At 39.8% G+C, this 113,406-nt stretch overlaps 1 pseudogene; it reads left to right on the forward strand.

Annotated features, from left to right (window-relative positions):
- The first annotated feature begins 60,612 nt into the window (after positions 1-60,612).
- Positions 60,613-111,074, forward strand: LOC149233693 (chaperonin 60 subunit beta 2, chloroplastic-like; annotated as a pseudogene).
- Positions 111,075-113,406: the final 2,332 nt, after the last annotated feature.

Genomic DNA, 113,406 nt, shown 5'->3' on the forward strand with positions numbered 1-113,406 from the left:
ATTTGCTCAGTGAATTTTGGACATGATTATGGTGTTTTGAATGTGGAGAAACAAGTGTTTAAGGTAAAGAAATGTAAACCCTATGTTTATTGCCAAATTCACTTCTTAGGGTTTGAAACAAATATTAGGGACTGTGTGGGGGTTTTCCAAACTTGTGCTATTGATATATGCCTGTGTCATCTATTTTCAGTGGTGTCCCTGCTCATTATTAACCTTAGCCTCACACTCTTTCTTTGCCATTACATCACTGCTGTCATTGTTATGGCCATTGTCATTTTCACACTGTTTATCATTCATGTTATGACATAGTCCCATTTTCACTTGTCCACATCCTCCATTGACATTTGTCAAACACTGCCAGGGCTATTGTCACTTTTGTTCCTAATAGTTATTTCCCCTGCATTACTCTCTTTTCTACTCACTTGTCAAATCCCCTCATAATCAAAGCAGTTACTGTTTTTTTTTCATGGAGAGTTGGCCGGGAAAAGACATGGCAATTTGACACCTTTTGAGTGGCAATTTTGGCTTGAGAAAGTCAATCGACATTTGGAGGAGTTGTTGGCGAAGGCCAATAGAGACAAAAACATGCTCCGTCATATGAAACATCACTATTGGGCTTGCATGCACGTCGGCAAAGCGAAAATAAAGATTTTGAAAAGGAGGTTGAGCAGAGCACTAAAATGGTGAAAGAGACTTGATCCACTTCGGATTTTGGGTGAGGCTACGTGGCTAGGCATGATACATGATGGAGGGTCTTCGCTCTAAATTTGAGCAAATTCAGAGAAATTTTTGTCATTTTGAAATTGTTGGCTTGCAAAACAGATTTTTCAGCCCAACGCGTAGCGCGTCGACGCGCGCGCTTATGATTGGGACACTTGCTGGAGGAAAACTTTATATTTTTGGATTTGTCATGGTAAGTTATGCATGCTCTAGTATGGTCAAGGCATTTCATCAAGTTCTGGATGATCAAAAGGGCCAAGAACACCATGAAAATCACCTTTCTGCCACCTTTTGCACTAGCAGGAAGTACTTGTGGGAGAATGAAGTTTTGGAGGGGCAAATGAGCTCCAAATTCGGAAATTCCACTTGGGCTGGATAGCAGACATCCAGGGCTTTCCAACATGCTAACATGATCTTGATTTTGATGTCAGGAAGTGCCCAAAAATCAGGCTGAAAGGCGTGCGATGCATAGAGATCAGGCGCGCGACGCATAGAGATTTTTGGTCAAATTTTCATCTTCTAGCTCAGAAATTCAGCCAGTTTTCACTAGTTTCACCTTCTGATGTAATATTTGACTTATCTTGATGTAATTTGATGTATATGATGTAATTTTGGCACTTAGTTACTTGTTCTAGAAGATTCATTCACCAAAGAGTGAAAATTTAATGAATGAATATGTTTCCTACCTTATAGAGGCAAGTTGTTTTGACTGCCTATATTGTAGTGCTTTGTTTAGAATTGGTTGAAACAGCTCCTAGAATGATAAGCTCGACCCCTAGAGGTAAGGGAAGAGGTTGGCTTGCCTATATTATGTAATTTCTAAGTCATTTTCATGGTTGGACTTTTGGGAAAGTTTTGGCACACTATTGTACATATCTTCTGCATTTTGGCTAAGGAAAGATCAGAGGTTTTGCAGCACCTGTTGGGATTCTTGTGGTTTTCAGTTTTGATGGTGTGTTCTCTCAATTATTTGTAAGTTCTTTAATGTTTTAATGTATGCCATTCCCTTCTTTTGCTTCTGAAACTAAATGAATGAGTAAGTGAGGTAGAATCCATTGATTTCAGTGCTCTGCCTTTAAATTTGTTTAGTTTTATATGGTTTCACCAGTCTGGAGAGGATCCCTATTTCCCCTTGCCCTTTTCAACTCCTTGTCATTCTGATCCATCCATGCATATGATCAAAAAGCATCAAAGCTACTACCTACCTTGCCCCAACTTGAATTCTGCAAAGATCTGGTCTCATCCCCAAGCCCAAATTTGTTTTTTCCCTTTTCTCCAAAAAAACCCCAAAAAATTTTAAATCAAACCTACCTATCCATTTACTAGCCTAAAATCAATATCCATTACAAGTCATCTCAGCTCCTTTGAAGACCTTTTGCCGAGATAGACCCGGAGAGAGCCCTCTCCTGTCCTCGTAGGGCTAGCTACGAGGCTGAGCTTGGTTTGATGTGGCCTTGAGTCTCGCCTTCCCTCAGCCTAAGGCAGATTCCAGCACTAACATAGTGGCGACCATATTGGGGAAGATGGTTTGCTGTTGATGTGACATTCGACTTGTAGATTGTTTTGCCCCAGTACATGAAATCAAGTTGCAGATCTGATGCTGATGGTGGACAGCAGTCAGACACATATGAAGGCTGAGACATTCACCTGGCGACTCGAGCTCGATCCAGAGATTTCAGTGCACACTGATCCATTCATGCAATGGTAGGGTATGTGGCAAACCCTGCACTTTGTGAAGTTGTAAAAGAAATTAGAGATCAGTTAGCAGATTTTGAAATTGATGAAAGATTTTTCAGTGTTGTGCTTCAATGTTTAAAATCTCCGAAGTTTCCTCTTGAAGCTAAAACGGGTGTCTGTGAGTTAATTGTTGAAAGAATTGAGAAGGAGATTCAGTGTTTAAATGATCAGATCCAATCATATGATTTCCGAGATCCCAGAAAGTTCTTGGAAACTCTTCCTCCTTCAAAACAAGAAACAATAGAGCTGCCTACAGATGTTTACATTGACAGTGTGCAGCTGGAGGTATGTATTGCAGAGTTGGGGCATCAAACAGAGTCTGGCTTTTGCGATCCTATTGCAATGTACATGGAAATGTTTTTCAGTTTGACTGACAAATCAAACTGTCTTTTACATGATCAGACTCATTATGTGCGTGTAGGGCTGCCAGCAATTGCATCTGTGATCTGGTTGAAGCACTCTCAAGCAGCATTCTTCTCAGATTTACTTGAATGGTTGACCTGGCATTACAACATTACTTGATCCATGGACTCTGCAGCAAAGTAGGGTAGATAAATAAGCAGCCAAAGGGCAGCATCTTGTTCCAGTTTCATTGCAGCTTTAGTTTGAAGTTTGTTAAGTTAGTTTTTCAGTTATTTCAGTCTTGAGATCGAATCAGTTTGAGTTTAGTTTCAGTTTAAAAATTGAGTCAAGAGTCGTGTCGATTTGTCAAATAATGATTCCATAGCCCAATGGATGAAGGCACTGTCTGCTCTCCCAAAGATCTGTCGTTCTTGGCACCTCCACGGAGCGGCAGCTGCCATCCCCATTGGAGCCAATGTTAGAGTCGATCCTTACAACCCTCCATCAGAGATCTGTTCACTTTTTGCATATCATGCTTAGGTGTCTCACTCATTCCACTTCGTTGCATTTCGCTAGGGGCATGCCATTGACTAACGAGAGGGTCTGGTCATCTTGTCTTTCCTCATGCTTGTACCTTTAGGGCTAATTAAAATTCCTCAAAAATCATTGAAGTTCAGGTCACGTCATCATGGTCATAAATGATTATTTTCGTTAAAAAGAGTCTTTAGTCCTAGAGTCTAGGGTTTCAAGTCTTTTGATACATGTGATAAAACCTCGCAGGCCATGAGGTTGGTTTCGAAAGGTTCCCATTTCATATTTTTATTCTCAAAAACATTTGAAGAGTTTTGAACTAGAAACTATGAAATTTATTTTTTTGTAATATTGATGTATTTGTTTCACCATAAGAAGTTTCATAGCAAGCCTATGATGTTTGCCAAAGCCAAATGCCAAAATCCCTACAAAAAAAATCAAGACATTTCATCAGTCCAAGATTCAGAAAAAGAGTGAAAAGCCAAAGACAGAATTGCATTAAATGATAAAGTGCCAAAAAGCCAAACATTATAAAAGTGGGTTATGGTTTATGAGATATTTTACAAACCATATAAAGCATTGAAAACAAATCATTTTCACAAATTTCCCAAAGCAAAACCGAGTTGGAGTGTTGAAGTCAAGTTTGAAGCGTTTTCAAAGCCTTGGACTGGAAGTGGAAGTGCACGCTACACACAAAGCAGGCGCACTACGCACAAGAGGCACGCGATGCATTGGGCTTCACCGGCCTGTGCAAATTTGCATGCGCGCTACGCACTGGGTAAGCACGCGACGCGTATAATCTCAGAACCAAAAATTTTCGCTCCTTCGTCCAGATTCATGCCAAATTGCCTCCAACTACTTGCAAGTAGGTTTTTTACATTTGCTCAGTGAATTTTGGACATGATTATGGTGTTTTGAATGTGGAGAAACAAGTGTTTAAGGTAAAGAAATGTAAACCCTATGTTTATTGCCAAATTCACTTCTTAGGGTTTGAAACAAATATTAGGGACTGTGTGGGGGTTTTCCAAACTTGTGCTATTGATATATGCCTGTGTCATCTATTTTCAGTGGTGTCCCTACTCATTATTAACCTTAGCCTCACGCTCTTTCTTTGCCATTACATCACTACTGTCATTGTTATGGCCATTGTCATTTTCACACTGTTTATCATTCATGTTATGACATAGTCCCATTTTCACTTGTCCACATCCTCCATTGACATTTGTCAAACACTGCCAGGGCTATTGTCACTTTTGTTCCTAATAGTTATTTCCCCCGCATTACTCTCTTTTCTACTCACTTGTCAAATCCCCTCATAATCAAAGCAGTGACTATTTTTTTTCATGGAGAGTTGGCCCGAAAAAGACATGGCAATTTGACACCTTTTGAGCGGCAATTTTGGCTTGAGAAAGTCAATCGACATCTGGAGGAGTTGTTGGCGAAGGCCAATAGAGACAAAAACATGCTCCGTCATATGAAACATCACTATTGGGCTCACATGCACGTCGGCAAAGCAAAAATAAAGATTTTGAAAAGGAGGTTGAGCAGAGCACTAAAACGGTGAAAGAGGCCTGATCCACTTCGGATTTTGGGTGAGGCTATGTGGCTGGGCATGATACATGATGGAGGGTCTTCGCTCCGAATTTGAGCAAATTCGGAGAAATTTTTGTCATTTTGAAATTGTTGGCTTGCAAAACAGATTTTTCAGCCCAACGCGTAGCGCGTCGACGCGCGCGCTTATGATTGGGACACTTGCTGGAGGAAAACTTTATATTTTTGGATTTTTCATGGTAAGTTATGCATGCTCTAGTATGGCCAAGGCATTTCATCAAGTTCTGGATGATCAAAAGGGCCAAAAACACCATGAAAATCACCTTTCTGCCACCTTTTGCACCAGCAGGAAGTACTTGTGGGAGAATGACGTTTTGGAGGGGCAAATGAGCTCCAAATTCGGAAATTCCACTTGGGTTGGATAGCAGACATCTAGGGCTTTCCAACAAGCCCACATGAGCGTGATTTTGATGTCGGGAAGTGCCCAAAAATCAGGCTGAAAGGAGTGCGATGCATAGAGATCAGGCGCACGGCGCATAGAGATTTTTGGTCAAATTTTCATCTTCCAGCTCAGAAATTCGGCCAGTTTTCACTAGTTTCACCTTCTGATGTAATATTTGACTTATCTTGATGTAATTTGATGTATATGATGTAATTTTGGCACTTAGTTACTTGTTCTAGAAGATTCATTCACCAAAGAGTGAAAATTTAATGAATGAATATGTTTCCTACCTTATAGAGGCAAGTTGTTTTGACTGCCTATATTGTAGTGCTTTGTTTAGAATTGGTTGAAATAGCTCCTAGAATGATGAGCTCAACCCCTAGAGGCAAGGGAATAGGTTGGCTTGCCTATATTATGTAATTTATAAGTCATTTTCATGGTTGGACTTTTGGGAAAGTTTTGGCACACTATTGTACATATCTTTTGCATTTTGGCTAAGGAAAGATCAGAGGTTTTGTAGCACCTATTGGGATTCTTGTGGTTTTCAGTTTTGATGGTGTGTTCTCTCAGTTATTTGTAAGTTCTTTAATGTTTTAATGTATGCCATTCCCTTCTTTTGCTTCTGAAACTAAATGAATGAGTAAGTGAGGTAGAATCCATTGATTTCAGTGCTCTGCCTTTAAATTTGTTTAGTTTTATATGTTTTCACCAGTCTGGAGAGGATCCCTGTTTCCCCTTGCCCTTTTCAGCTCCTTTTCATTCTGATCCATCCATACATATGATCAAAAAGCATCAAAGCTACTACCTACCTTGCCCCAACTTGAATTCTGCAAAGATCTGGTCTCATCCCCGAGCCCAAATTTGTTTTTTCCCTTTTCTCCAACAAAACCCCAAAAAATTTTAAATCAAACCTACCTATCCATTTACTAGCCTAAAATCAATATCCATTACAAGTCATCTCAGCTCCTTTGAAGACCTTTTTCCGAGATAGACCCGGAGAGAACCCTCTCCTGTCCTCGTAGGGCTAGCTATGAGGCTGAGCTTGGTTTGATGTGGCCTTGAGTTTCACCTTCCCTCAGCCTAAGGCAGATTCCAGCGCTAACACCTTGCAGCTTTAAAAGTCTCTCTTCTTCTATCCTAGTGATGACAAGTGAGTGATTTGATGCTTTTCTGACCTCAACGTTTCCATATAGAGAAAAGGGACATAATATGGCAAGAAATAATGGTAGGGAATATTGCAGTGAATAGAGTTACAGAAGCAAAGAGTTGAATTGGGAATCCCCTGTTTGAGTGGGGGCATGCATAAGGAAAATACATTATATTGAAAATATTAAAAGTGAGATGCAATCAGACCACAAAATCCATCTGGCTTCAAACGAAAAAGTTGATATCAAATTTAAAAAACATATTACAAACATACCTCCTTTTGACATCAATCATGTCACTTGCTGAGTTTTCAAATGCTTTCAATCCTGTTGGATGTCTTCGCCTCTACATACAACATGTGACTTCAAAATATTTTGGTACAATGCTTTGCTTCCTCCTAAAGCCACTAGATCTCCAAAGAAATTCCCTCATCAAACCATTGTAACTAATCTACTAAATTTTTGGAATTGGGCACCATCCCCAGCAAAAATGCCAATTTGTTACCTACCAAACCTAGACTTCAAATATTACAAAGTCCCTTAACCAAGTGCAACCCTATGAGAACTTGGAAAGGTTGCCCATCAGAACAACAATGCTTCCTCACTTTAGGCCAATTCTTTTCCAGCACAAGGGAGGAAACCCTACCAAAATTTAGTTTTATGGTATTTATTTAAAATAAAAAGAATGGTGGAATTTAGAAAGACCAATGCCTATCCATTTGGGTGATGGAGTTAAAATCAAAGAGAAAAGGCTTTGAATATGAAAAAGAAGACATAATTAATCCATTCACTAATGTGGCTTAATTAGTACAAAAAAAAATTCGAATAATGAAAGAGTAAAAGGAGAGGTTTGATTGGGGCTAGTGAGGTACTAGTGATGTTGTTATTGCTTCTTAAGAGTTGGAAGATGGGAGCTTGGCAACATGAAAAAAATAATAATAACTATGAACCCTTAAAGAAGACGCACCATCATAAACATGAAATTACCACCAAGTGATAACAAACAACCATGAACAACAAAGGAATAACCAAAACATGAACTCTTAACTGAAGTAGAGAAAGTAGTACAACCTTCTTATTGGACAAACAACCAACAATACATAATTTTTAGAATTTGATTTTGCAACAAGGTCAAGAGGACCAAATAAGTCTCACCTAAACTCATGGAAATTGCAAAAACCATAGAAAGAATAGAGTGATGGAAAAATATTACATAACCCCTCTATTGTAACACGATTAGTTTTGATTAAACTGCATGTTCAAAAAAATTTCAAATTTATTTATTTAGATTAGGGAATAAATTAAATCATCGTTAAATTTCATCGAAATTAGCTGATATAATAGGTTTTAGTAGTTTGAAATAATAAATGGGTCTACAAGAGTAAATGCACCCTCAAAAATGTAAATTTAAGTTTTGATTTAGTTAATCATGAATTTAAACATGATTAAATTATGTAATAAAGTCTAAATTGGATTTTTACCTATGATCGAGGATTGACAAGACATCTTGTCGCTTTCACAAAAGTTTGGGTGCTTTTGCACGGTTAAGATCTTCCCCGCCCAGATCAACGACGGGGAGGACATTTCGCACCCCCCTCCACCAAAAGACATTAACGCAAGGGGGGGGGGGGGGGGGGGGGGTTCCGAAAAGTGGTTTCATGGCCGCTAGGACCCCCCTAACATGGTAGATTCCCATCATTTTGCACCCCCTCTATTCAAAACAACTTACCACCACCCCCCCTCCCACTCCGAAATCCGCTTATCTCCCCAACATTCACACATCACTTCCCGCCAACGTCTATTTACCCCTGGTCACATCATCTTCCCCACCACATCCCTTCTCCTCCTCCACTCCTATTCTATCTCCACATTATTCCCCACTTCCTTACCATCAACCATGTGCCTCCATGTCACCTCCTACCTCTACGTCATATCCCTGTCTCATGTTCAGTTAAACTATGTTTTCTCCCTATACAGAACAGTAATGTCAAAAATTCATTACAAACAAATGAGAACGTATTTTCAAAAATTGAAAGCGGTTTTTGTTTCTAACATCCTCTTGTACAAAAACCTCTCTCATTTTTCTAACAGTTGTTAAGATTTGGGATATGCTTATTATTCTTTAAAGGCATATTTTCTAGAAATTTCCTGTTTCAGTCACCTTTTTGCAGAGCATATTGTGGATAATCATAAATGAATTGTGGTAAAATGAAGGGGATTTTTGTTCCTTAGATTATAATATACAAAAACCTCTCTTATTTTTGTAACATAGGTTATGGTTTGGGAGATTCTGATGAATCTTGCAGGCATGTTTTGCCAAATTTCCCTGTTTTTAGCCACTGTTTTCAAATGCGGTTTATGAGCAAGTGGAAATGAATTTTCAAAAAATGAAAGAGGTTTTTGTTGCAAACACCATCATTTACAAAAACCTCTCCTAGTGTTCTAACAAATGTTATGGTTTTGGAGAAACAAAGGTATCACAGGACCCTATTTTGCATAATTTCAGGAGGAAAAAGCTCAAAGACAATTAGTGATTTGGAGGCCACCTCATCAAATATGAGTTGCAATAAAATTCTCATTTCTCTTCTTTATCAACAGAAATCCTAAAGGATAGTACCATAACTCTTCAAATAGTTTTAGTTACTTTTATTTGTGTTCTATTTTTGTAATACAATTTTAGATATTTGTAATAGCTCTTGATATTTTTATCAAGATATTTTGTGAGGAAATTGTATAAATAATTCATCAATTGAAGTAATATGTGTGGGCTTTTGATGCCAAGGCTCTTCACTTTGTAATAGCTTCTATTATAGGATTTCTAATGAAAGCCTTCTAGCTCCAGTTTGATAGAATTTTGTGTTTTCTAGTATGTTTTTCTAGTGTTTCATATCTTATTTCTACACATGTTCAAAGCATTTATATGAAGGTGTGGGTAAGTGTAGATTAAGTCTTAATCTCTCTGAAATCCCCTGTAAAATCATAACCTTTAGAAAGAGGTTAGCTTATTGGACTGTTTGTCCAAGATAACTCCTCTTTGACTGGTTTTTTCTTTATGCCTTCTGATAGCCATTAAAAGATATTAGCTTATTGGACTATCTATCTGAAATAGCTCCTCTTAGATTGGTTTCAGTTTGGCCTTCAATTTCATTTGAATATATTTTGTTGGGTTGTAGAAATATTCTACTCGCATCCCAAATTTCCCTAGTTGTTAAGAAGTTTGTTTGATTACTTAATTATTAGGAATCTCCTTACATTCTTCTATCATAATCCTTGAAGATCTAAGTCACTCCGTCAAGCTGGAAGCTGACACTTTTAGAAGGGACCCTGTGAGAGAGCCATTTAATCATAAATAGGGTTTGTCATTGATTTCCAACCACCCTCGATTAAAACCATAAATCTGGCCATCGTGCTTCAAAGGCTGCTATTTAGTGACAAGTGAACAACGTTAAACAAAGCTTCATAACAACTAAGGGAGACCCCTTTGGTTCAAGGGCCAGCTCGATCCTAAAGGCTAGTTGAGCTGGTTTCCTAGCATAGTTTTTGCAGCCAAGCATTGCCTACGGGAAACAGGTACAACATCTGGCACCGTTACCAAGGAGCGTAGTAATGAAGATATCTTTCTTCGGGGAATGATAAAGATTAGATCTATTCCTTGCCGGTGAACAAGGAGTAGGCATTTATTATTGGTTGCATTGCTTTCACCTGGTGACTCCACTTTGTGATATGGCGATTCCATTGGGTAACCAAACCCACTGTTTCGAAATTTCAGCTACCTTTATGATCCGGATTTAAACAGGAACACAAAAAATTACAGAGATAACCATAAACACAGAGATGCAGTGGAAATAATACTTCATTTCATTAATGTAAAATACTGAAATATGCTTACAAACAGAAATGGAAATAAACCAGCTAGGGCGATGGTAGCTTATCTCTGAGAAGAGATGTGGTGGCTACATGCCTCTGAAGTGCCTTATAATGAGGCTCAAGGGCCTTTTTATTATTGAACAATAAGAGCAGAACCTAAACAACCAAAACACTATCCCGAGGAGATGTAACACCAAGAGTTTATGGGCCCTGTTGGAGTGAGTTGGACATCCAACTTCCTGGGGTCACAACTCAGCCATATTATCTCTATTTGAAATGCATGATAACCTGTTGGAAAGATATCTCCAAGGACTACGACGGAAAATATTACTTTAGACAAAAAATTACAGGTGGTAGATTTCCAAAAAGACGTTGTTTAGGGCCTCAAAACAGCTCCGGAAGTTTAGGACCCAAAAAACTGCTAAAAATAGTAAACTGTGCTACAATTAAGAAAACTGAAAAACTAAAAGAAGCAATGGTGGGGGTCGAAGTGGAATTGGTGGGTGGACACCAATATCCACCCAGATCATTCCTCCCCCCTTAGGAATCAATGGTCCCCATTGCGTTGAGTTCCTCCATGAGATGAGGAAACTTCTGCTGAACTTGGTCCCTGGTGAGCCACTTGCCCTGGTGAAGGACTTGGCCTGCTTTGACAACTCAATATAGTTGGATATTCTATTGGTGAGTATGATTGATCTATGTGTTCATGATTCGATCAGTTGAAGCTTGTTCCATGTAATCTAGATTTAACTATGTGGATGTGAGTTATTCTACAATGTTGGATGTGTTTAGTAATGGTGGAAAGTATTGCTGAAGGTGGTCCACATTGAACACTAGGTGAAAGCCAAGGAATGGGGGAATGCTGAGCTCAAATGCATTGTCTCCCACAGCCTTGGTAATGGTGTAAGGACCATATCGGAGTGATCTGAGTTTCTGATAGGCTCTGGTAAGGCATTCCTTTTCCAAATGCAACTAGACTTTGTCGCCCACCTGAAACTTGTGTGGCACCTGATGTTGATCATGTCGCTGATTGTACTTCACATTTGATTTCTCCAAAACATCATGGACCTGCTGGTGAATATGTTGGATGTGCTCAATGAATTTGTTTGCCTTATCTGTTTCGGACTAGACATGAGCCGAATCTACATGAATAGTTGCAAATGGCATGGCCACATCAATGGGACATAGTGGCTGGAATCCCAAGCCCACCTGAAAAGGGTTGTGGCTAGTCAAGCTGTGAAGAGCCCGATTGTAGCTATGCTAAACATAGGGGAGGCTCTCATCCCATGTGTGTGGATGCTTTGAGTTGTACATGCACATAATGTATATGATCATCCTATTGACAACCTTTGTCTGGCCATCAGTTTGAGGATGGAAGGCTATGGACTTAATGAGTTTGGTGTCCAGCATCGACCAAAGACTAGAACAAAATGTACTGAGGAGCTTGTTGTCTCGATCTGAGATGATAGATTGTGGGATCCCAAAGTGTACCCACACTCATTCAAAGAATAGTTTAGCAGTGGCTTCTGTTGTGATATTCTTCTTGCAAGCCACCATAATGGCCATCTTCGTGAACCTGTCGAGGACCACAAAAACACAGTCATTTCAATGCTTAGTGGAAGGAAGGCCTGACATGTAATCCATGGAGATGGACTCCCAAGGTCGACTAGGGGTAGGCAACAAGGTATAAAGGCCTTGATTCTTGATGATTGGTTTGGCAATGGCAAAGGCAGTGCATGATCTAATGTACTTCCCGACATCCTGTCGAAGATTCACTAATAGAAATACTTTCACAGTACCACCACTGTTTTCTTGACCCCGAAATGCCCAGCAGCTCGACTGTAGTGGGCTTCCCAAATCATCTTAGCACACTCACTTGAAGGAAAACAAAGGTGATCCAGGTGGCATAATAGGGCATCTTGGAGGTGAAAATATGGAACATGCTGACCCTCCAAGAGTGTCTCATATGTGTGGCCGAATTCTGGGTTGCTTTTGCAGAGAAGTGGCCAATCAGAAGTCTCGTGCCCACAAGAGTTGAGCACGGTGGTTAACGCCATGAATGGTGGTCGACTGAGGCAATCTATAACATTATTGGTGCTACCCTTCTTATACTTGATATTGAAATGGAGCTGTTGCAGGTATGTGGACCACTTCTGATGGCAATCATTCTACAATTTCCCTTGGGTCTGTATGAACTGCAGGGGTCGGTGGTCTATGTGGATGATTGTTTCCTTCCCCAAAATGTAATGCTTCCATTGTTGGTAGGCCTGCACAATAGAATACATCTCTTTGTCATAAGTGGGATACTTTTGTATTGTGTTTGAAAGTGTCTCACTGTGATATGCCATTGGATGCCCGTGTTGAGTAAGGACTACCCCAATAGCATAGTTAGAGGCATTTGTCTCGACCTCAAATGGTTGTTGCAAGTCTGGTAATGTGAGCATTGGTGCCGAGTACATGCAATCTTTCAACTCTATGAATGCCTTCTATTGAGATTTAGACCAAAAGATTTTTTCTTTCGCTCCTCCCTTGGTGACTTGACTCAAGTACCAAGTGATATGAGAAAATCCCAACACGAACCTGCAGTAGAAGTTGGCAAGACCTAGAAAGCTACGAAGCTCTATCAGAGTGGTTGGAGATGGCCAATCCCGAATGACTTGGATCTTGGCTGGATCCACATGCAGCCCTTGTTCATCAATAATGTATTCCAGATACTAAACCTGGGTCATTCCAAAAGTGCATTTCTCCAAATTGGCACATAACTTATGTTGCCACAATGTCTGGTGAACTTGTTGGATGTGGTGGAGGTGCTCTTCCCAACCCTAGCTGAAGATCAGGATGCCATCCAAGTATACCACTACAAATGAGTTGGTGAATGGCCACAAGATGTCATCCATTAGCCTCATGAAGGTTGCAGGAGCATTTGTTAATCCGAAAGGCATAGCCAACCATTTGAAAAGGCCCTCCTTGGCTTTGAAGGTAGTCTTGCACACATCGAAGGGTTCGATTGGTACCTGGTGATATACTAACTTCAAATCGATCTTGTTGAAATATTTTCCCCCTTCACTTTGTCCAGGAGGTCATCAATACGTGGGATCGGGTACCTATTATGGACAGTGATCTTGTTCAGCGCCCGATAGTCAATACAGAGTCTCCAAGTCCCATCCTTCTTCTGTACCAACACGATCGGGCTCCCACAGGGCGATGAACTTGGACGGATGTGACCTTTCTGCAGTAGCTCCTGAATCTGCCTCTTGATTTCATCGTTCTCCAGAACGGAGTGCCGATAGATTGGTCCATTGGGCAATGATGCACCTGGGGTCAGATCGATGGAGTGCTTGACCTGACAGTGCAGAGGAACCCCTGCGGGGGAGGTGAAGATGTCCTCGTACTCCTCCATGACCTTGTCCATCTGTAGTTGTTGTGCGGAGGGGCCCTGTCTAGAGGTCGTGGCCACCGTCTTCTTCTTTCCTTGAGGGTGTATCATCAAGAAAAAAAATTTCCCCGTTTTGGAAATGAGCTTACTGCATTGTTTTGTAGTAACCAAAGAGATGGTGGTAGACGATGCTACCTCCGGTATCCTGTACAACTTATTTCCCAAAGTAACAAAACAGCATGGGGCCTTGATTCATACATAGAATATCGCTTACACAAGTATGGTTATCCTAATAATACATCACAAACTTCAAGGGGAACAATGTCACACAATACCTTATCCATGCAGGGCTTGATGTTGTATGGAAGGCGACACTGCTGGCTCACGTGAAGATCCCGTCCTTGGTGAAGCCACCCGATGGTGTACGGTTGTGGATGTGTTATGGTTGATAAGCCCAGCTACTTCATGACCTCTTCCGAAATGAGGTTCTTTTGGCTCCCGCTATTGACAATGAACTATAGTGGGGAGCCCTTTGCCCACATCTGGGAGTGGAAGAGATGCTCCTCCTCCTCTAGATCTTCAGGTTCCTCCTTCTAGATCTTCATGGTGGCAACGGTGGTGTTGGGCTCCGCATCGATAATCTTCTTCCCTTCGTCATTCCCCTTGTCGGGTTCTAACTTAGAGTCAGAAAATGCATCTGATTCTGAAGCCTTCAGCTCGGCCACCGGTGATTGCTTGGCCTAATACTTACTTGTGTTGTGAGTGGAGCTCTTATGGAACTCATACCACTTTCCCGTGTCCTTTTTCAGCTTCACGGTGATGTTCTTTGCTTGCAGCTTTGGAAGGTTGTCTTGGGCTAGCCCGCCTTCGATTTGTTCTTTATTTTGCGGTTTGGGGGCACCTTTCCCTTACTTCGGATTTGCAGATCCAAAGTCTCACTTCTTTTGTTTAAACTTTTTCTCAACCTTGATGGCATATCAGTATGCCGTGCTGAGCAAGGAGATGTTTAGGAATTCTATTTCTTCCTGGATGTACTTGTGTAGGAAGCCGTGGTATTTGAGTACCAAATGTTGCTTTGAATCCTTGGTACCCAACTTTGTGTGAAGGGTATGGAAAATATTAGTAAACTCCGGCACGTCTTGGTCCCTTCCCTACCACAACGTGGTCCACTTTATGTTTTGATTCTCATAACTTCCGACAGGGTAGTACTGCTCCTTGATGGCATCCTAGAATGAATTCCAAGTGGGTGCGGCCGAAAATAGTGAGCCTGTACTTTCATCTTTCTGCTCGCAGTAGGTTTCCCACCAGTCCTTGACATGGGGGGCTGCTTTGAGAAGAGCGAAAATATTATTTTCCCAATTGGAAAAATCATGAACAAAAAAATAACCCTCTAGCAGATTTAACCATTTATCGACGACATCTACATCTATCTGACCCTTGAATATGGGGATTTCAAAATTAACTTGTACCTTAAACGGTGTGGCGTTTCCAGAGTAGCTGTTGGAAGCTGATACGTCACCCCTGGGTAGCCACTGAAGGATCTGGGAAAAGTTGTCCATCATCGCATTCCTTTGTCACTCGAGGGCTTCTTCGAGCAAGATTTTGATAGGATCTCCTGCCCCCTTGTCTTTCTTTTCATCCGCCATGGGAGGCCGTCAAGATTTGCGAGGCTAGTTTTGCAAAGGTTCAACCAGTTCAAGCCCTAACTCCTTATATCCTGACCTCGTTGGGGACATGCAAAGAAAAAAAGAGAAAAAAAACAGACCACTCTGACTCCACTGATCCAGATTTAAACAGGAACACAACAAATTACAGAGATAACCATAAACACAGAGATGTAGTGGAAATAATACTTCATTTCATGAATGTAAAATATTGAAATATGCTTACAAACAGAAATGGAAATAAACCAACTAGGGCAATGGTAGCTTATCTCTGAGAAGAGATGTGGCGGCTACATGCCTTTGAACTTCCTTACAATGAGGCTCAAGGGTCCTTTTATTATTGAACAATAAGAGAAAACCCTAAACAACCAAAACCCTAACCCGAGGAGATGTAATACCAAGAGTTTATGGGCCCCGTTGGGGTGAGTTGGATAGCCAACTTCCTGGTATCGCGACTTGGTCATATTATCTCCATTTGGCATGCATGATAACCAATTGGAAAGATATCTCTAAGGACTACAAAAAAAAAAGATGATTTTCAACAAAATGTCGCAGGTGTAGATTTCCAAAAAAACGTCGTTTAGGTCCTCAAAATGGCTCCGGAAGTTTAAGACCCGAAAAACTGCTAAAAATAGTAAACTTTGCTACAATTAAGGAAACTAAAAAACTAAAAGAAGCAATGGTGGGGGTCCAAGTGGAATTGGCGGGTGGCCGCCAATATCCACCTAGATCACTTTACTGCTATGCAAGATTCATTGATACTTGCAATTAGCAGTATATGTCTCTCCCTCTCAACCATGATCAGAAATCTAAAATGTCTTCAGAGGATGCAACTTTTAAAGTACACCTGTGAGTATAAGTTTCCCATGGGATTTCATGTTCATATTGTACATATTCTTCATATTTTTAGCTGTTGGCAATGTGGTTTGTCAATAAATCCACTTCGCACTTGGTTACATTGGAAAGCAGATTACACCTAACAGTGTAAAGTTTTTTAGTTCAGTTAGATAGAGGTGTGGGGATTGAATAGATATTCTGAGTTTCAATATGCAGTGGATCAACGTATTCTTTGTTTATGAGTGGTGTGATTTGAAGAGTATATGATAGATCAACTTATATTTTCAGTCTAGAAATTTTCAGTTTTCAAATTTCAGCATGAAAGAGTTTCCGAATTAGTGCAGGCATATGGTTGCATTTTACAGTTGCAGGTTGCAATGTGCAGTAGCAGAGTATTCAAATGACAACACTAGTCCATGGGGATTAGTTATATTTCTACATAAGATGTCAAATCAGTGGTTGATGGTTTTATGGTGTGACTCCATTCCCAGCACTAAAGGAAACTAGTCCATGGAAAATTTTAGGGGCTAATATTCGCAAGTGGGCTAATTTTCCATTTTTTTTCCAAAACAAAGATTTGCTAATTTCCATTTTTCCTAAAAATGATTCACCCAAATTTTATAGTATAAAACTATTTTACCTTAAAAATCGCCAAAATTTTATATAGAGACTATATAAAATTATTAGACATTTGAATATTTTTACAAAAATATCATCAAACATTTTATAGATTTCATATTATGGACTAGTGAGATTCGCCAAGGTTTCTAAACTTTCAAATAAATTTCTATCCTTAAAATTTTCCCTCTAGTCTACTAGTTCTCTGCATCCCACAGGGGGAGGTAGTCCCCAGTTGGAGCCAATGTTGTAACATGATTAGTTTTTATTATACTGCATGATCAAAAAAATTTAAAATTTATGTATTTAGATTAGGGAATAAATTAAATCATTAGTCAAATTTCATTGAAATTAGTTGATATAATAGGTTTTAGTAGTTTAAAAATAATAAATGGGTCTGCAGGAGTAAATGCGCCCTCAGAAATGTAAATTTATGTTTTGATTTAGTTAATCATGAATTTAAACATGATTAAATTATGTAATAAAGCCTAAATTGGATTTGTATCTATGATCAAGGATTGACACAACATCTTGTTGCTTTCACAAAAGTTCAGGCACTTTTGCATGGTTAAGATCTTCCTCGCCCAGATCAACGATGGGGAGGACACTTCATGCTCCCGTCCGCCAAAATATGTTAACGCAGGTGGGTCCAAAAAGCGGTTTCATGGTCACTGCCCCCCCAATGTGGCAGCCTCCCATAATTTTTCACCCCCTCTGTTCAAAACAACTTACCGTCGCCCCCCCCGAATTCCGCTTATCTCCCCAACATTCACACATCACTTCCCGCCAACATCTATTAACCCCCAATCACATCATCTTCCCCGCCACATCCCTTCTCCTCCTCCACTCCTATTCTTTCTCCACATTATTGCCCACTTCCTTACCATCAACCATGTGTCTCCATCTCACCTCCTACCTCCACGTCATATGCATGTCTCATGGTGAGTTAAACTATCTCCCTATACAACACAGTAATGTCAAACATTGCTTACAAACAAATGAGAAGGTATTTTCAAAACCTGAAAGCAGTTTTTGTTGCTAACATCCTCTTGTACAAAAACCTCTCTCATTTTTCTAACAATTGTTATGATTTAGGAGATGCTTATGATTCTTTAAAGGCATATTTTCTAGAAATTTCTTGTTTCAGTCACCTTTTTACAGGGCATATTGTGGATAATCATAAATGAATTGTGGTAAACTGGAGGAGGTTTTTGTTCCTGATATTCTAATCTACAAAAAAATCTCTCATTTCTGTAACATAGGTTATGGTTTGGGATATTCTGATGAATCTTTGCAGACATGTTTTCCCGAATTTTCCTGTTTTTAGTCATTGTTTTCAAATGAGGTTTCCGAGCCGGTGGAAATGCACTTTCAAAAATGAAAAGAGGTTTTTGTTTCCAACAACATCATTTACAAAAATATCTCTCATTTTTCTAAACACTGTTATGGTTTGGGAGAAACAAAGGTATTACAGGACCTATTGTTTAGAGTTTCGAGAGGAAAAAGCTCAAAGATAGGTAGTGATTTGGAGGCCACCTCATCAAATATGAGTGGAAATCAAATTCGAATTGCTCTTCTTTATCAACAAAAATCCTCAAGGATAGTACGAGAACTCTTCAAATAGTTTTAGTTACCTTTATTTGTGTTCTATTTTTGTAATACATTTTTAGATATTTGTAATAGCCCTTGATATTTTTATCAATATATTTTATGAGGAAATTGTATAAATACTTCATCAATTGAAGTAATATGTGTGGGATTTTGATGCCAAGGCTCTTCACTTTGTAATAGCTTCTATTATACGATTTCTAATGAAATCCTTTTGGCTCCAGTTTGACAGAATTTCGTGTTTTCTAGTATGTTTTTCTATTGTTTCATATCTTATTTCTACACATGTTCAAAGCATTTATATGAAGGTGTGGGTAAGTGTAGATTAAGTCTTAATCCCTCTGAAATCCCCTATAAAATCATAGCCTTTAGAAAGAGGTTAGCTTATTGGACTGTTTTCCAAGATAACTCCTATTTGACTGGTTTTTGCTTTATGCCTTCTAATAGCCATTAAAAGATATTAACTTATTGGACTACCTGTCTGAAATAGCTCCTCTTAGATTGGTTTCAATTTTGCTTTCAGTTTACTTTGAATATATTTTGTTGGGCTGTAGAAATCTTCTACACGCATCCAAATTTCCCTAGTTGTTAAGAAGCCTGTCTGGTTGCTTAATTATTAGGAATCTCCTTACATTCTTCTATCATAATCCTTGAAAATCTAAGTCATTCTGTAAGGCTGGAAGCTGACACTTTGAGGACAGACCCTGTGAGAGAGGAATTTAATCAAAAATAGGGATTTTATTGATCGCTAACCACCCCTAATTAAAACCATAACTATAGCCATTGTGCTTCGAAGGATTCTATTCAGTGACAGGTGATGTTGGCTTGTATGGGTCTAACCCAGGTTTAGAGGTGATTTAGCCAAGCAAATCCCGGTACTACTGGCCCTTTCAGCAACAGTCCACAAAGCGTGGACTGAAGTCTCACTCGAAGTAGTATGGGAGGGTGCTAGAACCAGGTTTCTGCACCCTGGGGATGTCTGATGAGCTTCTGGAGGTCCGCGGTTTAACCCTATGCACACGTCACAACATGCACTTGCTATTCCTTCGGAACCTGTGATACTGCTTCCGCATAGCCCTACTTAGGGCACAACCCATATAATACCCAAGTTCCTTGCTATTCAATCTGTTATTACCCGATTACTTAACTTATGTGTGTAAGACTAATGATTATTACAGCATATTTAGCAATCATATCAGTGCACGCGATAAATAAAACAATATAAATGTAAAGAAGGAAATGCACAAGAATATACACAGAAATAGGAATCAACTTCTCTTTATTATTCTTTGATCAAGATTACAGACTCGACACCGCCCTATGCACTCAGCTGTAGGGGTCCGCGCACTTAGCTACGGACTCTACTAGGCCTCTGCACACTCAGCTGCAGAGCCTCTTCCTACTACTATGACCCAATACACTTAGACTCTTCCTCTATGCTCGAACCATTCGTATTCTTCTCTCTTCCTTCTTCGCTATCTTACAACTTAGAGCCTCACTCTATTTATACAATCCCATGGTCCGTGGACCATGGGTAGGCCGACATGACATTACATTACTTTACAATACTTAGGGCGGACAACCCTATGACTCATCCTATACTTCGCGCTCTGCGCCCGTAATTTGCGGAGTCTTACAATACATTTGACCAAAACTTGGGCTTTGAGCCCCAAAACATGTTGTGGGGGGATTCCATGCCCAACAAGCCCCCAACACAATCATCGTGACTTGTAGCGAGCCACTCTGTTGGTGCGGCGATCTTGGCACAAAGTCCCTCGAATCTGGTCTCGACAGCCTGAATTTCGGCAGTGTACTGTGTCGTTGCCTATTGTACTCATTGGATTCTTGCTTCTAAATCATCTGCATCTGGATCGTGTCCTTACCTTGGTACTGACATATGTTATATGTGTTTATAGTCCCGCGCCCTTGTCCGGCTCCTTGGGTTGCGAAGACTATGCTTCAACCGGTTAGTCAGAGAATCGGCCCACCCATGTAGGGTTTCAAGTGACTATCATTTACTTTGCCTGGGAAGGGTTCTCCATTTAGTTTGACTAGCTAGACCGCGCCTCCGTTTGTGACCTCCTTAACCACATATGGTCCCAGCCAGTGCATTCTGAATTTGCCCGAAAATTTTTCAAACTTGTTGTCATACAACAGCACTAAGTCGTTTACCTTGAAGGTGCAAAACTTGATATGGCAGTCGTGCCAGGACTTTTCTTGCTGCTTTTGTACCTGTTGATGAAAGCTAGCTAGAAACTGTTCTTCCTTTAGTTCTACTAATAGCGTGAACCTTTCTTCTGGAGCTTCGCGGTCCATCATGCCTATGAGCGCTGCTATTTGTAGACTAGGTACGATGTATTCCATCGGCATGACAGCTTCCGTGCCATAGACTAACCAGAAAGGTGTTTGTCCCATCAATTTCTTGCACGTTGTCCTATATGCCCATAAGACAATAGGTACGCGCAAGTCCCAGTCATTTCAGTGCACATTACATACTTTGGTCAGCATAGTCTCCAGTATTTTTTTGAATGCCTCTACTATCCCATTAGCTTGTGGGTGGTACAGTGTACTTTTCTAATGATACACCTGGAACTCTTCTTTGAGCGCGTTAATGGTTTCATTTAGGAAATGTGTTCCACAATCTCTCATTAAGATTTTTGGATAGCCAAATTGTGCGAACACTTGTTCGAACAAAAACTTCGCAGCTGTAGCAGCTGTGTAGTCCTTGACCGGCTGTTCTTCCACCCATCATGTTAGGTACTCCATCGCAGTGATGATGTAACACACACCCATCTTTACCTGAGGTGACAAGTGCTTCGGCCCTGCGTTTAGGTGTCTCGGTTTGACTATGACCTCAAAATCATATCCTTGAAATAGTAAGAGTCATTTGCATATGCACCCCCCCCAACACAGGCTTATTCACTAGGTATTTCAATGCCAAATGGTCGGTATACATCTTGAAATGTCCCCCGAGTAAATAGTGTTGGTATTTTTAGAGCGTGTATACCATTGCCAACCCCTCGCGCTCAGTAGTAGAGTAGTTCTTTTTTGCTTTGGAAAATTTTCGACTCGCAAATGTGATCAAGTGATCCACACCCTCCGTGCCCTCCTATGTGAGTACGGCTCCCAACGCGATACACGATGCATCAACATGTACATGAAATTCCACATCCCATTTTGGGAAGACCAGGATTGGAGTAGAGGCTAGTTTCCCCTTCAGGACTTCCAAACTCTTCATGCAATCATCATTCCAGCAATATGTAACATCTTTTTTCAATAGCTTTTCCATTGACGCAGTTATTTGGGAATAACTTTTGATGAAATTCCTATAGTATCCAGTGTGTCCCAGGGTAGTGTGCAGTTGTTTAACACTTTGCAGTGCTTCTAAATTTAGGATAACGACAATCTTCACAAGGTCCACCATCAGTCCCTTTTTGTAGACCATATGTCCCAACAAGTTTCCAAAGGGGACGAGGAATGTGCACTTCTTAAGGTTCAACGCAATTTGGTGTTGGTGGTAAGTATCCAGCATCAAGTGTAATCTTGCTACATGATGCTTAACTAATCCAAAGACAGTCCAATCATCTAGATAGACCTCCAAGAACTTGCGAATGTATTCTTTGAATGTGACCCCAACAATGCGCGAAAATATAGCTAGCGCGTTCTTCAGTCCAAATGGCATAACGGTGTATTGAAAGCAGCCCCATTCTGTTGCGAAGGTCATTTTGCTCCTATCTTTTGGCGTGATCTTGATCTGATGGTACCCTGAGAACCCATCCGTGAATGAGTATGCTTCCTGACCACCAACATTCTCCAGTACTTCATCTGTGAATGGTGTTGGGAATGGATCGTGTACATAGGCATCATTCAACTTCCTAAGGTCTACACATATTCTTATTTCACCCTTCTGTTTTTTCTCCTGTACTACCATAGGACTCACCCAGTCGGATTCTTCCATTGGTTCAATAATTTCGACTGCGAGCATTTTGTCTAACTCGTCGTGGACCTTTTCTTTATACTTTGGATTCAAGCAATAAGACTGCTACTTAACTGGCTTTGCGTCAGGTTTCAGGGTGATCTTCATCATCCCTAAATCGCCAACGATCCCTTTTAAGTCCGTAATTTTGGGGCGGGAACAAGTCCTGGTATTCGCAGAGAAAGTTAGCAACCTTATCCACTATGGCATCATCCCAATAGTCTCTAAGCGTTGCGTACTTCAGCTCTGCCTCCATTCCAATGTTGACCTGCTTTGTCTTTAGCGGTGAAGTGATGTCAGGGTCTTCAAGTGATGGTCCGTGAATCTCGCGATAGCCTTCCATTTCTGAAATGTTAATGTTTTGTGGGTCCTCATCATCCTCCTCAACCTTTATGTTATAACACTCTAGTGCATAGCTCAACTGTGTCGCCCACTCTGGCTGAAGTACTTCGATTAGATCCTGGGGTATTTTGAAGATAGCTATTTTTACTGCCTGTAGCACATCGTCAACAGTATCTAACCAACGATCTTCAAACATGAAGGTTAATAGAAATCCCTCGCGCAAGACATCCCATTCGCTTGTTCCATGGTAGAGCTCGGTCTCAGTATACCAATTCATGGGTATGACATCCAGGGTATGATAGAATAAATGTACCCATTCAGGCTGTGGCTCTTCCCTATAGACCTTGGTCCATTTCACGAGGTGTGTGTGTGGATCATCTCGTCCGTCATATTTGTTGGCTTGTATGGGCCTGACCCAAGTTCAGAGGTGATTTAGCCAAGCAAATCCCAGTACTACTAGCCCTTTCAGCAATAGTTGCAGAGCGCAGACTGAGGTCTCACCCGAAGTAGTATGGGAGGGTGCTAGAACCAATTTTCTGCACCCTGGGGATGTCTGATGAGCTTCTGGAGGTTCGCGATTTGACCCTGTGCACACGTCGCTACACGCACTTGCTATTCCTTTGCAACCTGCGATGCTGCTTCCGCGTAGCCCTACTCAAGGCGCAACCCATATAATACCCAAGTTCCTTGCTATTCAATCTGTTATTACCTGATTACTTAACTTATGTGTGTAAGACTAATGATTATTACAACATATTTAGCAATCATATCAGTACGCACGATAAATAAAAAAGTATATATGTAAAGAAGGCAACGCACAAGCAAATACACGAAAATAGGAATCAACTTCTCTTTATTATTCTTCGATCAAGATTACAGACTCAACACCGCCCTACACACTCAACTGCAGGGGTCCACACACACAGCTGTAGGGGTCCGCGCACTCAGCTACAGACTTTAATAGGCCTCTTTGCACTCAGCTGCAGAGCCTCTTCATACCACTATGACCCAATACACTTAGACTCTTCCTTTATGCTCGAACCTTTCGTATTCTTCTCTCTTCCTTCTTTACTATCTTTACAACTTAGAGCCTCACTCTATTTATACAATCCCATGGTCTGCGGACCTTGGGTAGGCTGACATGACATTACATTACTTTACAATACTTAGGGCGAACAACCCTATGACTCATCCTATACTTCGTGCTCTGCGCCTGTAATTCACGGAGTCTTACAATACATTTGACCAAAACTTGGGCTTTGAGCCCCAAAACATGTTGTGGGGGGATTCCATGCCCAATAGGTGAACAATGTTAAACAAAGCCTCATAACAACTAAGGGATCCCCCTCTGGTTCAAGGGCTAGCTTGAACCTAAAGGTTGGTTGAGTTGGTCTCCTGGTGTAGTTTTTGTAGCCAAGGACTGCCTACGGGAAACAGGTACAACACCCTCTTCCAATCCTCCCAAAGATATTCAACTAAGCTTGGAGGGAACTCCCAATATTCCAGCTATGACTTTGGCAAAAGTACCCTCTCCTCTATTTAGATCTTCCAAATCAAACCCTAATTCATAAAATAATATTTATTTTTTCAAGGCCCTAATCCTCCTCAAGTGGAGCACTTCCTTTTGTCTTTTGAATAAATAAAATGGGTCCATATTGCCACTTGCCACTTTCTATTTCATGAAATCCTTTTAAAGCATGAATTTTCTATTCATCTAAGGGTTTGATTATGTCAACAAACACATGGTATCTCCCCATGCAAAAATTCTTCCAAATATGAAGAAAAGGTCTCAAACAATATGTACATTGAGAAATGTAGTGCAAGCAAGAACTTGTACATGTTTCAAAAAAACATAAATACAACAAGATAGAGAGGTATTGCTCACATTGAACAACTGAGAGAAAGAAATGCACAATAAGGATGAACTTACAGGTTTTCAATAGGTTGAAAGGAAATTGTACAAAGAATCAATACAATTGTATGGATCTGTATGGTCATATGGAGCAATATAATAGTTGTACAACTTCTGCCTTTATTTTTTGTGTAGATCGTATACCTCATTTTGAAATGATTTTGATGACCATGCAATTTTTATTTGAGTAGCTTGTAGAGGTTTCCTTGAGGTATGCAAAGCTGATTTTGAAGAAGAAATTACTTATGTATTTGCAAAACTCTTTTATTCTTCAAGTACTTAAATTTTTAGTTATTGTGTGAATGATGCCATGATCTAAAAGTAATTGCTACATTATATTAATTTTAGCAATTTATCTATTTAACTAAGATCATGTGGATAATAGTCACCTAGGGTTGAATTTTTGTATTGCACTTAACCCCAAATACCTCAAAAGGTAAAATATTCCTCCAAATATGTGAAAATGTGTCCGAAAGTTCGTAAATAAATGTTAGGGTTTAAGTAGGCCTCGATGAAATTTAGGGCATCAATTGAGAAACACGGTGAAAGAGATAGTTGTTCGGTCAAATCTATTGATATTGTTGTCAAGATCTTGGATGGCGCCTCCTTATGCTGTAGGGAGGAGGCAGACTCATTGGTTCCGAAAAGTTTTAGGGAAAAGAGAATCCCTTCCATGATATTTTCCAGTGATGCAAAATATTTTGAGTTTGGTGTCACTTTTGTCTCCATTCTAGGCCATTAAGGTGGAGGGTTTGTCTAGATGGATATATTCTCTGTCGGGTCTTCCAAGTAATCTATCAATTCCTCCTCCATAACTATATCTACTAGACACTATCGAGCCTTTCAAGGGAGTAAAAAATAAAACCGTCATAGCAAAATACCTTAACCTGTGGACACAATGTAAACCCTAACCCCCACCTAGCCACAATGCACAACATTAACTCCTTGATCCATTAGGGAAGACCACCGACCAAGGCTTCTAGATGCAACTGCCTGAAGAGGTTTGACATCATTCCAACACTTATCTTATTCTCGTTGTGGTTGTAGTCACGGTGAAGCACACCAAAATACCTCAAAATCTATTAGAGAAGACCGCATACCGACTGCTTTGTATGCATAAATAAGTATATTTTCATCACTTGCGAGAAAAACCAAACCCCATCTAAAACCTCTGATTTCAATAGTGGTAGTGATGCTAACCATAGAACCCGAGATATTAAAAACATTAATTTAGGACCAAATAATAATTTTGTATTAAAATGATCATTTTTGTCTTCAGTATTTTTTTTCTTAAAATTTTATTTTATGTTAAGCCTTTTTTTTCAAAGCCACATGTGTTTGCCACTTTTCAAAGCCCATTTTCCTTAAGATTTTATCATTTTGTCCTATCCCAAATCTGCTTGTCTTTGGTGCACTCGTGCAAGTTTGAGTCTTCTACTCTGTGTGGTCTAGGGTCCTGAGAATTTTTGGGTTCCTCTTCTTTATCCTCTATGTGGTTTAGGGTCCTAAGGTGTTGTGGCAAGAGGAAGCTCTGCATCAAGCCACCCTTGAACACTCTACAATGAAAATGCTCCACATTGAGCCACCCCTAAGCATTGTGATGCAGCAGCCGAGAGGCATCATGGCAAGAGCACTCTACAATGAAAATTCCCCACATCGATCCACCCTTGAACACTATGATGCAGCATCTAAGAGGTGTGAGGAAAGAGGAAGCTCTTCTTTGAGCCACCCCTGAGAACTCTACAACGTAACCACACCTCAAGTGCTTCTACTACCCAGGTATGTTCAACGCCCTCTCTGGATTGGGGGAAGTGGGTAGGAGAGAAACTTCATAGCCCTAGTGCCCATGTGGGAATCCTTTGTTTTTAGAGAGCAGAAAGAAGCCATGGCAAAATTTGTATCAAGGATCATGGGTTGGTTACGCCTCAGCACACTGGTTGGGATTAACAAGTGAGGCAACCGCTACTTCACCAGAACAATGAATGTGGATGGAGCTTATAAGTGCTGTCTTTTCTCTCTTCATATTAACTCTTAGCTATAAGAATCTTGTTCGTATGAAATTCATGTATATTGGCTTCAAAAACAAAACAATATTGCATGGAAATAATGAAAGACTAAAGTTTGAACACACGGTTTGAAAAATTAATATTTGTTGGATTACTTCAATTAGGAAAAAAATTGCCACAAGCTAAATATCATTGTTGAATTTTAACTTTCATGGTTTTTCCCTGGTTCTTGGATCAGAAAAGGAATTTTATTGATGTACATTGAACAGGCACCTAAAATAGGGTTTCGTTATATTTCCTTGGGAGAAACTTAGCCTCCCAAAATGGTACCCTGATATCTGCCTATACATGGGAAAATACCACATTTTCTGATTTAGATGTCAAAGGTTAAGGCTTAAACTTGACTCCATGTGTTCACCTTACCTTGGCATAGGATTCCCTCTATTGAAATATTTCTTCCATTCCTACTGCTAAAACAAAGGAAAATTATCATCACGCGGCCGATAGCAGAGATAAAGCATGCAAATGGGCTGTTGGTGGATAATTCTTCTGAGATTCACATGGAAAATCATCAGTTAGGGTTGACACTTTTCGTTCTACAAAGAAGCCTTTCAACCCTACAAATCATCATGCTAAGATTAAGTGAAAGGCCAAAACTAGTAAGGATTCCAAGAAGCCTAAGCAGTCAATCTCTCCAGGCAAAAATCTCACAAAATTTCTAAGTTCTCTCTTTATGGTTGGTGGTACCAAGAAGGAAAAGTGTTCATCACCTCCTTTTGTAAGCGACTCCAATTCATATGATTCTTCTGCAATAAAACCCTCCTTTGTTTATTCATATTATTCTTCAGTCCAATCTAGTCCATGTTTGAGTAAAAATTCCAAACGGTACTCAAACAAAAGGAGTGGGATGGGTCAAAAGTTCATCACATTCTACCAAACAAGTGAAAATGTGGATTGGGACTTTCACCCATATGGGGAGAAGTGTCTCCACAAAATGGAAAGGTTTGATAAGATGGAGAAGATGTAATTAAGCCATTATTCATGTGTTATAATTATTGTGAGGGAAAATTTCAAAATATGCAAGAATACACAAGAAATGCATGACATGGGATGTGTTGTTAAGGAATGACAGTGGTATCAATAATGATGTATTCACTAGATATTCAAGTTCCCAAGGCCTTCAATGGCACAATTAATCATGAGAAAACAACAAACTGGACAAAACCGTGAAACTGTGAGGTCACATGGTTGATTTTCATTATGCATTAATATTCGCTATGACAAAATCCTCTTATCAGTGCTTTGGGATTAATAATTAGGTGAAAGGGAGTCTTTTTGTAGCTTATCTCTTGCTCAAGGGTTCTTGGATGATCATGTAATGGTGGATAGAGAAATACACTATCGAGATAAAGGGTAGAGGGTGGGAGGCTATGCAATTAGTTAAGTTTGGAACTCGGCCCTGATATACATGGATTTGCAATGTGCCACCAACTTTTATAGAAGTATCATGAATATGAAACAATTTACAAGGAATAATAAGAGGAGATATCAGAAATATGAAAATGCTTTCTAGAAACTTATGCGAATTATGCCCAAATATCTACTGCAGATTCACAATCAAGTGAAAGTTGCAATCATTTGTTTAATCACTTTCTAATACAAGTCCTAATACTACTAGCATGGAGAGAAGTTCTATTGACAAGCTATCCAAAATAGATGATGTGAAGTAGGACATGCAAAACCATAAAACTAAAACATGGTCACACCATCTCTAGATTCCATAGAATAGAATCTGAGTTTCCATGTTAGGAAGAGGAAAATTGCTTAAGTCATTAACAAGGAGCCCAACAATGGAAGTAAAAGTCTTTATTTGTGGGAGCCTAGGCTATTAAAAGATGGCAATCTTATCTCTTTAGAGGATTCATAGGAAGAGTTCTATGATGTGGAGTGATCCAATCTAGGATGCATCCACAAATGATAGTATAGTGGGTGATTCTGCAGCAAATTCTGCTCAGGGCTCATATGCAGAGTCATGTGCTTGGAAAGAAGAATTAGAGAGCCTTGTTTGTGGAGGTGTCCCCATGGCTCTTAGAAAAGAGCCTTGGAAAGATTTTGTTGGAACTCAAACACAAAGGATATAGAAATGTTATAAGAAGTTACTTATTCTAGGAGGTGATTAAGGGTTTCAGAGAACAAAAGCTGGTGGTATTCTAAGTAGTACCACCATGAATGTTATTTTTGAAACATGTGTTTCTAAGAAATGGAAAAGCTATATTGAGAAGGATTTGCCTCGAACCTTTCCAGGTCATCTGACGCTGGGTGAATATGGTCAAAATGCTTTGATATGACTGTTGATTGAATATGCAGGCCATAATCTACCAATAAGATGGTAGAAGCTCAAGTGGATCAACTTGTTATTTTCAAAGGAATAACAAATGAATATGTGACAAAAGTTGTAAGAAGAAATATATGTTTACGTTTTGGGATATATATCAAGAGGACCCAAGTAAGATTTCTAGATTTGAAGTTGACTTGAACTGTCTTATATTGGATGGAGAAATTGCGTCATCATTAAAGATCTTTGTTGATTGTGTGCTTGATGATATTCTCCGAAGGAAATTGGTTTACAGTGATTGGTCAGTCTATTGTGTTTTAAGGGGTGTCTTAGTGGATTAAGATAGTGACGATCTACATCGAGTGGGGTCTATAATTGATAAGTGACATTAATTTACCCTGTCTACATATTTTACCCGAGTTTTTTCAGACACTACTACATAAGGTATCAGGTGTTGTTTATCTCAGTAATTCTACATTTTTTCCTTTACGTATTGTTTCTCTATATACTCAACTACCATATTTTGATTGTATTGAACATTCTTCATTGTTATATGTACCGAACATTGCTCCCCCTTCAAAGAATATGGAATATACCCACACTCTATCTTTTGATGTGAATGGGACAACCTCCACTATTGATGACTCATTGACTATTAGCCCTGACCCTGCTCACATTCAATTTGGGACATTTTCTGGAGACCTTTCTCCTACTAATTTAGTGGAGAGTGATATCGAGCTTCTCTGCCTTCACCCTAATATCCATATGGAGACCCTGTTGATTCATTCATCCTCCTCTCCTAAGATCTCTATCAGTCCCTTATCATCATAATGTGACCATTAGGAAGGAACGATGTTTGAAACCTTTGAATCATTCGAATGGGGCTGATACTGATCTTCACAATATTTCTACAACACTGGATCTTGGTCCATCATCTTCTGGTGCATCATCTTATGTTTATGCTTTCTCTCCTATTCGGGCCCTTAGAGATTATTTGCTCGCTTATGAGGGATTACAATGATAATCATGTCCTTAAATATCAGGGGCTTGGGGAGTGCTCGAAAAATCCTCATACTTCGGCACTTGATTGGGGTTAATCACCCCTGTATTATCCTTTTATAAGAGATGATGATGATTGGAGACAAAATTTGGACCATTCTCCTCTGCATGTGTCCTAGGTGGCAGGTATGTGATGTGGATGCTTTAGGTTTATATGGTGGTCTTACAATCATTAATACTATGACATTACTAATTCACTATACTTTTTTACCACAAGAAGCTTATTTTTATGTCTACCCTTCTTATTTCATGACAATACAACCCTACATTAAGCCACCCTACATCATGAAAAATCTCTATAAATTAGTTATCCTTATTAAACCAAATATTTAATTGGAAATTATGATTGATCATTACCATGAAATTACAACTATTCTACTCTTTTTAACCACACAAAGCTTGTTTTGATATCACCATAATTAAGTTTTGATAAATCAACCAAACACCCCTCAAATAATATTTGGTGACACAAAGACCTAACAATTTTCATACAATTAATAAGGATTTATAATCAGAAATACCTCTCATCAAATAAAAGAAAAGTTCCAACATTTTATTTAATGGAATTTAATTCCCCTTGAAAAACACATGAGCATTTAACACGAGAATTTCATTTAAGTTCCATTCAAGGTTTCATGGATTTGTTTCTTTCAAATATCAAATTGTTTATTTCCCTCCCTTTGAAAGGTTTCTCCAGGGGGAAAGAAGGAGAAGGGTGTAGCCATGCCATCGCATGTATGATTTGATTCATTTGGTTTAATTCATGAGATTGGATTCTCGGTGCCTCCAGTCGTGGTGATTTCATTCTACAACAGGAATGTGCACTGCAAGGTTGCCCACACTACAAGGTGATGGCCCATACCCAAGCCCTCCATCTCTCTGAGAAACTTCAAAATACTTCTAGACAAGCACAACGAGGCTATATGTCTAGGATTCCATGGAGGAAGATGAACCCAAAGGCATAAGCGATAATGGATTCATCAAAGAAGACAACATGTGCCTTTCTGACACAACAAAAAACAACCAAGAAAATAAGAGAGAAAGAATGCACTGATTGCGACAAGGAAATCAAATATCCTACACCCATAGGTGGTCACAAGGTAGATGCTCTAGCATAGATGGATTCTGATGATCCAATCATCCCTAAAAATGACAGAGACCCAAAAATGACCTTGGATTCGCCTGGACCCAGGCTTTTGAGAGTCCCAAAGCAAAGAAATCGGATGCCGAGGAAATGGATGTGGACTCAGACAAGCAAGATTGAGGCTTCATGCTAGAGGAGAAGCTTCCAGAGGCCAAACCCACTCAAAAGGTAGCTAACTACATTTTATCTTTATTTTTTAATTATAAGAATTATTGTTTCTTACCCATGAGGAACTTCTGTTGGCTTAGGTGCCGAGTCTGAATGGTAAATATTCTTTCAAAATTGCCTAGGGATTTCATGTTATGCCATCTGGGTTGCGTAGACCATGGCGACAATGCAACCTATTGGTTGGGTTAAACTTTGTTGACCACACAAATGAACCAATGTTAACTTGGGTGTCCTAGGTCGATCAATTGGGTTTCATAGCATTCTCATTTGTTCACTATTTTAACTGTTGCTTTATTTTCAATCCTTCTTTCCTAGCCTTTTCCCATAATTGTAATTCCTTGTGGCCCTATTAAAATTTTATGATTACCAACATAGTGTATTTTTTTGTGGTGTCATTAATTTAGGATGTTGTAAACACAATTTTCTTTTTAGATGTAAATTTTATTCTAATAGGAAACAAGTGGAAAACAAGAAATATAATGACATGTGCCCTAAACTTTGTGCCTTTCTTGGCATGAATTTTCAGGGCATGGGAAAAGTTGATAGAGGATTGAATTGGCTATAGTTGATGTTGTTTTTGTGATTGATGATCTCAAGTTGAATGACATGTATAGATTGGAAGTGACTATAGTCAATGTTGTTTTTTTATTGATGATCTCAAGTTGAATAGCATGTATAGATTGAAAGATGGCATCATAGATCAAATGACAATGGGATATTGAAAGCTAAAAGAAAATTTGATAGACTCAACCTAGAAAATGGAGTAAGTGTTTGACCAAGATTCAATTAAATCTATGCAAAATTGTGTTAATAGTGAATTCACTAGGGTTTTTTTCTCCCAATGGAGAAATATGCCTGAGATAAAATCACTACAGGAGAGTTCTTAGGAATCCATTCTTGAAATTATCTTAACTTGCTTAAAATTCCAGGATGAGGTTCCTTCCATGGAGCACTCTTGGAAGCTCCATAGACATAAATTGACGCCAAAATTAGGTTATTGCCTAGCCATCTCTATCAAATCTTTGTCATATTTGCCCAAAACAACATACTTTCGATTTAATATGAAATTTTATTCATCAAATTTGGAAAATATAGAATGTAATGATCTAATAAATCATGTAATACTCATCATCTAATTAACCAATTACCTTTTTTTTAACATAACATGATTATTTCATAAAATTTATGACAATAGTCACTAGAAACAAACCCAAAAACACAAAATAACAAGTATAAGTGTTCTCGAATGCTTTTAAGTAACTCGAATGTAACATTAGTATATAATTATAATATATATAAGATACAAGGAAAATCATTATCATTGTGATATAGAAGGTTACATAACAAATAAAATCTTATCCAATGCTACGAGCAATATTTTTAAGAGCATAAGTTGCCATCAAATCCAAATCTTAATCCTTATAAATACCTTACTATCGTTGAACAACTAATCCATAGTTATAAAAAATAATTAGAATCTAGGTTCACTATTCTAAGGTCAAATTAAAAAAGTTGTAGTTCTATTATTTTTCAAATTATTATGCCACACAAACCGTAAAACTATTTAACGCTAATCTTTTTCATAATTGCCCAAAAAAACACAGTTTCCCTCAAGACCTCGATCAATAATTCTTTTTTCAAACCCATTAGAATACAAACAATCCACAACATGGATTTGACAGAGGTGTGGGTTGTTTGGATTGTGTATTTTGTGTAGAGCCTAGAAAACCCAAAGCATCCCTTTTCCCCGATCCCCATTATACACAATCTCTATGTCAAGCCATTCTCTATGTCATGGCGGGCGAGAACAAGCAACCATTACAGCTGAGCAATAGTGCCAACATCCAACAAGTCAGCAGAAATGACGTCGATAAAAGTAGCGAAGAAACATACCAGAAGAAGAATCAACTGGAGCACAGCCTGCTTTGTCCCGAAACCTATGTCCCAGTCCCTATAGGTTTACGAAGGCAATGAGATGGTTCACTGGAGCATATTATACGTGGTAGGCCTTTACAATATTTTCGATGAGATCCTCGTCAATGTGGCCGATAACAAGCAACGAGATCCCTCCATGGATTCCGTGAAGGTGACCAACATCATAGAGGATAATTGCATCAGTGTTTACAACAATGGAGATGGTGTTCCGTGGAGATTCACTAAGAGGAGGGTGTGTATGTACGGAGATGATATTGGGCATCTGTTAACAAGCAGTGACTATGACGACTCTGAGAAGAAGACCACCGATGGAAGGAATGGGTATGGTGCCAAGCTGGCTAATATCTTTTCTACCAAGTTTTTTATTGAGACCGCTAATGGGAAGAGGTAGAAAAAGTATAAGCATGTATGGCTCAATGCTTATTGTCTCTTCTTTTGCTTATTTTTTTATGGGGAGTCGAGTAAGGACATTTGAGTATATTTCTACTAACATGGTTGTTTGTCAAAAGTGGCCTGAGTTATATTCCCTTTTTTCGGACTCGGATAGCTTTAATATTCCAGATGTGTTCATTTCTTATTATGATTACAGAGCATATCCTTTCTTTTTATGGGTTTGTTGCTTGTTATCAAAGTCCTTACCCATTACTCAACTTTGTTCTCTTTTGTCTTTCAAAAAGGGTTTGTCTCAGAATGTTCATACCAGGATGTGATCCCTTAATAGGGTTTTCAGATCGAGAACATTTGTTGACCTTTCTATGACATGGTTGTTTGTCAAAAGTTGTCTAAGTTATATTCTTCTCTAAGGCTCATTTTTTCATCTTTTCTGGACTTAGATAGATTTACTCTACCATACATGTTCATTTCTTATTAAGATTACAGAGCATATACTTTATTTTATGGTTTTGTTGCCTATTATCCAGAGTCTTACCCGTAACCTAGTTCTGGCTACTTGTTTTTGTTCCCTTCTGTAAAGCATTGAATGGATCTCCCAAAAGATTGAATTCTGTTTATACAATGCTTCATTCATTTCCACTAAAACACTAAAATCCAGATGCCAAAGGTGTTTGTTAGATGTTTCTTATGAATGCATAGATAAGGTTGGTGTATTTCATATATTCACATTGCAATACTAAATGTTGAATCTAACTCTTCAATGGTCCATGGATTGAGTTTTAACTCATTGAGATCTCTGTTTGTATGGAATTGAGCTCAGTAGTAGTATAACAACTTTGAGTTCTATTATTCATCAAGTTTTGTACCTCTGGAATTGGAATTGGGTTAAGTAGCTACATAACAACTTTGAGTTCTCTTCCAAGTGTGGGTACTTGCCTTTGATTTATAGCACATAGGAAAGCCTTGAAAGTGTGAGAATATGCAAGAATAATCTCATAGGAGAAATACCCATTTCACTCTAAGGTCTTTGTGTGTCAGCAACAATGGCTTTCATAAGTGGAGTACTCTCCCATGACAACCCAAAACACTCGTGGAGAGAAGAAACCAAATGAACTGGATGAATTAGGAACTTCCAGGTTTGGTGTCAAAAATAAAGCCATTCCATATCCCTGCTAGAGTAGGATATTTCTTAAGATATAAATTGGGTTGAATATGTGGCATATATAAAGGTATGGACAGAGACACATGATCAAGAAATTCCATGGTGTTACCTCAGTTGGCTGATGTACCAACCAAAATCCAGCAGACTGTCCAGTTAAATACCAGAATGAAGTACCTATTTCAATGTAATTGATATGTGGAGTAGGGGTCTAAGTGTCTTTACTGATGTTTTTTCTTCTTTTACCAAATAGAGGACATGGGCTTGACCTCATTTATTGGTAGGTGAATACTTTTAAAACCTTTTCCTTAACAATTGTTAGCATGATGAGTTCTGTTAGAATCTACCTTATGAGGAAATAAATGGTGTGAATGTCATGACCAATGTTTTGGCTGAGAGAGTTCCTACAAGACAGAGATTAATGAGACAACAACACTTAAGGAAAGATTAGTGGATTAGTTACAGGAACAACAGCAAGATGCTAATCAGAATCAACATTGTGAGAGCTTACTTGGATAGATTTGACATTAATATTAATCAATAGCAAATTGTGAAAGGAGGTGACATGGTGATTGCACACAGGCTGAATTTGTTGTAGGAAAAAGTCAATGATACTCATTGAAAAGATAAACCTTCAGAGATTCATCATAGCATAAATTAATTGAAAATAGACATGAGAATTATTCTACAGGATTCAGAGTGATATCAGGTGAACTGTGCAATTTCTGTAGATGTTCTTGATGGAAACATCTCATGCACCATACTTGATTCTAGTTCAACTATACATCTTCCATTCATCTTACACTCCCAATACAGAGTTGAGTGCATGCTAGACAAAGGTCATTTTGACAGAGGTCCACCTGTGCAACATATTGCTTAGCAAACCATTTTCAGTACAACATATCACATAATTTCAAGGTTGGTTTGTGACTACAAAAAATAAGATACCCTGGACACTTCAAAATGAAAGTAGAAACACAAAAACAGGAAGCAAAAAGAAAGGATTGGGGATTTATATGTTGTACATGATGTTTAAATCCCTAATTTTTTTGTGTAGAGAACCATACAACATTGGACATGGGGCCTATAGTATGTCAGAAATTTCTATGTTAACATGTCTACAACACTTATCATATTGTGGTGTGATCAATGTTCTCTCTTATACAAGCAATCCTGCTAAGGTACAAAAACCAGGAACAATAACTTAAATGGAAACTTTTCATAAATATAAACTCTGTTATTTTTTGGATAGATAACAATTTATCAGTTTTTCCATGAACTTAGTGGGTTACTATACAATGTATGATACCAAACCTCTAAATCTATATGTTCTTGGTGGGGTACTTGGAATTTGGAAATGGCCTTTACAACACACAAAAGAAATGTCATTTCACTGCAAAAAAATACAAATTTTAAATCCAATATAAAAACTTTATTACAATATTGCTGCTAAACCAAAACAATTTTTCTTGATGCCAAGCATCAAACATAATGATTGCATTTAACAAACATTCAAAGAAAAATCATATAGTGACAACTTCTTTTTAGTGGCCATAGTGTTGTTTGTTGTAACTGAAGCACTGTGAGCATGTTTTTGTAATGTATCAATAATTATGAATAATTATATGTTCCTTTATATGTTATTGGCATTGTTGAGGAATTTCATAAAGTTGTGTTTTTTCAAAACTTTGTTGGGGCTTTCCATGATGTGGATTTCCTTAGAGAATTTTTGTAGCTACCAACTATTATCTTATGTACTTATGTTTCTATTTCATGTTGGGTGAATTAGCAGGGGATCCCTGTAACTAGCACAACACTCTCTCAAGTTCTTTCTTTACATCCATTGGAGGAGCCTAGCCCATTGGGTTTAACATTGAAGAAAACACCTTCCTTCATAGAACTTATTTAAATGACTCTTTGTCAAAGGGATTTTATATTTCCCTTCATTGTAGATAGTTCAAGCCTAGAGGTGGGCCGAATGAAAGATCCAAAATGTGTGTTAGGACCATTTATTGTTGACAAGCACAAGGCCTCTAATTGTCTAGCCTCATTTTTGATAGCTGGGTCTTGGGAAGTAACGTACAAGAATTAACTGTCAAGTTCCATATAAATTCATCAACTTTTTATAGCCACATATGGAAAATTGTAAAATTGTACGAAGTAACTCATATTTAATGACTTTTCATTAACTTAAATGACTACGATGCTAGCATATTTCAAGATACAAAGATGATTTGGTGGAAAAATGCTATTATGCAAAACGTAAGCTTGTTTGGGAAGTATTGGAGAGTGGTTTGAAGAGAAAGATAGAGGTTCGATGGTCAGATATAACCTCTTTGAGGGCCAATTTTCTAGACAATGAACCTGGCACCTTAGAGATTGAAGTAAGTATATGGGTTGTTTATTTTTTTTGTGTCTAAAGTGATGTGGTGCTAAAGTGTAGGTATATTTGAAGCAGTATATTTTCTTCTATCTCATCTAGGTATCTAGGCCTTCACTTTTCTTTAGTGATACAGATCCTTAGCTAAGAAAGAACATTGTTTGGTAGTTTTCTTCTGACATTATAGGAGGCCACACCTCTATATGCAAGTCATCAACTCATTTCATAAGATATGTTGATTCAATAAGGTATTCATTTCCCAAGGATTAAACATTGTAGACATTTATTTGAATGGAATGTTCATCATGTTCTGATAATATCAATTAATAATTCCATATCTTCAGTCAATGAGAAGAGAGGTTGCTTACTTGCATTGAAATGATAGGAGTTCCACCTTTTCAGTGGCCCCAATGAGGAAATGCAACTAGAATTGAAAGCTCTTTGTTTAATGAGCTTCTCGCATTTAAAAATGTTGTATATTTAAAATCTCAACACCAAGCTTGCTAATGGTACATGTTACAAGTATTATGCCAATAGCAAGTTGTGACCATAATTTAACATTCTTGAGAACTTAATGTTACACAACCTCTAAAATCAGGAAATTAGCCAAATCATTATTCAATGCTTGGAATGTAAATCCCATTTGCATAAAATGTGAATCCACCACGATAGGAGTTGAATATCTTCATGCAAGTCTATTGAAATTCAACATTAGACATATGTAACTTCTTTTACACTTTACAGTCTAGTATCTCAGCTTCCACTTAACTATCCCTACAGGCTATGGCTTAGGAGGATGTGCCAATCGTCAATTGGCTATGGGATATGAGGCATTTTCCAATTTGATAGTACGCATAATCCTATAAAAAATATGTACAGAGCACATTATGCATTTCTTATTATAAATTTTACTCCATGTGATTACTTTGTGGGGCGCTCAGTATGTTAGAGATGTTGTAACGTAATGTAATGTCCCATAAATATAAATATAAATAGAAATTAAATTAAATAAAAATATTAATGTGATGTAATGTAAACATTTTAACTTGGTCAAAATAAAATAAAATAAAAATAAAAATAAAAATAACAAAAAACACCCTACAAAAATAAAATAATAATAAAAAAACGACCCATATTATTGAGATCTTATCATTTTGATGTGGAATATAGCCTATTTAAAGGGGGGAATTAAACTAGCCTAGATCCATCTTAACTCTGGATCTACCAAGCACCAAGAGGGATCAAATCTCTTGAGATGAAAACTTCTTTTAGAGTGAAAAGAGATTTGATCCCTCTCGGTGCTTGGTAGATTTGGAGTTAAGATGGATCTAGGTTGGTTATAGATTAATTATAGACTAAAATCACATGACATGAAATCCTAGGTATTTCATCATAGGATAAGTATCTCTCACATGTTGCATACATATGCAATAGGAGTCTGCTCAACATTGTTGGTCATGATTGTTATTTTTTTTTGTATGATTTTTACAAGTAGAGGAGAGTGAATTGTCATAACCTCTATACAATTTTGTTGGATGAGAGTTGATTCTGCAGGTTCCATTTTATTTTAAGCCAAACAAAATTGCATTTGTATGTTTTGGAGAATACATTTGTTGTAGTTTTCTTAAGGAATACTTGACAGACATTATGAAAAACTTCTACAATGTGATCATCGGTTAAACCTGCTAAGTAAGGAAGGCATCATGGGTCGAAATTCCCCATATTTTGATTCTAGTGGTGCACTATTTCAAGAACAGAATGAATATACTTGTTATGGTGCAACACATGAGCATAAATCTTATTTGTTTCCACATTTTGATCATTCAAAAGATAACTATCCACTACCTTTCTCAAATATTTCAGATACCAGAACAATTAGGGTTTCACCACTGGTCAAAGAAATGAACATCTTGAGTTCGATGACTAGGTTTTAGACTATCTACTGCAAGACACACCTTCTCCCTGCTCAGGTATAAAGATATTTTTTTTTTTCCATTTGTTTTTCATTTATGGGTTTGTTAAGTTTTCTTTCAAATTTCAACTACCCTAAAGATTTCAAAAGTTTTTGTAGAAGTATGTTATGGCTTTTTGAGTGTGCATATGCATTACATCTATTGTACCTATCTGATAAACTTAAAAAGTAATGGAATTTTGATAAATTCATTAATGTACTCACATGATAGTGAAGAAAGTGGAATCAATTATGCTAATGACCTACATGTGAATGAGAAAATGAGATTTGCGGCACCCTATGGTGGTTTGGGAAATCAAAGCTTTGATTTGGTTTCACAGAAATCCATGGATACATAAGTAAATTGAATAGTTTCTAGCTCATTAGATATTAGGTGTCCTAACGATTCAGTTTCAATTTTTTAAGAGACCTATAAAGAAAATAAAGTGATGCTTGGTGATATTGCATAACATTTTCTAAGTGATTCGCTTTGATAAGTTGGATGTGATGAGAAAAAGGATATTGCATGTGTCAATTCAATGCATTCTCTTTTAGAAAAGGATGTCTCTATAACACATGCATCCAATGGGAATACTGGGGCAGGTCATGGTTTGGGGAGGCTAGTGAAAGGAGAAGAAGATGGACAAGAGTTTGAGATAAATGATGATATGACAAAAGGCATTTTGATTAGGGATCATAGAACTAAGTCTGAACTGAATGTGATGGAATATGGTTACATATATTGTAAATTGTTAACAGGTATTCCTAGGCAAGACTCATTAGTATATTTGCTAGTGAATATTCCTTGAATTGCATATTTTCCTTATCTTTTTGTTCATTCTCCTGATGAACTCATCACAAGTTCTAAACAATGTTGAACAACTGGATGGAACCCTTTTCATTGAAATGTGATTTCTCATGGTGATAGAGTTAGAAATCAATTGTTGGGATCATGTAATTATATTTCTTGTAGGTTGTCATTGAAATATTGGTTGAGAGAACTGCAAGGTCCTTATGCTTTTTGGGTTGACTAACATCAACATTTCATTGATATTTTTCTCTTGGAAGGTGCTAAGCATGGTCCATTATCAACGAGATGTGATGAGAAAAAGGTTATTGCATGTGTCAATTCAACACATTCTCTTTTAGAAAAATATGTCTCTACAACACATGCATCCAATGGGAATAGTGGAAGCTTAGAAAATTCAAGGGCAGGTCATGGTCTGGGGAGGCTAGTGAAAGGAGAAGAGGATGGATGTTAGGACCTCATATTGTCTCTTTTTGACCATACATTTTGCTATGATGTCATCCTTTTTCAACTTATATTTAAAGTCCTTGTTATTGTTTTAACCCACGTATCCCAAAGGTACAAAATATTTCTTCTCATCACTATACGTTTAATTATTTTACATATAATTATGCTATCTTCATTATTAACCATTGAATTGATAATTGTTGAATGGTTAAAGAACAATGTGCAGTCCACGTTGCTGAAACTGCCTGGAGATTGCAAGATTATGTCCACAGTTGCTGAAACAGCAGAAACGACGCGCAAATCTCGTGGCTGAACAGTTGTGATTTGCAGTCTAGATTTGACAGCAACAAAAGAAGATCACCGAAGGAGCTGCTACACTGGATGTAACGATCATGATCTAAAGACAGTATTTTTGTAACAGCATTTTGTTAAAGGGAAAACTGACTTCCCTATTTTTGTATAAAGGGTTAAAATAGGACTTACAATGTAATCTATTGTAATAGATGTCTCCTCTTTAAAAAGAGGAGACATCTACATTAGAAGGGGACGAACAGACTGCAAGGAAGGGCTTAGTTGAAGGAACAGAACTGGAATCCTTTTTTCTGTAACATGACATATTGACAGATGAATAAAATCTTGTTCTGAACATTTCTTTCTAGTTCTTGTTTCCTGGGGAATCTTGTGAGAAGGACAGGGCCCACCTTCATCACAAGATTCACCCATTATATTTCTGCAGTGTGTTAAGTGTGTCTTTTATTCATGCTTTGTTAATAGTACTGTTTACTAAATATCATTTCTGCATTATTGCTGAAACTCTGTTTTCTTTTCAATTAATTGCTGCAGCGTTTCTTTTATTCACGGTTAATTCATGTGTGTTGCATTTACAATTGAGTTTACAGAGTAAGTTGGCAACTTGATAATCAAAAACAGGTGTTGAAGATTTCCGCTCTGGGAATAGGGTCCTGTTCTCTGTTACAGCATAGCCAGTGCTTTTCTTTGCAGATTGATTTTTTCCATTAGATTACCTCTTTAATGAATTCAAGCCTTATTGATAGCTGTCTACAATAGATTGTCTTTGCTGTAACTCAGAGTGAAGCTTCAATTTGCTTAAGAAAGGTGTGAGTATTTTTACTATAACTTTCATTGCTTTTAAAATTGAGTATATATAGTACGCAGTTGCCTTTGAAATAAAAAGACTTCCCTGGGTTGACAATTTATGTAGCACTTGGTTGTTTGAATTGATAAGCAATTAAAGTGACCAACATTTTGGCGCCATTGTCGGGGAAGGAAATCATAGATTTTAAAAGCACTGATGATTTTCTTTTAGATATGTAGGATGCATGAGAGGACGCAAGAAAACTAATCCTACAGGTGGCAAGGGCAAAGGAAGAGGAGGAAGAAAAACTTTCATTGATGAGATTATTTCAAAAGCTGAGACTTCTCAAAGGCTAAGCTCTCAGAGGCCATAGACTCAGCATTCTCTCCAAACGGACTACGAAACATAGGAAGTAGTGGGACCTGAAAGGGTTGAAGAGACAATAGAACATACTGAGGAACCAGTGGAGGAAATTGAAGAACCAATAGAAGATATTGAAGTTGAGGAACCAGTTCAGGACATTGAGAGTCCAATAGAAAGCACTGAAGACCGGGAAAGTGCAATAGGAAAACAACCAATGGATGGAAACAATGAAGGAATATTTGGTGGAGGACATGGAGGAGGAGAAGGAAGAGGCGAGAACTCTCTCTCCTCCTTGGAATTCCGTATTGGGGAACTTCCTAGAGGACCAATTCCTATGAAAAACATCCCACTCTCGGCCTTACCTAACCTCCATGGTTTATCCTCTGAAGACCCTGATGAGTTTCTTTTTGAGTTTGATATATTGTGTAGAAGTTATGATTACGTTACTAATACTCAAAAATTGAAGTTATTTCTAGCAACATTAAAAGGAAATGCACTGAGATGGTTTATGAGCCTGGGAGGTCATGTGATCACAACATGGGATCAGATGAAGGAGAAGTTTCTGGCCAAATACCAGGACTATTGCCGGACGAGAGAAAAAAGGGAGGAATTATTCAAGATGGTTCAGAAGGAGGATGAAAATCTGGAGGACTTTGTGGAAAGACTCCAGTATAATCTGCAGAAATCTTAGCACCCCAATGTAAGTAAAGATATTCTCAAAACAATATTATTAAAAGGGGTAAGGGATGACTGTTTAGATATGTTAAATATGCTTGGTAAAGGGGATATATCTAAAGAATCATATGACAAAATTTTTAACCTCTGCAAGAGATGTTCAAGAGGAGCTGCAAATAAATCAAAAAGCAGGGATAATACTTATTCAAGAGTCCAAAAATCAGCCAGTGGAGGAGCAACAAGAGCTGAAATATGTAATCTACTTGAAGAATTCAAAACTGAAATGTTAAGTTCTTTTGCTTCACAGATTGATACCTTGCAGGTTAAAAAGAAACAAGCAGAGGCAGAAGCTGCTTTGGCCATCTTCTGTCCTAAATGCAGAGAAAAAAATCCACTAAGGGAATGTCGATTGGACAAGGTACCAATTTGCACCATTTGTGAGAAGGACCATGAAACTCAACAATGTCCCTCTTTACCAGGGATAAAAGCAGCGTTGCAACCAACGAAGGAGGAAGCTGAGGCAGTTTATCTGCTGACACAAAGGAGGCAATGGCAACCACGAGGACAAGGTACAAACTCTAGTATGCCATTTAATCGTTGGAATAATTATCCTTCTTTTAATCAAGCAAATTACCCGCCCTTCAACCAAATTCAATGCCCACCCTTTAATCAAATGAATTTCCCACCCATGCAACAAACAAACCCTCCCTTTGTAGACCCCACAATGTGGACTCCTTGGCTTCTACAGCAATCCTATTTTAATCAATGGAACCCAAACTGGAGAGCTCAACAAACTCCGTTCCCAAACCAATTTCCTCAGTTTCAGCAACAACTTTCTCTCCCGTCAGGTACTCCACCGAATAATCAGACGATGAGACCCCAGCTGCCTGTACAACCGAACCCTAACCCTAATAATAATAAAGCTGTGCAAGTCATCGATATTCAGAACTTGCCTACATCTCCTGTGCAGTGTAATGATATCCATTTACGATCTGGGAGAGTAGTTGAGCCGATTATTGACGATATTACCTCTTCTGACTCTAATAGGGAAGAGGCAGAAAAGAATAATTTACCAAATAAGGGTGCTAAAATAGTCAAGCCAACCTCTAATAAAACTACTGAAACAGCAGAGCCACCATTCCCTGAGCATCTAGCTCTTACTAAGACACCTGAGCCACCTATTTTTAATCTTCTATGGGAATTGTAGAATCTTTATGTTAAAATTCCACTTTTACAAGCACTCAAGGATGTACCGATTTATGCTAGAACTGTCAGAGACAGTTGCATCAAGAAACCTGGCAAGAAAGCTAAAGATCCCCTCACAGTTCATGTGATGGGTGATCTGGTTGCTTTAATGTCAGGAAAAACCCCTCTTGTAAAATATGGTGATCCCAACCATCCGACGGTCACAGTACAGGTTGGAAAAACTATGGTTTCACGAGTTCTGGTAGACCTAGGTGTTGCTATAAATATTATGACCCTTGAAACTGCATAACTATTACAGTTGAAAAATGTAATCAGAGAGACACCAACTATCCTGGAATTAGCTGATCGTTCCACAATCAAACCAGAAAGGATTATTGAAGACCTGATCATTTCAGTTGAATCCTAGAATTACCCAGCTGACTTTGTTGTATTGCAGACTAAAGAAAAGTTGGGGGGGAATCCTTTGATTTTGGGGAGACCCTGGCTGGCTACAGCAGATGCCTTTATCAGCTGTATACCAGGTTCAAGGACAATTTCTAATGGATGTGAAACTAAGCAACTTACTCTTTACCCTCATGCTACACCTATGATTAACAATGATGATTCTGTATGGTTGGACTATGAGGATAATGACACTCAACCCATTTTGACCATTGGACAAGCCTTAACTCTTAAAGACACCACCGAAGATGAAGTGATTAGTAATTTTATTTCTGAACCTTCCTCGGTCACTTCTGAAACATATAATCAGTTAACTGCAATTCTGGAACCTGAAACACAGGAAAAGCTTAAATCTGAAAATTTACCTCAAACATAAACTGCTATCTCCTCTAAAAGCATAACAGTAGAAATTGAACTTGGAAAAATGTTGAACATAAACCCCAATTTATCAGATGCTGAAACACAACAGTTAATGAAGTTGCTCCGTGAAAACAAGGAAGCATTTGCATGGGACTACACAGACATGAAGGGGATCTCTCTTGAATTATGTACTCATCATATCTATATTAAGGAGGGGGCCCAACCAGTTTGTCAACCCCAGTGACGAATGAACCCCAATTTGAGGGAAATTGTTAAGGAAGAACTTCAAAAGTTGCTTAATGCAGGGTTTATATACCCCATATCTGACAGTGAATGGGTTTCTCCATTGGTGATAGTACCTAAGAAAAACGGGAAATGGAGAGTGTGTGTAGATTATAGAGCTTTAAACAAAGCCACTCAAAAAGATCATTTCCCCTTGCCATTTATTGATCAGGTACTAGACAACTTGTCAGGAAAGAAATTCTTTTCCTTTTTAGATGGTTTTAGTGGATATAACCAAATCAGAATTGCACCCCAAGATCAAGACAAGACCACTTTTACTAGTCCTTGGGGAACTTTTGCCTATAGAGTTCTCCCATTTGGACTATGTAATGCTCTAGCAACGTTTCAAAGAGCAGTGATAGGAATCTTTTCTGATATGCTTAATGATTCTATGGAAATATTTATGGATGACTTTACTCCTTATGGTGTGACTTTTGAAGATGCATTACAAAACCTTGAGAAAGTACTTAAATGATGCATACAAGATCATCCTTCCTTAAGTACTGAAAAATGTCATATGATGATGAACAAAGGAATTGTACTGGGAAACTTCATTTCATTCCTTGGGATTCAATTAGACCCATCCCAAGTACAAGTAATTCAAACCCTTCCTATTCCTAAAACGCAAACTGATGTAAGAATCTTTTTAGGACATGTTGGATATTATAGAAGATTTATCAATTTTTTTTCTAAAATAGCTTCTCCTTTGTTTGTGTTACTTATGAAAAATGCTGAATTTAAGTGGACTGATGCCTGTCATAAAGCATTTGATGAACTTAAGCATCAGTTGTCTACAACTCCTATTCTAAGGGGACCTGATTGGGCACTTCCCTTTCATATATCCTCTGATGCTTCGGATACTGCAATTGGAGCTGTCTTGGGACAAGAAGAGAATAATCTTCCTTATGCTATCTATTTCATTAGTAAGAATATGACCCCTGCTGAGCTTAATTACACAGTTACTGAGAAAGAATTTTTAGCAGTCATTTATGCTATTAATAAATTTCGACATTACATTACTGGTTATCCTACTTTTGTTCATACTAACCACTCGGCTATCAAGTATTTAATGAACAAATCTGTCACGAATGCTCGAGTTACCAGGTGGTTATTGTTACTACAAGAATTTGATATTACAATTGTGGATTGACCAGGTAAAGAAAATGTAGTTGTTGATTTTATTTCTTCGATAAAACTGATGATAATACTCCAGTAGATGATTCTTTTCCTGATGAGTACTTGTTTGCAGTATCTGCTCACTCACCGTGGTATGCAGTCATTGCCAATTATCTGGTTGCAGGGAAGCTACCATCACACCTATCAAATCAGGAGAAAAGAAAGATCATTCAACAAAGTGCTCAGTATAGCTGGATAAGTGGGTGTCTTTTTCATACAGGACTTGATCAGGAAATCTGAATATGCATTAGAGAAGATGAGGTTTATGATATATTGAAGGCTTGTCATGATGGCCCTTGTGGAGGGAATTTTGCTGATAAGAGAACAACACATAAAATTCTCAGGATGGGTTATTATTGGCCCTCACTTTTCAAGGATGCAAAGAAATATGTTAGGGCCTGTGATAGTTGTCAGAGAATGGGTCAACCTAATCATAGAGATGAAATGCCACTGAACCCCCAGGTAATACTTGAACCCTTTGAAAGATGGGCTCTAGACTTTATAGGACCCATCAACCCTCCATCCAACCAAAGAGTTTACATATTGGTTTGTACAGATTATATGACTAAATGGGTGGAAGCTAAGGCACTTATTAGAGCTAATGAAGAATCTATTTTAACCTTTTTATTTGAAGAAATATTCGTTAGGTTTGGAGTGCCTAGAGAACTAGTCACAGATGGAGGACCTCCTTTCAATTCTCATGGTTTTAAAGCTACGCTTCAAAAATATCATATTAATCATAAAATGACTACACCTTACCACCCCCAAGCTAATGGTCAGGTGGAAAGTACAAATAAAGTCATAGAAGCCATTTTAACAAAAACAATGAAGGAGAATAGGAAGGATTGGTCTCAAAGGCTGCTTGAAGCATTATGGGCTTACAGAACTACCTGGAGGAACACTACAAGTTTTTCACCCTATGAATTGGTCTATGGAAAAAGTGTTGTTTTTCCTGTGGAATTTGAAATCAAAACCTTAAGAACTGCTTTAGCTGTTAACCTTGATTTGACTGATGCACAGACAGCTAGGTTGCAACAGCTTCAGGAATTGGATGAAAAGAGGTTGGATGCCATCCACCAAACAACTATGATTCAACAACAAAGAACCAGGTGGAATGATAAAACTATTAAGCATAAGCAGTTCCAAAAAGGTAATTGGGCTCTATTGTATGATTCCCGGTTTGAAAATTTTCAAGGAAAATTGCGAACAAGGTGGTTGGGACCTTACGAGATAGATATTGTTTTTCCCAATGGAACGGTAAGGCTCCTAACAATTGATGATTTTAGAACACCATTGTTAGTGAATGGGTATCGGCTTCGTTTGTACCAACAACCAATTTCTAAAGAGGATTTTAAAGCCACTTGCATGGCAGATTCACACTATATCTTTTTGGGGGAGCCTACTGCCCCTCATTGCATTTAATCTCTACATTATATGTTTCTTTATTAGATTAGATTTCTTAACTAATAATCCCTGTCAAGGGTTTCCATGTTACAATTTATTATTTTGTAGGTCTCAGATTGGGAGGCTGGTTGAAAAGAACAATTGTATTGCAAGCGGGATCAAGTTTCATTTTGGGAAACATTCTCATCTCACCTCATTCCCCCACATTACCTCTCAGCAACACTTTCCTATTTTGCTTTACAGCAACATCTCTCTTTATTTTCCCCATTGCTGAAACACCATTTTCCCCGTTGCTGAAACACCAACTTTTTCCCTTTTTCCCATTGTTGAAACACCAATTTTCCCCATTGCTGAAACACCGACTTTTTCCATCTCTACCTAAAACACCAGTTTTCCCCATTTTTCCCGTAATTGAGACAGTAATTCTTCTCAAAAGAATGGATACATATTACTTTCCATTGTGAGAAATATCTATTGATCCTTATAACTTTGTTCTTTCACGACCTCCTCCTATGTTTACAAAAGCCTTTCATATAAATACCCTCATATTACAAAACCCTTTTCATAACCATTGGTGATCTATTAAGCGACGACATTATATTTTCAGCATATCAATCAAAGGTAAACATGAGGTATGCATTTTTTATGTGTGAATATTAAACTAGAGTTAATGAGAAGATTGTGACATGATCACTGTGATTGTCGTACATTCAAACTTATCATTTTAGCCGTAGTTGGGGGGGGGGGGGAATAAAAAATTTGGCAATCATTTCACAATATGCCAATCACCGTCATTTTTTTTCACCACGATCACGTCCCATCACCCCACCTATGCCTTATTATGTCACGACCTTATTTCCAAAACTTACTCTATTTCGGGTGCGTAACTCGGCTCTGAACTGTGCATTTTACTGAAGCAAGTAACTATGGGAGGCAATGCTATTCGAAATGAACCCGGCTCAACAGCTCTATTGGAATTGCACCCAGAGGTATATCAGATTTTTCAGCAGGCAGGCTGGGTAGATTATTTTCGAAGGCTCCAAGAATTTGATCCTCAGCAAGTCCTTGAATTCACACACAATCTACAGGAAGGCTACTCTACCGTTCAAGGAGTTTGAATTCCAGTAACAGTGGATGATATAGCACAGGTTTCAGGTTTACTGGCCGTTGGCATTTGATGGTTCAGTTGAAAACACATCATTTTGAATGCATAGCAAGACTTCCTTCTACCAGGAGAGCGGGTCGAGCCTAAAGGCAGGGGTGTTGCACTTCATTCATTACCACTTCCATGGCCGAAGGTTGCCGAATTTGTCAAGCACTATCTCACCTACGAAGGATGTTACCAGGTAGTTTATCAGCATGATTTTGTCCTGTTGAATCATTTAAGACATGGTCGTCTGTTAAATATGCCATATTATCTACTTGGGTGTCTAAAGAATATGTCACATTATTCCATGAATGCGAAGTACCCACTCCTTTCCCTCACTCACCATCATCTTGTTCAGCTTCTAATTCAGAGGGGCTTTGCTCAATAGAATCCCCCTCTCCTTAACAACCCACCCCCGAAACCCTAAGAGGTTGTTGAAGTTCCTCGAGCAGTAGCTGAAAATCCTTGGGAATCTGCTGAAATTTCTCAAACAGCAGCCAAGACTCCCCAATTAAATGCTGAAAATTCCCAACAAACCCCTGGAATCCCTCAACAAATTGAAAATCCTTCTATGCAACAACCAGGGAGCATCGTCGAACCCCCACCATCTGCAACAGTTAACCCAATTAATCCCTCCATTGCATCGATCCCACCCCATAATTTAGCTTAATCATCCACTCCCACTGTCCATATCCCCAGTGATGATTCAGATGATAATATTCCCATTGCTAAACTAAAAAGGAAAAGGCAAGAAAAGGCTGCGCCTCTACCAAAAAGATGAACAAGGGCCTTAATTAAAGAAGCCATTACTTCTAATGACCCTCCTACCCCAGAGAAGGCTACCCATAAAAGAAAAACCAATGTTCTTCCTGCCTTTTTACCTCGAAGACGAATGAGGACGTCTTCTCAAGTGGAAACTAAAACCACTACCCTAAATTCTCCACCTATTATCCTAAAACCCCATACCCCATCACAATCCCAATGCCCTGAATCTTTACCTACCTCACCCTCGGGTACTGAAATGCAAAATGCACAGGATTTTGTGACATCATTCCTTTCAGAGAACGTAGCTGTTACACAAGAACCAGCTACTCATTCAGCAATTGCTTCGCAAGAACCAGCTACTGAGCCATCAAAAGTGGATACCCAAGATGATATACAGCATGTAGCTGCCCCACAAGAACCAGCTACCAACTCAGCAGGTGCTAAACAAGAACCACCTGCTAATATCCATAAAATAGATGACCTCGATGTAGCTACCCCACAAGAACCAGCTACTGACTCAGCAGGTGCTACACAAGAACCACCTGCTGATGTCCATAAAACAGACGATCTAGATGTAGTTGTCCCACAAGAACCAGCTACCGACTCAGCAGTTGCCACACAAGAACCACCTGCTGAGGTCCATGAAACAAATGACCAAGACGTAGCTGCTCTAGCTACTGTCTCAATAGTTGCCACACAAGAACCACCTGCTGATGTCCATGAAACAAATGACCAGGATGTAGCTACTCTAGCTACTGACTCAACAAGTGTTACACAAGAACCACCTGCTGATGAACAGAATATAGATAATCAGGAACCAGCTATGCAGTCAGCAGCTGCCACACAAGAACCATCTGCTGATATGCAAAATTTGGATGCACAGCATGATATAGCAGTTACAGAACCAGCTGATGATTCAGCTGATGTCACACAAAAACTACCTGCTGAGGCTGCAAATAATGAAGCTGCTACCGAACAACAGCCCTTCCATCCATTGGAATCAGCTACTGAGACTGTGACTGCTACACAAAGCCCAGTCACCTTGGCTTCCCTTTTACAAGAAAACGAGTTTCTGAAATCAGAGCTCGAGGTTTATAAGCAGGAACTAATAGTGGCAAGGGAAGCCTATGAAAGAGAGCTTAATTTGTACACCTTAGCTCATGCAGCATCTGCAGCCGAGAAAAGTGCAGAGAAAGATCAGTGTAGTGAATACATGTGCAACCAATGTGGTAATATTTATCATCAAGTTGGTTATAAGATAGTAGAAGTCCCATTGCCTAGAGCCACTCCTGCATCGACTCCTGTTATAGTTAAAAAGGAACGCCCTGCTGTTACACAAGAACCAGCAGGGCCTTCAAAGATTTTTGAAAAAGAAGTGAAACCACAAATATCTTGGCCTACTCTGGTTGTTAAAACTAAAAGTCCTGCATCAAGGCCTACAAAGACTGTGTTTACCCAGACTGAACCTCGGCATTCAAAGATTGTCTTCACTCAGACCACAAGCACTCAAGCACAAATGGATGCATGGAAGAAAGAATATGTTGTGTCACAGGAAAGGATCTTGCAGGAACATAAATTATCATGGCAGAATTATATATATGCAAATTGGGATCTGTTGGAACAGTCTTGTGCACAGCACAGGGAAAATAAACAGTTAAAAACTAAATTGTCTCTCATGTTTAATTTGGTTCAAAGACTACTGGCCACTAGGAAACCATCCTTTAATTATTTTGTGTTTCTGGCAGAGCGCCTAGCGTTCTTCCAAGCAAAGGAAATTAGAGATGGACGATCTCATGAGGTATCTACACCTCAAGAGTTTATCAAAACATTCACAGAGGCATCATTCAGTGAACAAAATTTACTATGTGAACTATACCTCCATAATGAAGCCATGCCTGAGGATAGAAAACTTAATCTGATTCCTTTGGTTGGGGACATTCAGATTAGAGCCTTTGTCTCTTTCCTGGCCAATCAGCTCATGTGGCAAAATGCCTTCCTTTCAGCAAAACACAATGAAGATAATCGCCTTTTGTGGATTTGATCCGAACCACAGAATGCTGCCGTTTTTGTCGCTGAACATCATCGGTTTCTAAGGGAACCAGGAATGACCGAGCATCTGAGAGAATTATAGGCAGCAGTCTTACAAGATTTCCAATATTATGTCAAAGCCAAGGGAGCTCTTGCCTTATAGGCAAACAATCTATTTTGGGAACACTGCCCTAAGGAGAGAAAGGAATATCATCCCTTTAACCCACTTAATCTTCAAGCAGCAATTTCATGGCTACCTAATTATGTCAAATGCATTCAACAGTGTGCTGAAAAGTGGTTAGGATATCATTTTCACTTCCCTCTTCTATGGTTTCCAGTACAACAATATAAGGCTTATTTCAGGTTGCCCAAAACAGAGGAGCTCGCAACATGGCAGAGAATACAGAATGTCCAGGGTTTCAGAGATTTGGTTGATAGCACCTTCTATACTTACTGTCTAAGTAATTTGCATTGTACAGCCCAGTACTCGGACTCAGACTCAGAGTAAAAGTTGCATGAGGACATGCAACCCTTTCAGTTGGGGGGGATGTTAGGACCTCATATTGTCTCTTTTTGACCATACATTTTGCTATGATGTCATCCTTTTTCAACTTATATTTAAAGTCCTTGTTATTGTTTTAACCCAAGTATCCCAAAGGTACACAATATTTCTTCTCATCACTATACGTTTAATTATTTTACATATAATTACGCTATCTTCATTATTAACCATTGAATTGATAATTGCTGAATGGTTAAAGAACAATGTGCAGTCCACGTTGCTGAAACTGCCTGGAGATTGCAAGATTATGTCCACAGTTGCTGAAACAGCAGAAACGACACGCAAATCTCATGGCTGAATAGTTGTGATTTGTAGTCTAGATTTGACAACAACAAAAGAAGATCACCGAAGGAGCTGCTACACTAGATGTAACGATCATGATCTAAAGACAATATTTTTGTAACAACATTTTGTTAAAGGGAAAACTGACTTCCCTATTTTTGTATAAAGGGTTAAAATAGGACTTACAATGTAATCTATTGTAATAGATGTCTCCTCTTTAAAAAGAGGAGACATCTACATTAGGAGGGGATGAATAAACTACAGGGAAGGGCGTAGTTGAAGGAACAGAACTGGAATCCTTTTTTCTGTAACATGACATATTGATAGATGAATAAAATCTTGTTTTGAACATTTCTTTCTAGTTCTTGTTTCTTGGGGAATCTTGTGAGAAGGACAGGGCCCACCTTCATCACAAGATTCACCCATTATACTTCTGCAGTGTGTTAAGTGTGTCTTTTATTCATGCTTTGTTAATAGTACTATTTACTGAATATCATTTCTGCATTATTGCTGAAACTCTATTTTCTTTTCAATTAATTGCTGTAGTGTTTCTTTTATCCACGGTTAATTCATGTGTGTTGCATTTACAATTGAGTTTACAGAGTAAGTTGGTAGCTTGATAATTAGAAACAGGTGCTGAAGATTTCCGCTCTGGGAATAGGGTCCTGTTCTCTGTTACAACATAGCCAATGCTTTTCTCTGCAGATTGATTTTTTCCATTAGATTACCTCTCTAATGAATTCAAGCCTTCTTGGTAGCTGTCTGTAATAGATTGTCTTTGCTGTAACTCAAAGTGAAGCTTCAGTTTGCTTAAGCAAGGTGTGAGTATTTTTACCATAACTTCCATTGCTTTTAAAATTGAGTATATATAGTACGCAGTTGCCTTTGAAATAAAAAGACTTCCCTGGGTTGACAATTTATGTAGCACTTGGTTGTTTGAATTGAGAAGCAATTAAAGTGACCAACAATGGACAAGATTGTGAGATAAACGATAATATGAAAGAAGCTGTTTTGAGTAAGAATGACAAAAAGTATGAACTAGATGTGATGGAAGATGGTTACATAGATTGTAAATTATCAACATGTATTCCTAGGAAAGACTCAGTCTCAAAGCAAATAAGTGCTACCATTTCTCTAGATATTCCTAAGATTAGACATCATATATTGGGATTTTTAAAAACATGTTATTGGCATGTTAAATTGTATAACTCCCTTTTCATAGGTACATGTGCATGTCTTCATTTGACTTTGAGAATCATAAGCATGATGTGGTCTTTTTCATTGCTTTTAGGCTTTTGCACATTTACATTTTAGACACATGTTTTATTGTATAATAAAGTATCAGGTCTGGAAAATACCATATCTTTCTTATTTTTTGTGTAAGTCAGAATTTTGTATTAAAAGGAAAATATGATACAAGTCGGCTGCGATTGCAACCAACGGGCCGCTGAACAGCAGGCCGAGCGTCCGAAGACTAAAGAGAATGGACAGCACACCACGCAGGGCGGCAAAGACCAAAAGACCTGAGAAAAGATACTGGGAAACAAGAAGGATCTGTTACAGATCCTCGCAAACAAAAGGGGCAGTCGGAAAGGAAAGAAAACCACCTCGACTCCCAGGAGAAGAAAGGACGAAACCAGAGCTGAACAGAAAGAAACTAAAAGAAGAGGGACGAGCGATCAAAACCAAAGATTTCACACAGCGAGGGTGGAATCATTTGGTCGACCTTTTTTCCCTTTCTTTTTACCGACTTTGACCCAACCATTTGGACATTGTTGGTCAAGAACGATTTGTAAACTGTGTTGGGCTGGAGGCGAAAGCTCCTTGTCTGAATCCGAAGGAGATGACTCATGAGTTCGTTTCTGAGAGATGGGAGGGACTGTTGCTTCCTCGTGATGCACTGAAGGAGAAACCTGTTCTGGCATTTCGTCCATGACTTCCTCATCTTCCTCCTCGTCCTCTTCATCTGAGCTGGAAAGAACATGAATAGGGGGAGGATCCTGAGGTTTCCAGCTTTTGGATTTTGGCTTGGATTTGGCTTTCTTTTTATGGAAAGGCATTGAGGGACACGAACTTTGAAGGTGCCCTGTGAGATGACAATATCGGCATCGAAAAGCTGTATTCTCGAAATCCAGAGGTTGAGTCCAATGGAAATCACCTATTTTGAGAATGATCTGATCAGGAAGTCCTTTGCTTATGTCTATTTCTGCGCAGATTCTGGCGTAGGTATAAATTCCTTTTAGCCCTCTTGAGGGATCTGTGTCGAGGTAGCGACCTAAGGAGTTGCCGATAGCTTCAAATACAACAAAGTTCCATAAATGCGCCGGAAGGTTAGGAAGTCTGACCCAGATCGGGAGTTTGGTGATGACTGCTGTGGAGGGATCGAACTCTGGGAACCATGGAGTAAGGAACAGACCCACAGAATTCCAAAACCAAGGGCCTTCAGTTAAGACTCTTTGGTAATCCTCACTGTCAACAAACAGTGTTATAAAGAAGCCTTTAGAACAGAAAATAACCTTGCAATTGTTGGTCCAATTTGCATGAATCCATTGGTACAGATCTGCTGTACTAGGCCAAAGACCATTGAACCTGCAAATGATGCCAAACTCTGCAAACAGCTGGTGTTGCTTTTCCAACAGGGGATGTGTTATTTCAATGGTAGGGGTATCCTCCAGCTTGTCCACTAAGAAGGGTTTGGGAGCTTGAGCAGGAGGCGCTCTTTCCTTGGGCTTCTGAGTATGGACAGCATCTTTATAGGAAAAGGCTGCAGCTGAAGAGGATTGTCCAACAGCTCCCCCTCTCAGATGCATGGACAGGGTAATGGAGGCATTTCTTTGAATATTATAACAGGACAGGGGACAGGTATCCTCCAATTGTTTGCCTTCATAAAGGAGACGCTAAAAGATTGTTGGAATCCCCACCTTATTTTCCAGGATTAGCTTGAGGTGCTGCACCAGATCTGAAGATCTTACCCACTGCAGCATTGACTTACCAGAGATAAGTACAATCAGAATCTGGAATGGTTCTGATATTTCTGTTCTCTGCGGGCTATTGTAACCCTGATAGCCAGGAAAACTGGTATGCACGCATCTGTCTGGGAGGGAGGCACTCCTGAGACTCACGGTTTTTAGATTTGTAAGGTTATGCTTAGGCCAAGCCTCCAGTGAGTCTTGAGAGTTGAGCCGTAGATTTAATACCTTTCCGGCGCATTCCGTTTGAGCTTAAACAGAGACCAGGCCCCTGTTTGGGAGAAAATCTTGAAGGGGCGTTTTGTCAAACATATGCCCTGCATCCTCCTTGGTTCCGGCAACACAGGGTTGCCGAAGCTGGTACTAAAAGACCAAGCTCCTTGAAACCCTTAATCTCCATCTCCTTTCCCTTTGGACTCTGCTGGCTACGGAAAATGCCATATCACTAACACTAAGGAAATTCTTTTTTCCTCTAATTTATAGTCAGATTTCAAGAGAGTATGCATTCATGTTTTCAATATTGGTAATATTATTTTCTTATACCTATGTGATATTGCAAAAAATATATCTGATTTCATTTCTGAAGCTTTTCCATAGATTGAAATATAATGGATTCATAACTTCCCATTCAATGAGATATGAATTGGTCAAATACAATAAATTTATAGATACATGTATTATTAATTTTGTGGATACATGTATTATTAATTGAAGAGTTTAAGTTATGATTGTGGATAAGGTGGTAATTTTTTTATTGTTTTGTTAGAAAGTGTTTTTAAAGCTTATACATGGCTTATTCTTTGCATACTAGAACACAAGGGCCTTTAAAGAGGTTGCAATTATTCGTCATCCACGTGTAGGGGGATATGCCTTTGGTTTTATTACATCATCACTTGTCCTTCAGGCTGTTTCTTATGCTTTAGATATACTTGAAGTTGAGTTAATACTGAAGCATTCCACATGAATGTTGAAATTGAGTGGCAGATGGAAATGTTTCTTGCATATCTGCAAATTGATATCTAGTTGCAGATTATCATTATTGTCATAAATAAAACTCCATGTTTATTGGTAAACACGCAATGTCTTTTGACATGCTATAGTTTAAATTAATATTATTTCAATTTGTATGGAAGGCAATTCTTACTTTTCTCCCATTGTCAGATGCAGATTGAGAGTGGAGATGAAGAACTCTACGGTGTCTATGTTCCCATGAATCATTTATATATTGGTGACATTTTCATTGTCAACTCTAAATATATTATTCGACCAAACTTATATGTTCGTAAAAACATAGGTTGGCAGTCATGCATTTTTGTTTCATTGCTATTATTATTTATGGTGTATATTTTTCCATGATATATTTCATTCTTTTTGGGATTTTGTTCCATAGATCTAGGGATGATACTTTACCCTCTTCTTTTCACTTTCCAAAACATTTCTTTCCATTCTATTTTATGCTATAGTTTACAATAAAATTAGCTATCCATCCTTACTTCCTTGGAGGCGTGTGTTGTGAATTGATATCCAAACTTCATTGGAGACCTACATTGTGGCTTCATATATTGTACATTTGTAGTAGTGGAAAGTAATCATAGGAGGAAGGAGAAGGTTATTAATGTGGAATGGACTCCCAACATAGGGATACTACATTGTAGTAGTAAGACCTACAATTCTTATGAGAATCACATAGATAACAACCACAAACCAAAGAGGGCCCACAAGGCATGACACCAAAACCACTTAGTGATGTTAATGGTAGAGTGAAGGAGGATGCTATAACATTGGGGACCTGCACTCCAAAGGAATGGAATCCCAACATGGGAATGTGCCACTTTGGTAATGAGACTTGAAACTATTACAAACCCCATATATATAGTCATTATTATTATTTTTTCGAAGGAAAATCTCATGGGAAATCCAAGGGATGTTTCCCCACATTTGTGGATGATATCCCTTGTAACCTGTTGACATAGATTTGTTTGTTTAACCTAGGGGGATTTGGTTTGGAGCTTCAGAAGCAAATGAGCAACTGTTGGAATGACCCATTTTAGGACTTTTGAGCATTATCAAGGGAGTGGAGGCATAGTGCTTTCTCTTTATTTGTATGATCTAAAATGGGGGTTTGATAACTTGTTATGCTTACAAGAACCTCCCACTCAGTTAAACAAATAAATGATCTAGCTTATGTATGACATTTGTGGAATTAAATACTTGAAACAGGTGTATGTTTTCTTTTAACTGTTTAAGTGCTTTAAGTCCATTTGTTTCTGTTGATATTAAACACATATAACAGCCATATAATGCAACAAATAAACAACCACACATAACAACAAATTTAATCTAGGAGTTCACCCGAATATCGTGGGCTACGTCTCCTTGAGCTTTTTTCATCTTGACTTGGTTCTTTGGGATTATGGAAAAGTTTCTTTTACAAGTTCCACACTTAACTCCAAAGGTTATTAAACTAAACCAATAGGCTTAGAATACCATCTATATCCCTGTCATGGCTGTCATCACTCTGCAAAATGATCTAAGCTCCCTTAGACTTGATTTCTTCAATCAGTGCTCTGAGCTACCCTAAGCTTCTTGATGGCACTAACTCCTTCATAATTCTTTAACTGTCTCTGAAACTTCATCTACTGTCTCCAACACATATCAGACACCAAAATAGACTAATCATTTGCTCAAAATGAGCACTGCATCCCAAAACTAGGCCTCCCTCCACGGTTGGCACTGGGCTGCCTGAAACTTCCCTGTAGAAGTCTTCAAATTCTTCTGCAAATCCCTGCAATGGATTCAGAAGGCTCATTACAGTCAAGAATGATTGTTGGTTCACTAAGAACGAGTACTGGTAGCTCCTATAACTACCTCCAACTCCTAGATGAAAATCTCCATGAAGATTACTTCTTCAGCTTCTTTGGACTATTCCATTGGCTTCAGAAGGCTCCAAGTAGCCTAGATAGCCTCTTGTTTCACTCCCTCTCTCTCTCTCTGCCTTTGGTTGAGAACTACTTATGGAGTGCATTTAATTAATATCCCCTACGGATACTCCACCAAATTTGGTGAACTACACCTAACTCCAGTTAAATTTAGCATATCTGCTTAAGTTTAGCTGCTCCTCCATGTTGACCGTCGGAGGTGAGTCATTACCATAACTGCTAGGCACGCATATGCTGGCGGTATAACCCCGGCGGTTAGGCTAATATGGCAATCATATTAACTACAACCGCATATACATTGTTTGCAACTGGCGGTTACATTAGCATCGGCACCTGATACCACTTTTATGCAGAAAAGCTACATCTTTACACAATTTGCATGTGAACCTGTGGGTTATGGGCCCATATATACATCGGAAGCATTCCAAATAGCGGAATCTCCATCGTCGATCTATCCCACTTGATCCAACGGATATTGCGTCGTCTACTCACCAACTAACTTGGACAATTTCCACTGTCAATGTGACCTGTCCAATCGAATGGTTGTCACGCATTCTTGCGCATATTTTTGCATAACCAATATCACACCGAGAGCGTGCGAGAAAAGTGGTTTTCTCGTGCTACGTGTCACACACTAAGGTTAATCACGTGAATTTTAGAAATACCATTTCCAGCCTTTAGGGCACGTGAGAAATCATTTCCCACTTTCCGAATACTGCCCACGTGCTCAATACGGAACTTAAAAAAAAATGTTTTAAGGAAAGTTTTAGCACTTAATCTTGGTCAAATGTCAAAAATTGCAGTTTATTGGAATTTTCAAATTGTGATAACTCCATCATATAGTATCGGTTTTTCGAATCGTTCATGGCACTGGAATCAGAAAGACGAGATCTATCTGGTCGCTCAAGTTTGACATTCTTTCGAACACTTTGAAATTTGAGCTATCATTAAGGTCCTATATCAATATCTGATCATTGTCTTTGTAGAATCATGTTATTGCTTGTGGTTTGGATTCAGTAGGCATGTGTGTTTGGGTCATGCTCTTGATTTAGGACCATGTGATACATTTTTTGGTTTTGCATGCCCCTATCCTTAGCTTTGAGAAAGAATAGTTGTGGAATTGGATGGCCTCTTCTTTGTTGACAACTTAATGCATCTTTAGGGGGGACCTGTCCATGTTTGAGTGCGAAGGAGACATGTGTGGAGGTGGGGTTTTATATATGGACTTTATATATTGTACATATGTAGCAGTGGTATCCCTTTGTCTATATTTTCTCTTTTTGCTTTGACAAATAGTGTGGGTGTTGCCCAAGATGCTTATTGCATGATAATCCTTTGCAAGGTCACTATTGGGGACAATGATATGTTGGTTCAGGATATTATGAGATATGATTTATGTGCTTCCTTTAATTCTATGCAAAATGGAAAGTCCTCAAGATTGGATGGTTTTCCTTATGAAGTCTCTAAGTTCATGTGGGACTTTATTGGGGATCATATTTGTTGTTTAGATGTAGATTTTTTTTCTAGGTTCCTCTTTGAGTCCCTCAAGTCTCAATTATGGCTTGATGAAGCCTATTCCTAAGAATGAAATGAGAGACTCTATAGGTGGTTGGTAGCTTATTACTTTGCTTACCATTTCTTACAAATTTGTGGCAAAGGCTTTTTCTTTGAGGATCTGGTGAGTTTCCAAGTATGTAGTGCGACCGAAGTGGACTAGGTTTGTCCAGGGGTCTAGTCAGCCTGGGAGGCAATGGAGTGGGCTAGAGAGATAGGGAAACAAAGCCTTAAGTTGATGATTGAATTTGAAAATCCTATGATCGAGTTGGTTGTTCTTTCATATTTAAGATACATTGATGTGCTTAGGTTATGATTCACAATGTGTGGGTATAATGAGTGATCTTTTCACCAATTCCTTGGCCTTCGTTTTTTCATAAAGATTTATCCCTACGGATAGTGTTACATTAGTTGATTCAGTAGGGCCATCCTTTGGTTCCTTATCTATATTTATGCATGTTGATGCCTTGGGTTACTTGCTGGAGGCAACTTTCATTGTAAGGAAGATCAACATTATTATGCTTTTAGATGGTCGAAAAAGGTTAATAACTATTTTGAAGATGAATCTTACTTGCTTGGACACCTTTTGTGGTGTCTTGGGTGCCATTTTCAGCCCTCACAAAATTGATTTTTGGATTTTTGGGTTGGATTTGTCTCTGGAGTGGACTCCTACTCCCTGGGTTATATTTTTCATGGAGTGATTGTCAAATTTGATATTCTTTTTGGGACTGGGTTATCACCTATGGACTCATGAGATGCAAAAAACTTATCTATTTAGTGTGGGATGAGATAAGCCTTAATAGCTATTTAGTGTGTTAGTTACAGGTGTTTTTTGTTACTTTGGCGTTCATGTTTGTGAAATAATAGCTAATATGAAGATATTGTAATTATCTATTCAGAATAAGGGAAGATGGCCTATGCTATGGGTAGTATGACAACAATTGCCACTTCTGTCTCCCTGGGTAACATTGGAAAGGAGAGGAAGTTTGGTGCAATATCTAACAAAAATTCCAAGCAATTGTCTTCTCTTGTTGCTTTTTCACCCATCTCCTTCAATTGCTTAAGCAGAAGGTAGACCACAAGATTACGTTGCAGAGAGTGGGTAGTTAATCCAAGAGCTATGGAAAATGAGTTGTACTTCAACCAAGATGGGTCAGCAACAAAAAAATTACAGGTCAGAGAAAAAAAGTCCATCTAAAGGAAGGTTCTTTTCACATAAAACTTTACCGTGGTAGATCTTTCTTTGTCCATATACATTTGATGTTAATGTGTGGTTTGTATGTAGGTTTGGTATGACATATATTCCAACATTTTATTGTGCATCTATTGAAAATATTTTCAAATTGTCTTGCATGCAGGTGTCAACAAGCTTGCTAATCTTATCGGAGTCACCCTTAGACCAAAGGGCAAAAGTGTTGTTTTGGAAAGCAAGTATGGTTCTATGAAGATTTTCAATGATGTTGTAATAATAGTGAAGCACGTAAATTGTAGATGTGGGTTGTAAATTTTTTATATTCTACATTAATTTTCCTTGCCTAAATGTCTTACTATCTTATACCTGGGAGGAAAACTTCTCACAGGTCATAGACAGCATATTGCTCTTTTGATGATCTACTTGGTCTATGGAGTATCCACAATAGAGTAATGAATCAAACTTTAAATTGTTGAAAACAAAGAATTTGTTCAATATGTTGATGAGTCAAGGTCAATTGTTATTACCAGTTCAGTTAATGCATTTCAATGTTGCACCCTACTTCTGATAGGTTGAATTAGAGGATCTAGTTGAAAATAATTTGGCCAAGTTGGTAAGACAGGATGCAACAAAGATAAATGATTTATATGGTGATTGAGATCACATGGATACACACCCACACAGGTGGCCATAGATCTAGTGACTACGACATAGGTGTAGTAGAGATACAACCAGTTTAGGCCATGAAACACTATGGCACAGATATAGATCTATTGGGTACAATGCTAGTAGCCAGGGACACAGAGATTATCTAGCTAAGGAGAGAGAAGGAGAGCCTACAAATCTAGCTAAGGGAATATAAGGAGGCTATCAGGTAAGGTAGGAAGTGATGAAGGACGTCACAAACAGTAGGCAGTGCTAGAGTTATGAGAGTCAGGACGACCGCCTCACAAATGACTGTACAGGCATGGGATATAGATGTGGATAAGGCTTGCAATAGACACTGACAAATGATCCTCTTGAGAGAGAGGGTCAGAGTCAGAGCTATACTCCTCTCCTAATGTACTGTGTATACATGATGTATCCACAACACACCTATGATGTATTCCATGAGATTTTTAAAATCAACCATCATATTTTTTATGCATCTAGCCTAGGGAATGTGAGTGAGAAGTCGTACACTGATACTGTATGCTCAGGATTGATGACATAGATATATATACTGATGCAGAAATAAAACATATCCTATACTTTATTTCTATACTACCTCAGTATTGGATGCTTAGCTTGACATTGTTTTTTCACCTGATTGATTACTAGCTCAGAATCACCCACAATCTTCAACATTTTCATTCCTATCTTCCTAGCAATCTTAAGACCAAACACCATGGCTTCATGCTCAACCACATTGTTGGTACAATAAAACTCCAATATAAAGGAAAAATGATGATGAGTACTCGCAGGAGAAACCAGAAAAACACCTACCCCAAAACCATATTTAGAAGAAGACAGATCAAAACTAATATTCCACAGATTATCGGGCCTAGGCCTCTCATCCTCATTCATCAAATCCTTAGAAATTTCCACAGGATCAACATTAAGACTCATTACATATTCACCCATCTCATCAGTTGTATAAATGAGAGAATTTGTGTAATTGGTACGGTTCCCTCTATAATCTATAGGTTCTCCCTCTGAACACAAGGACTATGGCATATTACAAGTCAAACTCAATATTCCCCCAAAGGAGTACCCTAGCTACGTGACATCAACAAACCATAAGTAGGATGGAAATTTACGATCATTGATTCACTACATCCATCATTACATGCTTTCATGGCATATGTACCAGCTTAACCACTAGATATTTAATCATTCCAATGTAGGGCACCTTTCTAGAAATAAGGAAATACTTCTTAAGTAGTCCCCCTAGTATAGTTACTCACTTCATCTTTCACTAGATTATTTGTGAGTTCAACATGCTAGATTAGTTGATCCAAAACTGTCAGCTAGAGTTTCTTGAAGACTCCAGGGTAGAATGTTGAGGAGTTACTTGTGAAACATCTAGGATAGATGTTATCTGTAAGGGAGTGTACATGCTAAAACTTAAGACCCTGTAATCGACATTATTCTCCAGGTTGAAGATAGTGAATTAGAAGATGTTGCTACATTAATGATCCGAATTGGATCCTAGACACACTCTAAGTTTTCATGAACTCTTAAAATTATGCCAAGTTTCAAAGTCTTATGAAGGTCAAGCTTATTAGAGATCTCCCCATAACAATTGCAATTTTTTATCAACGCGGAGCAATGAGGACCCTTGGTCAAGCGCGCAAACCATCGGCCCATGGTAACATGCATTGTCACGAATTAGCAAAATGGGAGGCCTTTTCGAGAAATGGGGGTGGTTTTTGATATGCGATTAGCGACAAGTTGCTAATCGCATATCACCAGGCAAACCCCTCAAAGAAGGAAAAGCCCCGAGCGCCTGGACCCGAAATATTATAAAATGTAAAGGATATCGCGCCGATTCCGTCGGGGGTGGGATTCCACAAAGCCGGCAGGATATCGAAAGGGCTAGGGGCGGTAAGTGGTTTCAGCTAAGTCGCCCGATGCCACACATCGATTGCCACACGTCCAGCAAAAGAGAGAGAAAACCACTCACATTGGGTAGGTAACCATCGAGCTACTCAACCGCCTGATATGAGTGAAAACCATAGGATTTGGGGGGGCCTAGATCAACAGTGGGGACGTGTCTCGATGGGTGACCAGATTTGATGAGGTTATAGAGCAAGATCACATGGGATTTGAAGTCCGACATGGACGATGAGTTGGAAAAAGATTCTGTTTCGTGGGCTTTCTTGGAGCAAACGGAAATAATGACCATTTAAACATGTCCGAGAGAGCTGACACCCTCATCCGTTACAAAATAGGTGGCCACCTCCCTGTGAAGTGTTATGCAGTGACTGTAAACGTCAAAAGAAGGGATTCAAACGGATAGAGGAAGGGGAACCAGAAAGCCAGGAAGTAGAAACGAACAGTCAGAAAGAAGATTGGCTTTAAAGTCACGAACTGACAAAGAAAGAAGCAAGTAAGTTGGAAGCAAGTTAGCAAGTGAGAAGCAGAGACGAGAAGCTGAGCTAACCTATAGAAGCAAAGGCAGCATCGTGCCAGAAAGAGACAGAGAGAGTCAGAGAGTCTGTGTGCTGTAAAAAAGGCTTAAGAGGTTCAAGCAAACTCCTTTGTATATGCCTGTCACGTATGGGTCTCAGATTGGGCACATACTACGGTGACCAATAAAGGTCGAGTTTTAGTAAGGAGAGCCTGTGTACTCCAGAGACTTGGGGGATCCAAGTACAGTCCTACTGATTTGTATCTACTGTGTGAGACTCAAATTGAGCTCACTGTTGTAAAAAATCTTCTTTGAAAACATAATAGAGAGGCCACCACTGAAGGCTAGATCGGGAGACGTAGCCCAGGAGTGTTGGGTGAGCTCCTTATCAAACTTGTTGTGTTTACATGTTTTCTTGTTATGTTTTCTCTAACTGCTTCAGTGCCTATGTATTTTGCAATATTATCGATCCATTTCATAAAATAACATAGGAACATCCATGCACATGAGTCTGTAATACCTTATTAATTATCTTAGATCAATTTCAGATCAAATGGTATCATAGCTCTAGGTTACTAAGGTTAGACAAGCTTGTGCTAGATTCTTTTGTTGAATGATAACTAGATCAAAGCTTAAATTAAGAGAAGGAGAGTTGGTTGAAGCTAACCCAGAAATTGGAAGAGTCTATCCTAAGAGGAAAATGTTAGAAGAAAATCCCTTGGAATCAGACTCCCAGTTCATGGACAGTTTCATGACCATGAGAGCCATGGTAGAAGAAATGTATAGAGAATTTAAGAAAGGTAGAGGTGAAGAGTCATCAACCTCCAAACAAGATAAAGGAGTAGAAGAACCTCTTCTAGTTGCCCACCCAGAAGGCAAAGGAAAAGAAGAGAAGCCCTCTCCACCATCTCCCCCATCATCACCTTCATCATCATCTTCTTCACACAAAGAAAGCCCTGAAAAGAAAAAGAAGAAATATTCTTTGATTAAATTAGATGTGAAGTTTGATTTGCCAGTTTATGATGGACAATTATGTTAGGCCCCTATACTACTAGTGTAACCCCTTATTGTTATTAGTACAACCCACTTATTATATTGATGTACCCATGTAGTGCCCATATTGTTACTATTGTGCCCCATAGAAGCCCACTATTGTTATTATTGTGCCCTTACATTATTATTGTTATGTCGACTCTGATTATGTTATGACCCCGTAGACTCCTATATATAGAAAGGACGTATTTTCATTTGTATCATTGAAGAATTGTTAATTTATGTAATGAAAAGGAGGTTTCCCCCTCAAAGAGGCTAAATTATAAGGCATTGATCTATCTTTTCTATCTTTTTTTGAGCTTGTTTCATAACATTTGGTATCAGAGCTTTGGATTCTAGGGTTTTGCTGCTCCAAACAGGTCATCGTGGAATTTTCGCTATAACTTTTTTTTTTGTGACGTTTCAGAAGTTGCAAAAAAAACCCATTTGAGAAGAAATCGCGTTGAACCTCGGGTCAGAATTTCAGAGCTTTTTGCGCTATATTTGTGGAGATATGATCTAAGGAAGTTGGTCTTTTTGCAAACTCTTGAATTACATTTCAAACAGGTGACTTGGGAAAAATCGTCATAACTTTCTCTCTACGGATCGGATTGAAATTTTGTAAGAAGGTACATAAAGAGGACGGACTTTAGTTTCTTGTATGCATTTTTCAGATCCAAAGGTTGAAACAGTGACACGTGGCACTTCATACAAGTTTTCTCTTCTGGAAAGGTCTATAATCAGGTCATCTTGGGAGATTGTGCATAACTCTTTCTTGGAGAATCTAATTTGGATCAGACTAGTGGCATTGGAAAGAGAACAAAGAGGGCTACCACAGGTCGCAATTTCAGAACTTAAAGATTCGAAAGTACAGAGTTACAGTCGTTTCAAGATCGAGCTCCTAAAATCAAGAAAAAGCAAGATGAGGAAGTTTGATGGCAAGGATTTGGTAAATTAGATACTTCAGATGGAGCAATATTTTGATCTACATGGTGTACCACTATTACAAAAGGTATGTATTGCATCTTCATATTTAGAACCAGATCAATTTTTATGGTATGAAGGGCTTTGTTCTCGTAAACAACTTGTTACATGGTCAATTTTCACGGAGGAAATGATAGCACATTATGAGGATACAAAGAGCAACACCTTCTTTAGAGGAACACCAGAACAATTGGAAAGAGTAAAAGGGCTTTGTGACATAGTGGAAAGAAAAATTATGGAAACCAGGAAGCCTACCCCTCACAACTATAAAGATGGAAGTGTTGTTTCTCCTAGCCTTCCACAACCTACAAGGGTTACACCACAACAATTGGAAGAAAAAAGAGAAAAAGGGCTTTGTTACAATTGTGATAGCAAATGCACTAAAGATCATAAGTGTGCTGAGAAGAAATTATTTTACATAGAATATGAAGAGGAGGAAGAAAAGGATCAAGAAACATCAAAAGAAGAAGATATACGCCAGGACCCCACCCCAGAGAAAGAAGAAATGAGTCATACCATATCTTGTAAAGCATTGGCAAGAATTACCACTCCTCAAGCTCTCAAGATAGAAGGACATATCAAGAAGAAAAAGGTGCAAGAAGTGAAAGATCACATCGAGAAAGAAGAAATGAATCCAACCATATCTTGTAATTCATTGGTCGAAATTACCACTCCTCAAATTATCAAGATAGAAGGACATATCAAGAAGAAAAATGTTCAAGAAGTGAAATATCACATCGAGCATCAAGAAATGAATCTGACCATATCTTGTAAAGGATTGGAAGAAATTACCACTCCTCAAACTCTAGAGATAGAAGGACATATCAAGAATAAAAAGGTTCAAGCAGTGAAATATCACATCGAGCATCAACAACAAGTTCTCCAAATTTTAAAGTATAACGCCACTTCAGTGAAAAATCAAATGAAACAACAGGTAGATCAACATCGTAGTGAAAAATGTTTTGATGTAGGTGATTGGGTATTTTTACTGCTACATCTCAAGCAAGCTATTTATGAGAAGGAAATGTTGGCAATACTACATGCACTTAAAAAATGGCGACCTTACCGAATGGGAAGACTCTTCAAGGATGAGGATGTGGAAGCATTCTTTTGTGCTATTTCTATTATCCAACCAGATTGGATAAACAAAGCAAGGGATGAATGGAAGAAGGATGAAGAAGTATGGCCACTTATTCAAAAGTTGCAAAAGATCCCAATTCAAACAATATTGCCAGAAATTGAAGAGGAAGGAAAAAACATATTGGAACTTGGAGTAGTCACAGAAACAAGAACCCGACAGCTACGAAATCGATCAATTTCAGAGTATCTCATCAAGTGGAAGAACTTACCCGCTGAAGATTCCACATGGGAGGACAATAATTTTATACAGAAGCATCAAGAACTACTCAAGCGTCGAGGACAATTCTTTTTGAAGGAGAGGGGCATGTTAGGCCCCTATACTACTAGTGTAACCCCTTATTGTTATTAGTACAACCCACTTATTATATTGATGTACCCATGTAGTGCCCATATTGTTACTATTGTGCCCCATAGAAGCCCATTATTGTTATTATTATGCCCTTACATTATTATTGTTATGTCGGCTTTGATTATGTTATGACCCCTTAGACTCCTATATATAGAAAGGAGGTATTTTCATTTGTATCATCGAAGAATTGTTCATTTATGTAATGTAAAGGAGGTTGCCCCCTCGAAGAGGCTAAATTCTAAGGCGTTGATCTATCTTTTCTATCTTTTCTTGAGCTGGTTTCATAACAAATTGAATGCAGAAAAGCTAGATAACTGGATTACACAAATTGATGTATATTGCAGAGTGCAAAACATCGATTCAGAAAGGAGAAAGATTCAGCTAGCTAGCTTACACCTTGGAGGCACCACCATGGTATGGTGGGAAGGCAGGACACAAGCTGATTTGAAGAAGCATGGTAAAATTCTTTCTACCTGGAATGAATTTGTTTCTGCAATTAAAAAACAATTCTATCCACTAGCTTATATGCAACAAGCTATGATGAGTTGGAAAACTCTTCGCCAATTGAAGGGGCGAAGTGTACAAAGTTACACCCAAGAATTTAGGAAAAGAGCTTTTATTCTAGGCATTTATTTAGACTCACCTAAAACTTTGCTGAAGTATATAGGTGGTCTACATAGTTATTTAAGACATACCATTCTCATGTTTAATCCCACTAGTATAGATGAGGTATCTGTTCAAGCTACACATCTAGAAGCTAGAGGCAAGAATGTGAACCCAGAAGTTGGGGGATCATCAAAACCCACTGCAAACAAGAACAAGGAAAAGAGAAAACAAAAATGGAAAGAGAGGAAGGCAAATGTTATACAAAAGACCAAACCTTCATGCACTCATTGCAATAAGGATGGGCATGATGATGAACACTGCTGGATTCTGCATCCGGAGCTGAAACCCAAGAAGTACGATGGAAAAAAGAAGAAGACTGTTGCAGCTATTCAGAAGGATTTGGGGTCAGACTCAGGGGATGAAACAAAAATCACAGCCATAGGTATAAAAGGTAAAAATTCTGAAGCATCTACTAGTAATTCTACACAATCTACTAATAACAAAGAAAATGAGAGGAAAAGACATGAGATTTTTCATATTAGAGTTATTTCCAAGCATCAAAATATTGATACTTTGTTTGATAGTGGCTCACAAGTAAACTTAATTTCTGAAGCAATTGTAAAGAAACTGGGATTACTAATCACACCTCACAAAAATCCATATCCATTAGGTTGGTTATGTGATAAAGCAAAGCTACAAGTGACTAGACAATGTAAACTTAGGTTTTCTTCTGGGTTAGCATTTGTAGATGAGGTTGAGTTAGATATTGTTCCCTTGGATATATGTGGAATTGTTTTAGGAAGTCCTTACTTGTATGATAGAAAAACCATTTTCTATAGAGCTGAAAACAAGTATCAACTCGTTAAATATGGAATTGAATATATTGTAATAGCTCATAAACTCAAGAATAATTACACTCTCATAAAGTCAGGGCAGATGAAAAGAATTGTAAATTCATGAAAGCAATTTTTACTGATTGTTGTAAAGGAAAAGAAACCTAATAAAACCAATGTATTTGAAGGCTATAACGCTAAACAACAAGCTAATTTAGAAAAATTTGTTTCAAAATATGATATACTATTTCAAGAACCTAAAGGTTTGCCACCCAAAAAGGAAATAGTACATGATATTAATTTGCAGCAAGATGCTCCATTGCCTAACATCGGAATGTACAGGTTGTCCGCTTTAGAGAATGCAGAAATCAAGAAGCAGGTATAAGAGCTACTCGAGAAAGGGTTCATAAGACCTAGCACATCACCTTGTGGGTCTCCAATTGTCTTGGTGAGAAAGAAAGATGGCTCATGGAGAATGTGCATTGATTACCGAGCACTGAATAAGATAACGATTAAAACTCGTTATCCCCTTCCTCGCATAGATGATCTATTAGATCAATTGAAATAAGTTGTTTACTTTTCCAAGTTGGACTTGCATAGTGGCTACCATCACGTCAGAGTTGCAGAGCAAGATGCATGGAAGACTGCTTTCAAAACAAAGCAGGGATTGTATGAGTGGTTGGTTATGCCTTTTGGCTTAACTAATGCACCTGCTACTTTCATGAGAGTAATGAATGATGTACTTAAGCCTTTTATTGATGATTTTTTCATTGTATATTTAGATGACATTCTTATATTTAGTAAAACATGGGAAGAACATTTGAAGCATGTAAAGCAGACTCTAGATGTTTTGAAAAGAGAAAATCTTTGTGTTAAGCTATCAAAATGTGAATTTGGCAAAACATTTTTGAATTATTTGGGTCATATTGTAGGGGGTGGTGAATTGAAGATAGATCCCTCTAAGGTTGCAGTCATTGTAAACTAGCCTAAACCCAAATTTTCTACAGATGTTAGAAGATTCCTAGGAGCAGCACAATATTGGAGAAATTTTATTTCTAACTTTTCCTTGATTGCAGCTCCCTTACATGCTTTAACAGGATTGAACAAGGTGTTTCAGTGGGGAGGAAAATAGCAGAAAGCCTTCAACACCTTCGAAGAAAAGATTAGTACAGCACCAGTACTAGCACTACTCGATCTTCAAAGACCCTTTGAGATTGAAATAGATGCTAGTGACTATGCCATGGGAGCAGTGTTGATGCAACCCGATAAACCCATATGTTATCATTTTGAGACATTTAATTCTGGAATAGTTAATTATCCCACATATGATAAAGAATTGTATACATTAGTACAGAGTGTGAAAAAGTGGAAACATTACCTAATGGGCAAAGAGACAGTTATACATACTGATCATCAACCACTTCAATATTTGCACTCACAAACTAAGTTGCAGCAATCAAGACACTATAGGTGGATGGGTTTTCTACAACAGTTTCATATTGTCATCAGATATAAAAAGGGCATACACAATAAAGTTGCAGATATGTTGTCCAAACCAATCATAAATGCATCTACTATACTTAAGCATAATTCAGTATTGCATGAAAGCTACATTGAACAATATGCTCAAGATATAGATTTTAAAGATGTATACACAACTTTAAGTCATGGCAAACAAGTAGAAGAATTGGATTATCATGTTAAGGACCAACTCTTGTATCATTTGGGAAAGTTATGCATTCCTCAAACCAAAAGAGTAAGGATAATTTGAGAAGCACACACTTCTCTAATATCAGGTCACTTTGGTGTAAGTAAAATAGTTGCACAGCTGCAAAGATTTTGTTATTGGCCAAAAATGAATGAGACAGCTTCTAGATATGTAAGAGGGTGTACTATGTGTACTAAAAGCAAGCCCAACAATAGAAAACTAGGCTTGTACACTCCATTACCAGTTCCTTCTCATCCTTGGGAAAGTATTTCGATGGACTTTGTTGGTGGACTACCTAAATCTAGAAAAGGTCATGACTATTTATATGTTATTGTGGATAGGTTCAACAAAATTTGTATTTTAATACCTTGTAACAAAGATATTACAGCTGAACAAACAACAAAGTTGTTCTTTCAGCATGTATGGGTTCATTTTGGATTATCCACTTTCATTGTATCTAATCGAGATACCTGATTTGTTGGGAAATTTTGGTCGAGTCTGTGGGAGTTGATGGACACCAGACTAAAGAAGAGCACAACTTTTCATCCGCAAACAGATGGCCAAACAGAGGTGGTAAACAGGACAGTGATCTAGTTGCTTAGAGGCTATTGTAGCAAGAATCCCAAGCTTTGGGATGAACATTTGTTTTATGTGCAGCATGCTTACAACCGAGTTAAACATTCTTCTACATAGAGATCTCCTTTTGAGACCTATTTTGGTTTCATACCAAGGTCTCCCTTGGATTTTGTCTTTGGTAAAGACATAGCGGTTGATGGACATAGTGATGTCGACAAGGCAACCAAGTTCATTGAACAAATCCAAGAGATTCACCAGGAAGTACAGGAATAGCTGGAAAAGAGCCAAGCCAAGTACAAGGCAAGGCATGATAAGCATCGGACTGAACATAGTTTCCAAGTTGGTGATCAAGTCTGGCTGTATATCAGCAAAGATAGAATGCAAGGTGAAGGTAAGAAGTTGAAGCCGATAAGGTATGGACCTTTCAAGATACTTGAGGAAATTGGTGAGAATGCTTTTCACCTTGATTTACCAGCTTACGTGCATATCTATTTAGTAGTTAATGTAGAAAGCTTGAGACTATTTGAACTTTCATTGATCGAAGATCCTGAAGAGCAGAGTCAATTGCCTTCTATTGATGATCTGTTGCCTGAATATCTCAATGAATTATAGGAAGATATAGTTCTGGACAGAAAGGTGATAACTACGTGCAAAGGCGATGTTGAGTACCTTAGGATTGGGCTCAAAGGTTCAAAACCAAGCAATGCAAGATGGATAGAAATTGGGCAAGCGAGGAATCTATACCCTAACTTGATTGATGCTTAAAAACCAACTTTCGGTGGTCCAAAAGCTTTTTCAGTGGGAAGGCCATGATCCGAATTGGATCCTAGAACACACTCTAAGTTTTCATGAACTCTTAAAATTATTCCAAGTTTCAAAGTCTTATGAAGGTAAAGCTTATCATAGATCTCCTCGTAACATTTGCAATTTGTGATCAGCGCGGAGCAACGAGGACCCTCGGTGAAGCGTGTAGACCGTCGGCCCATGGTAACGCGTGCTGTCACGAATTAGCAAAACAGGAGGCCTTTTCGAGAAACGGGGGTGGTTTCTAATATGCAATTAGTGACAAGTCGCTAATCGCATATCGCCAGGAAAACACCTCAAAGAAGGAAAAACCTCGAGCGCCTGGACCCAAAAGATTATAAAATGTAACGGATATCACGCCGATTCCGTCGGGGGCGGGATTCCACAAAACTAGCAAGATATCAGAAGGGCTCGAGGCAGTAAGTGGTTTCAACCAAGTCCTACCCAATGCCACACATTGATTGCCACGCATCTAGCGAAAGAGAGAGAAAACTGCTCACATCAGGAGGGTAACCATCGAGCTACTCAACCACCCGATATGAGTGAAAACTATAGGATTTGGGGGGGGCTAGATCAACGGTGGGGACACGTCCCGATGGGTGACTGGATTTGATGAGGTTATAAAGCAAGATCACATGGGATTTGAAGTCTGACATGGACGATGAGTTGGCAAAAGATTTGGTTTCGCAGGCATTCTTGGAGCAAACGGAAATAACGACCGTTCAAACATGTCCGAGAGAGCTGACACCCTCATCTGTTACAGAATAGGTGGCCACCTCCCTATGAAGCATTATGCAGTGACTGTAAACACCAAAAGAAGGGATTCAAACGAACAAAGGCAGGGGAACCAGAAAGCCGAGAAGCAGAAATAAACAGTCAGAAAGCAAATTGGTTTTAAAGTCATGAACTGACAGAGAAATAAGCAAGTTAGCAAGTGAGAAGCAAAGACAAGAAGCCAAGCTAACCTATAGAAGCAAAGGCAACATCGAGCCAGACAGAGATAGAGAAAGTCAGAGGGTCTGTGTGCTTTAGAGAAGGCTTAAGAGGTTCAAGCGAACTCCTCTGTATATGCCTGTCATGTATGGGTCTCAGATTGGGCTCATACTACGGTGACCAATAGAGGTCGAGTTTCAGTAAGGAGAGTCTGTGTACTCCAAAGACTTGGGGGATCCAAGTACAGTCCTACTGATTTGTATCTTCTGTGTGAGACTCGAATTAAGCTCACTGTTGTAAAAACTTTGCTTTGAAAACATAATAGAGAGGCCACCACTGAAGGCTAGACTGGGAGACGTAGCCCAGGAGTGTTGGGTGAACTCCTTATAAAACTTGTTGTGTTTACATGATTGCTTGTTATGTTTTCTCTAACTGCTTCAGTGCTTGTGTATTTCATAATCTTACCGATCTGTTGCATAAAATAACATAGGCACATCAATGCACATGAGTCTATAATACCTTATTAATTGTCTTAGATCAATTTCAGATCAATTAAGTGTCGGGAATAATTATGAAATAGGAAACATGATAGCAAAGGCTATGAATAAAGTTGGAAGGAAAGGTGTTGTGACACTTGAAGAGGGGAAAAGTGCAGAAAAAAAATTTGTATGTTGTTGAGGGAATGAAATTTGATCATTCATATATTTCTCTATACTTTGTGATAGACAACGAGAAGATGTCCGTGGAGTATGAAAATTGCAAGGTAATTGATGTGAATTGAAAGATTCTTGCCCTTTTTTGTTGTGTTGCTATTTGTTAGTGCTCCTTGTAATGAAAAGAGAATGGATAGAAATCATGTGTAATAATTTTAGAATAAACTCTCATCTGTGTTGTGGAATTGTTTCATAATTACCTTCGTCTGTCATATATTCATGGCACATCCTCCTAGTTCAATTTGGGTTGGTGTTGGTTTTGTACGGAATTTTAAAATTTGTGCCTTATGAACCTTCTGTTATTTCTTGAATCTGTACAATATTGGATTTAGAATACTGATCAGAAAGAAATATGACCACTACTAAGCATGGGAAGAGGGTTTCTAAATTTCTATTTACTTGTGCTTGATTTTTAAAATTCACTGATTAGAAATTTGGAAATGAACTTGCATGTTTATATTTTCTTATAATTTGAAGCTATTATTGGTTGACAAAAAGATCACAACTGTAAGAGACTTGATCACAATATTGGAAGAGGTCATCCGTGGGGGGTATCCTATCTTGATCATTGCTAAGGACATTGAACAAGAAGCCTTGGCTACTCTTGTTGTGAACAAGCTTCGTGGTGCATTGAAGGTTGGCACTTTGAAAGCTCTTGGATTTGGAGAGCGGAAAAGCCAATATTTGGATGACATTGCTATATTGACTGGAGGTATTTTTCAAGTTTAGCTACATTAAGGACTTACATGCACTAAGAGCTTAAGTACAAAGCTTAGTGTGTATATAAGCAGTCTTATATCATTTGTCGTGGAAACAATCTTTATTTGGTAATGGGTTTTCTCTACAAGTTCAACTTTTCATGTTAATAGGATAAATTCTCACTGAGTGAGAGGTATTGAGAATAAAAACTCTCCACCGTGTCTATAGTCATGGGTTTCTAATATCTTATATAGATATTATTTTTTTTATTCTTTCTCTGTGCAGGCACTGTTATCTGGGATGAAGTTTGATTTGCGCTTGTATAAAGTTGGAAGTAAGGTTCTGGGTACTACTGCCAAGGTGGTACTTACCAAGGATTCAACAACAATAGTTGGTGATGGGAGCTCTCAGGAAGTTGTTAATAAAAGAGTGTCTCAAAATAGAAGCTTGATTGAGGTGTGCTATTTCTCTATAACTTAAAAATAGGTTGCTTTTCCAAATGGAGGCTTGAAATTATTGTCATGTTTTCTCTGTATAGCCACCATATATTGTAAAGTGGCCATCACCTTGTGGGGAGGGATCTCCTCATTAATATCATTCATGATGATTGTATTAATGAATAAATTGAACCCCCACTCTGGTTATCAGTTTTCCTTATCACTCCATGCATTTAGTTTTAAATCCAAGCATGATAAAAATTCTAAAATCTGGAAATGAAAATATTTTCTAAAAGCACAAATTTAGAGATTTCACGACTGCTAAAATTGTAGAAATAAAACACAACAAAATTATGACAGTGACACACAGAAAATAACACAGTGATTTTTGGTCAATGTAACCTTGGAAAAAACCCCTACAACTCTTGGGGACAACCAGTTTGAGAGATCTCATTTATTTCTAAAATTGCTTTTATAGAGAAACTGAAATACACAGTAAAAATTCCATCAACCACAACTTACAACTTATCTCGATTTCCATGCTTGAACTTCACCTCGAAAATTGTGCCAATCAGCAAACAGCCAAAGCATAATTTTTTCCAGCAATAAAACAACATTAAATGATGTATGGCCTGCCTCGAAAAATGTGCCCAGAACTTGTTGTACGGACTGTATGGATTGTACAGATTTTAGTAGTATGGCTACCTCAAAAATAGTGCTCAAATCTACCTTGAAATTTTTGCCCTTGTTGTTGTCTCCCTTCCTCGATTTTTGTGCCTTTCTCCTATCGTACGCTTTTTTCCTTGGGATGCGTGCCAATAAATGTTGTTGCCTAAATTTGTTGAAATGTCTTCTTGCTGCTCTCCTTCGCTTCCTCACTGCTCAGAAAGTTTCTCCTTACTCTCTCTTCTCTTTCTCTCAAATGCTCATGAAAGAATGAATTGATCTTTTTCTCTTCTCTTCTCCATTTACTCTCTAAATGACCTTTTGGGTTACCCTAAGATATAATGGCAGAGATTCATTTAGATCTCGGGATGATAATAAATGTGCATGTAATTCTCACTTCTATTTTTTAACTCACCCACTTAAATAAAGACCCAATTAGCCTTTTATTTCCATAGTCACTCTTTCACTTTCTAATTCTTCATTGACTTTAATAAAGTCATCTTTAAATTAGAATGTAACTTTACCACTTATAAAGTCACTTTTCAATTAGGATGTAACTTTACCACTTATAAAGTCACTTTAGGATAAAAGTACAAATAAATTTCAACACTTTTCCCTACGCCAAAGATCAAAGACTTAGGGAACCACTTGTCCTCTGGTACCCAAATTTTAACACTCCCTCTTACCAAGGAAAGTGTTCCTCACCACTCCCATCTTGTCTCTAAAGTATACATGCTTGCCCCGTGGTAAGGTTTTGCTGAAAATGTCTACTACCTACTCATTTGTGGAAATGTACTCAAGCTTGGCAGCTCCCTTTTGGACATAGTCTCTAATGAAGTGATACTTGATCTCAATATGCTTTGACCTGTCATGAAAAATTGGATTCTTCGTGAGTTTTATGCAACTCTGATTATCACAATAAATTACTAAAGGTCTCAATGCCTAACCAAATAGACCAAACAACATCTTGTGAAGCCATATGGCCTCACAACTAGCCATACTAACAACCATATACTTTGACTCAGCTGAGCTCAATGCACCTGACTCTTGTTTCCGGAAGATCCATGACACAATTGTTGAACCCAACCCAAAACAGCACCCAGAAGTACTCCTCCTATATGAAGCACAACCTGCCCAATCTAAATCCGTGTACCCTGCCAGTCTCACTCCATCACCCTGTCTATAATCCAGACCAAAATCCACAGTCCCTTGCAAGTAACAAAGAATGTTTTTTGCAGCCACCTAGTGTAGTCTCTTGGGCTCACACATAAACTAACTCATACTATTAACTGCAAAACATATATCTAGTCGAGTGTTGACCAAATACATCAATTTACCAATGACTTTTTTGTATAGAGTGGGATCCACCAACTCAGGATCATAAGCGTGAAGCTTCTTACAATTAGTGATCATAGGTGTAGACATGGGTTTACAGCCCTCCATGTGAAATATGCTAAGAATATCCACAATGTACTTCCCTTTTTCTAGGAAGAAATGCCCCTCCTCCTACCACACCTCTAATCCCAGAAAATAATGCATCAAGCCGATATCCTTCATCTAAAACTCTGAGGCAAGATCTCTCTTACAACCCTCAATTAGTCTCTCTACACCAGTGATGATCAAGTCATCAACATACAACACTAAAATGAGAGGCTCCTCACCCACCACAATGAAGTATAGGTTCGGATTAGCCTCACTCTTTGTGAAACCCAACTACTGCAAGTAGGTATCAATCCTCAAGTACCAAGATCTAGGAGCTTGCTTTAGGGCATAGAGTGCCTTTTTCAATCTGCATACATGGGACTCCTTCCCATGCACCTCAAAGCTCTATGGCTGCTCAATATAAACCTCCTCCTGAATGAAGCCATTTAGAAATGCGGTCTTCACATCCATCTAGTGGATCTTCCAACCCATCTCTGCTACAATCTATATAATGGAGAGAATAGATGTATACCGAGCTACGAGAGTGTTGGCTTGTATGGGCCTAACCTAGGTTCAGAGGTGATTTAGCCAAGCAAATCCTGGTACTACTGGCCCTTTCGGCAACAGTCTGCAGAGTGCGGACTGAGGTCTCACCTGAAGTAGTATGGGGTGCTAGAACCAGGTTTCCGCGCCCTGGGGATGTCTGATGAGCTTCTGGCAGTCCACGGTTTGACCCTGCGCACACCTATTAGTCCCTCGAAATCTGTGATGTTGCCTTGGCACAGCCCTACTCAGGGCGTGGAAGTTCCTTGCTATTTAACCTATTATTACCTGATTACTTAACTTATCTGTGTAATACTAGTGATAATTAATAGTATATCTAGCAATCATATAAGTGCGCGTGATAAACAAGACAATATAAATGTAAAGAATGCAATACACAAGCAAATGCACCGAATTTGGAATCAACTTCTCTTTATTATTCTTTGTTCAAGGTTACAGACTCGACATTGCCCTACGCACTCAGCTGCAGGGGTCCGCGCACTCAGCTGCGGACTCTACTAGGCCTCTGTGCACTCAACTGCAAAGCCTCTTCCTACTACTATGACCCAATACACTTAGACTCTTACTCTATGCTCTATCTTCGCTCCTTTGCTTCTTAGCTACTCAGCTACTATCTTTACAACTTAGAGCCTCACTCTATTTATATAATCCCATGGTCCGTGGACCATGGGTAGGCCGACATGACATTACATTACCTTACAACACTTAGGGCAGACAACCATATGACTTAACCTATACTTCATGCTTCGCACCCGCAATTCGCGGAGTTTTACAATACATTTGACCAAAACTTGGGCTTTGAGCCCCAAAACATGCTGTGGCTGGATTCCATGCCCAAGAGGCCCCCAACACAATCATCGTGACTTGTCCCTGAGTCACTTTGTTGACGTAGATGCACCGAATTTGGAATCAAATTCTCTTTATTATTCTTCATTCAAGGTTACAGACTCAACACTGCCCTGCACACTCAGCTGCAGGGGTCCACGCACTCAGCTAGGGACTCTACTAGGCCTCTGTGCACTTAGCTTTAGAGCCTCTTCATACTACTACGACCCAATACACTTAGACTCTTACTCTATGATCTATCTTCACTCCTTTGCTTCTTAGCTACTCAGTTGCTATCTTTACAACTTAGAGCCTCGCTCTATTTATATAATCCCATGGTCTGTGGACCATGGGTAGGCTGACATGACATTACATTACCTTACAACACTTAGGGCAGACAACCCTATGACTTAACCTATACTTCGCGCTCCACACCCACAATTCGCGGAGTTTTACAATACATTTGATAAAAACTTGGGCTTTGAGCCCCAAAACATGTTGTGGGGGGATTCCATGCCCAATAGGCCCCCAACACAATCATCGTGACTCATCCTCGAGTCACTCTATTGGAACGACGATCTTGGCATGGAGCACCTCCAACTGGTCCCGTACTGCTCGAAGGTCCGCAACAAACTGTTCTGCGATTTGCTGGACCTGCTGCATGTGCTCTTCCGATGCTTCTTTGTGAGGATCGAATCCTTGCCTTAGCATGTAGAGCCCCTGCATCTGTGCAAGTTTTCCCTCGATATCTGCCATAATGGTGAAGGCCTCATCAATCCATGGCTAGACGTGCACTTTGAGAAGTGCCTCTTTCTGTCTTGCAGCATCCACCTGCTCTTTCAGTGCCCTTGCTTGCTGCATCTTTATGAGATGTTGAGTGAGGATGAATGTCTACGTAGTTCCCCTTACATTGTCTTATTGCTCCTAAAGCTCATGCGCCTCTGTTTCTAGGTGCTATATGTTGGGGTCCTCCTGCAAGGATGTCAAAACTCCAAAGGCTTGGTCCAACATACTCGTACAGTCCTGTACTGCCCGTCCAATTTCTTCCAACCTTGTTTGGATAGCACTAACGCGCTACTCTCTAACTTCTGGGGGAGTGGAAGGCTGCGCCTTCAGCCATAGCTCAGTAATCTGGAGATTCAACTCCAGCTGCACACACGTTGTTTCCTCGTGCGCGTTTCATACTCCACTTTCCAAATAGTGGATCCGCATTTCTATTGGTAGGTTCGCGGGAATGGACAACTCTAGGACTCGCCGACATGCTTCATCAACTGTCTGCACTAATTTCTAGTTTTGTGACACCAATTCGTCACGCTGTAGGCTGAGCTATTTGGTGTTGATCTTTTTCTCACTCATCACCTAAATCGTGTGACCCTCCTTGGCGTGGAGCTCTGCTGTTATTCCATCCTGCAGTTGGTATAGTGTGTCTCGCAGAAGGGCAACCAAATTAAGGCCAAGTCACTTGATCCTGCCAACCGTGGCTCTGTCAATCTCATTCTCTCCTGCTAGCGCTCCTTCTAGTAGCACTATGGTGTTGGCCATCTTTGCACATAGCATCTGCTTCGCTGCTGATGTGCATGCTGCACTGTAGGTGGCTACGATTCCTTCCTATGGGAGCCACACCTATAGTTCCTGCAGCTGTGCCCTTAGGGCCCCCAACACAATCTGCTGCTCTGACATGGCTTCTTGAGGTGCTTCCTTGGTGACCTCGTGAACTGTGTCATCGATGTCGTAGAGGTCACCTTCCGTTAATGTGATCGTGTCGATGGCCAATTTGGAGGCCTTAACCTTTTTCTATGGACCCGATCTCTCTGTGACGCGTGGCCTTTTAAGTTGGGTGGAAGTTGTGCTCGAGTCTGCGCCTTCTTCTGCAAGGTCTGTGTCCCTTGCCTTCTGTCCTATAGACAATTCCTAGCCCTCCTCTTCCTACGCTGCTATGCCCCCTATTGTCTGCGTTGTTCCTACTACTTCAGTGGCCTTTGCCTACTCTGCGGCTGCCTTTGCTACCTCGCAAACTGCCCTTACCTCTGCTGCCACTTTTTCATTGCGCCTCTTCTTGTCCAACTACATGACGTGCAACTTGGCCTCATCCTTTCTTTTCTGTGCTGCTGTCCTATCCAGCTCCGCCAAATCCGAGGCACGCCACTCGGGAGGCCATGATTCTAATACTATAAAAATTGCATCATCAGTGGCAATGAAGGGGAGCTTGGTCCACTGCTACGCCGAATCCTTTTGCACCTTGATGTAAATATTATGCATGTCCACCTTGAAGTCTGCAAAGCTCTGCAGACTATTGTGCATTGTGGGGGACAGGCGCGGCCTTTTATTAATCCACATTTGGATGCTCGCCTCCATGAGCACCCATAATATCTTCGTATCATGAATCCACTTCGCATCCTTGGTAGCCCAAAGCGATGCGTACTTTGCAGCCTCTTGTAATTCACACTCAATGCTTGGGAACTGACTATCCTCTGGCAGTTCTCCCATCACCAACAAAATGGACAAGAGCAACCACGCGTAGTGGAAGTTCTTACCCTGCTCCTGGGATTCCTTGCAGTTGGTCAAGAATTCCTCGCAGAGGAACTCAACCCAGTTGAATTGGACCCCCTCTATGCATTGTTTGGCCAACACAACTATCGGCAGTGGTACTTCATCGCCACGAAATTTTCTCATTACCTTCCTGACCAGGAGTTGGGTGGCTACACGCACCCCTTTATCTTTGATGTTGCTAATTGTGTAACCCCTCTTTTTCTTCTCAAGCTTATATTTTTTCTTCATGGCTTCTGCGAGGGCCAAATCGCTAATTTTTCTTGCTATCGCCATGGGGTCCTTTCCCTTTTAGGGAAGCCGAGAAATTCTATGGATGAGATCCGCCGTGATGCGAATAGGCTCCTCCAGCCATAAGTACCCATCATGCACCAGGAATAGCAGCTACCCAATGACGAAAATAGTGATGGATGTGCAGTGAAAGTGTGGTATCCACAGAAGATGAAGCAATCCATCCTTCTCTACACTGCACAACCATTTTTGCGGCTCTAATGTTGTGACTAGCCCTCCTGTGCTCTGCTTCATGAGGCTCTTCGTCTCTAAGTGTGGGAACTTCTCACTGTCCACGAGGTCCCAATCTTTAAACTTCATTATGGGCACTCAGCCCAGGTGTGAGCCTTCAAACACAATTCCATTAGGGATGAGCGGGGTTTGGAGTGTGCTCTTGTTATGAAACCAGCTCAAGAAAAGATAGATCAACGCCTTAGAATTCAGCCTCTTCAAGGGGGCAACCTCCTTTACATTACATAAATGAACAATTCTTCGATGATACAAATGAAAAGACCTCCTTTCTATATATAGGAGTCTAAGGGGTTATAACATAATCAGAGCCGACATAACAATAATAATGTAAGGGCATAATAATAACAATAGTGGGCTTCTATGGGGCACAATAGTAACAATATGGGAACTACATGGGTACATCAATATAATAAGTGGGTTATACTAATAACAATAAGGGGTTACACTAGTAGTATAGGGGCCTAACATGCCCCTCTCCTTCAAAAAGAGTTGTCCTCAATGCTTGAGTAGTTCTTGATGCTTCTGTATAAAATTCTTGTCCTCCCATGTGGAATATTCAGCGGGTAAGTTCTTCCACTTGATGAGATACTCTGAAATTGATTGATTTCGTAGCTGTCGAGTTCTTGTTTCTGTGACTGCTCCATGTTCTAATATGATTTTTCCTTCCTCTTTAATTTCTGGCAATATTGCTTGAATTGGGATCTTTTGCAACTTTTGAATAAGTGGCCATACTTCTTCGTCCTTCTTCCATTCATCCCTTGCTTCATTTATCCAATCTAGTTGGATAATATAAATAGCACAAAACAATGCTTGCACATCCTCATCCTTGAAGAGTCTTCCCATTCGGTAAGGTCGCCATTTTTTAAGTGCATGTAGTATTGCCAACATTTCCTTCTCATAAATAGCTTGCTTGAGATGTAGCAGTAAAAATACCCAATCACCTACATCAAAACATTTTTCACTACGATGTTGATCTACCTGTTGTTTCATTTGATTTTTCACTGAAGTGGCGTTATCCTTTAAAAGTTGGAGAACTTGCTGTTGATGCTCGATGTGATCTTTCTCTGCTTGAACCTTTTTCTTCTTGATATGTCGTTCTATCTTTTGAGGAGTGGTAATTTCTTCCAGTCCTTTACAAGATATGGTCGGATTCATTTCTTGATGCTCGATGTGATCTTTCACTTCTTGAACATTTTTCTTCTTGATGTGTCCTTCTATCTTGATAGTTTGAGGAGTGGTAATTTCATCCATTGAATTACAAGATATGGTTGGATTCATTTCTTCTTTCTCAATGTGATCTTTCACTTCTTGCACCTTTTTCTTCTTGATATGTCCTTCTATCTTGAGAGTTTGAGGAGTGGTAATTCTTGCCAATGCTTTACAAGATATGGTCTGATTCATTTCTTCTTTCTCTAGGGTGGTGTCCTGGCGTATATCCTCTTCTTTTGATGTTTCTCGATCCTTTTCTTCCTCCTCTTCATATTCTATGTAAAATAATTTCTTCTCAGCACACCTATGGCCTTTAGTGCATTTGCTATCACAATTGTAACAAAGCCCTTTTTCTCTTTTTTCTTCCAATTGTTGTGGTGTAACCCTTGTAGGTTGTGGAAGGCTGGGAGAAACAACCCTTCCATCTTTATAGTTGTGAGGGGTATGTTTCCTGGTTTCCATAATTTTGCTTTCCATTATGTCACAAAGCCCTTTTACTCTTTCCAATTGTTCTGGTGTTGCTCTAAAGAAGGTGTTGCTCTTTGTATCCTCATAATGTGCTATCATTTCCTCCGTGAAAATTGACCACGTAACAAGTTTTTTACGAGAACAAAGCCCTTCATACCATAAAAATTGATCTGGTTCTAAATATGAAGATGCAATACATACCTTTTGTAACAGTTGTACACCATTTAGATCAAAATATTGCTCCATCTGAAGTATCCAATTTACCGGATCCTTGCCATCAAACTTCCTCATCTTGCTTTTTCTTGATTTTAGGACCTCGATCTTGAAACGAAAGTAAATATGTACTTGAGGATATTTAAGTTCTGAAATTGCTACCTATAGTAGCCCTCTGTGTCCTCTTTCCAATGCCACTAGTCTGATCCAAATTGGATTCTCCAAAAAAGAGTTATGCACAATCTCCCAAGATGACCTAATTATAGACCTTTCCAGAAGAGCGAACTTGTATGAAGTTCCACGTGTCAATTTTTTAACCTATGACTCTGAAAAATATATAAAAGAAAACTACAGTCTGTCCTCTTTTTGTACCTTCTTACGAAATTTCAATCCGATTCTCAGAGAGAAAGTTATGATGATTTTCCCCAGGTCACCGGTTTTGAATGTAATTCAGGAGTCTGCAAAAAGACCAACTTCCTCAGATCATATCTCCGCAAATATCGTGCTAAAAGCTTTGAAATTAGGACCCAAGGTTCAGCGCGATTTCTTATCAAATGGGTTTTTTTTGCGACTTTTGAAACGTCACAGAAAAAAAGTTATAGCGAAAATGCCACGATGACCTGTTTGGAGCAGCGAAACCCTAGAATCCAAAGCTCTGATACCAAATGTTATGAAACCAGCTCAAGAAAAGATAGAAAATATAGATCAACGCCTTAGAATTTAGCCTCTTTGAGGGGGCAACCTCCTTTACATTACATAAATGAAGAATTCTTGGATGATACAAATGAAAAGACCTCCTTTCTATATATAGGAGTCTAAGGGGTTATAACATAATCAGAGCCGACATAACAATAATAATGTAAGGGCATAATAATAACAATAGTGGGCTTCTATGGGGCACAATAGTAACAATATGGGAACTACATGGGTACATCAATATAATAAGTGGGTTATACTAATAACAATAAGGGGTTACACTAGTAGTATAGGGGCCTAACAGCTCTTTGTGCCATCCAGATCCTTTGGTATCTTGGTTTTCCCTTTTCGTGGAGGGATGTACTCAGGAAATTTCGCTGCAGAGCGCACTGGTTGGATATCCTCTTCCATGTCCTCTCTTCTTTTATCTCATCAATTTGAGCCTGTAGGTCCTCCTCCTTGCCATCTGTCTCAATGGTGACAGCCTTACCCTTTTCTTCCATTGAGAGCTTCCTGAACCTCTGATTCCTCAGTGACATGCGGACTAGTCCCACTGCCTGCTTATCTTTCTTGGGTCTTGGCATCTGAGGTGATTTGGGGATTTCCGGCGTGACCCCATTATCTTTGGGAACATCGTGTACCATGGGGTTCTGCGCGGCCTCATCGATGGTTCCTTCTGCAAAGCCCAAGCCTCTCCTGGTAGTCGTCATCTTGTTTGAACTATATGTGGTCTTTCGCGAACTTAGGGGCTCGAATATTGCTCAATGCTCAACACTTTGTGCTCTGATCAACTGCTCAAATCTCAAGTGAACAAGTGTTGTCTCGTGGCTAGTCCCGGGAGTTTTATAGCACCTTTTGAATTCAAATTCGACCGTTCCCCCCAATTCTGGGCCATCAAGGCTTTCTTGGCGGCAGATTGTCCCAAATCTTGTCCTTAATTCGCATCTTAAATGCCCGCCGCTCACTCACTTTTGCCTTAATTTGGACATCCCGTCATGAACAGTGACACCAACAGTCACTGCCTAGCCTACCCGTGCGGCAGCGTAGCCCCCTGTGCGCGGGCGCGAACCTGGTGACATGCTGACTCTACACACACCTCCCTTATCGTGTAGCTCCCAAACAGACTCTTTTATAGTCCCACGCTCTGCGCTGAGACTGTGCTCCCTACGACTAGTCAAGTGGTCACACCACCTATGCGATACTTCAACTCGCATTCCAGAATAGTCTGTGAAAACTCCTCAATTTCCCTCAAGATAGCTGGCACCGTGCATTCTACCATATGTAGTGCGCTCCCCTGGTTACTGCATTTGGTGAGGTGCCGTCATAGCCATGGTAGCAGACTCATAAATTCTTGGTGACAATCTTTTAATTCAGTGGTATGATCATCTACACCTTGTCTTGTCATCCTTAGTTTAATGACGAGACATGCTTGCTTAATCTCGTTTTCCAGCCTCTTGATCTCGGCGTCCATCAAAATGTTTTTCTTCCTCATTTGTACTCGGTCTCTTTCATGTTCACGAAGTCTAAGGTTCCCTCGCCTAATGGCTTCCTGAATCTTTATGTTTTCGACCTCGCGTAGCTGTGTGATTTTTTTTTCTTGGTCTTTGCACCCTGTCACAACTGTGGGAGGTCTTACGGTCGGATTCCTCTTTGCATTCTCTTCAGAAATTACGGTCTCTACTCTGTTCCACACCTTTGGAATCATTTCCATGGTCAGGGTTTTGCACATTGTCCTATAGGCCCATCGAACCGCTAGTACGCCCAGGTCCCAATCAATGCATCTCACCTGGTGAACCCTGTTCAATACTTCACACACCCTATTGAATGCTTCTCCATGGATAATTGGTAGCGCGCATCACCTTTCCTGCTGCTGCATTTTATTCTGATTCTCTATTCTGGGAGTGGTGTGCGCTTGTGTGGGTTATACAGCGTATTTCCGTACCCATCGGGAAAGGTGGGTGCGCAAGTTGTCCTGCCCCTGATAACTGGCTCTCGTTCCAAGCTGGGGTTTTCCAAAGTGTAGGCACATCATCCTTCTACATCCACACTAGTCCTCAAAACTTCCTTAATGTGTACCCCACCATCATGCAGACATTGCTTGTAGTGCCCACTTCAGAGCATCGAACTGCTGCTATTCTAGTACTATGCTTTCAAATTTGTTCAGGAATTCATCCACCGCTGTCAACCCATCATATGTAGGTAGATCCCTTACCTCTGTTGTCACACAGTGCAGTGATCTAACCATCATGTTGCAATTAAGTGTTGTTACTTCATGTAGCCGATTCTGCCATTGCTATATCTCTTCGTCTGAATCCAAAGTGTAGGATCTTTTACGCTCCCACGAAATCCTTCCATCTATGGTCGGATTCACCCAATCCTCTTCTCATGCAATTATCTTGTGAATACAATCGAGATCATCATCACTATCATTGTCATGCACTGGTTCAGTGTATCGTGCTCCTTCAGCTGGATCTAGCGGTACTACCACGCATAGTGACTTTTTCTCAAAGATCATTTTGTGCTTCTTCAGATTTATGACTCCATTCATATCGATGGCCTAGTATATTCCTAGTAGCGTGGGATAGGGATTACTGTCATCGAAAATCTCTATCACTTCAAAGTCTACCTGTGCGCTCGCACCTTCAATATCTATTGTTACCCCTTGTAAGCTTCCCATGGGCAAGATCTTCTATTGGTTTGCCATTCGTAACTGAATAGGAGACCATTGTAGCATGGGTCTACCCATGCGTTCCCATGTTTCTTTTGGTAGTACATTTGCATCGGATTTGAGATCCAGGATTACTTGATCCATTTCATACTCACCGATTTGCACAATCAACCTCATTTCCCTTCATGTGTGCAATGCATGCTTACCATGTTTCCGGACCACACGCGGCTCTCCTGACCCCGCGCACGTAGTGATAAGTTCTTGTAGTCCTTTCACTGCCTTGCTGTCACGTAGCAGTTTCATGCATGTCTCCAAAAAGGTAGTGAGCATTGAATGATCCATCCTTGGTTCTAATTGATCCTTACTACTTGAAGTGGAGGCCTCCGTGATGCTCTTATTAGCTTCCATGAATGTTTCCTTCACATGTTCTAAATCAAATTCAGGTTCCTTTATAGGAGCCTTGCGAACCCATGCACTTTCTTCGGACTATTTCCCTTTATCATTGCCAGTGGTCACACCGCTCCTGAGCATCATGTTTACATTCGGGCCTTCTTCACGCGGTTTTGACCTCATCATTTGCAAATTCTGAGTCAGAGGGAGCTGAAGTACCCCTTTTCACGCAGTCTCACTATCAGTGTAGGGCAGTCTTCTGCCTCATGATCAAACTGAGTATAGTACAAACATGATGTCCTTGTCGGGTTTATACAATCGTGGGCATAGTGTCCTGGCCCTCCGCAATTGTAACAAATTAATTGTCTGCGACCCCTTCCTGGTCCCATTCCACTTCGACCTCGACTGTGCCCCTGAAATCCAGCATGTGCCATTCCTGCATTTGGGTCGAGGGTTCGCATTTCTACCTGCACCTTGTAGGTAGGAGTCTGATCCATCATTAGTTCGTAGCTTCTGCAGGTGCATTCATCATGGCCAACCGACCTACAGAAATTACAAAACAATTGTTGGGATGTCTGCGTATACTTCTGCAATAGATGACAATTGTCTGTAGTGTGATTTCCTCCTATCTGAAAAATCGCACACGATATTGCAGGCACCGCACTTGGTCCTACCTGTACCTCAAGTACTAATGGCATCGGCCCTCCTCCTGCCATGTAATTCGCGAACACTAGATAGTGGTCCTTGTCATGCCCCTGGCCTTTGCACTTTATGCACCATACCTCCTTGCATGCCTATGGCCGAGGTGTCCTCCCCTATTTCAAACTTTTCATCTCCAGACACAGATTTTGCAGTTGCACGTGGATTTTTTGGACTCCCAAACTAGGGTCTTCTATATGGGTCTCATGCAATCTCATCGCCACCTCCAAATCTTTAGCCTGGGTGGAAAGTTTTTGTTGTGATAACGTCGTCCTTAAGTGTGGTGTTAGTGATGCTACAAACCAAGTGTAATGCTGTCCATCTGTCAACATCATGTTGGCTCCGCGAATCATACCCTTTAGTTTTTGGTCTAGATTCCAAGGGGTCTTGCTCGGGAGCATCGTGATCTCCTTAAACCCAAGATTGATTGTGTTTCCTACTTCGGCCTACTAAATTCCATATTCAGCATAGTTTGGATTTCTGCAATTTCTACATTTGGATGGTCGTTGGAATGCTTGATGTACCATGTTAATGTGCAATCCTACAATGCACTCACCAACATAGCCTTCTTGATATTGTCATCCATGACTCATGCTTCCCGTACTGCTCTTACCACGAACCAGAATTGGTCCAGGTCTTCATTCCCTACTCCTCTAAATATTAGTAGTTTGATCGCACTTGCCATACTAAACTGTGGTGGTGGCAGAGGTGGGGTGGGTGGAGATGGAGGTGAGGAGGGTGAGATGGGTGGTGGTGTGGGTGGAGGTGGTAAACACGGAATGCGTTGCCTTATCAGACTGAGCGCGTTTTTTTGAGAAACTTTTGCGAGCTCCTCCTCGCTTTCCCGCGAGGGGGAAATTAAGGGGCTGGCTTCCAATTCTTCACTACTTTTGCTTTTGTAGATCTTCCCACTTCACATAGTCCCTGTTGGGCATGGAATCTCCCCACAGCATGTTTTTGGGCTCAAAGCCCAAGTTTTGGTCAAAGGTTTTGTAAGACTCTACGAATTGCGAGCGTGGAGCACGAAATAGAGGTTAAGTCATAGGGCTGTCCACCCTAAAGTAATGTAATGTAATGTAAAGTCATGTCGACCTACTCATGGTCTGTAGACCATGGGATTGTATAAATAGACTAAGGCTCTAAGTTGTAAAGATAGTGGATAGTGAAGGAATGGTTCGAGCTTAGAGTAGGATTCTAAGGGTATTAGTTCATAGTGTAGGAAGAGGCTCTGCAGCTGAGTGCGCAGAGGCATAGTAGAGTCTGCAGCTAAGTGCGCACACCCCTGCAGCTGAGTGCACAGGGTGGTGTCGAGTTTGTAATCAGGATTGAAGATTAATAAAGAGAAGTTGATTCATATTTCTATGTAATTGTTGTGCACTTCCTTCTTTACATTTATACTGTTTTATTTATCGCGCGCACTGATATGATTGATGAATATGCTATAATAATCATTAGTCTTGCATAAACAAGTTAAGTAATTAGATAATAACAGACTAAATAGCAAGGAACTTGGGTATTCTACGGGTTTCGCCCTGACTAGGGCTGTGCGGATGTAGCACCACAGGTTACAAAGGAATAGCGAGTGCGCGTAGCGACAAGTCAGATCACGGACCTCCATAAGCACATCATACATCCCAAGGGTATGAAAAGCTAGTTCTAGCACCCTCCCATGCTACTTTAGGTGATACCTCAGTCCGCGCTCTGCGGACTGTTGCCAAAAGGGCCAGCAGTATCGGGATTTGCTTGGCTAAATCACCTCTGAACCTGGGTCAGGCCCATATAAGACAACAAATGGTTTCGTTGCCAAGACCGGGATTTGCATAAAGGATATCTGATGTTGTGCCACTGGAATCCGACAAAGAAAGAAATTGAAGAGTGGTTTGACAAGAAAATTCACGAGTTCATGGCACAGGAGAAAAGAAATCCGTGAGTATCTAAGGAACAGTGCCTGGAGCGCTACTTGTATACGGAAATCCACAAAAAAAAAAATTGCATCCTTTCCTTCTAAGCTGTATGAATGGATTGCGAAGTTAGCAGACAGCCAGGGAAGGTGTAGGCTCGACAAACCAATAGTGTGGACTCCGGAATTAGTGCGCAGACTAGAAGCATCAAAATATAAGATAGCACGAGCTGTGGACCATTGGCTTGACTAAATAATAGGAGGATTTATCATTGAGTTCGCGGTGGACACGACCATCAGCTACAGTGAGGCAGAGTGACATTTTCTCAAGGGATCGCGAGGTAAGTATATTAAATATTTGAACACTTGGATTAAGATGCTATTGTGTGAAAACTGGGTTCTACGAATAAATTAATGTTTGGAACTACGTGAAGTGGGAAGATCTACAGAAGTGGAAGTAGTGAAGAGTTGGAAATCAATCCCTTAATTTCACCCTCACGGGAAAATGAGGAAGAGCTCGTAAAAGTTTCCCTGAGAAGCACGGTTAGTCTGATAAGGTAGCGCATTCCGCATTTACCACCTCCACCCACACCGCCACCCATTTCACCCCCCTCACCTCCATCTCCACCCACCCCACCTCCGCCACCACCATAATTCATTATGGCGAGTGCAATCAAACTATCGCTATTCAGAGGAGGAGGGAATGAAGATCCAGACCAATTCTGGTTCGTGGTAAGATAAATATGGGAAGCACAGGGCATCGTTGATGATAATATTAAAAAGGGTACACTGGTGAGCACACTGCAGGATTACGCATTAACGTGGTATATCAAGCATTCTAATGACCACCTGAATGTAGGAATTGCAGAGATCCAGGCCGTGCTGAACAAGGAATTTAACAGGCCAATATTAGAAACAAAATCAATCATCAGGTTTAGGAGATTGTGATGCTCTTGGGCAAGACCTCGTGGGATCTAGACCAAAGGCTGAAGAGTACGATCTGCGAAGCCAATATGACATTAACAGATGCACAACATCGTGCATGGTTTGTGGCCTCACTTATGACACACTTAAGGACGGCACTGTCACAGCAGAAACTTTCCACCCAGACCAAAGCATTGGAGATGGCAATGAGATTACATGAGACCCCTATACAAGACCATAGGTTGGGAGTCCAACAAATCCATGTGCAGGTGCAGAATCTGTGTCTGGAAATGCAAAGTTTGAAACAGGACAGGACACCGCCGCCAGAGGTGCGCGAGGAAGTATGGTGCATAAAATGCAAAGGCCAAGGGCATGACAAGGACCACTGTCCAGTATTCGTGAACTACTTGGCAGGAGGAGGACCGATGCCATTAAGACCAGAGGCACAGGAAGGCCCAAGTGCGGCATCTGCACTATGGTGTACAATCTACCAGATAGGAGGAAAACACAGCATGGATAATTGTCATCTGTTGCAGAAATATACACAGACGTCCCAGCAATTATTTTGTAATTTATGTAGGTCGGTAGGCCATGACAAAAACACCTGGAAAAGCTATGAACTAATGATGGACTGGACTCTTGCCTACAGGGTGCAAACCAAAAATTGGGCCCTCGACCCAAATGTAGGGATGGCGCAAGCTGGGTTTCAGGGGTGCGGTCGAGGTCGAGGTGGAATGGGACCAGGAAGGGGTCACGGACAAATAATTTTCTACAATTGCGGAGGGCCAAGGCATTACGCCCATGATTGTACAACCCCACAAGAATATCATGTTGGTACTGTACTCAGTTTGATCATGAGGTAGAAGACTTCCCTTCATTGATAGCGATGATGCGTGAAAAGGGGGTACTCTAACCCCCTCCGACCTAGAATTTACAAATGATGAGGTCTGAGTTGTGCGAAGAAGACCCGAATGTAAACATGATGCTCAGGAGTGGTATGACCACAGGAGATGATAAAGGGAAGCAACTAGAGGAAAGTGCGTGGATTTGCAATGCTCCTACAAAGGAACTTGAATTTGATTTAGAATGCGTGAAGGAGACGTTCTTGGAAGCTAAGAAGAGCTTCACGGAGGCCTCCACTTCAAGTAGTAAGGATCAACTAAAACCAGGGATGGATCCTCAAATCCTCACTACCTTTCTAGAGACATGCATGAAACTATTGCATGATAGCAAGGCATTCAAAGGACTACAGGAACTTATCACTAGGTGTGCGGGGTCAGGAGAACCACGCATGGTCTGGAAATTTGGGAAGCATGCATTGCGCACCGGAAGGAAAATGAGGTTGACTACACAGATTGGTGAGTATGAAATGGATCAGTTAATCCTAGATCTGGGTTCGGATGCGAATGTACTACCAAAGAAAACATGGGAACGCATGGGCAGACCCATGTTACAATGGTCCCCTATTCAGTTACGAATGCCGAACCAATAGAAGATTTTTCCCATGGGAAGATTGAAAGGGGTAACAGTGAATATTGAAGGTGCGAGTGTGCAGGCAGATTTTGAAGTGATAGAGATTGTTGATGACAACAATCCCTATCCCACGCTACTAGGAATAGACTAGGCCACTGATATGAATGGAATCATAAACCTAAAGAAGCGCAAAACGATCTTTGAGAAAAAAGCACTACGCATGGTAGTACCGCTAGATCCAGCTGAAGGAACGCGATACAATGAACCGGTGCAGGATGATGATAGTGATGACGATCTCAATTGTATTTATAATATAACTGTGCGAGAAGAATATTGGTTGAATCTGACTGCAGATGGAAGGATTTTGTGGGAACGCAAAAGCTCCTGCCTTCTGATTCATATGAAGGGATAGAGCAATGGCAGAATCGGCTACACGAAGTAACAACGCTGAAATGCAACATGATGACCAGATCATTGCATTGCATGAGAATAGAGGCAAGGGAGCTGTCGACATATGATGGATTGTCAGCAATAGATGAATTTCTGAGCAAATTTAAAAGTGCAGTACCAGAACAGCAATGGTTCGATGCACTGAAGTGTGCACTGCGAGCAACACTCGCACGATGGTTGGGTACGCATCAAGGAAATTTTGAGGACTGGTGCGGATGTAGAAGGATGATGCGCCTACGTTTTGGAAAACCCCAACTCCGAACGAAAGCCAGTCAGCTGGAGGGGGACAACTTGCACACCCACCTTTCCCAATGGGTAGAGACATATGTTGTACAGTCTGCACAAACACGCACCACCCCCAGACTAGAGAATCAAAACAAACAACAATAGCAAGAAAGGTGACGCGCGCTACCAATTCTCCATGATGAAGCCTTCGATTGGGTGTGTAGAGTACTGAACAAGGTTCATCGGGAGAGACGAAATGAATGGGACTTGCACGTACTAATGGTTCGATGGGCCTACCAGACCATGTGAGAAACCATAAACGCGGAGACGATTCCAAAGGTGCGGAACAGAGTGGAGACCATAATTACTGAAGAAAATACGAAAAGGAATCTACACGTACTAGACCCTAATAGTGATAGTGCGCGACAACCAAGAGGAAGAAATCACACACCTACACGAGGTCGAACATATAAGGATTCAGGAAGCCATTTGGCGAGGGAACCTTAGACTTCACGAACTTGAAAAGGATTGGGTACGATTGAGGAAGAAAAGCATTTTGATAGGCGCTGAGATCAAGAGGCTGGAAAATGAGATCACGTAGGCATGTCTCATCGATAAACCAAGGATGACAAGGAAAGATACAGATGATCGTACCACTATATTAGAAGAGTGTCACTGAGAATTTATGACTCTGCTGCCATGGCTACGACCGTACCTCACCAAACACAGTAACTAGGGGAGTGTGCTACATACAATAGAACGCGTGGCACCGGCGATCGCACAGACAATTGAGGAGTTTCTACAGACTATGCTGGAAGGCGAGTTGAAGTATTGCACAGGTGGTGCAACCACTTGACTAGATGTAGGGAAGACAGTCTCAGCACTCCAGATAGTTGAAAGAGAGCACAAGACTCTAAAAGAGTATGTTTGGGGGCTGCGCGATGAGAGACGTGTGTACAAAATCAGCAGGACACAAGGTTCACGCCCGCGCATGGGGGGCTGCACTGTCACGCGAGTAGGCTGGGAAGTAACCGTTGGTGTCATTGTTCATGATGAGATGTCCAATTTAAGGCAAAAGGGAGTGGGTGGCCGGCATTTAAGACATGAATTAAGAGCTAGATTTAGGGCAATCTGCCGCCACAAAAGCATTGATCACTGAAAATTAGGGGGAACAGTCCGATTTGAATTCAAAAGATGTTATAAAACTCCAAGGGCTACCCATGAGACAACACTTGTTCATTTCAGATTTGAGCAGTTGATTAGAACATAGAGTGCTGAGCGCCGAGCAAGATTTGAGCCCCGAAGTTCGTGAATGACCACAGATAGCTCAAAGAGGATGACGGCTACCTGGAGAGGTTTGGGCTATGTAGAAAGTACCGCCGACCAAGCCGCACAGAACCCCATGGTGCATGATGTTCCCGAAGACATTAGGGTCATGCCAGAAATCGCCTCGGACGCCGAGGCCCAGGAAAGATAAATAGGCGGTGGGACCAATCCGCATGTCCCTGCGGAATCCACAGTTCAGTAAAATCTCCATGGAAGAAAAGGGAAAGGTTGTCACCATTGAGATAGATGATGAAGAGGAAGACCTACAGGCTCTCGTAGATGAGATAGAAGTAGTAGAAGACATGGAAGAGGACATCCAACCAGTGCACATTGCAACGAAATTGACCAAGTACATTCCTCCATGGAAAGGGAAAGCTAAGGTACCCAAGGATTTGGATGCCACTAAGAGCGCACTCCAATCCCCGCTCCTCCCCAATGGAATTGTGTTTGAAGGCTCGGCCCTTGGCCGCATGCCCACAATGAAGTTTGAAGATTCAGACCTCGCAGACAACGAGAAGTTCCCACATTTAGAGACTGAGAACCTCATGAAGCAGAGCATGGAGGGATCAGTTACAACGCTAGAGCCACAACAATGGATGCATGGTGTGGAGAAGGCTAGACTACTTCAGCTACTATGGATTCCAAACTTTCACCGCACACCTATCACAATTTTCATCATTAGGCAGCTACTTTGCCTAGTGCACGATGGGTACTTATGGCTGGAGGAGCCTATTCCCATCACGGCGGATCTTATCCATAGGATTTCCTGGCTCCCCTGTAAGGGAAAGGACCCCATGGAGATAGCCAAAAAAAGTGGAGATTTGGCGCTTGCAGAGGCCATGAAGAAGAAATACAAACTAGAAAAGAAAAAGAGGGGTTACGCAATCAGCAACATTAAAGATAAAGGGGTGCACATAGCCACCCAACTCCTGGCTGAGAAGGTAATGCAAAAGTGCCGCGGAGATGAGGTACCAGCGTCAGTAGTTGCTCTAGCAGAACAATGCACAGAGGGGGTACAATTCAACTAGGCTGAGTTCCTTTGTGAGGAGTTCTTAACTAACTGCAAAGAAGCCCAGGAGTAGGGCAAGAGCTTCCACTACGCGTGGTTTCTCTTGTCGATTTTACTAGTAATAGGGGAACTGCCTAAGGACAGTCAGTTCCCTAATATTGAACAGGACTTACCAGAGGCCGCAAAGTACGTGTCGCTCTGGGCTACTAAGGACACCACGCAGATCTGCAAAACAAATATCTTCTGGGTGCTCATGGAGGCGAGCGTCTGGATGTGGATCAATAGGAGGTCGCGCCTATCCCCCACAGTGTACAATAGTCTACGGAGCTTTGCAGACTTCAAGGTGGATATGCATAATGTGTATATCAAGGCGTGTAAAGATCCAGTACAGAACTGGACCAAGCTCCCCTTCATCGCCATTGATGATGTGATCTTCTCAGTGCTAGAATCATGGCCTCCCGAGTGGCGCACCTCGAATCTAGCAGAGAAGGATAGAACCATAGCACAAAAGTAGAAGGTTGCAACCAAGTTGCGTATCACCAAGTTGGCCCAGCAAAAGTGCAACAAACAAGTGGCCACGGAGGTAAGGGTTGTCTGCGAGGCAGCAAAAGTAGCCGCAGAGCAGGTAAAGGCTGCCAAAAAAGTAGCAACATCACAGACAACAGGAGCCACCATGACGCAGGAGGAAGGGGGCCAAAACTTGTCTATGAGATAGGGAGCAGACACAGCAGAAGGTGTGGACCCAAGTACAACATCCACCCAGTTGAAACGGTCACATGTCTTGGAGAGTTCAGGTCCAGAAAAGAAGGTTAAGGCAACTAAACTGGACATCAAACCGATTACAGTGATAGAAGGCGACCTCCACGACATCAGCGACACGGTTCGTGAGGTCACCAGGGAAGTTCTCCAGGAAGCCATGACGAAGCAATAGATTTTGTTGGGGGCCCTAAGGGCATAGCTGTAGGAACTTCAGGTGCAGCCCCCACAAGAAGGAACAGTAGCTACCTATGGTGCCATAGGTACATCAACAGTGGAGTAGCTGCTATGCGCAAATATGGCCAACACTATAGTTCTCCCAGAAGGAGTGCTAACAGTGGAGAACGAGGATGACAAAGCCGCGGTAGGCAGGATCAAGGGACATGGCCTAAACTTGGCTGCCCTTCTATGAGACACACTATACTAGCTACAGGATGGCATAACAGCAGAGCTACACGACAAGGAGGGCCGCGCGATCCAGGTATTGAGTGAGCAGAAGATCAACATCGAATAGCTCAGCCTGCAGCATGATGAGCTAGTGTCACAAAATCAGCAGATCGTGCAAACAGTTGATGAAGCATGCCGGCGTGTTCCAGAATTGTCCATCACTGTAGACATACCCACAGAGATGTGGATCCACTGTCTGGCAAGTGGAGTCCAAAGCGCGCGCAAGGAAACAACGCTATTGCAACTGGAGCTGAACCTCTAGATTGCAAAGCTGCGGCTGAAGGTGCAGCCTTCCACTCCTCTGGAAGTTAGAGAACAGTGCGTCGGCACGATTCAAACAGGATCAGACGAAATTGGATTGGTAGTGTAGGACTGTACCGCTATGTTGGACCAAGCTTTTGACATCCTCATATCCTTATAGTAGGACCCCAACATACAACACCTAGAAATAGAGGCCTGCGAACTGCAGAAGTAGTATGACAGTGTAAGGGGAACTACGCAGATAATTGTCCTCACCCGATGGCTGGAAAAGATGCAGCAAGAAACGGCACTGAAGCTGCAAGATAGAAAGAGGCACTGAAGGAACAGGTGGATGCTGCAAGATAGAAAGAGGCACTTCTCAAAGCATGCATCCAACCTTGGATTGATGAGGCCTTCACCATTACGGCCGAGATTGAGGGAAAGCTGACACAGATGCAGGAGATATATGTGCTAAGGCAGGTAGCAGATCCTCACAAAGAAGCATTGGAGGAACACATGCATTAGGTCCAGCAAACCGTAGAACAGTGCGTCACAGACGTCCGGGTAGTACGGGACTAGTTGGAGGGGCTCCGTGCCAAGATCGCCACACCAGTAGAGTGACTTGAGATGAGTCACAATGATTGTGTTGGGGGCCTGTTGGGCATGGAATCCCCCCACAACATGTTTTGGGGCTCAAAGCCCAAGTTTTGGTCAAAGGTTTTATAAGACTCCACGAATTGTGGGTGTGGAGTGCGAAGTAGAGGTTAAGTCATAGGGCTATCCACCCTAAAGTAATGTAATGTAATGTAAAGTCATGTCGGCCTACCCATGGTCCACAGACCATGGGATTGTATAAATAGAGCAAGGCTCTAAGTTGTAAATATAGTGGATAGCGAAGGAATGGTTCGAGCTTAGCGTAGGATTCTAAGGGTATTGGGTCGTCGTAGTAGGAAGAGGCTTTGCAGCTAAGTGTCCGAAGCTGAGTGCGCGGACCCCTGTAGCTAAGTGCTCAGAGGCCTAGTAGAGTCCGAAGCTGAGTGCGCGGACCCCTGTAGCTAAGTGCGCAAGGCGGTGTTGAGTATGTAATTGGGATTGAATATTAATAAAGAGAAGTTGATTCATATTTCTGTGTAATTGTTGTGCACTACCTTCTTTACATTTATATTGTTTTATTTATCGCGTGCACTAATATGATTGATGAATATGCTATAATAAACATTATTCTTACATAAACAAGTTAAGTAATCAGATAAATATAGACTAAATAGCAAGGAACTTGGTATTCTAAGGGTTGCGCCCCGACTAGGGATGCGTGGACGCATCATCGCAGGTTGTGAAGGAATAGCAAGTGCGCGTAGTGACGGGTCAGACCACAGACCTCCAGAAGCCCATCAGACATCCCAAGGGTGTGGAAACCTGGTTCTAGCACCCTCGCATACTACTTCGGGTGAGTCCTCAATCCGCGCTCCGTGGACTGTTGCCGAAAGGGCTAGTAGAACCGGGATTTGCTTGGCTAAATCACCTTTGAACTTGGGTTAGGCCCATACAAGCCAACAGTCCCAAACATTAATTTATTTGCATAACTTGCTTTTCACACAATAACATCTTAATCTAAGTGTTCAAAGATTTAATATACTTACCTCACGGTCCCTTGAGGAAACGTCGCTCCACCTCACTGTAGCTGACGGTCATGTCTACCGCGAACTCAGTGATAAATCCTCCTATAATTTGGTCGAGCTAATGGTCCATAGCTCACGTGATCTTATCTCCTGACGCTTCTAGTCTATGCACTAATTCTAGAGTCCACACAATTGGTTTGTTGAGCCTACACCTTCCCTGACTATCTGCTAGCTTTGTGATCCACTCATACAACTCAGAAGGAAAGGATGCAAAGAAAATTTCGTGGATTTCCATATACAAGCAGTGCTCCAACCACTGTTCCTTAGATATGCGGGGATTTTTTTGTTCCTGCGCCGCGAACTAGTGAATATTCTTGTCCAGCCACCCTTCAATTTCTTTCTTTGTTGGATTCGAGTGGCATGACATCAGACATCCCTTATGCAGATCCTGGTCCCAGCAATGAAATAATTTGTTGGCTTGTATGGACCTGAACCAAGTTCAGAGGTGATTTAGCTAAGGAAATCTCGGTACTACTAGCCCTTTCGGCAAAAATCCACAGAGTGCGGAATGATATCTCACCCGAAGTAGTATGGGAGGGTGCTAGAACCAGGTTTCCACACCTTCGGAATGTCTGATGAGCTTCTAGCGGTCTGCGGTATGACCCTACGTGCACGTTGCTACGCACATCTATTAGTCCCTCGCAATCTGTGATGCTACCTTCGCGCAGCCCTACTCGGGGTGCGATCCGTATTATACCCAAGTTCCTTACTATTTAACCTGTTATTACCTGATTACTTAACTTATCTGTGTAAGACTAGTGATAATTAACAGTATATCCAGCAATCATATAAGTGTGCATGATAAACAAAACAGTATAAATGTAAAGAATGCAATACACAAGCAGATGCACCGAATTTGGAATCAACTTCTCTTTATTATTCTTTGTTCAAGGTTACAGACTCGACACTGCCCTGTGCACTCAGCTGCAAGGGTCCGCGCACTCAGCTATGGACTCTACTAGGCCTCTACGCACTCAGCTGCAGAGCCTCTTCCTACTACTACGACCCAATACACTTAAACTCTTACTCTATGATCTATCTTCGCTCCTTTGCTTCTTAGCTGCTCAGCTGCTATCTTTACAACTTAGAGTCTCACTCTATTTATACAATCCCATGGTCTGCGGACCATGGGTAGGCCGACATGACATTACATTACCTTACAACACTTAGGGCAGACAACCCTATTACTTAGGGACCCATGTTGGGTCCCTATAATATTAGTGATTACCCCATTACTATTGTATTTATACCCATTATTAATATTGTTGTGCCCCTATTGCCCCCATATTGTTATTACTGTGCCCCATAGAATCCCTCTATTGTTACTTTTGTGGCTTTATATTATTATTGTTAGGTCGGCTGGGTTATATTGTGACTCCTTAGACTCCTATATATAGAAAGGAGGTTTTGTCATTTGAATCATCCAAGAATTTCTCATTTATGTAATGTAAAGGAGGTTGGCCCCTCGAAGAGGCTGAATTCTAAGGCGCGGATCTCTCTTTTCTATCTTTTTGTGAGCTGGTTTCATAACATCTGGTATCAGAGCTTTGGATTCTAGGGTTTCGCTGCTCCAAACAGGTCATCATGGAATTTTCGCTATAACTTTTTTTCTGCAACGTTTCAGAAGCTAAAAAAAAACCCATTTGAGAAGACATCGCGCTGAATCTCGGGTCCGAATTTCAGAGCTTTTTGTGCTATATTTGTGGAGATATGATCTGAGGAAGTTGGTCTTTTTGCAGACTCCTGAATTACATTCCAAACAGGTGACCTGGGGAAAATCATCATAACTTTTTCCCTGAGCATTGGATTTAAATTTCATAAGAAGGTACAGAAAGAGGACAGACTGTAGTTTCTTGTATATATTTTTCAGAGCCAAAGGATGAAACAGTGACTCGTGGCACGTCGTACAAGTTTGCTCTATTGAACTAGTCTATAATCAGGTCACTGTGGGAGATTTCGCATAACTCTTCCTTGGAGAATCCAAATTGGATCAGACTAGTGGCATTGGAAAGAGGACACAGAGGACTACCATAGGTTGCAATTTCAGAACTGGATGATCTGAAAGTATAGAGATACATCAGAGGCAATATCGAGCTCCTACAAAGTGAAAAAAGGTGTGTAGATTCTTTTAAATTTTTGCTTAAGAGTGGTTTGAAAATTTATTTTGAAGGAATTCAAAGGGATAGTAGAGCATTATTATCGGTAACTGATGCCCCGAGGAAAGAAAATGCAAACACCTAGTAAGGAACCTGAAAGCTCTAGCATGACTCATGAAGAAGAAGAAGAAATGCTATATGATATATTAAAATTGCAAGAACAAGTGCAACAAATGTCACTTGCACAAAAAGCAACAGAATCTAAGATGGATGGTTTAAGGAAAGATGTAGAAGCTAAGATGGATGGTTTAAAGAAAGGTGTAGAAGCTAAGATGGATTGTTTAAAGAAAGGCGTAGAAGCTAAGATGGATGGCATGGGAGCTAAGATGATTGGCATGGACGCTAAAATTGATGGCATGGATGATAAGATGGAAGAATTGAAGATAAATATGAATAAGTTGCTACAAGAAATGGTCACTAATGGTGAAAGGGTACTAAAGGAAACTCATGATGAGAACAAAAGAAATGTTAATCATGATTCCATAGACCCTAATGTTGGATCGAAGACTCACCATATTCCAAAAATCGATATGAGGAAGTTTGATGGCAAGGATCCCGCCACATGGATATTACAGATGGAGCAATTCTTTGATCTCAATAATGTGAAAAACACACAAAAGGTACATATGGCAACTTTATATTTGGAACCAAATCAGTTTGTATGGTATCAATGGCTTTGCTCTCGTAAACAATTTATCACTTGGGCAATTTTTATGGAAGAATTGATAGCACATTATGAGGATACAAAAAGCAACACTTTTTTTAGCCAATTGATAAGTCTCAAACAAAAGGGTTCAATAATGGAGCACATTGAGGAGTTCCAAAAATTGAACATAAGGGTAAAAGATATTCCAGAGGAGCATAGGATTGATGTGTTCATAGGGTCTTTAAAGGATAATATCCAACATGATGTTCGCCTTTGGGAACCTGATTCATTAGAGAAGGCATTCAGGTTAGCAAGAAAAATGGAAAGCAAAATTATGGCAACCAGGAAGCATACCACTCACAACTATAAAGACGGAAGTGTTGTTGCCCCTAGTCTTCCACAACCTATAAGGTTGACACCACAACAATTGGAAGAAAAAAGAGCAAAAGGGCTTTGTTACAATTGTGATAGCAAATACACTAAAGGTCATAAGTGTGCTGAGAAGAAATTATTCTACATAGATTGTGAAGAGGAAGAAGAAAAGGAGCAAGAAAGGTCAAAAGAAGAGGATATACTCCAGGAACAAAGCCTAGATAAAGAACAAATAAATCCAACCATATCTTGTAATGCATTGGCGGGAATTACCACTCCTCAAACCATCAAGATAGAAGGACAAATCAAGAAGAAAAAGGTAATAGTGTTGATTGATTCAGGAAGCACCCACAATTTTATTCATTGTAAGGTAGCAAAAGAATTGAATTGCTTCCTATATCCAGCACCAGAGTGTCAAGTGATGATTGCAAATGGAGGAACAATAAATTGCTCTGGAAAGTGCCATAATATCAAGCTATCCATGGGAGAATATGTATTGACTAGCCCAATGCTTTCCATTCCAATGGGAGGTGCTGATGTTGTACTAGGAGTCCAATGGCTACAATCCTTGGGTACAATAGCTTTTAATTTTCAAGAACTTTTCATCAAATTTTCTACAGAAGGAAAGGAAGTTGAATTAAGGGGTATTGCAGGGAAACCAGGAAAGATAATCAGCTCTAATGGTATGACAAAGCTTCTAAAAAAGGAACAAAGAGGTGTAATTGCACAATTATGTTCACTAGATGTTTCCACATCGGAATCATCTATTTCTCCAGATCTCCAAAAAGTCTTGGACAATCATTCCAAGGTATTTGAGACTCCCAAAGGTCTCCCACCTATGCGTGATCATGATCATGCTATTCATCTGATTCCAGGAAGTGTTCCTCCAAACATCAGGCCGTACAGATATCCCTATGTCCAAAAGAGTGAAATTGAACGTATGGTTGCAGAAATGCTAGAGGCTGGTATAATTCAACCGAGTCAAAGTTCTTTCTCTGCTACAGTAGTATTGGTGCACAAGAAGGATGGATCATGGTGCATGTGTCCGGATTATAGGGAGCTCAACAAGCTCACTATTAAAGATAAGTTCCCCATTCCTGTCATTGATGAATTACTGGATGAATTGCATGGATCAATTTACTTCACCAAGTTGGATCTTCGTTCAGGATATCATCAAATCAGAATGAAGACTGAAGACATTCCGAAAACAGCATTTAGAACTCATGAGGGTCATTATGAATTTTTGTCATGCCTTTTGGCCTTACCAATGCACCTTCAACATTTCAAGGTTTGATGAATTCAATTTTCAAACCATTCCTTAGAAAATTTGTGTTAGTATTTTTTGATGATATACTAATCTACAGCAAGTCTTGGAAGGATCATGTTGAACATGTTGACAGGGTGCTACAACTATTGGAGGAGAAACAATTATATGCAAAAAGATCCAAATGTTTCTTTGGAGTCCAGGAGGTGGAATATCTGGGTCATATTGTATCTCATGAAGGAGTTAAGGTAGACCCTAGCAAAATTAAAGCCATTAAGGAATGGAAAATCCCCACATCCATAAAGCATCTGCGAGGATTTCTCGGGTTGACAGGGTATTATCGCAAGTTTGTTAAGAATTATGGGAGAATAGCAGCACCTCTAACAACATTATTGAAGAAAGATGCATTTTCATGGACTCTGGAAGCAACAAAGGCCTTTGAACATCTTAAAGAGGCAATGTGCCAAGCACCGGTCTTAGCTACACTGGACTTCACAAAAACCTTTATTGTGGAATGTGATGCTTCAGGAAATGGAATTGGTGTTGTTCTAATGCAAGATGAAAGACCCATTGCTTTTGAAAGTCGTCCAATCAAGGGAAATTTTTTAAGAAAAGCTATTTATGAGAAGGAAATGTTGGCAATACTCCATGCACTTAAGAAATGGCGACCCTACCTAATGGGAAGACACTTCAAGGTAAAAACGGATCATGATAGCCTTAAATACTTTTTAGAACAAAGATTATCCTCTGAAGAGCAACAAAAGTGGGTCACAAAGATGTTGGGTTATGACTTTGAAATCATCTACAAAAAAGGGAAGCAAAATTTGGTCGCAGATGCACTCTCAAGAAAGGATGAGGATGTGGAAGCATTGTTGTGCGCCATTTCTATTATCCAACCAGATTGGATAAATGAAGCAAGGGAGGAATGGAAGAATGACGAAGAAGTGTGGGCACTTATTCGAAAGTTACAACAAGATTCCAGTACGTCTGATACATTTAGCTGGAAAAATGATTCATTATGGTACAAAGATCGCTTATACCTCTGTAAGAATTCCCAGCTAAAACAAAAGATTCTTATGGAATTGCACACTTCTCCCTTAGGAGGGCACTCAGGATTTTTAAAAACTTACCACAGGGTTAAGAAGGAATTTTTTTGGGATGGCCTTAAATCAGATATTCAAAAGTTTGTGGCGGAATGTTTGGTTTGCCAACAAAATAAAGTTGAAACAATTAAGACATCGGGTCTATTACAACCTTTATCCATTCCAAGCCAACGTTGGGAGGAGGTTTCAATGGATTTTATCACAGGTTTACCCAAGTCTGAGGGAAAGAGTGTCATCATGGTGGTAGTTGACAGACTTACCAAGTATGCACACTTTTGTGCATTATCACATCCATTTAAAGCCAGTACAGTTTCTACTGCATTTATGGAAACAATTCAAAAGCTACATGGAAACCCAAAGATTATTGTAAGTGACAGAGATCCCATTTTCACTGGAAATTTTTGGACATAATTATTTTCTTGTCTTGGTACTCAGTTAGCTCATAGCTCATCTTATCATCCTCAATCTGATGGGCAAACTGAGATAGTAAACAAATGTTTGGAAGGATATCTTCGTTGCTTTGTATCTGATAAATAGACACAATGGGTCAAATGGTTGCCTCTGGCTGAATGGTGGTATAACACTTCCTTCCATACAGCAACAAAAATGACCCCATTTATGGCACTTTATGGGTATCAACCACCATCCATCACATCATATTTAAGAGAAAATTCTAAGGTTTAGGTAGTGGAACATCACATCGAACATCAACAACAAGTCCTCCAACTCTTAAAGGATAACCTCTTGTTGGCACAGAATAGAATGAAACAACAGGAAGATCAACATCTCAGTGAAACAAGTTTTGATGTAGGTGATTGGGTATTCCTACAGCTACAACCATATAAGCAAATGTCCCTCAAGCAAGCTAAGAAGGATAATAAATTATTGCCAGAGTATTATGGTTCGTACAAGGTGATGCAAAATATTGGTACTATGGCATACAAATTGGAGCTTCCTGCAGCTTCTCGATTGCACCCAGTTTTCCATGTTTCATGTTTAAAGAAGGTTATAGGTGAAAAGCTCCCAGTTCAAACAATATTGCCAGAACTTGACGAGGAAGGAAAAATTATATTGGAACTGGAAGCAGTCACAGAAACAAGAACTCGACAGCTACGAAATCGATCAATTGCGGAGTATCTTATCAAGTGGAAGAACTTATCCGCTGAAGATTCCACATGGGAGGATGAGAATTTTATACAGAAGTATCCAGAACTACTCAAGCGTTGAGGACAACACTTTTTTGAAGGAGAGGGGCATGTTGGGTCCCTATAATACTAGTGATTACCCCATTACTATTGTAGTTATACCCATTATTAATATTGTTGTGCCCCTATTGCCCCCATATTGTCATTACTGTGCCCCATAGAATCCCTCTATTGTTATTTTTGTGGCTTTATATTATTATTGTTAGGTCGGCTAGGTTATATTGTGACTCCTTAGACTCCTATATACAGAAAGGAGGTTTTGTCATTTGAATCATCCAAGAATTGCTCATTTATGTAATGTAAAGGAGGTTGCCCCCTCGAAGAGGCTAAATTCTAAGGCATGGATCTCTCTTTTCTATCTTTTTGTGAGTTGGTTTCATAACACTCGCAATCTGTGATGCTACCTTCGCGCAGCCCTACTCAGGGTGCGATCCGTATTATACCCAAGTTCCTTGCTATTTAACCTGTTATTACCCGATTACTTAACTTATCTGTGTAAGACTAGTGATAATTAACAGTATATCCAGCAATCATATAAGTGCGCATGATAAACAAAATAGTATAAATGTAAAGAATGCAATATACAAGCAGATGCACCGAATTTGGAATCAAATTCTCTTTATTATTCTTTGTTCAAGGTTACAGACTCGACATTTCCCTGTGGACTTAGCTGCAATGGTCCGCGCACTCATCTGTGGACTCTACTAGGCCTCTAAGCACTCAGCTGCAGAGCCTCTTCCTACTACTATGACCCAATACACTTAAACTCTTACTCTATGATCTATCTTCGCTCCTTCGCTTCTTAGCTGCTCAGCTACTATCTTTACAACTTAGAGCCTCACTCTATTTATACAATCCCATGGTCCGCGGACCATGGGTAGGCCGACATGACATTACATTACCTTACAACACTTAAGGCAGACAACCCTATTACTTAACCTATGCTTTGCGCTCCACGCCCGCAATTCACGGAGTTTTACAATACATTTGACCAAAACTTGGGCTTTGAGCCCCAAAACATGTTGTGGGGGGATTCCATGCCCAACAGAGAGTAAAGGTCTCCTCATAGTCAACTCCCTCTACCTGTCAGAACCCTCTCGCCACAAATCAGTCCTTGAATTTCTTGATGCCGCCATTTGCATCATGCTTTATCTTGTAGAGCCATCTGGAAGTAACAATTGATTTACCTTTATGCCTTGGGACTACCTCCCAAACATCGTTCTTCATAATAGAAGAATACTCCTCCATCATGGCCTCTCTCCAGACCTACTGGCTGGCTACCTCCTCATAACTAGAAGGCTCGAATTCATCAATGCTTGTTACCAATGTCATGTAACTACATAACTGCTCAGGTGGTTTACTCTCTCTAACCTGTCTCTTTGGCCCAGCAACTAATGTGGCCTCACGCAAGGTATCTTGAAGCCACTTGGGCTTCCTCTTCCCTAAGCATACTTCTCCCACTGGAGTGAAAGAATCCTCATCATCATCAGAAGCCTGAACTCCTAAAGGCCTACCAACTAACCTCATGCTTGAATCTGTGCCTGTAGATGCTAAAGTACCATGTGAACTATCCATTAGTGGACTCCCTGTGAACTGCTCTACGGACTGCACTACATGTTGCCCAAAGAACCACCCACTTGACTCTGAGAGCCACTGCTCATTAATGGACCTGACACTATAATCGATGTATGTCATGATCCTTAACCACTAGATCCCTGTGACTGACTCAACTGCTCCTGAGGGTCTGGTGACTCTAGATACTCTAACTCTCGTGACCTCCTGAAAGTTGTCTCCTCCTCGAAATTCACATCCCACCTGACAACCACTTTCCTTTGCGCATGAATATAAATCCGGTAAGCTTTCGAGGTCTCTCTATAATCCAAAAAGATGCCTTTGTCTGTACTGGGCTCTAGCTTGGTCATGTTCTCCTTGGGGACATAGTAATATGTAAGGCACCCAAAGATATGAAAGCTCCCAACATCAGGCTTCTTCCTAGAAAACTCCTCCATGAGAGTCACATTCTCCAAAGCATGATGTGGACTCCTGTTCTGCAAGTACATAGCAATGTTGCGGGCCTCTGCACACAAAAATAAAAGTTACCCCTGATCATGAAGCATGGCTTTGGAAGCCCCTACAATGGATCTGTTCTTCCTCTCCACAACCCCATTCTACTGGGGGTTGTAAGGAACTATGAACTCCCTCCTAATGCCTGCCTTAGTTCAAAAATCAACAAACTCACCAAGGGTATACTCCCCTCCATTTTCCGACCTAAGGACCTTCATCTTCCTACCTATCTAGGTCTCCAAAGGAGCTTTGAACTCTTGAAACCGCTTGAAAACCTCACTCTTGGTCTTCAAGAAATAAATCCAGGTCTTCCTGGAGTGGTCATCAATGAATAAAACATAGTACTCATAGCCACTCAAGGATACATGAGACATTCGACCACTCACATCGGTATGAATCAAGTCAAGGATCTAGGTCACTCTGTTGTCACTACTAGGACAAGGGGATCTGGAAAACTACCCCATAGCACAACCTCTGCATACATCAAGGTGATCAGAAATGAAATATGGCACACCAGTGGTGATCTCCCTCAATGTACTCAAGGCCCCATGATACATTTGCCCCATCCTGCGGTGTCAAATCTCACACAACTCTGAAATGCTAGATCTGTTGTCGGTCCTGTCTCGGGTGTTGCTACTGAATGCGATTAGGGGCTGGAATGAGAACTTGTACACCTTGGCATGGCACACACCAATCACTTTAGCTAAAGAAGCTGGAGTTCCCCTAGGATATATAAGCATCTGCACTTTGCTAAACAACACATCATACCCTCTGTCCTCAAGTGCTAAGACGAATATCAGGTTCTTCTTCATTCTAGGCACATATAGAACATCTGACACTTTCAAGGGAGGTTTGGGTCCCCTCTAAAATGTCAATGTCCCCACACCGACTGCTCTAACCATGATGTCATCACCAAGCACTACCTCCATATCAGTATCATCTTCTAAAAGCTTTGAGAAGTACTCTCTAACTCTTGTCATTTGGTGGGAAGCGCCACTATTAACATACCAAATGCTAGAAGATGCTCTACTAGTAGCGGGGAGTGCACACTCCCTCTAAACTTGTATGGAAGGTAATCCTACACTAGTGGCCTCACAAGCTATGAACCCAAACTCTCGATCAAAGATCTTTGAGAAGCTATCTATCTTTGCAGAAGATGCCATGGGTTTGTCTCTCCCTTTCTTGTTCTTTTTCTCTAGACACACAACAACATAGTGTCCCAACTTTTGACAATTCTAACTTTTGACTTTGGAATAGTCCTTCTCCTTGTTCTATTGCTTGCCTTGACCTTTACCTTTACCTCCACTGTTGGAAGCTTGCTTTTTTGCTCTGCCCTTCTTGCCTCTTGCTAACAATGCCATATTGTCATCCTCCTCCATCTGTTTGGCTGCCCCAAGATGGTTCTTTCTGATCTCATTCTGAATGCAATCATCCCACAATCTCTCCCCGTCGGGAAGGTTTTCCCGTGCAACAGTGCCATCCAAAAAATTCTCCCAAGTGTTGGGAAGACCATTCAAAGCAATCCTCACCAACTCAGTGGGTGAAAAGATCTCACCTACAGTTGCCAACTCATATCTCACTGAAGTGATCTTTGTGAGGTATGTTGTAGCATTGTCAGTCTTAGCCATTTTAATGGCCTTCAGTTTCTCCTTTAGGACCATTTTTCTATTTTCATTTGAGCTATGGTAAAGACTGGTCAAGGATGTCCACATCTCATGTGCATAAGTCTTTCCTCTCACATGAGGAATGACATGATATTTGATTCCTTCCAGAATCAATATTTTTGCCTTAGAATTCTTTTTGTTAAACTCTTCCAACTGTACAGGGTCAACAGGTACTGCTACTGGGTTCAGTGTGATATTTACCATAATACCCTAGACTTCTGCTTCCTTAAATATGCTCTAGATTCTCTCCTTCCATGCACTGTAGTTGTTCAACCCATCCAACCTGGCTTCAACTCTCAAACCCAAAGACATGTTTCACTGTCCTACCAAACTGAAATTTTCAAATTTGTGGTAAAGGTTTTTGTTTTCTGTGTAAAAATCTGCTTGCTGTAATTTTCACTTTGTTGTCCCAAACTGCACTTTTCAGCCAATGATACCATGAAGAAATTGAACCCCTACTCCGGTCATCAATTTTCCTTATCACTCCATGCAACTAATTTTAAATCCAAGCATGATAAAAATTCTAAAATCTAGAAATGACAATATTTTCTGAAAACACAAATTTAGAGATTTCACAACTGCTAAGATTGCAGAAATAAAACACAGCAAAATTATGACAGCCACACACAGAAAATAACACAGTGATTTTTGGTCAATGTGACCCTAGAAAAACCCCCTAAAACTCTTGGGGAAAACCAGTTTGAGAGCTCTTCTTTATTTATGAAAATGATTTTACAGAGAAACTGAAATACAGAGTAAAAATTCCAGCAACCACAAATTACAACTTATCTCGATTTCTGTGCTTGAACTCCACCTCGAAAATCATGCCAATCAGTAAACATCCAAAACAGAATTTTTTCCAGCAATAAAACAACATTAAATGTTGTACGACTTGCCTCGAAAAATGTGCCCAAAATTTGTTGTATGGACTGTACGAATTTCAGTAGTACAGCTGCCTCAAAAATCACGCCCAAATCTACCTCGAAATTTGTGCCCTTGCTACTATCCCTCTTCTTCAATTTTTGTGCCTTTCCCCTGCTGTACGATTTTGCCTTGGGATGCATGCCAATAAATGTTGCTGCCAATATTTGCCGAAATGTCTTCTTGCTGCTCTCCTTCACTTTCTCACTACTCAAAATTTTTTCCTTGCTCTCTCTTCTCTTTCTCTCAAATGGTCATGAAAGAATGAATTGATCTTTTTCTCTTCTCTTCTCCTTTTACTTTCTAAATAACCTTTTGGGTTACCCTAAGATCTAATGGCTGAGATTCATTTAGATCTAGGGATGAGAATAAATGTGCATTTAATTCTCACTTTCTATTTTTTAACTCACCCACTTCAATAAAGACCCACTTATCATTTTATTTCCATAGTCAATTTTTCACTTTTTAATTCTTCATTGACTTTAATAAAGTTACCTTTGCATTAGAATGTAACTTTACCACTTATAAAGTCACAGTTCAATTAGAATGTAACTTTACCACTTATGAAGTCACTTTTAAATTAGAATGTAACTTTACCACTTATAAAGTCACTTTTAAATTAAATTGGCTTTACCACTTATAAAGTCACTTTAGGATAAAAGTACAAATAAATTTGGACATTTTTCCCTAGGCCAAAGATCAAAGCCTTAGGGAATCACTTGTCCTCTAGTACCGAAATTTTAACAATTAATCTCAATTTTGACTTATGAGTTGTCAAGGTAGGAGTGTAGAAAGCAACAATTTTGATGCATGGTTTATACTTTGAATATATGTGCCTCTAAAGGAACATGCAACAATAATTACAAACATTAAATTTAAATAAATTAAGGTTGCTTTAATATCAGAATATGTTTGACTTGATAGTTAACTTCGCTATCAACCTATTTTATCAAAGGTTTTCACCAATGATATCATTCTCACTTTCTTTGCAGGTTGGAGAACAAGACTACAAAAAAGGAATTTGAATGAAAGAATTACCAAGATTTCTGGTGGAGTTTTTGTTATCCAGGTAAAGTTTGGCATGGTTGAATTAATGGTAGCTATTTGTAACAATTCCCTGTTATTAGCATTATAACAATTTGAATCTAGTTGATGGATGTTGGTGACTGCATTTCAATGTATATTTGTTTAAAGTAAGAATGGAGGGTATATGATAGTGTTCATAATTGTTGATAGGTGGGAGCACAAATAGAGACAGAGTTGAAGGAAAAGAATTTAAGAGTGGAAGATGCCTTGAATGCAACAAAGGTATGCATGTAGAACATTATGCATAATCAATTACTGGATCTGATTCATATTTTCAAAAAGATGTTCTGATCTGAAATAAAGGTGAATAATGAATGTTAATTGAATCCTATTATGCATGGAGTTGCTTTTATAAGAGGGGTATAGGAAATAATTGCTTTCAGCTTGGACTTATTTGGAGTGAGGCTTTCAACTGTTGCTATGTGGGATTGGTGTTTGCAACAGTTTCAAGCTAAGCATCATGTCCAACAACATAAGGATCTAATTTTCTAGTAATTAAGAGTGGTTGGGGGATGTATTATCTTTCACATTAGTTTTCCTAGTTAACCACAGTGTTGGTCTTTGGAATAGATTTTACATTCCTATTTATGGTCAAAGTATGGTGGAGAGAGGGTCGATTGCCCAAGAATGAGAGAGTGCTTGGTTTGATTGATTTGGCAACTTGGAAGTGTATCCTTGCTATGAAATTGTTTGGAGGAGAATTCTTGTAGGGGATATTACAACATCAATTTTCTCTAGTGCAGCATGTTGGCAACGTGTTGGTAGTCTTTTTTCTTCCCACCTATTCTAGGTATCTTGTTGTTTATCTTTAAAAGTGTTTGGACGATAGTCAGCTTGTTTAGATGGAACATGGATGTGAGTTGAGAAGGTTGTGATTTGGTGAGATGCATTATTTGGGGTTGGAGGACAGGGTAGTTGTATCTCTTTTGGGCTCATCATATAAGTAGACAAGGCATTTATTGGTTTGATTGTCTCTCGAGTATAAATTAAGAGAAGGATAATAAAAAGAGCTTAAAGATGTTAAGTATAAATGAAACATTATGTAATGTAACCTAGTTTTGGTAGAAATATCATTGTTTTGGTTTGCATCCACATGTGATAGCAACCTTCATTCTCTACCCATTCTCTATATTTGACTCCCTATTATCTTTTCTCTATGCTCCTCCTTTATCTAATATCTATATATTTCTAGAACTTGGAGGCCATTTTCTAACTATTGTTGGGTGGTTTGTTGGGAAGTTAGGGCCAATGCAATATTTCATTTTCTTTTTCTTAATTTTATTATCAAATCCAATTATAGTTCAATTAATGGGTGGCTTGAATTGCTTGATTGGCCATTTGAGTCTATGTATCGTTCGTTTTGAGGATGTGATTGGCCTCCCAACTGTTAAATGACTTGAACAATAGTTTCGCTCTACTCACATTTATTTCAATTTGGATACTGGAAGCTTGAGAGAAACTAGTGAGATGGGAGATTATAATTTGAGGAGTCCCCAACATTGCAATGTTTTTTGAAGTAATATTGCTCAATAATGGCACTCCTTTTAGAAGAGATGATGATTTTTCCATATTATTGTTTGTTTCACTAATATTCCATGAATATTTGAACAATGTTCATTCCTTTGCAATATATATGACTCTTTGTGAGCTTGAGAGGCCCTAGTTACCTTTCGAGGCCACTGAATGATAATGCATACATCCTTTGACTATAGATCCACTTGATAATAGCACTACTTTATGAGTTATTTTGGGAGTATTGGTTCTCTTGAGCTGTTATTAATTTATGATGCCTTGATTTTGAGATATTGGTTTAATATTCCAAGTTGATATCCACTTTTTGTCGCTTTGAGTTAGATCTCCACTACAAATTTTATTCGTGCAATTTGTAATGATAGTTTATGTTGTCAAATTAATAGTATATTTTAATATGCTTTTCAATGAGACTTCAAATGTTACAGAGTATTTTAACAAAGTTGAACCCTAGGGGTAGTTAGGAAGGTTTTCCATTGTCTCCTTGGCAACTCTTCCACTTTAGGCCAATGCTTTTCTTACTTTGAATTATTATGTGAAATGGGAATTTTATATCAATGTCCGGATGGACTATGTTTGATATGTTTTTGTATAGATACTTCATTATAAATGGGTTGAAATTTAGGTTGCAATTATTATGTAAAATGGGGAATTTAAATCAATATCTTGGGTGATTAGGAAAATTTCATTCACCTGCAGCATATAGTATGTTAGAAATATGGAAACAAGGTTGTTAGCAGGTTTTGTGGATGATTAATATTATTGGTCCTTTCATGCTCAAATTCATTCTTGCACTGATAATATGGCATTGTAGTAATACATTGAATGGACTCAACAAGCTGTGTGGGTCATGCTGCAGGGTGTGACATTCAGGTAACTCCCTTGAGTTATTAGGCCGATAGGCCTTTCTTTTGAATCAGTACACCTGACCATTTCATCTACCATTTTTACAAGTATGTGAAATCTGTCCAGTAAGTCTAGCTCCACTCTGGCGACATCTGTCTATGGTTTCCACTCGCTCCATTTTATGAACTTCTTACACTCTTCCAGCGAGTTCCATGGTGCACAATATTTCCTGTCATGTGGGATCAAAGCACTGTTATTAGCAGTTTACACTCTACCCGCAAGTTCCATGGTGCTTGATCTACTGTTACTATCAGTTTTCAATAATATGTAGGCATTATTCTATGGTGGAGAAAACAGTCTGAAATGTCATTGAATCCATCCTTTTACAAATCCCCATGCTACACTTTCCTA

The sequence above is a fragment of the Pinus tabuliformis genome, chromosome J (assembly GCF_031772625.1).
Source record: "Pinus tabuliformis cultivar Carrire ecotype Pingquan chromosome J, CPIR1, whole genome shotgun sequence".
Taxonomy (NCBI): Eukaryota; Viridiplantae; Streptophyta; class Pinopsida; order Pinales; family Pinaceae; genus Pinus; species Pinus tabuliformis.